The 107,642-nt window shown below is 39.6% G+C and overlaps 7 protein-coding genes across 10 annotated transcripts; 5 read left to right on the forward strand and 2 right to left on the reverse strand.

Moving 5' to 3' along the window:
- Positions 1–19,585: 19,585 nt before the first annotated feature.
- On the forward strand, positions 19,586–28,930 carry chn1 (chimerin 1). The gene is made up of 7 exons (XM_041057338.1): positions 19,586–20,225; positions 21,660–21,744; positions 24,804–24,977; positions 26,291–26,368; positions 27,050–27,187; positions 27,829–27,934; positions 28,134–28,930. The coding sequence occupies exons 1-7, from the start codon at positions 19,974–19,976 to the stop codon at positions 28,303–28,305; spliced, it is 1,005 nt and encodes a 334-aa protein (XP_040913272.1). The 5' UTR covers positions 19,586–19,973; the 3' UTR covers positions 28,306–28,930.
- Positions 28,931–32,873: 3,943 nt separating this feature from the next.
- On the forward strand, positions 32,874–39,669 carry LOC121194306 (acetylcholine receptor subunit alpha-like). Its single transcript, XM_041057101.1, has 9 exons — positions 32,874–33,049; positions 34,237–34,379; positions 34,467–34,511; positions 34,939–35,048; positions 35,510–35,705; positions 36,134–36,371; positions 38,293–38,516; positions 38,766–39,002; positions 39,095–39,669. The coding sequence occupies exons 1-9, from the start codon at positions 32,998–33,000 to the stop codon at positions 39,221–39,223; spliced, it is 1,374 nt and encodes a 457-aa protein (XP_040913035.1). The 5' UTR covers positions 32,874–32,997; the 3' UTR covers positions 39,224–39,669.
- An 807-nt stretch (positions 39,670–40,476) lies between these two features.
- Positions 40,477–48,569, forward strand: gpr155a (G protein-coupled receptor 155a). Of its 2 annotated transcripts, none has more exons than XM_041056940.1 (16): positions 40,477–40,598; positions 41,054–41,562; positions 42,123–42,522; positions 42,832–43,000; positions 43,111–43,266; positions 43,927–44,010; positions 44,134–44,254; positions 44,383–44,467; positions 44,834–44,924; positions 45,036–45,243; positions 46,244–46,333; positions 46,481–46,611; positions 47,047–47,142; positions 47,228–47,292; positions 47,459–47,596; positions 47,809–48,569. In XM_041056940.1, exons 2-16 carry the CDS (start codon positions 41,130–41,132, stop codon positions 48,002–48,004), a joined length of 2,463 nt encoding a protein of 820 aa, XP_040912874.1. In that variant the 5' UTR covers positions 40,477–40,598; positions 41,054–41,129; the 3' UTR covers positions 48,005–48,569. The 2 variants fall into 2 exon arrangements, with proteins under 2 accessions (XP_040912874.1, XP_040912872.1); XM_041056938.1 differs by lacking the exon at positions 40,477–40,598 and adding an exon at positions 40,609–40,817.
- An 867-nt stretch (positions 48,570–49,436) lies between these two features.
- Positions 49,437–53,152, reverse strand: scrn3 (secernin 3). 3 transcript variants are annotated; one of them, XM_041056942.1, is made up of 8 exons: positions 53,030–53,152; positions 52,613–52,785; positions 52,315–52,496; positions 51,906–52,105; positions 50,950–51,162; positions 50,690–50,852; positions 50,412–50,592; positions 49,437–50,285 (listed from the first exon to the last, which is right to left on the reverse strand). In XM_041056942.1, exons 2-8 carry the CDS (start codon positions 52,766–52,768, stop codon positions 50,124–50,126), a joined length of 1,257 nt encoding a protein of 418 aa, XP_040912876.1. In that variant the 5' UTR covers positions 52,769–52,785; positions 53,030–53,152; the 3' UTR covers positions 49,437–50,123. The 3 variants fall into 3 exon arrangements, with proteins under 3 accessions (XP_040912876.1, XP_040912875.1, XP_040912877.1); XM_041056941.1 differs by having other exon boundaries at positions 53,008–53,128; XM_041056943.1 differs by having other exon boundaries at positions 53,049–53,104.
- A 279-nt stretch (positions 53,153–53,431) lies between these two features.
- Positions 53,432–58,866, forward strand: cir1 (corepressor interacting with RBPJ, CIR1). Its single transcript, XM_041058071.1, has 10 exons — positions 53,432–53,723; positions 54,440–54,534; positions 54,728–54,801; positions 54,941–54,954; positions 55,143–55,195; positions 55,296–55,344; positions 55,887–56,007; positions 56,808–56,914; positions 57,164–57,249; positions 57,668–58,866. Exons 1-10 carry the CDS (start codon positions 53,652–53,654, stop codon positions 58,389–58,391), a joined length of 1,395 nt encoding a protein of 464 aa, XP_040914005.1. The 5' UTR covers positions 53,432–53,651; the 3' UTR covers positions 58,392–58,866.
- A 2,230-nt stretch (positions 58,867–61,096) lies between these two features.
- sp9 (sp9 transcription factor) lies at positions 61,097–63,013 on the reverse strand. The gene is made up of 2 exons (XM_041057223.1): positions 62,993–63,013; positions 61,097–62,395 (listed from the first exon to the last, which is right to left on the reverse strand). Exons 1-2 carry the CDS (start codon positions 63,011–63,013, stop codon positions 61,097–61,099), a joined length of 1,320 nt encoding a protein of 439 aa, XP_040913157.1.
- Positions 63,014–66,494: 3,481 nt separating this feature from the next.
- LOC121194368 (obg-like ATPase 1) lies at positions 66,495–106,549 on the forward strand. The gene is made up of 11 exons (XM_041057224.1): positions 66,495–66,631; positions 66,740–66,831; positions 71,876–72,019; positions 73,108–73,235; positions 84,253–84,428; positions 88,128–88,208; positions 88,576–88,673; positions 99,353–99,493; positions 100,041–100,137; positions 103,794–103,916; positions 106,092–106,549. The coding sequence occupies exons 1-11, from the start codon at positions 66,617–66,619 to the stop codon at positions 106,191–106,193; spliced, it is 1,197 nt and encodes a 398-aa protein (XP_040913158.1). The 5' UTR covers positions 66,495–66,616; the 3' UTR covers positions 106,194–106,549.
- Positions 106,550–107,642: the final 1,093 nt, after the last annotated feature.

Genomic DNA, 107,642 nt, shown 5'->3' on the forward strand with positions numbered 1-107,642 from the left:
GTCTTCATAAACTCAGTTCTTTTAAATCAAAGCTTAAAACTTTTTTCCCCTTCATTCATTAAATTAGTAATTATTCATGTCTTGCACTGCTTTCTAATGGCAATGTATTTCTTTTTTATTCTTCAGTTTATTTTTATTTTATTCAATATTAGCTCATCTTTATCTTCTGCTTTTTTAAAACCATATTTTTCAGTTGAGTTTTTTGATATTGCATTTGTATCTTTTATATCTTGTCATTATTCCTTTTTATGTCTTATGTAAAGCAGCTTGAATTCATTTCTTGAAAGCTATTGTACGAAGGGGCCTGGTAGATAAAATGATTGTTGTCATGACCCCAAAATATGATATGTGATGATGATGATGATGATGATGTCTCAGATTCACCACTGTCTTTTATTTATTTGTCAGTTAACTGCTGTCACTGCCACCAACAGCTGTCTTTCACAGCCACTGATTGAAATTAACTGACCTGCAATGACTTTACTTGTTGACTCTGCACATGCCTCAGGTTACAGTCCTGTGTGGATTCATTCAAACTGACTGATTTGAATAGAAAAGCTGGAGCCAAGCTTCCAAACCCCCCACTGCATTCAAACTTTGACTGCAACCTTTAGTTTTTCCATTTTAGTTTTCCAGCAGTTTTTGTAATTCTGGCTCTATTGTACGTCATGTTATACAATGTCATCGGAACTGAGTTAAGATGGATTATTATCACATCAGCTATACAGGAATAAGATGGCATAAAAATCTACTGTAATAATAATAATACAAATTTTAATGAGAAGGATATGCTGCCCCAATACTACAGTCAGTAACAAAATAAATGCAATCTATTTCAAACAGGTTGAGGATCCACCATCACATCAACCTGGCATTTGTACCCAGCATATACTACAACATATAATGTGAGTACTGTATGATAGCATTGACTGTGAAAACTCAGATTGCTCTGACAGTATATGAACAGATAGAAAACCTGAACAAAATGTGTAACTCGCTTCACTCACAGCTGAACGTTTCTCAGATTAATCCACCAGCACCAGCTTTGAATTTCCAGCAGGTGGCGTCACATTCAAACCTAAGCCCCAGGTGGAAGTCACCGACTCAGTGAATCTGTTTTTTTATTGTAACACAGTTCAAATTGCTGAAGAATTTAAAGGAATCACATAGAATTAGCACTTTAGGTTTATTCAAGAAAACACTTTTTTTACAGATTTACACCACAGAATGGACATTTCTTCACTAATTCAACTTGTATAATTTCAATTTGAGACAAAATGTCTGCATAACATGTCATCACTATGTAGAGTCAAAGACAATGTGGGACTAATATGCTTTCTGTGATTCAGTTATGTGTTTTTCATCTTACAGAGACAAATTTCTCCCTGACAACACACCGACGCTCCCTAACAGTGCCAAACTAGGGCAGCCTTGATTAGCTGATGATCACAGAGGGGAGAATGGTAAATGTTACTATGTAGGTCACAGTGTTCATGAATAACAACACTTTTGGCTTGATGCAACTTGTTTACAAAGCTGGAACCGAATGATGCTACAGTACGGCTCCGCGTCTTTGAAGTTAATTCAAAAGAGGGAGGGAAAAAAAAGAGTGGATCAGCATCACAGTGATATTTTTCATTCTTTCTCACCTCCGCATGCAGGTTATTCATTTTGATTGTTTGATTAATTGAATTCCCCTTGGCAAACAGCTCTGTGTAATTCATTATTCATTCCATAATGATTTTAATGTTAATTTCATGAGGTTTTCATTAATGAATGCATAGCATTTAAACTCATCTCCATTTTCTGGCAAATGCAGGCAGCAGGAAAGAGAAGCTTTCAAGCAGACAGCCGAGTCTCGGTGTTGAACACGATCCACCCGCTCTGTTTTCTGAAATGAAAAAGCATTATCCATGAATTTGCTCTTTTCCCAGCAGCAGACTCCATATTTCTCAAAATTATGAGCCACTCACATGGAGCCATCGCACATGGCAGAGCCTAATTGGGAAAGAATGGCAACAGAGGTAAAGATGGCCAACATCCTACAGTATTTAGGAGCCCTGTTTTAGCCTCTCGATAAATGAGCAGGATAATAATGTGGAGCTGATCTGCTGACAGGCAGACTGTTCCAGCTGTTCCCATAATTCGACAGGTATTACGCTTTGGCCCTTAGCAGTCTGCCTCAGCAGACTGGCACTTAATTAGGCAAGGATTAAGGCCAAACAGCCTCATTTACGTGAATTGTGTCATAAATATAAACTGGCTACCCTCTTTCCTTCAGGGGGCATCAGGGCTAAATCTGAAAAACGCAGAGGTTTGCTGAAAAGAAGATGCTCCAGGCCTTTCTCTCCAGATTTCCCAACAATGAAGACCCTCTTCCCCTGCTGAGGGGGGCTGTTTTTGAGCACACGCTTTAACCCCTCAAATCCAGGGAGACAGAGATGAAACAGCTTGATTTACATTTAATTCAGATTATGTAAATACACTGGTTGTGTCCCAAACCAAACACGGGACATGTGCCTGCAGCAACCAGCAAAGATGGCCTCTATTGTTATTCAAATTTAAGGAATAAGATATTTCTTTTATACACAGTCTGGGTATTTAATTGAACTCTTGATGAGTTTTAATATGTTCTTTCTTCAAATACTGATAACTGCTCATTATTTTCAGTTGGCAACCTCCATGTACTATCATACTGACTCTGTTTGCTTTAGCTCTTGATTGGAGGGTGATTGTGCACGGCATCTGGCTCTGCCACCATGGATGTGCATCTATTTAATACCATTATAGGGGTGTATTAGCTCAGCTATCACCAAGCGCACGAGTGGAGGCAAATCCCCAGAGGGCATGTGCACGCGCGTCGAGCGAGCACGACTCTGCCAGTCCCTCCCCTGGGCCCAATGGGCACCCGGCATCTTGGGTGAGTCTGGAGGCTCCAAGACGTCTCCTGCATTAGTCTCTGCTGACATTAGTATGTATGAAGCTCTGTGCTTTGCCTATTACTGTTTGTGTGGGTCTTAGTCTATTTCTCAATCCTGATTCCCATGAGAATTTGCTTATTTTGTTATCAATATTTTATGATGGTCCTTCCACTCACACTGTGCTGATGATACAAGGCTGCATATTCTGGTAAAACCACTGGGGTGTGCTGGCAGTAGTCCTTACTAGCTATTTACTGTTTACCGCTAAAAAAGTGTTCAGATCCTTTATTAAGTAAAGGCAGCAAAACAACAGTGTAGCTATATTCATTTACCCTTCCTTTAGTTCTGCATTCAAAATTTCACTCAGATACCACAGGATTATGAAGTAAAATGTAGTGGTGAGCTCATTTTGGAGACAGAATGTCTCCTTTCATAGTGTTTACATGTGATTGATATGGATATCAATCATTGCATCTAATGGCTGATGTGGGTTATTCCTCTGTGCTGTAGACCCCAGAAACAACACATTAAAAACACATCAGTGAACCACAAAGTTTCACAGGGTGACATGTTCCTTCATTACCATGATCATGGGCGCTGTAGTTCATTTTGAGTCAGTGCTACATTCACTATCCCGCTGCTGCAAATACCCATTTATAACCCCTGATATGAAGCAAAGGCTTCTTACAGCCTCTTGTCACAGGGTGCATGTTAATGAGCTGTGAGCAGTTGAATCAAGGAGTTTAAGTTGAAGCTAAAGTTGGTTAAACTATACAGCATTATACAAGAAAGGGGCTGAAATTTTAAGGGAAAAAAGTCTGGAAGTAATAGTTTTAAAAACAAATTAAATAGAAATGAGGGTGCTGACACCCGCTCCATGAGAGCACCAAATGGGAATTAATCCACGGCTGAAAATAGCCACCAACAAATGCACCATTTCCTACTGTTTGAGGAATGTTTGCTTGAAAAAAAATTACAGTGCCCAGCTCTTTTAAGTCATTAAAAGCCTTGGTTTTCATCTTTTCGTGGGATTTGTTGATGCTGGCCTTACTTAAAATGAAACTATTCACATGCTCTCTGCTTTTGTTCCTGTTCTTTTGTTCAGGGGGAGAAACAAAAGCTGCTGTCTTCTGCACTGGCATCTCTCTTTCTTTCTTTGCTCATGACAGAATTCGAAGGCATAACTGTCTTGATGTTTGTTTCTGATTCATAATTTATAAATATTGATTCACAGATGACAACAGCAGTGGAACTGTCTTCTGATCTCAGCGGGAGGACAATTTACTTTTAAATGATTTCAAAATGTGCTGTCAAGGTGCCTCCTAAGGTGTCTCTTCTCTGAAGTCTTGACTGACCTTTTGCTTCAACATGCTTACACGAGGGAATCTTCTTCACTGACTGCTGATCAGTGCAAGGCCTTATTGATTGTCAGACACTTCAGCGGGAATCTGTGGATTGATTTTATCCACAGAGGCGTCAACAGGAATTCTTATTAATTGCAGGAATCACCATATTCACGTGTTCATCTTGAAGTTATTTATTGAACTGTTTCATCATTGTGCTCGAGAAAAAGTAAGAAAAAAACGAAAATGAAGCTGTGCTCTTTCAAAAGCCATAAAATATCATCAGTGTGCTCTTGACATTGACTTGAATTACAGTGTTGACCCCCATGTCTGCTACCCCTCCCCCCCGCTTCAGTCCCCCACCCCGCCACCCCTCCCCCCGGCTCCCTGTGCACTGACCAGTGTTACTGATTGGTCCCGTATCATTGTAGGCACAGTTGTGTTGATTTATTGGCTCTGCAGCGATCTTGATCCCCCTCATTAGCTCCTTCATTACGCCGTCGATCATTTCACGGTGGGCCATATTGTGCAGATTGTACTGAGTTTTATTGAGCGGGCTCTGAGCACATTCTTGTGGTCGGTGGTTATTGTGATAGATTCCTTATTTTCTCCCATTTGATCTTTAGTTTCTATCCTCTTTTGTTGTCAGAAGTGAGTAAAAACTGCACCAGAAGATTTTCCTTTATTTATATGTGAGGAGTTTTAGTTCTCTTAGTTGGGCTAAAGATCAGATTTTCAGACAAATCAGACCAAAACAACAACTGGACGATAAATCAGTCACACTTTTTAAATGTTATGTTTTACACTACGAGATGTGCCATTCACACACTTTGTTTTTGCTGCTGTGCATTTTTTCACTTGTGATTTCATCTTCCTTCTTTCCTCAAGTCATTTGAGTGCACTTTATAGTTAGGTTACTATTGATGTTTTGGTGTATATAAAATTGAATATTTCCATGCTTATTTTTTTTTTTTCATTTTTTGCATTATATAGGCATATTTTAAAGTTAATCATGTGCGCTGTGCATTTGTTTTTAAACATGCTAGGGTGTCGTTGGTTGCTTGGTCAGTCCAACACTTTGGTCCAGGCTGAAATATGTAGCATGACAACTATGAGCTGCGTTTTCATGAAACTTTGTAGGGATATTCATGGTCTCTGGAGGATGAATCCCATTAACTTCACTTTTTTTTTATAAACAAATACCTGCAAATCTAAAAACATTGCTATCAGCCTCAGCTGTTTAGTGCTAATTACCAAATACTATAGTGCTAACATGCTAAAGTAAGAACATGCACATGGTGAACATTATACCTGCTAAATATCAACATGCTAACATCATCATTGTGAGCATTTATCAAATCTTAAATTCAGAATCTGAGGCCTTCTTTCAGTCACGGTTTTGTTCTTTGTGATGAATCTACTAGCCCACTTAACAGAGCCATCCAACTACCTCAGGAAGTGTTCAGTAAATCCTGTATTCTGCTAATGGTTTGGGCATCACGTGGAGTGGTGGAAGGTTTTAATTTGTAATTTGATGTGACGAACAAAGCAAGCAGCTTTAAAAACATTTGTGCCTGCTGCTGATGCTCTATTCATTTCATCATTCGTCATCATAGCAACAGCACATTTCACGACAAATTCAAGGTTACATGCAAGATCACACATTCTTGTAAAATGGACCGACTGTTTTCCCCCTCTGCTTTGCAGGCTTCAATAAAAAAAAACTGATTTATTGCAGTTATCTAAAAGAAACTCATTGACTTCTAAATGATGCTTGGTTCCGTTGCCTCTAAATGTATGAAGCAGTCGTCTCAGGTTTGACTCACCGTCATGCTTGAAGGGTGAAGCTTCACTGAAATGACCTTGAGGGATCTAGGTGAGAATCTCACATGTGAATCAGAGGAATACAGTGCACTAAGTGCCCATTTTCTACTGTCGCTGTGAATCATATCAATCAAGATACTCTCTGCTGTTTTATTTTCCACTCAATTTTTTTTATGAAGTTAATAAATCTTTTTCTTTTCATCAGTAACAATAATGGGTCTAATGAACAGGCATCTATCTACACATCCTCCCTTCACAGTACTGCTGCATTTTTACATGAGCCATGAAAGATGAGCTAAGTCCATTTTTGTCACAACAGCTGTATCTTCCAATTTCTACAGCACTAACTCAAGTCAGTCACCCTTTAATGGGATTTCCATAAATCTACTAAATGGGTTTAAAAACAGCCTCGTTCTTATGAGGGTTTCAGAAATCCTTGTGTGGATTTTAAAAATGTGTTCAAGATGCACACAATTTGACAGAATTAGCTCTGTCTCAGAGAGGTCCTGCGTGGTCTCACACACATTTTCTCCAACAGTTAAACTTGATGAAGTTAATGGGATTACAGAAGAGGACCCAGGATTTAACTATCAAATGTGCAAGAGCAGTGCCGAGCTAATGAGGGCACTTCTCATCATCACACATGAAGTGGGAGCGTGATTACTGCGGTTTATCAGATGACACCAGGGACTGTGAGGTCACCGCTTTTATTGGTGGCATTAAAGTCTGTCTTATTTCTCTCTTGCTCATAAAGTGTATCATTGAGGTGAAACAAGGATCGGATCTGTCTGACAGGCCTACCGAGACTAAATAAACTCCTCAGCTTGGCCGTGCCAGCTGTTGACAAAGCTGTAAAGCAAAAACACTGAGCTGAGAGATGAGCATGGAGATGTATGGTCTTTTGTCATATGACAAAAGACAATGCATGTGACATCCACTTTTTACATAATTTAAAAGGAAAAGTCAGATGAATTTTCAATTTCTACATTTTTACTTTTTTCAGCACATCCCATGAAAAGAATAAAACCAAAAATAAATTAATCTTACTTACTGATGATGATGATGACGATGTTTTGTACATTGTCCACTGAGTCAGTCCCACATATACCGTCCTGCTGCCGTAAATACTCAGGAACAAACTGAATGTGTATTAATCTACAGCTGAAAACGGTCCCCGAGTACATTGTTTACCACTGAGACCAAATATTTGTCACCAGTTTTTAAAGATTTACATCTTTAGCAAGAAGAAATGGTGCTGAGAAGCACAGAGATCTGAACTAATACAGATGGTTTCAGTCTTTTCATGGGATTTCTGATACTGCCAGCCATTTCTTGCAAGAAAATTATTTAAAATATTTTGTTAATTAGCACTTAGGCTACCAGAATTCTGTCGACATACAGTTCTTGTCATCACATAGATCATGGTCACTATTGTTAGTGCTTGATATTGGTAAAGTAACCTCATAGTATCAAGTGACAACACTGGCTGAAGAAGCAGGAGAGTGGTGACTGCAACATTATTGGTGTTGTTAGTTACATCTGTGATTGTTAAAGTATCTGCTGTGACAGGAAAGGTCTGTTGTATGTATATGTGGAGACTTGGTTTATGAACAGCAGCTTTATGATGTGATTTTTGAATGATTTGTTTATTCGGTTTTATTTATTTAGATAAATATTCATGCTTCTGGGTGTCAGATTAATCTTATATGGATTTTAAATTTGGACATACGGAGATTTCCTTCACTGAGCCACTGTCACAATACTGTCATGCTGAAGAGAGTTTATTGTTTCAGCTTTATTAATTAGATCATTCAGTATAAAGAGGAAAAAGACCCTAATGGTTTATACTGAATGATAGTGGTCATGCACAATTTACAGATGTTTACAAATAACATTTGCATGCAAACTAATATTCAAGAAGGCACTGTCTATGTCACAGAATCACAGAAACTCAACAGTTATGAGCATCAGATTGTCCCCAAATCTGTGAAATGAGTAGGTCCTTTAACCCGTTACAGAGAACTCTGTCATGTAAACCTTTTACGTGTCTCCAGTGATTTCAAGAAGTACACAGTCAGATTTGGTCCTAAAACATCAGTTTATTAGATACGTGTGTTCCTAAGTTCTACTCCTTTCACATCTTCCATTTTCATTCCTGTCTTTCACGTACAGTTTAGTGTTAAATTGGATGTTAATTTGACCCATTATCCATCTGTGTGGAAGATGTGATGTATAAAAAGCACAGTACAGTTCCTGGCACGAAGCCTGCATGTGGAAAAATATGGTATTGATGCTATTACCTGTAATTAACCCTTTAAAAAAGTGTCAGAATTTTGGATGTGTTCTTGTCCCAAAGTCATGATCGATCGTTTTGTACACTATAGTATCTTTTCCTCACAGCAGACAGTCATGAAGATTGCCGCGTTGTGATGATTGTCGCCACTGATTAACAGACTTGCAGCTGCTTGCTTTCACACCAGTGAATGAATTAATCAAGACAACAAAGACAAGCTAATCACTGTTTTAACATTCCCCCATTAAATGAAGTGATGGCTAATTACTGTTTGTGCTTTAAGACAGGCTTTCAGGAATTTTTAAATTGCTTTGAAGTCAACCATCATCTCTGATTGATTTGTAAAAGATATCTTATTCTAACCTTACACTGATCAGTATTTTTCTGTTTATGTGCACAGATACAACATTTTCAGACTTTATTTCATCTATGTTTGTCATATTTACATTGATAAAACAAAATTCTCCCGTAAATACCTACACTGTGTCAGAGCCTTTGAGATGTTAAAGGGTTAGTTCACCCAAATCAAAAAAAATAAAATAAAATAAAATTAAAATTTTTTTTTAATTCCACATTTAGCTCCAGTGGTATCAACAGCTTCACTTTTTGAGACCTTGTCTGAGTTTTATGCTTCCAGTGCAACATAACTGAGATTATTACATTTAGTAATTCAACTTCCAGAAACAGTGATCCCTTTACTCTGTACAATCCACAGAACATATTGTGAACAGCTTTTATAAAAGCACTTTCTTCACCCGCAAACAGGACCACTGAAATCTGTCCACGGTGAGGTCTACGAATTGTTCCATATGATATTGAAGAGGAAACTTTCAGTCTCAACTTTTGAGCCAATACACACAAGATACGTTCAAGAAATCTTAATGTCTACAATTCTACTTCTAAGATTGCATGATGTGAGTGTAAGCTCCAGACTCTTGTACTGACTCTTATGGGCTGCTGTTTCCAAGGTTGGGAATGAACCTTCTTTCTTTTCTTGTCTTTTCACAGTTTTCACCATTGTGTTTGTTTGGAGGAAGAAGTCTCACTGACAGATGTCTCCAAACCAGGGCAGAGCAAACCAGTGCTATCCACACTGGAATATACCACGAGAGATAATGGAGGCAATTGGGTGGTTTTTTTTTTTAAATGCTGTCATTAAAGTGACCTTTTAAACAACTGGTAAACAATTAAACTTTAATTACTTACCCTCTATCTGATGGTCATCATATGATAGCAGAAGTTTAACTTTATAGATGAAACATATTTAAGGATAACTGTTAAGTTTTATTTTTTTCTGAAGAAGGAATTATTCACTACACAATATCTGTATTATTTGTAAATTATTTGTACTTTAAAGGTCAGCAAATATAACAAAAACTGCCATATTATGATTTTTTGACAAAAATGTTATAGCATTTATGGTATTCCAATTTCCTGTGAGCGACTGCTCCTGTTATCCTGACACACTCTGGGCTGTCTTTGTGTAAACATGCAGCTCTGGTACATGTAATCCATGACAGAAACTGATCGGTCCAGACGTGGTGATATTTTCACCCTTTCATTACATTTATGTCTCAGTGCAAACAAACCTAATGCCTTTCTACAGTGTGTCAAACCTAAAATTGCAGTTCTCCACTATTCCCTGGTCAGGAAAGCAATAATGGGGAATTAGGACGACTTTAACCACAATCATTCTGTCCACCTCATAAGCCTTGCCTTGTAAAGACTGACAGCCTGCTCAGTGAACTGTTCATTGTTTGCCACAGCTCTCTCTGCTCTTGCATGGTGGAATATGGTCTAAACAGAGCACACAGCAGCATGGAAATGCTCAAGGTAAAGAAAAATAAAGCGTCTTCATTTTACATTCAAAACAAATTGCTTTTTTTAATTTCTTTTGTATCCTTGAAATATTCATTTGATCCATTTATAATCAGTTCAGATCCTGAGCTTTCTGACTGGCTGGTTGGTAAATAATCAGATAGCGATCAGTGGCAGTCCGTTCTGCTCATCACGAGGAGAAGCTTGACTGAATAATCAGACGAAGGAGGCCCCGATAATCAAAATAAAAAATGGTTACCACATGAGTGCTTTCAAGTCCATATCCATATATCCATTTATGTGTCAGTTCACATGACAGAAAAGAAAGAAACACATGCTTTTATATGTGGTTTGCTGTGTTTACTTGCTCGTAGCATCTTTTGCTTATGCAAAGAATTAGTTATGGTTAAGATTCAAAGGTCAGTCTTGACCTTGGAAACAGCTGAATCTAAACACAAGAGCCATTTAGTGCCTGTGCTGCTTTTGGTCATATCATAGGATTGTCATCATCAGATGCTGTGTCCAAGGCCAAGAATAGTTTGAACCTCAGTATTAGCAACCATAAGTTAATGTTCATACTAGAATACTTGCAGCAGGGCATCATGAATCCACCTGAAAGAGGCATTGTAAGGAAATCTGATGCTACAAATAGTTGGGGGTCAAACTCGTTAATTTATTTGTGGACAAGAAAGACCTTTGCTTATTTATATTGAACTTAAACGCTGAGCCATCATGAGTTTGAGCGCAAGTTGTTCACTCATCTGATGGATACAAAGGTAAATGAACTCTGACTCTGAGAGAGACAGGCCTCTGGAGCAAAACGCAGTCCTCTGAAAACAGTCAACCAGCCAGAGGCAAGCGAGGCAGCGCATCGACAATGAGCGAGATTGTCTTTGCCTAACAGTGCAGGAAGAGATGACGTAGGAAGTGACAATTTCACATCGCTTTGGAATAAATGCACAGACTGAAGAATAGTTCAGGGCGATCTTTGCAGCTGAATTACCTCTGCAGCAAACTTTTCCTTTTTTTCTGCAGTGTGTGCTATGTATTCTCACAGTTCAGGGAACTCATAAACAAGGTTGAATAATAGTGGTATTGGCTGGGGGGGAGGAAGTTCAACCTCAGCAGTTAAAAACAAAGAGCAGCTCTGTGAGCAGATTACACTCATTAGCCACTGCTTGTGTAATGTCTTATTCTGGATATTATGTAAATTGAAGGTGTTTTTTCTATGGACTAAAATGTCCAGACAAAATTATATTTTTTTCAGTTCAAACTGTTTCTGTTTTTCAGTCTCTCCTGTACAAGCTGTTCTCTTTTCTCTTTCTGTCTGAGAAATGCATTTATGTCTTTGATGTGCTAACAAGCAGACAGCATGGGGAGAGTATCATGCACAGACACCGGTTGACCAGATGTCCACCAGTGCTCTGCGTAATTTTGAATGATTTGATATTCATGGCCTGCTGATTTGAAAACTGCCTCAAGCCAAATTCCTTGTTTTGAACAAATATAAATCCATACACATTTCTATCTCCTGACTTGTTTTTTATGCAGCAATCAGTGTCAATCATTTTGCCTTTGCCAGTTGCCACAATACTAAAGTACAAGAAATACAGCGAGTTTGACTTTGGTAGCACTGTTAACTGCTGATGATTCCAGGTAATAACAAATTGGGTCTTATTTTGATATGTTTGAAAACATTGTGCTCTCAAAGTTAATTGCTGAGATCTGGAAACACAGCAACAGTTTTAAAATGTCCAGCAATAAATCAGCAGCGATAAAAAACCCAACAGGGAAAGAAAATGAGGCAGTCAGGCAGTGAGACAGGTTTTAAATGGGCCAACAGTTTAGCCAGATTATCTAAACCACTTTGGATGTAAAACCAAAATCAAAGCCATCCATAGTGTCAGTAATGATTTTTCAAAGCATAGAAAACTGTGTGCACAAAGCTGAGACAAGTACAGTGAGACACAGTACAACCAGCAAAGCGTCTGCAAAATCTGATGGAGTTTTAACACAAACAAATTGGGTAATAATTTTATATTTTACTTTGGCAAATCTGCAGATTTGCATACAGGTTTGACTACTGTTTAGTGATATCACAGTTTTCTCTGATCTCAGCACATAACAAAATGTTTTTATTAGCAATAGAAACAATGGCAAAAAAAACCCCCCAAAAAACTAAAAAACAAAACAAAAAACAATTAACTGGAATTATACCGTATCCTTTAAAGAGGATACTCGGGGACCGTTTTCAGAGTTCACATTTATGACATCCAGTGAGTCAAAGTCATAGTCTGTACATGAGCTGTACATCTCAACTGTAAGTCTCTGTATGTGAGAAGCCACATGCTGGTTTGATAGAGATTTGCCATAAAAAAAATCCTTTAATTAAATGATTTTCACAACTTTTCCAGTCTGCACTTATTTGGGGGGGGGGGTGAAAAACAGAAACTGGATAATGAGAATCACACATACAGGCTTCAATTTACAGCTGATTAAAGGGAAGAAACTATTGAAGGTGACTGTAATGAGCTCAATCTAATGTGTGAATATAACACATTGTAGTTGTCTGCTTGTCAGGAGGAGCTATGAAACTATCCTGAGCTCAGCTGAAGACTCAGTTGTACAGGACTGTTTCAAAAATTTGCGGTTCCTAAATGATTTATCCTAATGACAATATTGATGACCTGACTCGAGTGAAAATTTTAATTTGTTCAAAACTCTGGTTTATGACCAAACACTTGTAAAACTAATGACATTCCCGTCAATCTCGGCTGTATTTGTGTGGTCAATGCTGATTAGCATATGCTGGCATGGTAACACGCTAAGTTAAGGGGGTGAACATTACCAGCAAAAAAAAAAAAAAACAGCATGTTAGCATGCTGACGTTAGCATTTTGCCCAAAGCACCACTGTGCCTACTCACAGAGCAGCTAGCATGACGGTAGATTCTTGGTCTTGATACTGTCCTAATGTAGATACCAGGAACTGAAAAAACTCACAAATTCAGAGCTAAAAGCAGTTTTTAGTCTCAACCACTTAGATCACTGCCTAATAGCAATTTCAATGTACTGAGGAGTGGCAATGGAGCAACGCAGAGTTAGTGTACTTGGTCCTATTCATGCAAAATGATTATTGTGTTTTCAGTGATTATTGTGTAACAGTCTGAGAATAGAGAAGAACAGGCTTTGCTGCAGGAGTGGTTTGAAAGGTTTTCAGGCTGCTTACATTCACTGCTCCATATGTGAGACAAAACTACCGAATTTTAACACCTCTCAGACAGAGAACAGAGACAATATCTCCTTCCTCAACCTACGATGTCATTCACAGAAGTGTTCACACTGTTGTTTATAAAACCGCCAGGCATTTTAATGAGCTGAGCCTAGAATATTTTCAGGGATGATTAGAGCTACAGGCTACTTTGCCACAGTTTTCAAGAGCTCTGTGCTGCAGCATTATATAACTCATTTTCTTTCATTTTGTTCTTTCAGTGATGGTTTTTATTCTCTCCTTACTTACAAGTTACAAATAAATGTGAGCTGTATTTTAACATATATTTCTTTTAGCACAAAGCACACAGAAAGGAAAATGTTTTCAGAGTATAGCAAGTGTACTAATCAAATTATTCATACATCAGCACCTCTAAAACATCTATTAACATCACCTCCTCCTGGGACTAGTCAGCTAATTTGAGCTGGTAAGATAACCAGCGGTGTATAAAGTAAGTCTACCGGCTCAGAAACATTGTTCTCGTGGGAACAGGGCGCTTTCAACAGATGTTGTTCTTCCACAGCGAGTGAAACATAATAAGATACAATATGGTCAACACTCCACAGGTATGTGTCCTCTTCAGCCAGAGGAGACGCTGAGCAGATTACTGATCAGAAAATCAAGCCCTGCTGCTGAGACATGACTCTGGGCCACCTGTCCACAAACACTGAGAAATGGAGCTACAGGACCATCACATTTTTATACTGGAACATATATTTCTCAACTTTCTGTTTACTGTAATGAGCACATACACATGCACCTGCACTTTCTTTTTGTATTTATACAATGTCTTATATCTTTAACAGAAAGTAATGGTAACATTCTAACGATGTCTTCATAGTTTCCTGGAAAGACCTGTGTAATTTGATACTGGAGGGAAGAAGAGAGTATGAAGGCTGTTATTTTAGTTAACTTGAGTTTAAAAACAGCTGGTGATTTCTTGAAAGAACTGCTCCATTTAAAGACAAGCCAATAATTATTAATCTTTGATTTATTATTGGAAGCTTAATCCTTCACATATGTTGAATTTTTGGCTGGCCTTGGAGTCTGAGTCCAATCCCTGCTGCTCACCCAGCTGCTAACCTAGATGGGTTTTTTTTTTTTTTTAGAAAGTGTAAATGTTCCTTTGTGCATCTTTTTTTGTTTGTTTGTTTTTTTCAGTCTTATGATTCCGATGTGATGAGAACAGGAAGGACCTCTGACCTGGTGCCTGTCATTGTGTAACAGTGTATCATGAAACCTCTCCGTCCTTCAGGAAGCTGCAGGGACTGGCCTTTGTCTCTCCAGGGATGCAGAGAAGTAAGACACTGTTACATAAGAGTGCCATCTATGATTATGAACAATGTGTGATGTTCTGAACTCAGATATTCCCACCATGGACACTCATGCAGGGAGCTATTCATGTATATGTAAAGCATTAGTACTCCTTCACAGGTGTGCTTGCACATGTCACGATTTAATTCTAATGTGAAGTAGCAAATTATATGTTAATGTCTAATGAGTTTTTCAAATTGATAATTGTTTTTTTTTTTCAATATATCTGAAAAAAATATGCCACCAGGTAAATTTAGGGAAAGTCAGGGGTGGTGACATTTAACAAGTTGTATCTGAACCCAGGAAGTTTCAGGGGAATAGTAGGAGACTTGAAAGGAATAGTTAATCACTCTTTGATATAAATATCATGTCTGTACAGAGCTGGAACCACCATGTGGTTAGCTTAGTTTAGCACAAAGACTGAAAGCTGGGGGAAACAGCTAGCCTGGCTCACTATAGGCAAAAATACAAACAACATATTATTCACTGCATTTATGTCTTACTGGTTTTACTATGATTACAGGTTAGCGACATTAAAATCATAATTACTGGAAAACTCTGAACGTTTGGATAGATATTCAATCTGACACTTAATAATAGAGAAGTGCCTGATAACCAAACACTGAGGCTCAGCGTTGGTTGTTAGGTAATTATGCCTAGATTTAAAGGATGTAGTGTTATATTGTTGGTGCACAGTATTTTTAACCCTCAAACCACTTAACTGTAAACTCTGTAATTATACAGCTATCTTGAAATGTGTTGTAAACACGGGAATCTTTCCCATCTCCACAATCATTCCCATAGTATGTGAACACATAAGATTGATATGGATTCACTCATTTCAGCCTTGGAAATAAAAAAACAAATTACCCCAAATTTTGGATTAATCCTTTAAGAATATGTGAAAAATTCTTTGTTGCTGCAAATTAAATAAACTCAAGCTCTTTATTCTCTACAGATCTGGTTTTCCAGATGCTGTTCTGTTAAAACATCTCAGGACTCACGAAATATTCCAGGCATTAACCAAATCATCCTATCCTGTTATCATCACCCTGTTGCCAAAATAGCTGATGCACAATGAGTCATTCATCAAGCTCTAAACACTGGTATTCAAAGTGTTGTTAGGGGAAACTGCTCTCTGCAGAATCACATAGAGATAAAGGACCACTCAAGCCTTTTAATTATTCTTCACAATCATTTGTCATTCCACATAATACCTACTCCTTCTTTATAAAAGTAGGTGATTCCCGAGTAGATGGCTTTGTGGTAACCAAACTGTTTCTCAAGATTGGATTAATGGTAGTATTTGTGCTTGGCTGTCTCTAAATGTGAGCTCAGGTTTGGTTGTTGGTCCACAGCTAATTCATGATAAGGATATGTAAAAAGATACTTATATTGAAGATTATTATCTCCAGTACTGCAGGTGCCAGTGGGGGATTCATTTAAATGTACTTTATTTCTTTCCACCAGTAGTGCATTTCCAAAAAAAAGTGTACACATTGAATACTCATTTTTTGAAAAGGCTTTCAGTCAAAGTTGTGCTGTGAAGAGTGACAGCAGTAATGTCATCACTGATTCACTTCCACGTCATTGACGCACTGAGTCACTGTTATGTTCAGCAGTGTGGATCTAATTTTTTTTTTTCTGACTTTAGCTGTTTAGCTGTAGCTGTTACTGCTACAGTGCTACAGTTTTACCATGTATCTACCAGGACTGGTCCAGTGACCACAAATTTTTCTACTTAAACGGATTTTTAAAAACAGACAGGTGGGAGTGCATCGTGTTTCTGCAGGGTTTTTTTTTATTCCTCAAGAGTAAAATCACAGACCAGGATAAATCCACAGTTTAAAATGCAGCTGTGACTATAACCTCACACCATGCATCGTAAAGAGTGTGTCCTACGCATGCTCTGACCTTTCTGTGTGAATAGAAAACCCTGATAGCAGCCCACCATACATCACTGTCAAAGCACAGACTGTTCCAGCCATATCCAGGTAATCTACTGGTCCCAGTAACCATGGTGTAATTTCTTACAGGTTTCTTGCAAGCCCAGCAAAACAGCAGCAATCTGTACTGCATCTCATGCATGTCTGGTATTTCCTGGCAGTGGTGGTTCAAACTATGTGTCTCCTCTCTGTGTCTTTGGTTCACATTGTGCTCTTCCCTCCCAGTCACCCATCAAATGACTGCATAATGAATGTGTTTATATGCTGCTTTTCAAATGGCTAGAGAATGTAAAAGAAGCACCACAACCGTCATAGCACCTATATGCATGACAAGATTCAAATTTGCTGAAGTCATTTCACACATTCAGTGGTATCTCTACTGAATGCTTTCACCGTGTAGGCATACCCGTCGCTGACATCAATCCTTTATATTCTTGGACTTCATCATGACCTCCTGGCTTTCGCTCTCGTCATCATGCTGTAGTTTCCGCTTATGTAACATTATGTAACTTCATGATTTGCAGCTTTGCTGAAGGATGAGGTAGGTGGATCAGAAGCGTTTGACATTAATTCAAAGCCTTTTAACCTGCGTTGCAGTAGTGGTGTTTGCTTCTGATGTGAATTGTGAATTATAGTTCTGAATTATGATGTTATACATGATACTTAAACAAAGTATGTTATGTGAGAGACTGAGGCTGAAATCATGGCCCTGAGAGTTTGCAATCAGATCACAGGAGCAACTTCTGATGCCCTGTTAATGGATCTTTATGTCTGTGCTGGGTCAGCCGTGCATTAGTAGAACATTTCCTTATGTAACGAGCTTCCTACCCCGCAGAAATAGTCAGCACAATCTCCAGCAGCTTAATGGCTTAAAAGAGAGTGGGTGGGAGTGAGGAAATAAAGTTTAAACAAAGAATGTGAAAGTTTTAGATCATGTTGGTTTCTGGGTCAAATCAGAATCAAACTGTGTAATAGCAAGATTGAGTTATAGCATTAATCATACATGTGCTGGCAGGATCCAAATACTCAGATGAGCTCAGATGTCCAGGCTGGAAACAGATGGACATTAGAGAGATGTAAAAGATACCGCACCGTGTACATCCGTCCTCAAGAGTCCCGTCTCTGGACATGTTTGGGAAACAAGCAAATCAATCAGTGTCAATTAGAGCTGCGTTCCAAGTAAACCACATCCTGGGAGTCAGACGCTCATTCTGCACTTAACAGCAGGCAACACAATTACGCTGCAAAACCCTCTAAAGTGCTCAGGGTCTGAGAGGATGAACTGGTGCATGTAAAAGGCTCTTACTGTCTTTTATCTATACCACTCTCAGGTACCCTCCTGAGCAGAGACTTTCACCGAGCATGAGAGAGGAGAGCTGCACTGGAAGCCCTCTGTTTCAGGTCTTTCATGTTCCTGTCAGATGCCACAGTTTGGGATGCCATTCTACATAAGTACACTGATCTTCAAAGCCCCTTTTTCGGCTCCCCGCCACTGTTCCTACTCTCTTTGTGATACCTCTCTGCTGAGGTTGGGGCAGCAAGAACGACGACAGTCCTCATTGATTTCTGTAGGAGTGTCTGTACAGTCACTTCCTCTCCAGCTGTCATCCATAAAGGTGAGAACGTTGCACTTCAGGAGCTGAGTCTGAATTAGGCTCTGAGATGTGGGAGCATAATCACATTTGACTTGCAGTGTGAATTACAGAAGCAGGTTGCGGATCCTTTCTCCCACATCGCTGCTGCGATGCTATATTTGATACTTCATTTGCATACACACAACACAGCGCTTGCATCAGTGCAAAGCTCAAGGAAATGAACATTCAGACAAAGGCTGCAAAGACAGAAAGAGCTCCCAGCTTCCAGATCACATGCCTGGTACAGACATATGTTGTTAAATTCTTTATTGTATATTTTATCATAATGGAAATGGATGGAATACATTCCTAATGACGGTGAATATTGATTTCGAAGACATTTTATTAAAGTGAGTCTTGTTACATTAAATATAAAATGCTTTTTATGATTCCTTTAGGACGATGTTTACATTATTTATTCGTAAGCCAAGGTGAATTTATTTACAAAGCATTACACAAAGGTAATTCATAGTGTTTCACATAATCGAGAAAAAAGCATTGATGAAAAATCTAGCATTAAAAAGCAAAAAATACATAAATTACTTCTTGTCAAGCAGAGCACTGGGGTGTGATTTTTATCTGTATTTGGTGCATAAATGTGTCAAAGTTGAAATTTCAAAGTGTTTCAAAGAGTTCCTTTGTTTCTGTTTATTCTTTCATCATTTTCATGTTTTTTTTTTTTTTTTTTTTTTTGGCTTTTAGTCCAAATGCTGCTGAATGTGAAATTTCTTTTATCTGTATGAGAGCTGGAGCGTCACCCTGTGTGAAAGTGTGCATTCATATCAGTGATCTCATATATTGGTCGCACGCTTGGTGCTTTTGTGTTCTTGCTCTTTGTGGTCCCAGTCATGACCAGTTTCTGTGGCAACATGATTTTGAAAATAGCTCCCCTCTCTAACGGCCCACTGCTGTCACAAGTTCTGCGGGCTGCAGCCCACTCCTGATGCATGACTCATTCATTGCTCATTATCATCCCACTCTCATTTCATCCTACCCAGGCTCCCCTGCTTGGATATCTGATGGAGATGGTCGTGTGGGGGCGGGGAAGCGGCTACTATAAAGCCGGTGTATCCATGCTGTGATTGGCTGGTGGGATCCATTTAATCTGCTGTGACTGTTACAGGGTCCGCCCCTGTACCCCCACCCCACCCCCACCATCGCTCTGACCGCCCTGACAGCATCCATACACAACACTGTGCTGTCTCTGTTCCAGGGAGAATATCAGCTCTGCACAGGGAGGAGAGGATTAGCGCAACCACTCAGCTCATCTGCATACACTTTCCCAGAGAACCACATGAGCACCCAGGGCTGCACCTCTTTTGTATAAAACCTGGCACTCCTATCACAGAGACTCCACTTGATCTACTGTCACTGCTGTGAGAGGATTTAATAAGGACCACTGTTTTTTTTCTTGTGGGCTCTTTTAAATGATTTCCAGACTCTTTTTAACAATTTAAATTTGTTGTCTGTGAGGTGTCTGTTTAACTGGGACAATGCAAGTAATATTGTTTAATACAGACTTGCTCTGAGCATCAGGGAGTTTTGCCATCATTTTTCTACTTTTCTACTGGGTTTGTTCCTCCATCTGGTTTGGGAAACAGCAGCACCATAATGCCATCTAGAGAGTCCTACGAGGTTCACAAGGAAGAGAAGTCCCTGGTGCAAAAGGCCAAGCGAGAGGCCAATCAGGAGGATATTCTGGCGGCTGCTCTGGGGATGAGGATGGGGCCACAGAAACCTCCAGCCACTTTCTGGCAGCCACTTAAACTATTCGCCTATTCACAGCTCACCTCACTGGTACGCAGAGCCACGCTGAAGGAGAGCGACCGCACACCCAAATCTGAGAAACTCCACAACTTCAAGGTGAGACTTAATCAACTTCTTGTCAGCAGCTGTAGCTCCAAAATGTTTCTTTTAATTTCATCATGTGTGGCCAGAGGGCTGTTTCTCATGCTCCCCTTGTGGAAGATGGAAGCAAAGGGGGGTTGGGGGTGGGAGTGTTACTGAGTGGGAGAGGGGATGAAAAACAGAGCTGTTTTGCTCTGTCCAGTGAGCTTTTATCAAAAGAAAATCTGTTGGGTGGTCTGTGGACAACTGCTGTTAGTTTGAGCACCAGATGGACAGATTAGGCCGATGGAGAGGAGAAACAGTGGAGGAGTGTTTCCCTGTTTGGCTTAGGCTCACTCTCCTAGTTTGGCTGGTTAATGGGATGAAGAGCAGGCGGTGAAATATTACCTTCAAGGCTTTCAAACTGCTGATGCTCACTGGTCTCTCTCTACTGCTTTGTTCCCTTTCATTGCTGAACATTACATTTTAACAATTTGAGGGTGTTGTTATTGTGTTTAAAGCTTCCACAGCCAAGGAGGAGTGTAACAAGGAGTAGAGTAACATTTGTATTATATGTTTGGTGTATATTAATGTACCAAACATATAATGCAGTACAGTAACATCTTGGTAATGCTTGAGAGAAAAAAATATGCTCCAAATGGTTTTGTCTTTCTTGTTTTAATAATTAAATATGATTAGTTGAGGACTGTTGGTGCTGTATACTAGTTAAAACGTTTCAGTTTGACGTCTACATTTTCACACCCCAGCTTTTTGAATTAATTACTCCAAGTAAATGCACTGACCAGCTACATTTAGACATTTTTCTTACCTATAAACAGGCATCTGTGGCAACAATAAAACAATTACGTGATCATATGAATGTCATTCCAGAAGAACTTTTCAGGTGATCATCATTTAAGTTTTTGTAACATGGTGATCACATACACCAGAAACTAGCAATTCTATACTACTTGCCTACCTATATCTGCCTCAATGCAAACAAATAGGGAGAGCTATGGCTTGCTTTTGCTCCCAGAGGCCTCCCTGATTGGCTCAGCTGTTGTTACCTGGTGGAGACGGAGGGGGACTCTCTCTTGTACACGAGAATGGCGGCCTTCTTCTGTTTTCATGGCAAATTTCCCTGACAACTTGAACCTTCACTCTGGTGAAGTGTCAAATCCCCCTGTGCCATGATGGCAAAGCCTCCCCTGCTTGCAATCACCTCTGCACCTATCACAATATTGTCAGTTTGAGGGTCTGTTTGAACAACAGTCCTCCTCCACACTCAGATAATCTTCCTCCTCTGCTTCATTTAAGGTGGCAGCACCTACGGGTCTTCTGGCTTGTTAGGGAAGAGGATGGGGTGTCTATGGAGCCAAAAGCATGCAGCTACCTGCTGTTCTACCTCTATTGTGTCTTTGCTCTCCGACACTAATATCGGTCACTGTCCGCCTCTCCTCTCTATTGTAGGTCCATACCTTTCGAGGGCCTCACTGGTGTGAACACTGTGCCAGCTTCATGTGGGGACTGATGGCGCAAGGGGTCAAATGTGCAGGTACATTTTGTTTGCAGGCTCTAGACACAGTCTTACATAAACTGCTTGATCGGGTCACAGCACTCTCTCATTACATTCATGGTGTACAAATGAGCATTACCGTATATGGGTTACTTGGTTTTTAGTGCATCTGGAGGTGGATTATTCCGTTTTAATCTAAAATCCCAACAGTAGTTTGTGGATTATGGGTTGTATAACTGTGACATGATGGTTCTATAGCTATGATGTAACAGGTATGTTCCACGATATTGAAGTCTTTTTTTTTTTTTGACCTACTTTTTTCTGCGCCTGGCTTGTGAATGGGGTAATCAGTTCAAACACGCAGAAGAATGGTTTTTGAGCTCTGTCTGTGCTGACAGATTATTTCAAAAATCCAAAAATATCTCTTTGTTCTTTTCACAAATAATGACAAGATTCTTTCATGGCTCATGGCAGGGCAGTTCCTCACATCCTGTTATCATTATTACAGTAACCAGGGCTGTGTACTTCAGTGATTTTAATGGATAAACATCAGCTGCATCATAAACTAGAAAACACACAAACAACAGAAGGCTAACAGCATTCTCGTGCCTCTAAAAAAGACAGTGTATGTTTTTAAGCTCCGTTCTCTGTACTTTGATGAATGCATTATGTCAATATGAGCTCCACAATGTGAGCACATTTTCATTTTACAAATGTTCACCTAGAATCTGTAAGAGTTTTCAGTCTTAATAAATATTTTCTTACTATGTGTGATAGATTTGACATGCACACACTCAGTCCTGTTACTGTAAGGGAAATGGTTCTGTTATATTTTCCCCTTCGCTTGTCACATACTCTGATGAGATTTCTGTTTCACTGTAGCCGTTGTTAGAATTCCTTTCCCATCCCAGAATAGTGCTATAATACAGTCTGATGTGTATCTTTGATGTTTTATTGATGAAACAAAGTGTGTCACACAAATCTGTGGAAGCTCCGATATTAATTATTAATGTCTTGATTTTGAAAGCTTACAACCATCGAAGTAAAAGCACATATGTTTGGAGTCTTTATCGACTCGTATATCACCATTCCTTCAGACCCGACCACAGCAACCAGAATCTAGGGCAGCGAAGTCTCACATGATGCTCAAATTTGCATACCAAAAAATGTTCTTCCACCCCCTTTTCCTTTTTGTATGTGTGAACTGTTTTTGGCCGAGTGCCAGAAAGCCAGCCTCTGCTTGTGCTTGTTGTGCCACATTTCCTCATCAGAGTACGCCCCCCAGCCTCATCCCATCATGCCCATGAAGGAAAACAAAGCTGGCATGTCTCTTTAATGAGGAGCAGAGCTCGGAGCGTGGGGAAGGAGCTCTGTTTCCACACACATTAAAATTCAGCGGCTTCAACTAAAGAGCTAGGTCACACAGCTCAACCCCTATTTAACTTAAATGCTTGGTAGAAAAACCAAAACATCGAACAAATACGAGTGGTGCTTTTTGTTTTCAGATCCAGTCAGAGAGAGACCGGTTTCAACTAGTAACTCTGTCGGCTGATAATGTGATAATGTGCTGATTAGAAATTAGCAGCCATCCGCTATCAAACCTCTTCTCAGAGCCCTTTAGCCAAAACTGAGCTGCAGCCTCCTCTCCATAGCAACACAGACGGAGCTGACGGTGCAGTAAAGCAGCATCCACTGTCTCCTGGCTCCTGGTGTCCCTTGGGCCCCTATCTCACCCTCAGCCGCCCCACCTGGGACCCAGGGCCATCAGTGTGCTCACATGGACACCAGGAGCTCAGCAGACTTGTGTCTGATGACAGGATCTCCTCTATTATACTGCCTGTCTCATGTCCTTAAGAGAATCATCTCTTAAGGTAATTACATTTCTGCATCAATGCATATAAATGCAGGCTGCGTGAATTTCTCCAGGGACCCATATTAATCAAAATATTGACTGTGGTCCTGTTGGGGGGATTTCTTCTTGGCTTTCAGAAAGAGATTTTTGCTTAAAATTAAAAAGTAGCAATTCTTCTGAGGGATCAAGATGCTATTTTTTATGTTTTTGAATTCAAAAAGCACATAGCATTTGTCAAAAAAAAAAAAAAACATAAAAAATTTGGAGACAGCTCAAAAGATCTAAAAGCTTGAAGAGCTGCCCCATTTTAGTCTGGGAAACTAGGTCTTGTGTAGCCTGCAGCGCCTCAGTTGCTTCTTCCACAGCCATTGTGTGTGAGCTTGGATCTGGAAAAGAATAGAGTGCACAGCGGCGCTGACTGTCCCTCCTCCAGGCCACAGCGTTTTCAGTGTTCCTTTAATTCCCTCCATGCATCTCTGCTACAAAGCAGAGCTGCAGTCATTCTGTGCATCTGCTCTCCACGGGCTCCTCTGTTCCCGACAAGGTGAATCCTGCCCTGAAACAGCTGTGCCTCAGGCCCCCTCCACTGTGACTGAAGACAAAACACAGTGTGGGATACTTACACTGACATCATGACTAATACGCTGTTTAAAAACCCAAAGAGATTAATTTTATGTCTGAAAATGATTTATCGTGGAGAAACAAATGTCAAAAATGGAATTTCCTCACATGGTTACCTAGTAATTATTAAATTCTTTTGTTATTTAAATTAGAAATGTTAAAAAAAAAAAAAGAAAAACTAAACAAGATCATCATATTATCTTTTTTGTTTTGTTTTACTATGGTTGGCATTTGTGATAAATAAATGGCCCTCTATAGGTGACCTTGGATCCAACCAGTGCTCAAGGTGACTCCAATGCCATGTGTGGTAGAGAGAAAGGAGTTCTCCAGTGGTCTCGAGGCGTTTAGGCAGCAAATATTGATCAAGGGAATTAACACTCTCCTGCAGGCCGAAACGCACACAAAGCCACTCAACCGAGTCAAAATTAACCTGATGTTCAATGTGAATTTACATAATAGACATCAGTTCAGAAATAAAATGACTGAACCGTGAGAAATCATTCAGCTGACTTTGCTCTCTGGTTGACAAATGTTAGAGTGTGAATAAGGACTCTACTGTTTACCACCCGTCCTTTTTTTCAATCTGCAGAAATTCTTTAATTAAACCTAATGTATCTCTTCGTAGACTGTGGTTTGAACGTCCACAAACAATGCTCGTCTCTGGTACCCAACAACTGCAAGCCAGACCTGAGACACATCCGTAAAGTCTACAGCTGTGACCTCACGACCCTGGTGAAAGCTTATAATACAGCGCGACCCATGGTGGTGGACATGTGCATACGCGAGATTGAGTCCAGAGGTTAGTTCAGGATGTGTGTGCATCTATTTGTGTGTGTGTCTGTTTCAAATATATAGCTCCAATGGTGAATTGTATTCCCTGAGATGTAAATTTGATTAACGCGGTTTAGTTCAAATAATAACTGCATTAATTTTAAGCCCTATCAGCTTTGAAACTAGACTCTGATTTGCTGACAGTAATTGGCTGAGTGGAGGTTTTCCACTGAGGGATGAAACGCTTCAAACTGAAGAGGAAGAATTATGGAAGCAAAGAATAGCTATAACAAATTAAATCTTATAAGCAACTGAATCCTTACAGTAATTCTGAAATGTAATCACTTCTATATGTTGAAATTTAAATGGCTCTGAATTTATAGTACTGAAATGTTTTACTGCTTTCTATCTCAAACTGCCAAACATTTTAAGACTTGAAATTTCCACTAACATTAACAGAACTCAAACTGATGACCTGACAGAGGTCTGATCAGCGAGTTAAGGCTCAATGTCTTACCCATTGTAGTCTGAATGTAAAGCTTAAATTTACTAGTACTGCTTTCTTTGCTTCCACTTTCTTTGCTTCCATAAGACATCTAGTAATTATTCAATAACCTATTGAGCTCATATTTGCTCAGGTCAGATAACTCTTATGTTACCCTGAAACTATATATTTGCAGAAAATCAATTTAATTACTTGAGCACCATTCATATTTAATATTTTGATCTGACATTACAGAGAAAGAAAAACCCTTAAAATACCATTTGAAATCAAGTTTATGGCCCTTGTTTACTGTATTTATGATGCTCGTTGTAAAACAACTTTCCTTTAATTTTATAGTAAGAGATCTACAATGTATGTTGAGGTGTTAAAAGTCAGATTGCATTACTAACTGAGTTAATGTTTTTTTGGGTGGGTGGGTGGGGAGGGGTTTGACTGGGAGGACTGATGAGTCTGCTGGTAATTGTAAACCTGTAATGAGGAATACATTACTCTGTTTCCTGCTGCCTTTGTTGATTGCGTTTCAGTTAAATCATTCAGCTATGTAGGAAACTCATTGCTCGCTTATTGTCTCCTCTCTAATATACATCTGTAGCTAAGTTTGATTTATGTCTTTATTATTTTGCCCAGTGATGCAGAAAACTATTAGCATCTGCCCATGTTGTTCCACTGTGTGACATTGTGGACATTTCATCCTTAATTTCTTATGCATATTTAAGAGTGTTTAATGGCATTTCTGAAATTACCCAAGGTGATAGATGCAGGTGAATTTTTCTACATTACTCATGACAGCCCTGACAATGTCTGAAAGGTTGTTTATTTCATGTTTGTTCCTCAAGGACTGAAGTCTGAAGGCCTCTACAGAATATCTGGATTTAGTGATTCAGTGGAGGAAGTCAAGATGGCATTTGACAAAGGTATGTCTGTGTTTTATAAATTTCTTCCATTGACATTGGGCACTTACACATGTTTGCATAAGACACACAGAACATTTCAGATTAATGAGAAAGTGACACATTAGTGAAGGATTAGTGTCCATCTGGGAGAGCAGATCCTATCCTGACATGTCACTCTCACGCAGGGGAGAGTGAGGGGATACAAACCATGGATGTACTCTCGCTGCCTTAAACATAGCTTTAAAAAAAAAAAAAACAACTCTTCTGCTGCGTTGGGATTCAGTGGTAGACTTAGTGAGAATGAGCCTGTCTTGGCCCGGTGCAGTGTGAATTTTAACTCTAAGAAAAACCCTGCAGCAGTGGGCTAAACTCTTAGCCAGATCCGCATGTGGGAGATCATCCATGACAGTGTCATTCCAGCTCACAGCACTGTGATGTTCAGTCTGCCAGCACAAGTAGGCCATGGCCTGCTCTGGAAAGCATGCATAACCGAGGGAAAGTCAGAATAAAGCAGACCAGGCGGTTGATAGCAGCTACTTTGCAAAAATATGGAACAAGAGTAGATTTTTTTTCCACTCTCTGTAACACAATCTCTTTATTCCTCAATTCACACTGTGATGTGAAAATGCTGATGTGAGCAATTCTTACAGTGTCACAATTTTCTTCTTCTCGTCTTCCTTATTCCATCCCACATTCTCACAGATGGCGAGAAGACAGACATCTCAGTAAACGCCTATGAAGACATCAATATCATCACGGGTGCACTGAAACTGTACCTCAGGGATTTGCCTGTTCCCATCATCTCGTACGATGCTTACCCCAGGTTCATCGAGGCTGCAAGTAAGTCACAACCTGACAAATTAGTCAGAAACACACCTCTTTTTCTGTTCAATGTGTAGGACTTTGCTGCAGACAATGCCTTGATGGGTTCAAAATAACAGAGACATCTGTACATTATAATAGATTAGAACTCAATAACCTGCCAGCAAATACTAATGTTTTATATCTGAGGACATCATGTCATTAAGAAATTTATAGTGCTGTTGTATTGGGCTGCATTACATTGCTGGGTCTTGCTGTTTTTGTATCTACCTCCTTAGAGCTACCCATCACAGCCACAGCACTCTGCTGTTATTAAAAGCTTCAGTCATGCAGATTTCATGGTTGTTATCAAGTGAAAAGAAAAGTGTTTATTTCTATTCAGTAACAGGTATAACCTTATATGGCAGACATCTCACAATCAGTCAGTGACTTTCAAAACTCAGCACTGCACAATTCTGCTTGTGCATCTAATTTGAAAAAAAAAAACAAAAAAAACATTCAAGAGGGTTAATTTGCACTTGCTCTACCAAGCAACATGCCCTCCAACATGCCTTCCTCTGAGAAACTAATGGGTTTTATTACCTACATTGATTTCTGATTGTGTCCTCTGAGGTCAGAGAGAGTATTCTGGCCAATATAACAGCACTTCTGTTTCCCAGAGCTCACAGACCCTGAAAAGAAGCTGGAAGCTTTCCGTGAGGCTCTCGCTCTGCTGCCGCCCTCACACAGTGAAACTCTCAAGTACCTAATGGCACATTTAAAAAGGTGAGCAACACAGCTGAATTCTGCAAGAGCTAAGGGACTGTGTGAAACCCCTGACTCTGTTGTTAGGATTTAATTAAATAAATAAATAAATAATACAGGGTCCAGCCCCTCTCCCTATGCCAATAATTTTCACACAGTCCCTAATGCTGTTTAATTTCCAAAATCAGTGTATGTTTCTAACTCTAATGCGTACTTGTAGGGTAACACAGAATGAAAAATACAACCTGATGAACGCAGAAAACCTCGCCATCGTTTTCGGGCCCACCCTCATGCGTGCACCAAACCTGGACGCCGTAACAGCACTTAATGACATCCGCTACCAGAGACAGGTGGTGGAGGTGCTCATTAAAAATGAGGATGTGCTCTTCTAAACACAGATCAGGACTTTTATACAACAGTTCTCTAATCATTCTTTTGTGTAAAGACTTGAATGACTGTTTGTATTACCTTTATTGATACATTTTTTTAAGGCCCTCTGTATGGACTAGTGCTGACCTAACATCTGTCCTCCCCTGTAGTGGGTGTGGACGATGAACCTTACACTTGTACGTACTCTGCGTCTCCCCATTTTTGTCGGGGGATTTTCAGAAGCTGACAGACCAGCATGCATGGTGCGAGGTCTTCGTTGCTTTGTAGTCGTAACCCAGCATGTATTAAAGATCGTGTAGCGCTGTGATTTTGCCTTTGTCTGTTCTGTAGAAGTTAGACTCCACATTCCCGGCTGCCTGCTGCGCAGTTATTTCTGTGAAACATTGTATAGCTGGATGTAAAAATAAGCTACTGATTTTTCTGGGGTAATTTTTATGATGCTGTATTTTTTTATCTCAACTGTTTTTATGTAACCTGCAGTTCTTAGTTGAATGAGCCTTTCCTGGTTATGTGTACACACTGGTGCATTTGCCTGACCTTAACATTTTGTTGTGTTATAAGCAGCATTATTTGTGATTTTTTTTTTTTTTACTGTAATGTTTTTGTACACAACTTGTGCATGATCACTTTAATTTATTAAACCTTATTCTGAGAAAATGCTTTATGAGTCATCTGAATTGCCATAATAAAAATCTACATCAAATTGTTTGTTAAACCTGCATTAACTATTTTTTTACAGCCACTTGGGAGCAGCAGAAACAAGCTGTAAGTTCACTACTCCCGTTTTGGTCTCCACCAACCCGTGATGGAAATGTCTGGTTCTTTAGTGCCACCATGTTCACCACTTAGTAGCTAATTTTTTCTGTCTGCTGGTGTTATAAGCAAAGTGCAAAGCAATTCTTGGCGCTCCGACTGCGTAGTCCCACCCACTGAACTGGCGTGCAGCTGAACAGTGTATATTCATGATCCCCCAGCCTCCAGAACTGGGAGAGGTGTCACTTTGACAAACTTGCCAAACTGTTTTTAATTCTTGACATTTCAAAAGTTTCCTCACTGAACGTTGTAGATAAACACTGGTTTTTCTTTTTTTTTTTTAAACTGATCTACATTTAGGCTAAACTCTTGAACTTGCTGGACCTGAGTCCAGCAATTTGATCCATTGATGCTCTCATTACAGCTGCAGCAGCAGTGGTGAGTCTCAACACTGTCCTGTCATACAGGCTAACCTAACATTTTAAGTTTGTGTTTGCAGTCTGTTAAAACAATGGCAAACTTGAAGGTGTGTGTTTGTTTTCCTGTGGCTTTATAAGTGTGAGCATGTGAGGAATTAGGCCATTGATTATCTAATGGACCCGTGTGAGTGTCTTCCTGTGAACAAATCATGTTCTCAAGTCATTTGTTCAATGTCATAATTTTGTACTGCAAACATTTCACAGTGGTAAACAGTCATATAAACATTGGCTCTGTTCAGAGATAGTGATCACCTCAATATCTTTATTTTTCTTTGCCCCAGAAGACAAGTCTAGCAATATTTTGTATTTGTCCTACTGTCAACAAATCACATGGAAAAACCAAAACATATAAGAAATTTATCTCACTAACAAATATTGACTGTGTAGCCAGAGCCACAGTTTATTACTCTGTGCTGTCGAGCTCCATCATTTTTTAAAGCTCTTCAGTGCACCGGGTGACGTGTCCCATCATTATCAAGAACATGGGCACTGCAGTTTATTTTGAGTCAGTCCCACATACACCGTCCAGCTGCCATAAACACCAAATATACATTAATCCACCACTAAAAATAGTCCCCAACAAATGCACAATTTACTCCTGTCTGAATAACATTTGCTGCAAACTACAGTGCCCAGCAGTTTCAAGACATTAGTGTCTCCCTTTAAATAATAAAACCTCACATTTGTGACTCATTTTTAAAGATTTTTATCTTTGGCATAGGAACAATGGGCTAGTGGTTTAGCAATACAGACAAGGTAGGGAAGTTGTAAATCATAAAGACACATTGTTGGTTTTGATCTTCATATGGGATTTGTTTGCAATAAGAAAATAAAAAATAACACAAGACTTATCCTTTAAATAAAAAGTAAAAATTTCCAAGATCATTAATGCTGCTTTAGAAAGTTGACAAGAGCAACATAGGCAAAATGACCCTGACCAACAAGACTGATAGTCCTTCATTCTGCATATTCAGAATGACAGGTTGTGCCTAAAAGCCACACATCATGTGACTGTACATAAACCCCTCTAACAACACATCAGTCACACTGATTCAGTGTGAGATTAAAACCGAACCCACAACACCTAAGGCAACAGCACTCTTGCACTGGGGAGACTGTTAATTACTGGATATATGTGCAAACAATGTCACGAGAAATTTATGCAATTTAGGTTTAATTACCCAAAGGTTATGTCTTTCCAAGCAATTTCCAAGAACCAGCCATGCACAGCCATCATGGCTTATTGTGATTACATGATCTCTGTTCCACACTGTTTAAGCTCAGTTTGTTTTTTGTATAGTATGTTTATTATATACCACATTTTATGATAAATCCCAATTTTTCTTCAGTGAATGTGAAGTGTACATAAGAATTTAGATTGGATTACTATGGACAGACATCCATGTTTTTTTTAATGTCCTGTTGTCTATAGCTTCACGCTTAGCCACTTCCTGTGTTTAGGTTTTTGTGCCTCAATTTTCCCCACAGAGCATCTGAGAAGCAATTGCTTTTTGACATTTAATCACTTGGGTTTTGTGACCACACCGCACTGAGTTAATGTAAGCTGAATTCAGACTTGTCTCTGGTGATTGTGTGGTAAAATTGGATTTTCATCCAACCGATTAGCGTCTCCCGCCATTATCAGTGATTTTTAAATATATCATACCTTCATCTACATTATGTATTCACTGTGAAAGGATGTAAACCATACCAATAAAGCTTTCGAGCTTTCTATTGCTCAGTCAGATGCTGTGATAACGCCATGCTAGAGTAAGGTCTGCAAAATGTATTGTGTGGTAAATGTGCCTTATTCACAGTAATGAGACTAAATTTGAAAGGCTGTGATCCATGAGATAACTGACCTTTTGTCTGTTGACTGGATGGTAATGCTTTCCTCCCTGCAAACAGCTGACCCGAATACATTTTCAAATGTTGAAATATTGTGAAGTATTAAAAATTGAAAGGTTTATTGTGTTTAATTGCCAGCTAAGGTTTGGTATAGTAATAATTTATTTGTATTCACATGAAACAAACATTTGAAACAAATATTTCCAAAATACTAATTTAGCAACACTGAAACCACATATATAGTTATAATTTAAAACAATGAAAACATAAGATTTTCTCACCCAAGGAATAATGCCCAGTGCTCAGTATTTCGATATTTATGTTGGAACATCATATAAAATGTAGAATTCAACACGCATCATAATCTCCTCTATGAAATCTCTAATCCTCTTAATCTTCATTGAGGCATAAACATCCAGTATGTTGTCCAGTTTTCATCCACCCCCTGAAGATATTACATAGACGCTTTCATTCAGATTCAATGAACATTTAATCACTTACAGAGCAGATACAAACAAACAGCTTAAAGTCCTCCAGAGGCTGGAATCACAGTGTGAGACTTCAAAGTGTTGTAATGAACACTGGACAGAGCACCAAAAGTGTCCGCCTGGGTTGAGCTTGACTGGGCAGATACAATGATGGTTTGTCACATGTGACACAACAGACTCTGAGAAAGGCAAAGCGGTGCTTACATGGTGTAAATTCAGGTGGCCAGAGTGACTGGTGAGTGAGAGGGGGGAGGGTTGAGACGAATCTCTCTTAATTCAGACATTGCCAAAATGGTCATTTGTCCCTAAGTGAGATGAATGAGGCTTGTGGTTGAGTGACTGGCTGATTGAACGGATTGGGGATGTGAGGAAATTGAGTTGCCTGACCCATCACAGGCCTGATAGGGTGGGGTACAGCAGAGCAAAGATGGGAGACATGGGTGTAACACCTGGCCCCCAGGAAACACAAGGCTGTTTGACAATCTGAGTTACCTAAGATCATTTTATTATTTAGTTTTTCGGTGGGCAATTGGATTTGAAGAGCACTGTGAGAATAATTTCAAATTAAATAAGATAAACATTTATCATTCACATTTAAAGGCTGTAACTGCATTGGATTTTACAGTATAAATAATAACAAATGACAGCGTAGTAAAACACAGTTATAGTAGTCTAAAATGTTGTCGTAGGAAAAGCTAGAATTGCTGACAAATACTGTCCATTAAAATGGACGTGTACATGCAGGTTTCAAGGCTGCATTAATAGTTTATCACTGATATAAAAAAAAAACTGAGGGCAGCAAGCATGTGTTGTGTCTTTGAACCCTGAGGTTGTGGGTGGCCAAGTTCACGATGGGATATTTCAGTGGTGGATTACTCTGGCATGTTGATCTTATAACACATGACAAAGAATGTGGCCCTCTCAAATGACAAGCATTGGCAGCCAGTCACTCACATCCGCTGTCAGACAATAACAACAAGGCTGCCAGTGGAGAGCCTGGAGGTTGTATAGTAAGTGAGTTGCCAGTGCTGAAAGAATGTTTTAGGTGGGTCAAACCTTTTTAATTCTCAAGTGGTCAACGGGCAGCGTGTTGAAGTTGGATCTTGGTTTTGGATGCCTGGGTTTAATGACAAGAATGAATACTATATTTTTCACTTTTCATCTAGTCATTCTAGCAGGTAAGAACTTATTTCAAAAGAGAATTTACTTTAAAACTTCAGAGAGAGTGTGGTGGTTGCTTGTGGAAATATGTGCCTTTTTTCTTGACTGAACTTTTCAAAGTTTCAACCAAACCAAAGTTAGAAAAAGCTGAAAAGAAAGTTCTAAACCAAGTCTGCATTAATTACGTTTAATGAAATTGCTCCCAGGTCAGTGCAAGCTGATCCAATTCAAACAACAAAACTAATGAGCAAATTTAAATTTGTGCAACCAGCTCTTTGATTGACAGGGGCACTTGTGCTGTTTTCATTTTGCTTTCCAAACTTTTGTCTGTTTGTCACCACATGAAGTCACCTACATAATTATGTTCAGGCAATTGCTTAGTTTAGAGTTGAATGTCTTGAGAATCATTCAACCATTCAAGTAACACATTGCTGTAAAATGACCTTCATTTCAAGGTCAGCTGAAAAATGAAAGGGGATCCTGCTCTGGCTCGCGACAGATATGCTGCAGAAATAGAATAAGAATATTTCTATTAAGGGCCCCCATCCCCCCGCCCACCCCATGCCATCACATGTTTAAATGGAGTATTGCCAAATATATACGATATGTTTTCATCACAGGCCTACAGGACTGTGCCCATGAGCTTGAATGCAGTTTTATCATCTCTGCTATATAGCCTAGGAACTTATATAATAGCATTCATGTAGCCCAGAATTCTCAGAGGTTAACCACACAGAGACACAGACACAGACACAGACACAGACACACACACACACACACACACACACACACACACACACACACACACACACATACTATACACACACACCATGCAAAAGTTTGTCAGTTTCAGTCTGCTTAAAAAAACAACATAGGCCATAGTACACACATATATTCACAAACATCTTACACCTATAGTATGACAGTTGTCACATCTATTTTTAGCTCATATTGAATGAACTCACCTCAAGTGTCAGATGTTCTTAAAGGAACATCCAACTTTGGCACAACATAAATATTTTCCAACAGACTGAAGAGGCACCTTGAAGAGTCAAGAGTCACACGTAAGCCCCCCCCCCCCCCCCCCCCCCCCCCAAAAAAAACTAACCTCCCGAAATCATATTACTGTCTGAATGCTTCCAATGTAAGTGAATTACTAGTAAACAACTACAATCCTGTATCCATAATGGCTTGTTTGTTTTAGGTGCAGCCTGGGCCTCCTCTGATGAGACAAAACTAGTTAAAACTCTCTTCACCGGTTACAATAAGGTTGTCCGTCCTGTCAATCACTTCAAGGACCCGGTGGTTGTTACCGTAGGCCTTCAGCTCATCCAGCTCATCAGTGTGGTGAGATCTCATGTCACACGCTATCACCCCACCTTCATTAAGATTCACTGTCATCAACTGTCTAAATGCATTTATCTGGATCCACAGGATGAGGTCAACCAGATCGTCAGCAGCAACGTGAGACTAAAACAGGTTTGATTAGATTTACGTATTATATACATAAACATATACATATACATATATATTTTTTTGTGATATAATAGAACACACCCCATCATGTTAGAAAGCATCAATAATGTAATAATTGAAATGAGTTTGAAAGGGAAGAATAAAAATACGTAATTATGCTTTTAGCTATAAATTATATATGAAATATAAACAAATAGGTGAACATAAAGGCAAACGTCTGGACTGACCACAATAATGAGCTTAGGTGGGATGGAATGAAACTGTTTTTATATATTTATCTCTACAAATTGTGTCACCACCTTGAAAATGTTGTATCACAGTCTGCATGATGTTTTCTGCTCACATTTACATGTTTGCGTAAATAAAACATAAACAATGGTTGTCATTATTGACATACTTCGTTTGTGTTGTCCTGATCTGTTTTTTTCAGCAATGGAAAGATGTGAACTTGCAGTGGAACCCTGAGGATTATGGTGGCATCAAAAAGATCAGAGTTCCCTCCACTGACATTTGGCGGCCTGATCTGGTTCTCTACAACAAGTATGTTTTCAGGCTATATTTGATCCATGTCATGTCCCTTTCTTTAAAAAAGAATCCTTTTATCTTTAATTTTTCATTATGAAAAGATTTACGTGACCTAAAGCATCCAGACCTCTAGAAACAATCGCCACACCTGTCAGTGATGTTTTGAATCACACTTTCCTATGCTCCAGTAAGGAGCGTGTGAAAGCTCAGATTTCATCAGGCTAAATCTGGCCTCTGTATTGCAGCCCCTGCCCCCCCCCTTCCTTTCCCCACACCATATGCTGCATCTTACACACTGCTGTTTTTCCCTAACAACCAGCTCCACTGCCTCAACAACTTGTGCCAGCCTGATCGCTGGTTGGCTGGGCTGTGCGACAGCAGCAGTAACCTGTCCTCAGGCACTGATGTCCCCCTACGTTAACATTTAACTTATTATCTCCCATGTTGATGCTGCCTGTGTTTGTCTGTGCCCGCAGTGCTGATGGTGACTTTGCCATCGTTCATGAGACCAAAGTGCTGTTAGAGTACACTGGAATGATCACATGGAACCCTCCTGCCATCTTCAAGAGCTACTGTGAAATCATTGTGCTGCATTTCCCCTTTGACCTTCAGAACTGCAGTATGAAGCTGGGTACCTGGACCTATGATGGAAACTTGGTCGTCGTCAATCCTGTAATTCCATTATTTGAATGTAACAGGTCTACATTTTGGGGAATACACATATTCTCATTCTTGCTTAGAGTTAGATGAAAAGACTGATACCACTCTCATGTCAGTTAAGCATGAAGCTAAATACAGCAGCCCATTAGTTTAGCTTAGCATAAAGTGTGGAAAGAGCTAGCCTGGCTCTGTTCCACCAACTCAAAAGCTCAACACTTGACATGTTACATATTCTTAGTGTTTAGCATTTTACATACAGATCAGTGTGATTCAAAGTACAAGTTAATAATAAAACAGTACAGATATAAACAGTGAAACAATATGAAGCAAATGCACATGGAAAACAGAAATGATAAAAGTGAAAAATGTAACAGAAATATGTAAGAATTTAAATTAAAAATAAGTCTTCACTCACCCTGTTTACTGCTTCTCTTCACCAGGACAGTGACCGCCCTGATCTGAGTCACTTTATGGAAAGTGGAGAGTGGGTGATGAAGGATTTCCGTGGCTGGAAGCACTGGGTGTACTATGCCTGCTGCCCAGACACCCCTTACCTGGACATCACCTATCACTTTCTCATGCTGCGGCTCCCACTGTACTTCATCGTCAACGTCATCATCCCCTGCATGCTCTTCTCCTTCCTGACTGGCCTTGTCTTCTATCTTCCTACAGACTCTGGTATGGAGATAGACTTAATGATTCAACATTATGTCCTTTCAGTCCTTTCACTTATCAGTCAGTAGTGACAGTCAGTATGTCAGTATGACATAAAAGATGCAGAGTTCACAATCACTGAATAATTTTGCAGTATGCACAAGTCTGTATAAGCTGCAGCCATTGCTAGTTAATCTCATACTCTCTCAGCCAGTTACCCATACTGCAACATTCTTCTCTGTTTTCCAGTTCATTAAGATCGTCGTCCATTTTACCTCAGCCAGCAGGCAGTTAGCTTAGACTAAAAACAGGGAAACTGCTTAACTGGTCAGGGTAACAAAATCCACTACAAGCACGTGTAAATCTCACTACCTGGTTCACTTGCGTCAGTGTTGGTTGCCTGGAAACTTTACCATGATGACAAGACTCCAAGAGGTCACTGCACCTGGTTAAAAATTAGTCCAGCACATAACCCACCATAAAACTGCAAATAGTCATTTTTACACTTGTGTACAACTTCACTCACTGTATATGTGTATTAGAAAGTAGTGAAGAACTTGTCAAGCAAATTGTCAAAAAGAGTACATATCTAAGCCAGTTCATATTATGGCTAAGTTATCCTTGTTATCTATGTTTTCATGATATTAACAAACATCATGTTGGACAAATCCTTGTGTTTAATGCGGCTTGTCAGTCTGAGGTGCCCCTACATTGGCTGCTACAGGAACTGCACCGCTTGTGTGCACATCTGGCCGTGTTCCCAGTGTGTAGGTCTGCCTCATTACCCAGGGTCCCTCTGTGCTGTCATGTCTGAGAGCAGGCCTTTGCTTTAATGTATAATACATCACTTGATCCCTGTTTCTGATATGGCTGCTGACAGGATAGTGTGAAGCTGAAGGAGAGACTGGTGCCAAAAGATACTCTCTCAGGGATAACCGCTCTTACTGAGCAACAAAAACAACATGTCTTGCCTTTTACTTGTGTGAAATGGTGTCAGAATCTGTTCTATTGTTGGTCTTAGACAAAAAAAAAAAGCTGCCTCTCACTCTTTGAATATGATTTGCCTGTGTGGGTGAACAGTGCAGTTATTGTGTTGCTGTGTAAACACCAGAGGTGGACTCCTTATTGGATGACTGGGAAAGGGCTCATGAATTGGACTCTTAGAAACCAGGCTCATAGAGACAGCTCTCCCTTGTGGCAATGTGATAAGACTGCATGTTGAAGGTGTTGCAAGTCAACACACTGTTTAATGTGGCTGTTCTGCATTTTCGACTCCACTTTCACGATTACATCGGCAGGTTCTTTAAAGGGCTGGTGTCTTTAAGAAACACAGAGTATGTTATTGTATGTGGACATGTTAACTGAAATTTTACTGATAAGAAATGTCTTATCAGCTATTCGGTATGTGGGTCAGAAGTTGTAGTCTAAATTTACAAATTTCCAACTCTTTTGCCCTGTGACATGTCAAAATTAAGTTGTGACCAGTTCAACTGAAAAACTGTTTTTGTTTTAAACGTATTGTGATTGTTATGCTCAATGGGTAATATCATCCATTTTTTTAAACTAAAGAAATAGATCAAGGGAAGTTCTGAAAAAGTAAACATCGTTGTTTGTCAAAAATGTTTTTTCTGAGTTTAAAAGTTAGTTTGTGACCTTGAAAACACCTGTGTAAAAGAAGCTCATGTCAAGGCCTTCTCAGTAGGTCTTTTGAAACTTTCATGTGAGCACAGTTCATCTACTGATGAAGATCGTGTGAGGTGACATTGTTTTTTCAAGTGTTTTTCTCTGCAGATGTCTCATTGGGTCCAGATCTCCAGGCTAGGAACCACCGGTGTAAATGCTGATCGATCACAAACATTTGTTATGCAGCTGTATATTGCACGAGATTTTTAGATAAGTTAAAAAGTCAGTAGGAGCAGTGAAGATGGTTTGTTGTGTCTTCCAGGTGAGAAGATGACTCTCAGCATCTCCGTCTTGCTGTCTCTGACTGTGTTCCTGCTGGTCATTGTGGAACTGATCCCTTCTACCTCCAGCGCTGTACCACTCATTGGGAAGTATATGCTCTTCACCATGGTCTTCGTCATTGCCTCCATCATCATCACTGTCATTGTCATCAACACCCACCACCGCTCCCCAAGCACTCACACAATGCCAGACTGGGTCCGCAAGGTGAGGACCAGAGCAGAGAGGAAGAGAACGATGACTATCATTTTGATAGTTGATCTGAGCAACGAGAAATGAATCCATCACATTTCCAAGCTTGGCAAGCTTTGGAAAACTATTCTTAATCTTTTTTTCCCTGCATTACATTGCCATCTAGTGGTGCAGAGACAGAATATCTTTGTTTTGATTTAATGTAACTGCTCTGACGTTGTATACTCTTTGACACAGTGCTTATCCTTTCTCTTTTTATGGCAGGTTTTCATTGAAACCATTCCCAACATCATGTTCTTTTCAACAATGAAGCGCCCTGGCAAAGAGAAACAGAATAAAAGCATCTATGGCACAGATTTTGACATATCAGACATCTCTGGCAACCAGACTTCTGCTGTGCCCTACCAGTCGCCCATCACCAAGAATCCTGATGTCCGAAGTGCCATTGAAGGAGTCAAGTACATCGCAGAAACCATGAAATCAGATGAGGAATCCAACAATGTAATCTGTCTCACACAGAAAGTGTCTCTATTATGGTTCTTTAATGAGTTGTGCTTTTTGTGTGTGTGACATATTATCCCTGTTCTTTCCAGGCTGCTGAAGAGTGGAAGTTTGTGGCCATGGTGTTGGATCATATTCTGCTGTGTGTCTTCATGGCTGTGTGTCTCATCGGCACATTAGGCGTGTTCGCAGGCCGTCTCATTGAGCTGAGCATGCTCTGAAGGCTCATGCCTCATGATTTAACATTTTAACTTCTCAGATGACCAGTTTGTTGCTAAATGTGAAACATGTTTTTTTTTAAGCTACAGTATGCTGTCCTGCAGCCTTCACAGTCTACACCAGTGCTTCTCAATTATTTTCTGTTACGCGCCCAACCCAGGAAGAAGAAGACATTATTTGAGAAGGACTGGTCTACACTAAGGCTTGAGGAAGTCTGTTTGCTTTTTGGTGTTTGAAGAATGGTTCCTTTTTTTTTTTGTATGTGTACAAGAACATTTTGTGCACAGTATACTCCAGCATATTTTATGACATATTTGATGTTGTTTTTCTTTTTTAAGGAATATATGTGTGCAATTTAGTCTATCTAGAAGTCTAACTTTTTGGAATATTGTGTCGTTTTCTTTGTCATGCTTATAGGGAACAACTTAATAAAAAGGCCTTGTCCATTTTCAAGGTTACTGATTTGACTGAAATACAGTCCTGATTAGTTTATATGATGCCGAATCCCTTTTGACCTCTTTCTTGACATACAGTATGTGACAATGGCAGACTGACCAGTTTTGTATCATATTTTTAGATATCACAAACATCTACTAGTAGATGCTGAAATTTATTTAGCTATGATATAAACATACATAAAGCCTAATAGTGGAATTACTGTGTAATAGGCTGATATTCTGGCTAAGATAATTTTACACCACCAGCTTTCTGAAGCACTGAAGCCTCTCCAACTATACCCTTCTTTATGTGTTCACCACTCTTTCCCAATGGACTGTTTCATAATTTTCTTAACCAAACCTCTCTGACATTCAAATGCACATACACATTTCTACCTTTGCACTTTTACCTCTGACATGTATTTCAGTCAGTATTTCTCTTCTCAGTGTGGAGATTGATTTGAAGCACCCCTCCATGTTGGCAAAATAATTTGCAGAAAATATAAATCCACATTTAAATCTGCAAAAAAATCTGGACACTGTATATGTTAAGTTAAAAGTTTTTAGAACATTATAAGACATTATTTTTCATCATGTTTTGTTTTCATAACACTGATGAAGAATATTGTCTGGGAGGACATGTTCCAAGTACAGAATTAACGCGTCTAGGAGAGGACAAACAAACACAGGGAGAGAGACTAGGCGGAGGCGAGGCGACGCTGCGACTTCCGGAGGACGCCTGTTCAAACGGTACTAACGCATATCTGATTCTGGCTCATAACAAAACTTAGATTTTCTCACTGACTGAACGCTGAAACAGGCAGATGTAGGTAGATGTAGGCAGCTCCGCCTCCCTCCCTCGTGTGGAAGACGTGATTGGTGAAGTTGTGTTGAGAAATCAGGGATTATGGAAGTTGCTGGGTGGGACTTAACGTAACAGGTTTGTAACACGACATGTGAACACTTAGGGCAGAGTCTTGTGAACAGCTTTGTAACAGTGGACTGAACGTATCGTTATTAGTTGGGTTTAATGTCTGTCGACGACATGGTGGCCCTCGTTTCAACAGCTTAACGTTAGCTAGCTGGCTAACTCTTAGCTGCTCGTGCCGGTGGACGGTTGACACACGGCACATTAGAGGGCACAGCAGCTGTCAGAGAGGTGAGAGTGACTTATATATAAATGTACTGAAATGCTATGCTTGTTGGCTAAACGGTCGAAACTTTACAGCCTCTCCAAAAGGAGTCATTTCAACCATGTGATGATGTTTCGGTTAACTGACGCGTGTGGCGCTGCGTTTGAAGAAACCTGTTATCTGGTTACCTTTGAACACCAAACACTTGAAGCGGGTGTAACTATTTTAACGACTCCTTCAACGGTATTTTCTTGTCTTTTAGAGCCTGGAAGTGTCTCGCAGTGACGGCCGTGACATTAACATGACCACACAAACCAGGCAGCACAGCTGTCGGCACGATGCAGACACCGGGCAGAACCACCAACTTCAACTTTTCATATGAGGAGGAGACCCTGGGCTCCTCTGCTCTCTCCTCCACCATGACCATTGACAAGCTCTTCCCGGCTCTCTTGGAGTGCTTTGGCATAATTCTGTGTGGGTACATCGCTGGGAGGGCGAACATCATCACCCCCACCCAGGCCAAAGGAATGGGGAATTTTGTGTCCAAATTTGCCCTCCCAGCGCTCCTGTTTAAGAATATGGTACTGCTGGACTTTGGTAATGTCATCTGGCCATTCCTCTGGAGCATCCTCATTGCCAAAGTGTCTGTGTTTTTCATGGTCTGCGTCCTCACACTGATTGTTGCCAGTCCAGAGAGTCGCTATAGTAAAGCCGGGATATTCTCAATATTTGCCACACAAAGTAATGACTTTGCTTTGGGATATCCTATAGGTAAGTGTAATGCCTTTAAGCCTGCCACCCACTGTGCCTTTCATTCACTGCTGCCTTAATGCTTGCCCATCCATCGGGCCAAAAGTATAATTATCCCCTTGTTATACTGTAAACTTGCTTAGTACACTGAATTGGATAGCACTGTGTTGGGGCCCTTTTTGTCAACATTGCATTGAACTGCTGTTCCTAATGAGTGTGATCATTTCACCATAGTGGGTTTTGTTATTTTGTTCTCACGCTCAGGGTTCTGCATGAACATAAGAATACTTATGTGTACACTGTGGTTTAAATGGAGACGTGTGCACGAAACACCCACCAAAACTGGACTAACTGGCCCAGTTGTCAACTTCTGAAGAAAAAATGTTTGTGTTTATAGTCCATTTACATGCTTTTACAGATGCTTAGGATTCTACTACTCTTCTCAAGCTCTTATCAAAATATAAAATCTTCTGAGTCAGCTCCTCAGACTGCAGGTCTTAATTTCTGTTCTTGACTTTCTTGACTGCAGTTGCACTACTCCTCAACATACTGAACCATTTGTTTTTATCCTTTATCCACAGTTGAAGCACTTTACCAGAGCACATATCCAGAGTACCTCCAGTACATCTACCTGGTTGCACCTGTGTCCCTGATGCTCCTAAATCCCATCGGCTTTGCCTTCTGTGAGATCCAGAAGTGGAAGGATCAGGAAAACCATCAGCAGAGCAAATTTCTGATCATGGGACTTGTGGTTTTACAGGTCTTAAAGAACCCTATGGTATTTATGGTTGTCATTGGCATCATCGCCCACTTTGTCCTGCACCAGACAATTCCTGCCTTCATGGCTGAATTTGTGGATGGCTTGGCCAATTCTTTCGGGGGAGCAGCTCTGTTCTACTTGGGTCTGTCGATGGTGGGCCAGTTGAGGAAATTGACCAGATCCACAGTTGTTACACTGATACTACTCATTACCGCAAAACTGTGAGTGGAAAACACTAATGTCTTCACTGCACCTGGTGGACTTTGTGTCATCAGATGACCTTGCAATTTTATAATGAGACATGGTGTAGGAGTGTGGAGAGAGTCAGCAGGTTAGGGCTTATTTTGTGCTGACAGGTTAGGTGACTCAGACCTTTCTCAAACCACAAGCCTTTTACCAAATGGATGACATGTTAACAGGTCTCAAGAAGCGTGCAGCATAATAATGGCTATTGTATGTATTGTATTTTAGTGTTAACTAATCTGTCAAATAATGGTACATGACACCAGTCTTTTTGATTTGACTTTCAGGTTGCTAATGCCCCTGATTTGTAAGGACATGGTGGATCTGTTGGACAGTAGCAACACCAGCTCTTCGAACCACTCAAGCCTCTCCAATTATGCCTTTCTTTACGGCGTGTTTCCTACTGCACCAAGCGTGGCTATCTATGCTGTCTATTATAATGCGGAGCTAGAAGTTGTGAGTTGTTTAGATCTCTGCACCAAAGTTCTGTCTGCCATTCAAATATTGTACCTTTGTGTTTTCTTTCTAACTCACTGTACATATTTTTTTATTCTCCTTCCAAACAGGTGACCTCTGGCATGGTGATCAGCACTTTTCTCTCAGCTCCAATAATGTATGTTTCTGCCTGGTTACTTACAATCCCTGGGATGGATCCTCAGCTTTTGATGAATTCACTGCAGAATGTCAGCTTTAACATAAGCATAGTGAGCTTAGTTGCTCTGGTGAGTCACATCTAGCCACCTCCTAGTGATAGCCTTGTTGTGGGAAAATCATATATAACTGACTTTATATCATCTGATTCTTTTGTTTATTTTGTTTTATCTCGGTATGTGGAAACCGGGGTAAAGTGTGATGTCAAAATAGCTTCATGAATCATTCGTTAGACAGTGTTTCAACTCATAAAAGAAAGCAGTTTGGCCTGCCGAACTATACTTTCCCCAGTCAGTTAACATACTTTCCCTGACAATGCACAATTCAATATTGACAGTTTCTGTTGTTGCTTCATGAGACAAGTACCTAGAAAATACAAAAATATGGTTTCTTTTTGGATGTTTGTATGACTGTGGATGGTGAAAATGAAAAAGCTCCATCATATACAGGATGTGTGAGCAAATGGTTGGCTGACTTACAGACTCACTTCCTCATTTACTTTTCAGTACATTGTTTAAGGAACCCGTCTATAAGCAATGAAAGTTTCAGTAGTAACTGAACATGTGTTTCTGCTTCTTACATGTCATTGTCTTGAATAATTCAACCAATAATTTGCTTTTATTTTGAACAACCAGCCAACAAAGTTACATATTAGTTGTATTTAGCATCTGTGCAAAAGTGCTGTGTTGGTAAACATGAAAAATTTGAAAATTCTGTGTTTTCTCGGACAGGTGTGGACAACTGCTGTCATGTTTTTAAGTAAGAAATTCAAGAAGCTGCCTCACATGTTTACTGTCAACCTTTTCTTGGCCCAGGTAAGTACACACGCACATACTCTCTAAATTGATTTTATGAGCCATTAATAAAACTGACAAAAGAAATCTAACTGTAAGTGTAACTTCACATCAGCAAATGCCAATATTTGTTATGGTCTCTAGTTTCTAACTTGCATTGGGATGATCCTGTGGAACTTTGTGGTGAAGGGAGAAAACTTCATCGGGCAGGTCCTGACTTTCACATTATTATGTACCTCACTCTACAGTTCATATGTGTGGCCAGGTATGTTTTGTATGTAAGCATCCATCCACTCACATTAACCTCACCGTAAACTGAATTACATTACCCAGGTGGGTACTAATATAGGAAGTTTGATTGCTAATGTTGTACTGCATATTTTGTCGTTCTAGGTTTAATAGCACTCTCACTTGTGCTCATGAAGAGGTTTGAGGATCTGAAAGTTTCACCAGGCATGTTGGTCATTGCAGGCTGGGGGTGAGTCACTTCAAAAAAGAAGGAAAACAGAAATGAAACTAAACTTGTTTGTCTGATCCACTTAAAGGTAGAGTCACAAACACAATACCTGCCCTAAATTAGAATTCACACGCTAGACAGACGCACAAGCTTAGATTTATGTACCTAAACAGATACTGCCTAATATTTCAGGAGAAATGGGGTTGATTTTACACTGGGTTACTGACACTTAAGTTGAATGTAAATGATCAAACAAACATTCCTGCACATTTCAGCTGCACATCAGTGTCACTGACCTGGTTTAGTGCAGTGCCACTGAGCTGGTTTATGTTTTACATTTTGATACTGTCAGTGATTTTGTTGTAAATGTTGTCTTTATACTAACAGGTTTCCAGCTTTAGTAACTGCTGTGTTGCTTCTTATTGGGGAAAAAATGCCTGACACGATTGACTCGTCGTTCTTTTATGGCAAACCACAGGTAACAATATGAACTGAAATTATTTTCATGTTCTCCGCTGTTGAGGATCTGTCTGGAAACCAGCTGAGAAGTACTTCAAAGTCTGAATACTGTATTTGTGTATATTGACAGATAATCCTGACCACAGTCGTAGTCTCCCTCAGCATACTGCTGGGAGGGGGCTCGCTTGTTTGTCTCAGCAGAGGAAGCTGGGCCCAGAATGACCAAACTCAAGAGGGAAACTCTTCATTTGACAATGCAGAGAATCTTGTGACTGAAATTGAACCAGAAAACCAGACTCTGGTTGAGCCAGTCACCCCATCAGGAGATCTCAACAGAGGTACGCTTGTGGTAAATAGATAACTCAGACTTGAAAACCGAAATGAAAGGTTTCACTGTGATGACACAGAGTAAAGTGCAAGTTGCCAGGTACAAATTTGGGTGATTCAAATCTCAGCATATGATAATCACTGAAGCATATAAAAGCTGTTCCAGAATCTAATATGGCTTGTTTGTTGTCAAAACCTGAGTTAGAGAGGAAAGGAAGAGAACAATCAATAATCCAAAGTGAAGACTGACCCTTATCTACAAGTCAGAAATAGAAACTGCCATATAGGCAATGCTACCTATGTCTGATGTCCATTATAAAAAGCCTCTGTAATTACAAAATCACAAAGTAAACACTGAAATGTCAAAAGTAGGAACAAAACTTGTTGTATGTCATTATCCGGAGGAAGCATTATAAGTTAAAGTCCTGATAAGTTTAGTACCTTATTAGTACTGCATCTGGCAGCTGAATTATGGGTGAGGCAGTTTGTAACTTGAGACAGTTGGCAAAAAATCATGGTCATAGTCATTTTAAAAGTATGAGCACCTACTACTAATAGAGTCAAACGAGTAGTGCAAGTACTGAGGAGAAATATTTAAACTCTCACCATATGAATGTGTTTTGTAAGATACTTAGTTAAAACAGTATAAACTGATTTCCGTATCATAGAGCTGCACAAGTGTTCTAAATATATTAATAAAGCTAAGTGAATGACAAATAGAACATAATAGGTTCTGTCCAATAACTTATAAAAACACAAAGAGGAAGTTGGTCACAAGTTAAGTTACATGAAAACATTCATTTTTAACACATTTGCATTTTGAGTCAAATGGGTAGAAAACATGAAATATGAAACTTATGTGTTGAATTGCACTCCACTATTGTAGTACCTAGTTTATTGAAATAGTGTACTTGCATATTGCATCTACTCTCTGCTTCTAGGTGTGAACAGGGCCAGTATTGTGGTAATATAGTCAGAGAACTAGTTTCACTTTTGTCACTTTGTTATCAGCGTGCCTCATGTGTGACTGTGGCCAACCCCAGCCCATGCCTGACATGATCATCAGCACAAATATGAACAACACACCAACCACATCCACAGGTGTTGTACTGATAAACAAGTGACAATTATTTTCATTCATATCAGCACGCACACAGCAAATATAAAATAATGTAACCTTTGTATGAAGAAAATACAGATTTCCTCTAAAATTCATATCTTAAATGTGTGTTCTGCTGCCCCCCTCAGGTCAGTGCGAGAATAGGTGTGAATCAACAGACTGCCTGCTTGTCGAAGTGGAAGAGCACCAACAGGTTACAGATAGACAAGTGGCCCGTCATGTGCTCTTATGTCTGCTTCTGACTGTCAGCTTGCTTGCTGTGAGTCAACTACCACCTTTCACTTGTACACATGCAGTCGACCGTTCTGCCTGCATTATTATTTTTAGTGTATCACAAACCAAATCAGACACAAATGGCTGAGCTGTGCAATGTCCACCTCCTGTCAGTATCGAAGGAAGACTTCTCCATAGAAACCCATTCAGACAGTCCATTAAATAAGAGATAAAAACCTTAAAGTAAGACTAAATAGAAACTTGAAAAAAATATTAAAACTTGTGGTATGTAGTTTTATGTTTCTGTCAATCTAAAAAATGTTGAAAAAACTAATTAGATGCAACTTTTGTTCTTTTTGTTCTGTCACAGATGCTAATGCAGTAAATGTGACTCAACTTGTTCTAGAGGCTGGACCTGTCAACAGGTTTTACTAGTTTTATATGTCAACCCTTAAATTCCTGCTATTTCTTGTTATGACAGAACTTGTCCAGCTGCTTGTGGTTACTCTTTAACCGTAATCCTGGTAGACTCTACCTGGAGCTGCAGTTCTTCTGTGCCGTGGCCAACTATGGACAAGTGAGGTTCCAAATCATTAAGTACCAACATTATGAGCATATGTTGTCACATCGTACTTGTGTCATGAGATGTTTTCTGTTGCCAGGGTTTTATCTCCTTCGCTCTGTTTGGGCTGGACAAGCATTTGATTATATTACCATTTAAAAAGAGGTAAATAATATTTATGTTCTGACACTCTTACACTCTAAAGCCCATTTGAAGGTTTATACATACACAATATACTGTATGTACTGTGTGTATAAACACTATGTATATAATACACTATATAGTATACTGTCTAGATGCATTTAAATTTGTTTTTGTGGATGGTCTTTAGGTTGTACAGTCTGTGGCATGGAAAGAAGCAAGAAGAGCAGCTGCAGAGTGATTTGCCTGAGGATGTCAGGATGACCTGCATCCAGTTCACCAAATATCACAAGGACCAGTGTTTTCAGGACATTGTTAAAAAGAGAAGGTGAGAACACATAGTTGTACTCACTGCTACTCTGCTCTGATGTTGATGAGAACTTAAATAAACATATTTCCTGGTATGTGTCATTCATAAACCACAATACTTCAAAAACCATGCTTTATCTGTGGGCTCTTTCTGCTTCTCTTCTACTTCTTATGGCTAACCATCAAGAAAAGCTGATAGACCTTTGGGTGAATTCTTCTTTTGACTTTCAGGTGTGGAAAGAGGACTGTGGTGGACTGTTTTCTTGGCTGTGAACTTGTGGAGTGGCTTCAGCAGGTGGGCTTGGCTCAGGACTGTGGTGAGGCAGTACTCTATGGTATACGGTTACAGCAGGGTGGTGTGCTCCAGCATATCAAGCAGGAATACAGCTTCGAAGACAGTCTCCTTTATTACCGCTTCATGGTATAAGACAGAAAGGTGAACGTTGACAGTTAAATCCCAAAGGTAAATGACATTTCAGTCCATAAAAAAGTGCCTGCCAAATGTATCCTGAGGTTGATTAACAGGATGAACAACACTGATCTTTAAAGAGCACAGGCACCCAGACTGAAGATTCTGTTTGCTGCGCCATGCTCTTGTTCACACCCTGTGCAGCACAGCCCTTCCAAATACATTCTTGTGCAGCAGAACATCATAGTTGGGTGCTGGAACAGACCACACCTGACCGCGATGTTAGGTGTGTTAAGAAGTGCAACAGAATTGAAACTTTCAAACTTAAATGCCAGAGCACTGTGCATTGTGGGGAGTTGGTCTTAAAAGGGAATTAACAATGTACACATACAGCATGTATGTGTAACAAAAGGAATTTGTAAAAGGAATCTTTAAAATCATCTCAGTCTTATTTTTGCAGTATTACATTTAACATTTCACTTACTAGGTTAATTCCTGAGATATGTTACAGCAGTTCATCAGGGCAGGAACATCAGCTGTCAGATGATCATACATGTACAATAAACTCCCAGTTTAGCCATAATATCAAATCAGTTTGAGGTGAAACTGAAAGTGGGAGTAACAAAAGTGGCAGTTGTAATCTCCGGTGCAGAAAAACTGCATTAGCGCATTAAAGTTTAATCAGTTAGTAATCATAACAAATGTCTAGCACAGCCAGATAATTAGCAATTTTAAAATCTGCCAGTGTGTCTTACAAGTAAATATGGAACAATGGTAGTTTATTTAAATGTCTGTGTTCCTGATTGACTGTTGTAGTGATGTTGTTGCATCCATTCATCTCCAGTGACGCTGCTTGATGAAATAACTGATAAGTGATGGGACGGAAACTACAAAAATAAGACTTAAGATGTTTTCGTTAAACACGCATTTTCAAGAATAACAAAAATAACTGGCATTTCTAATTCTTAGGGGTGATACGAGACTTGAATGATTTCTTATGCAGTAAATGTATGCACTTGAACTTTCTGTAGTTTTATTTTATGCCATTATGTGAGCAATAATCCATAAAGAGGCATCCTTGTGTTACAAATTAGAGGTGCAGGCAAAAGCTGAATGTTTTGTTTCACTGAGACACTTCAGATTGTGTTTTCATTCTTCAACCAAAGCCGCTTGCTAAAGGAAAGAAGGGAAGATGTGGTTAAATCTTCATCCATTTTTTAATAGTTTCTTTGTAGTTAGTTTAACTTATGGTCAAGTTAGTTTCACCATTTAGTTAACTGGTAATGTAGCATGAAGCACAAGCATCGTTGCTTTGGTTACCTTCGGCTTATCGTGACTTGACACTGATGTAGAACAGTGATGACACTGTTGACAGGGCTATGTGAGCAGTAGACACCATTTCAACAAACAACCGGCCAGTTAAAAAGAAAAGTATTCTCCACATTTCTACAGCCTTGTTATTAATGTTTTATTATTATTTAACAAAAACAAAAGCAAACTGCCTTTTGAACATTTTAAAATACCATCATCATTGCAGAATGTGGTGGCAAGACCCTTCAATTAAATACCTGTCAGAACTAAGACTGCTGATGCATATGCTTGACACTTGAAGGTGGTCATAGTATCCTCCTTTACTTGTAAATTTTGCTCAGGTATATAATAATTTTATTGGAAAGCTAACTTTTTTCCTTGTTAAGTGCAACGATTTGTATTTACTAATATTAACTCAACAACACTGGAAAAAAATGGTGTAAAAACAATTGTTGGTCTTTTTTCATAAAAATACTTTAATACAACGTGTGGCACAATTTCTGCCAAGCTGCATATTTATGATCTCAGTTTATTTTAAAAGCACATATCACATAATGAATGTGTTCTGTCCCATATTTCTGGTAAAGAATTCTATTAACAAATCAAATATTTTCCTGTAGTCCATCCTCTGCAACATTTTACTGTCTCAGTATCTTGTGCCGCTTCATTTTTTGTACGATGATGGTAATTAATGTCATGTTGTGTTTTGATTTACTGATTTGTCATGCAAACATGTTTGTACTTGTAGCAGACTCAAAGGTAAACAAATTGCAGAGACACAAGCTGCTATTTTCACCCTGGAGACCTGTTAGTACCTGCAGGCCTCTCAGCTTTTGCTGTACACAGCCATCTCCTCCTCAACAGAGCTTGAGAACAGATTTGCCAATAAATCAGGCTCCTCAACGCCAAAGGAAAGAAAATTCTCCATCCGTGTCATCTTCTCCTTTTCCAGCTGCCTCATACTCTCTGTGATCTTCTTTTCTCTGTCCTATAGACGAAGAAAACAAACCAAAAATCGAAAGTTATTTTATAGTTTAATAGTACATTTTCTGCCGACAGTAACCACACTATAATAAATAACAGATTTAGGTATGCTTGAATTAAAATTTTAAACCTTGTAAGAGTCAATGATGGCCGCCACCAGTTCATGCTTGACAAACAACTCATGTTTGCGGTTAGGCTTGCTCTGGAAGCGGGGCTTCTTCTTTACAGGGTCATCTGGACCATAACTGGGAGAAGTTGTCATCTTCAACGGATTAGTGTGCTTCACAAAGATGAATGGCTTGTATACAGACCTGTTACACAAAAGAATCACTTTGTAAAGCATCATAAACTTAAGTGAAAATTAATTTAAAGGATGATGTATCAGCTGAGTGAGATCAAGTTCTTTACCTTTCAGGGTCTGGTGTTGCTGTAAAATAGTGAACTCCTGGCAGAGCAGGATCCGTGGGAATCACAGACACCATACTTCCTGTAGTCATGAACATGCCTTCCATGTTGATGCCACTATCTTTATCCCTCAGTATGTCCATCATTGTCTCAGCAGTGATGTGGCCTTCAGCAAACAAAAACAACATGTACATTAACAGGAGCCATGTAATGTTTTCCGTTAGTCGACCCACATTTCCACAGTGAAGTATGAATTAACTAACCGCTGCTCTTTTCCAGCAACTTCTTCCCCTCACAGTATCGGCTCCCAGACGCTTCTATTCTGGCTGTAGTCGTAAAGGAGTAGACTGTAGCAAAGTTGAACTGAGACTTTCCGTCCCACCAGCCCTTTCTCTGTGCATATTCCCTCATTTCTGCATGTTCCTTGTCTATCTTAGTCGTTATGCCATATTGGTTTGAAATGTTGCGATATCCACCTAGAGAAGGGTAAAATGTGATGATTAGCCATCAAAATGAAAACATACTGCTCCAATACATGAAATACCTTTACTCAACAGCAGTCTAAGCAGTGCAGTGTGTCATTAGAAAACTCTGCTGCCTCATATTCTTGCGAGGCTGTTTTAACTTTTTTGACTTTAGTCATGACTGCAGTAATACCAATACAAAAGGATGGTAGCCCTGAAATGCAAAAAAAGTGGGAAAATGTAAAAGCACAATGAAAATTTAAATTTAATAAAAATTTAAATTTGGGTATCAATGAATTTTGACCAGGATATAGTCAAAATTCATTAGGTGTAGGACATTTTACAGCTAAAAAAATACCAGCACCCTCTGGTGGACAAACTATGTAATGGAAACACTATGAACTACGTCAAACTTCCCCAGGTGTTTTTTTCTCAGGAAGCAACAAGCTTTATTTACTAAAATATAAACATCCCGCTGCTGCTTTATAGTTAAGTTAAAGCTCAAACTGAGCAGATTTAATTTCCTCACTTTCCTGCATTGCATGGCTCCTTCCTTTACTCTTTGTGTTACTACTGACCATGACCTATATATAAAGCTAACAACCTGTCAAGAAGCCATCTTTTTGTTTTTTGTTTTTCTGTGGTTTTCAAATACTGCAGGCTAAAAAAAAAGTGTCTTTTGAACTCATTCCTTTGCACAAGCAGAGGAAACGGGTGCCCCTCCTTAATATTCTTTTTCTGTAGGTCTTTCTTACTTTCCACTCTTTCTGCAGCCCAGTACTTCCCTGACGTTTCCAGCAGCCATGCCTCCTTCCTGTCAGAGATGAGGAAGCTGTTGTGGTAGGTGAAGCCACACTCATCCTCCATGCACGATCCTCCCTGACCATATTTCTCCAGCAGCTCAGTAATAACATCCACCGCTTTCTCAGCTGTATCAGCCCTCTCAAGTCCAAGCCTGTGAAATTGCAGCATCACAGATTTATGTTTTGTCTATGAGTGCTTCTCACAAATTTATTTTTAACTGACAAAAGCCTGAAAAAAACATGAAACAATTTCTGGCTGGCACTATGTCACTAAATTTCCACTTGCACCACAAGATGAGCATAGTTTGGCAAGTGACAGACACTTGAAAATGCACACAACTGTGTGTGCAGGGGGGTTTACCTGACAAGATCCATGCCGAGAAGAGCCTCGTCACCATCAGCACTCTCTCTGCCCCACACTGCCTCATTTCCAATACACACTTGATGCTCATTTGCGCCCATCTCTGCCCCCCACAGCCATGCTGGTTTGCTCAACACAACTGCGTAAGTGTGAGCAACCTGCTCAATCTCTATGTATGTACACTAACAAGACAAACAAGACAGAAGGGCAAAGGCTGTTAATGGTTATCTAATGGCTCGTTCACAAAGGAGCAGACACAATGAGGTAAACTGAAGGTTGGAGGACCATAACAAGCTACCTCAACCTTCTCCTCTGCACTGTAGTCCCTGGCAGGAAAATACACCACCTCCTGTACTTCATCACAAGGCCTGTCAGAGTTTTTCCCAAAGATGATGCGCTGTCCCTCAGTGGAGGGGGGCAGGGCCACAAAGGTGTCACAGGAGGATGGGTTCATTTTGAACCACAACTTTGCTGAGGGTCAACAGAGAGAACAAGTTACTGGTAAGGTTACAAATACACAAGCTTATATCTTATGATCATATTTAAAGAGCGTGGATACTTCAGCATAGGCAACCACTGCACTAACACCTTGAAAACACCTGTCTGAATTCAGATTTAGAGCTACAAGTTAAATGTTAGGTGTGATGTTTGCTGCCAGTTGGCAGTGTCATGTCATGCTGAGACTGTACTCACCAGTAAGACAAGGTAGCCTTACCTATGTTTGCCTGTCTTACCGAGCGCTGTAACTGTCCGTGTTAGTTTCTATTCTCATTTCTGTTTCCATGTGATTCATCCGTTCACCCTCTGACACGGAAGCACAGCAGTCACGTGACCCAGACGAAGTTCGTTTTATAAACGTAGTGAAGCGAGTTGCGGGCTCACGTGACACATTTACCTCACGTTTATATTATAACCGTTCGTAATTTGTAATTCTTATTTTAGATTATTAGAGTGGTTGCTGGTATTCCTGAAGCCTGTAGTATTTGCCGCCTAAAAAAATCGTTTTCTATTTTTTTTTTTAACATTTCTATGATCAGATAAGAAACACTTACAATAATCCACGAAACAGTACAAGAAAAAATGATTTACACATTTTAAGTACTGTGGCTCTGTAATTGCTTTAGCATACTGTGTTTGGCATACAGGTGAATTTAACGCAGTTTCTATCATAAATATAGTTTAAAGCTTAATTTACTTATGTGGCGCCCCTTCAACCAATGTAGAACTGTCTTCGTGCGGACGCGTTTGTTTACAGCCGGAGGAGGCTGCGCTAGCGACTCTGTTAGCTAAAGTCGACACTACGTTTTCAGTTTAAATAACATTATAGGGTGCCAGCCATGGGGAAGTCGTTTGCAAATTTCATGTGCAAGAAAGATTTTCACCCTGCGTCGAAGTCAAATATCAAAAAGGTGAGTGCTAGCTACAGTTATAGAGGCTGTTAGACATCAGATTAGCTTACTAGCTAACAAGCTATACTTACTGTGTATTGCTTTTGCTAGCCAAGGTTGCTACTTATCAAAAGCAAACATTATTCTCTTTTATAAATACACGATAGAAAGTACTTCACAGTAGAGGGTTTATTCTGTATGAATCACGGGTGTAGATAAACCTGTCGATTTACTCATTTAACGGTGTAATTGAATAAAGCTATAGTTACAGTTAATCGTTGTTAAGTTGCAGTTGCGAAGTTCACTTCAGCCGCATACAAATTCTTTAATGAGTTTGGGTGGTATAAATGAAGATACTAAAAATAAAATGTCTAGATTTAATATACAGTATGTGTACGTATTTTGCTTAGACATGGAAGTGCATGTTCTTGTGTGGCCAAGGAGCTCCAGATGGAAAAAAGGCTCTGAGCCTCCTCTGCTACATATCAAGTTGTCAAATTTTATATTGTTTATACACCTTGCAAGTTTTCAACTTTACAAATAAATGAAAAAAAAAAAAAGTTTGTTTGCTTTATTCATTAATTTTGCTTAAGAACGGCAAGTAAAAGTTATTTCTCCTAATTGATGGATGTATCTGTTACCCTTGAGTGATCATTTAGTCTATAAAATGTATAAAACGGTTTAAAATGCCCGCATTTCCTAGAGCCCTGGAAGAAGTCCTTTTTTCTTTCTTACAGGTATGGATAGCAGAGCAGAAACTGACTTTCGAGAAGAAAAAGCAAGAAGACCTTATGCAGGCATACCTGAAAGAGCAGGAAACTTACAACAACAGGTTAGATAAATGTATTGGATAAATATACACAATGATATGTGGTACCTCATGAAAATGTATATCAGTAGATATATCTGTAGAAATTCAGCGGACATTTTTTGAAGACATCCTCCAAATTCACATGTTGTAAATGTTGATAAAAATCATAAAAAAACTGTCACAAAGTTCATCATATTTTTTTACCAACCTCTAGGTTGTTGATGGGGGATGATCGTGTTAAAAATGGCCTCAATTTCATGTACGAGGCTCCACCTGGAGCATCCAAAGGTGAATGATCGAAGCCGAGCATCTGTGGTTCCTACTAAATAATATATCCAGTTCCAAGCATTTGATTCTTGATACAATAATGCATTGACATTTTAACATTCATTCTTTTTTTTCTGTTTTTTTTTCTTCTGTCCTGAAGAGGAAAAGAAAGAGGTAAAGTAGGAAAAAAAAACCCAACAAATCTACTCAATTTCTCTCAACTCAAAATTCCACAATATATGTATACTCTGAATTTGAACACAAATTTAGAATGTTGATTGTGGTTTCCATTGCTTTCCAGTCCTTTATATCAAGGAATGCTTACACACTGAAATTCATATTGAAATATGTTTATTTGTCAGGAGGGAGACGAAGACTACAAATTTGAGTGGCAGAAAGTAGCTCCACGAGAGAAGTAAGTGATCGATTTCATACACAGTTACATTTTCTAGGGCATGTTTTCTAGTGTCCGGACAGAACTTGCATTATTTTTTATCTTTAATTTTCTCATGTAGGTATGCAAAGGATGACATGAATATTAGAGATCAGCCATTTGGAATCCAGGTACGTGATGATTTGTACTTATTTGGAGAATATATACTGCACAAGTGATTCACAACCTGGGGGTTAAAGCTGAGGAAGTCACAAGTTGATTGAATAAATAAGAAACAAAATGAAACATAAAAAATCAGTTTAAAAAATTATTTTAGCTTTCTGAGATTTTTTTTTGTGAAATACTTTCATATCTTCCTGGTCCTATAAATGAAATAGCTTGAAAACAAAAAGTCACACTTTAGTTTCTGTTGTTTGCAGCACATGTTCACACTCAAGGCATAACCTGAGACACTGATCAGAAGCTTAAAAGAATGTGAACCAATGTATTACAAAATACATTGTGTATGAGTAATGGATTAAATGATTTCAAAAATAAAAAGAGTTTGTCATGCATTTAAAATTAAAAAGACATTAGTGGAATGTTTTTGCCTTTTAACTTAGTGTTACCATCATTTTTTAAAAATGAAATGTTGAGTAGGGTTTCAAATTATTATGCACACGTCTAGAATTGAGACAGCTGCAAATAATGTCTGTTGTTGTTAACTTTGCAGGTGCGCAACGTGAGATGCATCAAATGTCACAAATGGGGCCATGTGAATACAGACAGAGAGTGTCCTCTCTATGGGCTGTCGGGTATCAATGCCAGCTCTATGGCCCCGGAGGAGACAGCAGGTAGAGCACATACAATAATAGTCATGTAAAACAAGCATAGTTTTCTTCCCCTGCAGCTCCTTTGTTTATGGCAGTTTTATCAAAGTTATTAAATTTTAATATTCTTTGAAATGTATGTAAACAAACACAGAATTTATTTTCTGTTTTTTTTTAATAAAACATGAGAAATTAATAAAAAATAACAGCGTTAGATTAGCAAATTTTATTGATTTTATATACATTTTCGCAGCAGAAATTTGTTTTGCAAAAATATATTTAAATTGCTGTTAATTATGTTTGTTGTTAGCTATGCAATGTAAAAACTGTAGACTCATTTTATGTGCGTGCAAAAGAACAGGGATCCAGATTGTCTGTGCAGCTTGATATTGAGGCCCAGTAGGTTGGCTTTTGTCTGTCACAGACTTTGCAGCAGGTACACCTACTGTACCTTTCCTCTCAGGTTTCAGCTGGAGCTCCCAGTCTTGAGCTGATTCTGAGTTCTGCAATCAGCGAGTTGAGTAGTAAAGTAATAATGTTTACCCTGGGAGAGTCCAGTCAGTGCATGGTGTTGATGGTGGAGTGCTGTAATGGTCCCCCTCCTGTGCCGGGAGAAAAAAATGTAATTATTGTGTATTCTGATTCCCCTAACTGCTGCTTTGGCAGAGAATGATATTGTATGATTTGCTCAGCCGGAAGTGGAGTGAGTTGATTTGATGTCCCATTCTGTTAACAAAGCCGCCCCTGAAATTCCCACTGTGGAGATAGTGGTTGGCATGGGCTTGACATCAATGGGACTCTGAGGCTGTGATTTGTGCTAACAGGTCCGTCGATGCACCCCTCGGAGTTAATGGCGGAGATGCGAAACAGTGGGTTTGCCCTGAAAAAATGTGTCCTTGGTAGGAATGCTACTGTTTGTGATCCATCGCAGGTAATTGTCTGTGTCGCACTCCCATCTTTGCACACATAGGATGATATACGAACACACACATATACTCTACCCTTCGGCGAGAAAAAGAGTAACTATCTATACCAAGCATGTATAAATGCAACATAAGTAGAGTGAACAGATTTGATAATACAAATTATAATTATTTACTATTTATACTAAATTAGTATTTATTTGTACATTGTTGTTTTGATTTCAGTACAAATTTCAATATCCTGTCTACTTTTATAGGAATATGTTGCCAGCGATGAAGAGGACGATCCTGAGGTGGAATTTCTGAAGTCGTTAACAACCAAGGAAAAACAGAAGCTCCTCAGGTAAAAATGAAGCACAGTTTAAAATCTTTATGAAATAAAGCTTAAAGGAGTTGAAGCATTGCGATTATTTTTTAACATAATTTGAATGTTTTTAAGCTTCACCTTGATACAGTGTGATGAAATGAAATCCCTGATAAATGACCTGAAGAATTACAAGGTTACCGAGATGCTGTCCTAAATATTTGTCATAAAATTTGAAAATATATATCAAATGTTTTTTAAAAATAAATATATAATTTGATATCACAGTTGCTTTCCATTTTGGTGCCAGACTTTTTATTTAGCTGACTTGTCCTTCAGCATTCACCGTAAACCTCGATATAATTCATAGAACTTATTGCACTAGTATCGGACATCTGTCAGCTGCCTTGTTGGAAAATGTTAATTGACCAGACATTTTTTTGTTGCTCTTTTACAGAAAACTTGATCGCCAGGAAAAGAAGGCCAAGAAAAAGAAGAGCAAGAAACAGAAGAAGAAAAGCAAAACAAAACACAAGAAAAAGCATGAAAGTAGTAGTAGTAGTAGTAGCAGCAGCAGCAGCAGCAGCAGCGATAGTGGATCAGATTCAGACAACCAGGGCAAGTTCAAGAGCCAAAAGAGAAAGAACAAGAAAAAAGATTCCTGTTGGGATAACAGCTCTAAGAGCGAGCGGCGAGTCAAGAGTCAGAAAAAGGCCTCTTCTCACAGGAGCAGGTCACCGAGCCCTCACACTGGACAGAGGATGCCTGAAGAGGAGTCCCGAGATTACAGACAAACAAGGACAGAGAGGGGAAGGAGCAGGAGTCGAAATCGCAGCCCGGAGAACAAGATCAAGTCGGAGGGAGGTCAAGAGAGAAAGAGACACACCAGCAGGGACAGGCAGAGACCTAGTGGCTCCAAGTCTGGTTTGGACAGAAGTAGGAGCCGCGAGAGAGGCAGGGAGGACAGAGGTAAAGACAGGCGTCGCAGTAGAGATGGTGAGAGGAACAGAAGTAGCACAGATGGAAGGAAAGGCAGAACAGCAGATGGGAGGAGTGGAAGCAGGGAAAGAGGGAAAGATAGGGAGGGTAAAGGAAGAAGCAGGAGTAGGAGCGGGAGCAGGAGTAGGAGGAGTAGGGAGAGAAGAGAGAGAAGCCAAGACAGAGCTAAGAGAAAGCGCTGATTTTTCTTTTCCCTCTTACAGTAACAATGAACAAGACGTGAAAAGATTTAGAATTTTTGCTGTTTAGTATTTCTCTCTCGATCACACAGAGTCCCTCTATTTAAAAACCAGATTGCAGATGTTGTGTATATCGGTCTCCTTTTCTTCCAGTAGAGGGAAGCAGTCGACAGAAAATATCTAGATGCAGCTCATTGCATTCTTGTGTTGTCTTGTACTGTATGAAAGGGTCTAGATTAATTGATTACCATTGGAAGCAATTTGCAGCTATGATCTGTTGATGGGAAAATGTTAGGCTCATTTTCATGGTCAGTTGGCTGCTTCGAAGACTATTTCTGTGGCTGCAGTTTTTATCCTCCTTTCATTATTGTGTCTTTTTTTGGAAATATGGCTATTGTAAAGCTGTAATGCTGAGAGGGCTGTTGACCTCTGCAAAAATCGGGACTTTTATTTTCAAATTAAATGTTTAATCCTCTCAGTTTAAAGCGTTTATTTGCCATGGATGAAAGGAATGTCAGGGCTATAGATCTGATAGAAAATGAAGATGTGGATTTGTCTGTTGATTGATCAGGTCAGTGTATTCCCACTAATCCCCGCTAAATGGACTTTAAGCTCTGGACACATGACAGCTAATTATTACCGTTTTGCGCATAATATATTTTTTTATAATATTTTAGAAAAAAAATTCAAGCCGGTTTCCCTGAATGACCAGACATAATGAGCGTTATCCCTAAAGCGTTTTGCGGGTGTCAAACTCAAAACAAATACAAATTCTGCGTTTAAATACAGAAAATATACCTGAGGTAACGCTGCACTGTATTTTTTATTAATGAAGACCAGTTTGTTTTAATACGGGAAAACGGTATAGAATTCAATTATATATAATATATATATTTTATACTACATAAATTGATTTTTTCCCCGTTATTCGCATTTTTAGGCCTAAGATGATAAACGTTATTTGACTCATTCCGTTTCCAAAACTCGAAAAACATTTTTGATATAAAAAAGGAAGAAAATATTGACACTTAAATTTTATCTAAAAAAAAAAACAAAAAAAACAAAACATTTATGCCAATTGCTAAATGTATCTTCTAAAGCTTAAATTTCAACATTTTTTTCCTTAAGCGTTCCTGCAAGTGTGTCTTTTTTTATATTTTGGAGAAATTCAAATTGGCAATCTAATTTGATAGTTTTCACTATCTGGCCGTTTCCTTGAAGCCGCTGTTGCACAAAAGGAAATGAAAATAATTTCCCTCTATTGCTTTCTGGTCAATTTAACATCCTCTTCAACAAAAAAAAAAAAAAAAAAAAAAAAATGGGGGTGGGGGGGGGGGCAGAAGAGGGTGTCTGGATGAGATGCTTTTCCCTGACGTATTCCAAGTCCTGGACTCACGCTGTAATTATTCCCCGGCTTTTTCTTTGAGAGTCGGACGCTGCACTGGGTAAGCACAAAGAAGTCAGAGAGCATCCTTGAACCCTTTCAATACGGGGCCACTGATATTCAAATAACATGCAGGCACCATTTGACTGCGCCGAGCAAAGACCATTTCAAATTCAACATTTGCATGTGACTCTTTGCCCCCTTCTTTTTCTAAAGTTTAAAAAACTGTTCCCATAACATCTCTGTGGTTTCTGGCAAAGAGAAAGAAGCCATATCCTTATTCTCGGTCCATCGATTGGTATGCAAATGAAAGCAGTTAATTTGGACAATTAGAATAAATATTCAGGGACCTTTGTCATCAAACCCCCTTGGAAACCCCCCGATAAAGTGAAACCGAACAAAAGATGTCTCGGAGATTAATTAGATATTTGATAAGACACGAATCCCTAATCGCAAATACAAGACACATGGGGCTTCGATGTGCTCCAAGTCATAATTAATACCATTTAACAAGATTTTCTTTTAGGCATGAAATGTCTTTTCCGGGGCATTAAACATTGATTTATTCCATAGGGGAAATAGTGAAAGTCAAGGTAATATAGGTGATTTTAAGAAAAAATAGCCTACGAACAGCACTTAGGGTTTAAAATAATTTTCTAAATTAAATAAAATCAGTATTTTTTTTCTCCAAATGTATAACCTACAAAATAAACAAAAAATATAAAATCTACATCACACAACTACAGCCTTTTTTAAGATATTTTAATTACGATAAAATGAAAGTCTTATACGTGTGACTTTATACAGGTAAACATTTATATATAGATATTTTTTTAGCAAAGAAATAAAATGGTTAACCAAGGTTGAAAAAGCTGTGTACATACATATCCACAAAGTGCGTCGAAAGTAAACTCCCTGATTTCCAGGATACCAACACGAATAAAACAATCATAGCCTAACATTTACATGAAAGTAACACATAGTTTAGTCGTCAATATACAAGATGGAACTCACATTGTCCAACCAAAGTTCAACAGGTTTTGCGCACCCTTAGCAAACATCCATTTCATTTTCAAGTTGTCCCTAAAAATTTCCAAAGGCCTACAGTAAATCACTCTGTGGTTTCTTTAGATGGATTTACGAATGAAATACTCGTCACGCCCGTGGAGAATATATTTTTTATCTTTTTTTTTTTTTTTTTTTTTTTTTTTTTAGACTTTGCGATCGCTTCTTGAAATATTGTCTCCTTTTATTGTCTGTCAAATAAGACCCGTTTTCAACGCTGTGCAGTTTTGAATCTGGTTTGATTTTGGGTGTAGCCTCATTAGGGCTCGTCGTGAGGAGACGGATCCTTAACAGTGATTCTGGGATTTACTCCCTCCAAAATAAGTTCTGGAGACTCGGACCTCGGGGTCTCCAGGTTACTGGTGTCGGTGTCACTGTCGCTCCCCTTTTTGCCTCCTCCACCGGCCGTGTGCGTTTTGATGTGCTTGCTCAAATGGTCACTCCGCATAAAGCGCTTGTTACACACCGGGCAAGCAAACCGTTTCTCGCCGGTGTGGGTGCGAAGGTGTCTCTGGAGCTCATCGGACCGAGTAAACCTTTTGCCACAGAAAAGCCAGTTGCAGACAAAAGGCCGCTCGCCGGTGTGCCATCTCAAATGCGCTTTGAGGTGAGATGTCTTTCCATACACTTTACCGCAGCCGGGAATGTGGCAGCTGTGGAGTCCCTTTCTCCGCAGGCTGGCCCCGGCGGGTCCCAGTCGCTCGGCCTCCTGGCAGTTCGGACAGTCACATGTTGCTCTACCGGAGTACCGCCGGGACGACCTTGAGGAGCTACTTATTCCTGAACTGCCACCAGAAATCATGGCGTTGGCGGCAGAAGCGTCTGTGTAAGTGGGGATAACTGTTTTGAAACCGTCCTGTGTTAACAGGTGCTGACTGGTGGACAGTAGATGAGACGCAGAGGGGCTGATTCCAGTGGAGCTAAACGCCGAGTGGGTCAGCGAGGAGAAGTCCGGGTTGTAGCCACTCAGCTGGGAGTGGATGGCCTGGGGCGTCCCGGAGTGCAGCGAGGTCTGGAGGGTGCTTGCAGGATTTTGGACATCGAGCCACGACCCGGGGTTTGTGTGGACGTCCCACCACGAAGACGCTCCGTTGGTAACATCACCAGAGATGGTTGAGTGGAAACCGGACTTGTACCACGATTCGTACGGGTGTGCCATCCCCACCCGCGGGTACAGAGTCTCTGCTGATGTGTGGACTTTGGAGATAAAAGCCGACTGTCCAGACTCTTGGGATGTGACGCTCGCGGAGTTGGAAAACAGACCGCTGTACTCTGTGGAAAATGCAGACGAGGTCGGGGAGGTGGAGGCTAAGCAAAAGGCGCTGTTGCCTGTGCCACTGGTCGGTGTTAGTCCTGTCGACGCGCGGCTTGTTGCTACTGTGAAACCGGGCAGACTGGATCCCAAGTTACAGCTGGAGGAGGATCTTTTCCACGGGTGAAATCCACCTTTTGAGAAAGCGCTCGAGTCAGGTAAAGTTGTAAGAGGACTGGTGTTGCCAATTTTGTTGCAAGTTGCAGCCAGCATAGCTAGAGGTGTAGTTCCAAACCGTGGTTCTTCCTGAAAAAACAAAAAAAAACAACACACACAAAAGTTGGACTTAAAAACAGGCAATGAAATATGGCTGAAAGATTGTGGTTTAACCCGCATAACTGGGGAGCAGACGGCTGATTCACAACAAAACAGAACTTCAACAAAGGAATTTATAACAACTTCAATTCTTTAAAGTGTAATTTGACCTGAAATAGACGTGTTTGGAGAGAGAGGAGGCGAATTTTATGAAATTCTCTGTTTTCTCGCGGATATCATAAATAAAACACGGTGAATGTAATAACGATTAACATTCTTACAAACTTTCTTAAAATATTAACTATCAAACATAAGCTGTTACATAGAGAGTAGGAAATCCTAAAAAAAAAAACACTGCAAAGTTTGATCAGGTTCGCTTTTATTGGCATCTAACATTTTACTGTTTGATAATTAATAACTACGAAAATAAGTAACGTGATGATAAATGCCTCAGCAGTGAAACCAAACTCCAAAATTTAGCACATGTATGTTTATGAAAGCAGTAAACACCTTTTTTTTTTCTTGCAGACAAAAGTAGGCAGCAATAACTTTATGCACAACTTTTGCGCACATATGCGTCGGACTCACCCCAAGTATAGACGTAGCCATATCCAGGGTCTGTGCTGTGATGAGAGTGTTCGCGATTTCAATGCTGTACGGCTCCAATTTGATTCAGACTCACCGTGCTTAACTCGGGTCACACGGTTTCTCTCTTGGCTCGCAGCTCTCGACACTACCTAGTTGTAGAGAGCGTGTTCTTTGAAGTACAGCTGGCGAGGACGCGCAGCCAATCTAATAGCTGCATTCATGGCTGGGGACGAAGTCAGCCAATGAGAGACTCGACCGCAGACAGAAACACCAAAAACCCCGCCGTCAATCATCTGTTGTGCAGCTTCTGCTCAGACTGTCATACAAGACACGATTTGGTATTTTTTTTAATGCATACAGTTATTTTGTGTATTCTCACACGAAGGCTCAATGTCTCCTTTCATTGCAGAATTGAGTTCACACGCCAGTTCTCCAAGAGGTAAGCTTTTCACTGATTTCAAAGCGTTTGTGGCTTATGGTGACACTCTGTGCAGTTGCAGGTTTCCCTTCTTATTTTCAATATTCAGATCATGCGCAGCGCGTCATAGAGAAATTGTTGCTATTTAAGTCCAGAGTATCTGGAACAATGTGAGAGACGCTGTTGTTGCTGATGACTTTATCAAAACAGTCTGTAGCCAGTGCATGCTGCTGCGCCTCAGTCATGGCATCGTTAATGCCTGACGGGGACAAATGATGTTGTATGCTTCATTCTCAAATTTTGAAGTCTTTGTGTTCATATGGGGAAATCACAGGTGGATTAAGTTTAGTGAAGAAGTCCAGAAACAGGCCTGGCAGCGAAGACTTCGCTTCTCCTACCGCGGTTAGAGTATTTATGAGCTGTCTGAATAAAACAAATGGTCACTGAATACACGAAGAAGAAAAAAAAGAGTTTGTAATTGATAAGCTAACACAGAGTTTGTTTACTTCCAGCCAAAATTTACGCGCGGCTGTGCTCGTGCGTGTGTTGGAGTTCTGCGCGTTCGTGGCGTACTCGCCCTCCCACCACCCCCTTCTTACTTATTGGGGGAGTCCAGGTGAGGGGTTAATTAAAAATGACAGCTTGTTGTATCAGCGTGTATACTAGTAGATCTCTTTTAAAAGACAAGTATTTTATAGGCGGAAAAAGTTTCAGCTTCCAGGGGCAGCCTGCTGTAAGGCCGCCAGTCATCTCCATTAAACTGATTTAACAGGAGGCACGATGCCTGTCTTGTAGCTGAGAAATAAAATTTAACGCCAACCTAATCACGCATTCAATTAAACTGTGGACAATTAAGAGGATGCTGTGTATCACCACTTTTCCTAAACTTGCGACTCTTATTATGTTTTTTTTTTTTTTTTTTTTTTTGTCTTTTATCATAACGACTCAATAAGCCAGAATATTCCATAGCTTGTTAAAATGCTCAGGGATAATGGCATAATGTAAAATTGACCTGCTCTGATGTGAATCATCATCCCTTTAAAAGTTAAAGCAATTTTCCAGAGAAAGGCTTGACCGAAAGATGTGCATTACAGTATTCAAAACGGGCAAATAATGCTCCATTATAGAGTATGAATGCTGCCAGTCAACACAGGCGCAATTTGTTCCAATACTCTTTTTGCTTTAAAGCCCCACCTTTGGAAGGGTGAATAAAAATCAGTCTCATCAAATACTGAGTGCTGCCAAGAAAATGGAATCATTTTTGCAATCATGACAATTTGGCAGAGTGCTGTTAACAGTATTAAATGTCTGCTCTACATAAACAAAGTTGATTGTTGACAAAGAAGTTAAATTAATTCGAGCCTTAAATGAAAATTAACGCAGATGTAAGCATTTATTTTCAGTATATTTTCTTTATTAAAAAAAAACCCGGAAAATTATCCTTCAGTTAAGTTCATAGTATTAGTATTATTTTAGAACAAAAACATACTTTCTCTATTTTAGTTTGACAATATTGGATATATTACACTCATTTTTTCCATTTATTAAGATGTTAATTTTCTTATGTATATGATTATTTGTATAGTATTACATCGTAATGAGGAGCAGTGTGACCTGTTCAGCTTGGAATAATGATTTCTGTACGTCCTAACAAAGAAAACTGCATGGGAATCACAGAATCTTTATGCAGCCATTCACGTACTTGTCTTTCTTTATATACTCTGCCTTAAATTTATTTTGAAGGAAATTTATTTGTCACATTATCCTAGAATAATAAAATCCCGGTGCTTCTTTTTTTAGTGGATGTTTACCTGAGACAAAAGGGGATAACATGATCTTGCCTTATCATTCATGTGAGAATTTTGAGTTGAATCTGTAATTCTGGACTCCATTCGTGAGCACTTCTCTGTGGCAATTAGGAGCCTATTACAAGCCATTAGATTGATCAATGTACCTTAAACAATGGGAATGATTTATATGGTCGAACAAAACGCTCTGCACCTATTGTGATGAGTCTAAGTGGGGGTGCATCCATCAACAAAAGATAAATGATTAATTCAGACCTATTCATTTAAATTCTTTCTATAAAGCCAGCCTCACTTGCCTCAAATCCAGATTATTAGAGCCTCATTTTCTGCATGTTAAACTAGACAGGCTGCTGGATTGGGTGATGGTTTTTGGTTGTGCCCCTGCATGTTTTAATTTGTATTTCTGCTGGGGGAAGTTTTATTTGAGGACATTTAACTAATTGTTGTAATTTCATGTGTTCATGTGGCTACACCTGTTTCTCTCAAAGGATGTTGAGGGAAACTATGAATGCAGTGATGTTATACTTTATTTCTCTGCTGCTGAAGCTGTGTATTGTTGTCTGATGGCTGCACTTGTATGTAGTTGATCAGAGGACGCTTACTGAAAGATGGTTTTACTTATGATATCTTACTTTTCTTACAGATATTTTTGGGTTGTGATCATACCTTGCAAAATTCAAACAATTCTGAGAACAGTGTTTTTTTTCCTCTTTGTTTTGGTATTGGAGGCTGGAAATGACAATGTCTGTGTGTCATCTGCTGTTTTCCATGAGTTTGTTTTATCACTTGCACTAAAAAGCTGCCAGGTCATTATTTATTTTGGTGACAGGGATACAGAGGCCTCAGCAAGGAAATCAAATCGACATTACATTAAAGTGCAGTGTGAAATAAACTGCTCAGCGGCAAGGATTTATTTCTACAGGAAGTGAATAAGCTGTGAAGCAAGGAGACGTGGCAAAATTGCTCGGACTTGTCAGTGTAGAGATTCAACTCATGGATGTCTTCAGTTAGACGACTGTCAGACAGATGATTCAAATGTTAATAGAAAGCACGCGGCTGTTGTGAAACCTCTGATAAAGATTAACTACGCTCGCAAGACCACACTTTTCAAGTAAAAGTCCTCTGTAAGACTGATCTTATAGCAGCTCATCAACCTGCATTGATAGTATCGACAGCTAAATTTGGAAGTACAGGTCAGCTTGCCAGCTTACAGTGTCAACTTTCATTTCCAGAGGCTGCATGTTCTATTTTGAGCGCGGGGAGCGAGCCAGTTTGAAGTGCAGTCGACTGGTTACATTTGAGGACTTAGCTTAGCCCATTTTCTGTCAATGAGTGTGTTTTTTTTTGCTCTGAGCTGGTGAGCTGTTGTGGAAGTCAGCAGAAACTTAAGTGTGAGAAATGGCTCCGAAGAAGGTGCGTTTTGTTAAGGAATAGCTCCATTCAAAAATGAGAATGCACTGTAGATTATGTAATGGCAAGTGCTCTCTCTGACTGCAGACATCTCCACATTGTCTTTGTTAGGGAAAGGGAAATGATGCACCAAAGCCACCACCACTGATTGGAAGGTTTGGCACCTCATTGAAAATAGGAATTGTCGGCCTGCCCAACGTTGGGTAAGTAAAAGGTTTTTATTTGAATTGATTCTATGGCCTTCTTACTGTGCACTGCATGCACCAACATGTGCTCTGTCCACATCTGAGCTATACCTGCCTTATATGAAGCCATACATAAAAAATGCACATAAGGCAGGATGTAAACCAAGTACAGTAAAGTTCATGACCAATTAAATTTAAAGAAAAATGTAAATTTAGATACAACTTTATTTTAGACTTTGGCTAAATTTTTTGACTTGTTCAACACCTGCTGCACACCACACTTTATGTTGAAAGAAAGCAAAATGTCATCATGGAGCAGAATGCACATGATTTTAGATGAGCCAGAAAATTAAAAAAAATCCTGTTCCTTACGTGACTGTCCCTGGACAGTCAACGTTCCTTAACAACATGGCTGGGACCATGTGCGCTGCCTTGGATCAAATCCCACTAGAGCTTTCCTTCCATGTGCCTTAACTTTCTGTCTAAATGACAGTGTCTAAATAACTTTGGGTGTTAAAGAAAATAAATGTTATAGTTGAAGGTGAACCTAATAAAAACGCATGGTTTTAATATAATAGTTCTGATCATTTATATGTAGTATGTATCCTGTATCCTGTGTCCTTGAATTTATAAATGTGGGTTTCATTATTATGGCAGTGTGTTTTCAATTAGGGAAAACAAAGATTTGTTTTTCTGTGACATCTTACTGATGACAGTTTGACATGATCCATCTACATTTAAATAACACTGTATGACAGCAACCAACAATGAACCTATATTCTTCCTACCACTTTGCTGTGGTTGCAGAAAAGAACATTAAATGAATGAAAAGCATTAACAACCCCTGCTGTCTATTCATTTTAAATACCCTCTTATCACTCATCCAAGGATGTACTGGTCAAAGGTCAGGGTACATCCTAGACACCTCTCCAGTCAATCACAGGAAAAACAGACAGGTAGACTCACCAACACAGTCACCATTACATTCATGTCAGGGCAATTTAGAGTTTCCAGTTCACCTAACCTGTGGCTTTAGTCTTTGAACTGTGGAGGAAAATATGAGGAACCAGAGGCAACCCACATCACAAAGTGAACGTGTAAACACAGGACTTTCAGCGTTTACTGTACAACTGACCCACCATGTGCAGGCTAGTCCCTGCTGTAGATTTAACTAATGATATGTTTCTAACATTGACAGAGACAGCACATTTAATGCTACACATGTTGTCCATTTTTGAGGAAATGGTGTGACAGTCACAGGCGCATTCAAAGCCACATAACTCTCAGCTGTGAACTGTCAGACACTGTTATTCCTGCATGGAGTAGTGCTCTGTTTGGGAATTCAGTTGAACTGATTTTCATGTCCTTTTTAATTTTTTTTATTTTATTTTTACAATAACAGGGTTTCAATCATAAGAGGATGTGAAAGATGTGCTTTGGTGACTTGCAATTATGAAGTAACCTTATGTAGCTAAACCTAAAAATCTGCAGCTGAATGAACCAAAGGTATACAAGTTACAAGATATGAAACACAGTCCCAGATCTTGCCTCTCACTTCTGTGTTATGAGGTGTTATTATAGGAGGGCAGAAGGAGGATGTTTGTGTTATGTAAGTGGTGAGGGTGTGTTTAGGATTTATGTAAATGAAGTTTACAGTGAGCAACTAGTGGTGAAATTAAAAAGGTGCTGCTTAACCATAAAGAGGGGTGTGTACAAGTGCCTCTTTTAGGTGTTGTCAAATTCTTGTTGGTCAACAGGTTGATGTAATCAAATAAATGTGATGTAGTTTGGAGATGAAGGAGCGTTTATTGGCAAAAGGACACGTGGCGACTGTTTGAACAGTGTTTGTGTATCAATTTGAGCATTTCTCTGGGACACAAACCTGGAGAATCGGAGAGAGTGTTTCAGTCTCTAACCTGTTTCCCTGCAAGAGGTTTTTACTGGTAAGCTGGACAACTTGACAAGAATCCGTACTATAGTCATGTGTGGCAGGGCCATAGTGTGTGTTAAGACGCTGACATACTGTCTGCATGTCAGACCTGGCCAGACAAATCCACCTTGTCCATATCTACCAAGACCTTCAGAAACACTGACAGGGCATAATCACTGGGCAGAGCCTACATGACATGTACCCCCCCCCCCCCCCCCCCCCCCCCCCCCTCCACCGCCACCACCCCCAGAGCTACAGGAAAGGCTGTGGTGATAGGTCATCTTCTGTTCAGCTGACAGGTCCTCATCTTTTTTGCAGGTCCTTAAAAAAATTTTTTAAGTGATTTTTAAGAGAACTGTTGTTTCCAAGCAGCCCAGAAAGTTTTTTAAGACCTGAACACTCAAGGTTTTGAAAGGGCAGTTAAGGCCCATGGTGTTGAGACATTATCCAGTTACTTTACTGAATCAGTGAACTTGAAGCCACTGATAATGTTTCACTTAAACTGCAGACAGGCTGAGGGTATTTTTCACAAGTCTCATTTTATTATATATTTAGACACTGGAAATTGATAATGGAGAATAAACACTGCATAGATTTGGTTTTCTGAAGAAGTTTGCCTCAGCTGTTCTGCCAGATTTTGAAGCTTATTGCACAAAGATCTCTTGTGTTTTCATTTCTCACCGCAGCGAAACCATAATTTCTTCCTGGTGTAAAAAGTAGAACTCATTGAGGTTGTGGGCTGCCATACCACATTTGTGTCAAAGTACAACTTGTCAACCCTCTTATGGTTTCTCCATGACTGTACTTCACATGCCAGCCTGCTGTTAGTTGGGTGTAACTGACCATTCTTCACACATGGGAAACTTGAGAGTGTGATTCAGCCAACCTTGCAGCTATTTCTACGCTTAGACCCGTGCACGTTCTATTTACTGCCCTTCTCCTGCTCGTAGACACAAAAAAAAGTTAAGTCTCGTCCATTTAACCCCTTATTGGTGCATGCCTTACAGTATACACAGCAAAAACTACCTCAAATCAAGTCATTCTTAAAGGTCTCCTCCAATTCATCTACTTAGGCCAAAATTAATTTAATAGAGATTCATAGGGGTACCTGCCTTTCACTTTGTCCGTCATGTAGCTGATCTAAGAAACTAATGTGAACAATTAATCTAAATAATTACACCTTGCATCTTGGGAATCTCCACAAGTCCCAAATGCTCACTTAAAAATGTTTCACCTGTTCACAAACATCAACCATAACAATGGTCATGTAAATTATTAGAAACAGTTATATTTGAGACTCTGCAAACTAGCATGTTTGGTTAAAATATGAAATTGCTAACATGTTCTGTCATTGTCTTTCAGGTTGCCCTTTTGAAGAAGAAATGAATATATCTAGTAAAATGTGCATGTGTGACTAGGAAAAGTTTACAGATTTCAGTTGTATGTGCACTGACTATACAGTTGTCTCCTTCCTCACGCTCTCTGCTCTTCTGGCTTAACTTGGTGTTTAGTGCTTAATTTAGCAAAGGTTAACCTCCTACCTCCTGGTATAAGGCTGGGAAGATTTTGATTTTAGGCCACAGCTGTTTATTTGCTGACTATCAACAATAACTGCAGAGTTAATGAGTTGCTGTGCAGTTAAAAACCTTCATTAATTAAGAGTATCTAGTTCTTTCACTTAATATTACTCAGTCGACCCTGGAATTATAAATATTAGAAAGCTGTAGTAGTGTATTTTTTTTTGTTTTTGTTTTTTCTTTGTTTTTTGTTTTTTGGTCTAGGTGCACTGTAGCTTCTTCCAGGACAAATGGGCCAAACAGTCCATTGGAGGGGTTGACTTTGATTAAGTAGTAATAAAGTGATAAAAGTGAGTAATGTTAAAAATCCCTTTAGAGTCCAAGTCCATTTTAAAATAAACAGAATCGGGAGAGTCTGACGTTCAAAGTATGTTGACTCTGAGTCAAATATAATTTGTGATACTAAATCTTGCAATAATTAAAGCTGAAAATTAAATGAGGGTGTCTTTTAAACTTTTGGCTAGACTTTAATCACCAGGATTTTTTTTTACAGAATGATCTTAATCTTAAGATCCATTTACTAGCTCTTTTTGGAGATTTCACAAACTAAGGATATGGAGTATGGAACTTCAGTCATGCGATACTTGTATACGTGTGTAAGAAATATTTTTGGCTGTCACATTCGTAGTTGTCATAGTAAACCCAGACCAAGTTTTTAGGTTAATACTGGGCCCAGTCATCTTTTACTTAAAATATGTTTTTACAACTACTTGTCTTACTCTCTGTATAAGAAGGAGTTTTCTCCACCCACCAGTGGAAAAACACTGGTCTAATTTGTGGCTGCAAATTCTCAATACGCATCACTTTTCCTGTTACTGATCAGCATATTACTCTCTCATTCGCATTTAATAAGTAAGTAATTTGCTGTGTAATTAAGCCATTTTTTACACCTGACAATAGTTATAGTGTTACTGTGAATGGTTTTTCTTTTTTTTTTTTCCAAGGTGACCCAAGAACAGCCTTCAAGTATGTTAGAGAAACAATCTAGCTTTATATAAGAAATTAATGTACACACTTTAGCAATCTCAAGCAATTTCATGCCTATAGGACTTAGCAAACAATCATTTCAATGTGAAGCACCGGGTGAGGGGATAAAGATGGAAAGTCCTGGATTATAGTTAACTGCCGTGCCATTATTACTCTTAGACACTTGCCATTGTCTGTAGATTTTGAAGTACACTTGAGCTGCTTGTGCCGTAGAAAATAAATCTCTCTGTGATCACAACATGGGGCAGGTTTTGGCTGATCCAGTTCAACAGCTGAGATCTATCAGAAATGTAATTTGCCCCTCAATTCCATGTACAATTGATCTATTATGGGATTATCTGACCTTGTAATTGGGTATAGTATTTTACAGAGTGTTTTTGATTCAAGTACTCAAATATTCAGTCCATTAGAATAACTTTTTCCTTCTTGCACAGAAAATAAAAAAAGTCAATTTTGCATAATTTACTGTTTAAAGTTTAAAGTGTTTTAGGATCATTCTATCAAACCATCAGGCTCTACACACCAGCACTTCTAGATGGATTGACCTCACTGCTGTTTTTATTTTCAGGAAGTCAACCTTTTTCAACGTGCTGACAAAGAGTCAGGCTGCAGCTGAAAATTTCCCCTTCTGCACCATTGACCCAAATGAAAGCAGAGTGCCCATTCCAGATGAACGCTATGATTTCCTCTGCCAATTCCACAAACCTGCCAGGTATGGGGTCTCATCGTTCTCGTATTATTCACACTTCAGATCTGTAGTTTCTGACTGTCTTCTTGCTATAGGTATGAGAAAACATATAACAATGTTGTTGACATGTAGCTGCCAGTTCTGTATGATGTACGATTACTGCTCTATTCAAAGTTTTCCTATTAAAGAAAAAGCTGAAGCATCTGAACCTCCAACACCTGGTTGTCATGCACATTTATAGAAGCTGTTAAAGCGGGCTGAATTCAGATTTGCTGTGCTATAATGACATATTACTAGCAAAATGTCTCTTTTTGACTGACAAGAATTGGCATGCTGAATATCACAGAACATTTCAGTACATGAATTTTAGCTACCTGAACCAAGCTGCTGCTTTTCAAAGAGCATAATGAATCTCACTAATACACAACTCTGTCCTGTTTATGAGCTATACTGTAAATGCATGCGAAACAGATTCTGCTGCTGTTCATACATAAATAGGCTAATAACCATAGAAACTTTGGCGACTAAATGCCATGCTTTTACAGCTCTACCATACCTATCTAAACAATGCATCAGTGAGCCACACTGTTGCACTGGGTGACATGTAGGTTGCTCACAATGAACATGGGAGGTACAGTTTATTTTGAGTCCGTTCAACATGAAAAATACTCACTTGCACATCAAAGGTATATCAGTCCACCTTTGAAAATAGTTCCCAACAAATGCTCAGTTTACTCCTGTCTCAGTAACATTACTAAAAACTACAGTGCCCAGCAAAATTACTTTGTGTATTCTTAAAAAGCGAAACTAGACATTTATGAACCAATGGGCGCGTGGCTGAGTGCCACAGTCATGGTCAGGAAGTCTGTAAGAGTTGAGACAGACTATTGCATTATTGGTTTTGGTCTTTTCATGGAAGCTGTTGAAAAACCTGCAAAGAAAAATATTAATAATAAATTGGCACCTCTTTGACACAGGGTCAACAGGGTCGACTGATGTACTAAATTTCAGCACAAACGAATGCAAAGTGGTTTCTGTTTTATTAAAAAGGTACTGATATTGTTTGAAGTTTTAATGGCTCACCTTTTTTCCTTTTACTTCTTGTCTTGCAGCAAAATTCCAGCCTTTCTAAATGTTGTAGACATTGCTGGCCTGGTGAAAGGTGCTCATGCTGGCCAAGGCCTGGGAAATGCCTTCCTGTCCCATATCCACGCCTGTGATGCCATCTTCCACATGACACGTGAGTCGCAGATGGAGGGTAGCTTTCCCTCACAAGATTTCAGATGATCAGCAAATCCTGTTAAACATATATGTGCAGTTGTATCAGATATCTCATACTGTGGATCAAGCACTTCCATTGACAACATTTGGTCGCACTAAAAGCCTCCACCACGAGACCTTATTTGAGCCGTAGCTTTGCTAGTAGGGCATCTTGTGTGTTGGGTGCCAAGATCAACATAATCATCAGGATTAATGAAGTCAGACCAAACCTCACATTCCTACTGGGAGGCTCCCTGAATGAGAATCTCAGAAGTGGGAAGTGAAAGAATCTGCGTCTGGTTTAAGCTTCACACAATCAGTATCGTATCCTGAGGCTTGGAAACATTACAAATGGCTTGAGAAGGACCTCAACATGTTACTGTAATATGATTCCTGATGCCACTCTTGATTAAGATTGAATGAAGTGAAGGTAAGTAAGTTATTTATAAACATGTTAAGGTCTCTTTTTCTTTTCCCTTCATTTTTTTTTTTTTTTTTTTTTTTTACGCCATGTATTTTCTAACAATTCTAATAATAATAAATAAAGTAATATATTACTTATTGTAGTAGTAATTGTAGTAATAAAAGTAAAAATGATCTGGTATATTTGGAATGATTTGAAATACTGCCTTCTGTTACTGTGCAAACATATAGATGTGGTTCTGTCATCAACCTCTGTGCCCTCTCAGAATGGCAGCCTTCAAATCACAAGTTTCCCTCTACCTGTGCCCCTGACATGGTCTTTGTCTTATACAATTAAAGTGTTACACGCTAGAATAATTCAAATTACAGCAACTGAAATGAATGCAGAGGCCCTTTTAAAAATAGCTGAATTTGTTTACTGATTGTATGCTGTTATTGACTTTTTCTCTGAGTGAAAAGAGCTCTGATTAAAGAGTCGGAGGTGGAAGGCATAGAACGGCCAGATAGAAAGGGTTAAGATTAAGGCCATTTTCCTGTATTGTTCCTAAGTTGTCTCTGCGTATCAATGACAAGTGTATTACATTTGTTTCATTGCCGTTTTCAAATAGCCTTGCTGCATGATGACTGTAGATTGTGAGAAGTGGAAGTGGGAGACCACCCACTGTAAGTCTTAGTTAGTAATGATTTACAGAGTGGACAGTACGGTGGGATAAATGGCTCTGTTGTTAGCTCAGTTTTTCCTAAAATGGATAAGGCAGGTTTTATTCTAGATTTTTCTTATTGTCAATAGTTCTCATGAAAAGACTGAAATAATGAATTTGTTCATCTCTCAATACTTACATTTCCTGTCTTGTCTGTGGCACTCAGCCCCAAGTCAATTCATCCCCACCACAGATGGAAATTGCAATGAATAAACCTGCAATAAATCCTACCTACATGAAGGTTATTACCATATGCTCATTTTGCAGGATACAGTTTCTGGGGCTGTTGGACTGTAATACATTGTACATCATACAGAGATTTGTTTCTGTTATTTAGCCTACCCTCACTGATATAAATGGAGTGGACAAACAGAAACACCTGTCAGTATTACGCAATACAACTCAGCAGCACCACAAACTACATTCTCCAAAATGACTATGAAGTTGAACCTCTCTTTAACCTTCAGGAATGGTGTATTAGACTGCATTAGTTTTAGCTAGGTGTACCTAATAAACTGATAGTATAGAGTTTCATTTTTAAAATAGGCTCAATAATTTATATAATAATTCTACATTACATTACGATTATTTATGTGGTTTATGTGTATTTTTATATACATTATTATGTACATGGTTAAAAACGCCCACAGCTCCTTTGATATGGACCAAATGTATATACCAGATCCTCACCCTAAACCAGCTCTTTTGTTTCTGCTCACACAAAGAAGACAAACATCCACAACAATCGGAAATAGGATGATCGAAAGCTTCTTCTGTGTGTGTGTTTACATCTATCTGCTCTGGCATGCCATTGTTTCCGCTCTCGTGAAGTCCTTGGAAACAATGTGGTATGTTTCACAAGTTAACCATTAAACATAGCTGGTTTTGTTTTGTAATTATATCTATCTGGTGTCAGGCAGACTGCAATGCTGAAGCCACTACTTTTATATAGCTTGATTATATGGTTGTGGGGGATCACACTTTTCCATGTCTGGAGTGGTACGTTTTTTTGTCTGGAAATTAGTAGAATGGTCTATAAAGATACTACAAAGGGATGAGCAGCGTTAGTAACATGAAACAGCTCAGTTTGATTGTTAGTGCAAACTGAGGTCATGAGCAATTGACCTGAATCGGATGAAATTAAGTTTGAAGTCTTGTTAAACTTTACAGATCAGCCCTACGTTTCCGTTCTGTCTATAAAATTATTTTATCCTTTGTTACCCCTATACAGGTTTACAATTCTTTGTTGTGAAATTTGAGAAATAGTGGGCATTTGCAAAGTGTTGCGGAGGTTTTACACAGACATGAAGGTGTTATGGGTTACCATCTTTGAAAAGATTAAACTTTTTTCCAGGGAGTAGACCAGCTGGGTTTTCCTCATGCTGTCTGGTCACAAAATTCTCCCAGTAGCGTGCATGTTATGAATATTTTTCAACCCCTAATGACTTTGAATGGCCTGTGTAAACAGTGGATTTGCTTTCAACAATACCTTCCAAAAACTATTAGGGCACATGATGACATCCTGAAAGCTGATTCTGTTGATTGCCTGGTGTTCCCTGGTCTCATAACCAAATGGTTTGCAGGCTAAGTGTTCCCAGTGCTTCTGCAGTGACTGGAACGCGGCTGGATCCTCACTGTCTGAGACAAGACACAGACATGTTCTACTTCATCTACTCTTCTGTTTCCCGCTAGCAACTCTGCCAGCTCACCTGGCCTTATTCCCAGATGTTTGGTTTCCAGCAATTAGATGTTTGAATGCTCACACAGTGTCCCCCCATCACGGCAGGAAGCCTCTAGCTCACTTCTAACGAAGACTTATTTACGGTTGCACGACACTCAGTAAGAACCTAGCCTTAAGATACTGTGGTATAGCACATTTAATCTTAAGGGACTGGCTGTGGTTGTGGGCAGCCGACTGGAAAGTAGCTGTTATTTTTGGCGCAGACTCTTCTCTCACTGTGATATTCATGCTTTCAGCACCTGAACTCCTGGTTAAGTTGAGGCTCTTCCCCTCTCCTCCTCTACTGCCTGAAGCAGACACAAGAAAACCTTTTTACCTAACTGTATCCTTTGAAGAGCTTTAGTCTATTAATTGATTAGTCAATTGGCAGCAACTAATTTTAGAATTGATTAGTTGTTTAAGGCATTTTTTAAGCAAAAAGGACAGATATTTGAGGATTTGCTTGTCTTTTTTGTCTGTTTAGTCTGTTGGTTGGACAAATTAAAACAGTTGAGGACATCAGCTTGCACTTTGTGCAGCTGTGAGCATTTTTCACAGATGTTTTAATAACTGGTTTTTGCACAGATTAAGCACACAAGATGTAGTGTGGTATTTAGCAAGCTTTAGAGGTGTTGGTAGGTGGATTTTGTTAACTTGGGCTAGGACAGAGCCAGGCTAGCTGAAGGATGAAAGATGATACCTCTGCTTCCAGTCTTTAAACTAAGCTAAGCTAACCATCTGTCTGTGGTAGCTTCATACCACAGGCAGATGGTTATGGCAATGGAAATAAGCATGTTAACAAAATAGGTTTAGTTACTGTCTGGTGTTAGAGTATTAAAAGGCCTGTCAAACACTTTGGGAGTGTTACCAGGTCCTAACTATCTATTTCAGTTTTTGGTGGTGGGTCATATCAAAGTGTCTGTCAACAACAAATGGACAACAATTGTTCCTTTCAAGAAATCGGTCCTATCTACTCACCTTGAAAAATTTTTCACTATTTAAAGATCTCCAGTATCCTCAGTAACTTCCACATGTATCATGATTAACTGATGAATATCCGAATCTGATGATGAAGAGTATGTGATTGGATTAGTTGGCTATCATTTTGCCACGTCTAGTAGGATATTGTGTTTGGTAGGTGTATCATTCAGACATCAGCCCACACTGCACTAATCGCTTACAGAGAACAAATCAAAGATATTGTTAAGCTACAGGCTTTAAGAGCAAACTGGATTGACTGTTCAGACAGAGATGATTTATGGCCAACCTGCCTCCTCACTGACGCCAGTAATGGCTGCTGTCCAGGAATCCTGCCTTATCACTCACCAACTCACAAATTTTCAAACTTGACAAACATCCAAAACACCTCCGCCAGCCCAGTGACTGCCATGTGTGTGACTATATAAACAGATCAAGCAATGAGTGAATATGTCAGCACTTTAGTTGCACAATCAGTTGTTGCACTGACATATTAATTTAAACAACCAATAGTAGTCATTACAAATTATAGAAATTTTATTTTTGCTGAAAGCCTTTTGCAGATAGATTCTTTAAAATGGAGAAATCTCCCAAAGGTCCACAAAAGTATAATACAGGTAATTCAATAGTTTGGAGCAGATGAGCACACATTTGGTGCTCTAGGGAATCATGTTTTTGACACCAGGACAGTACCTGTGGCATCGACTCACAATAAACAACTGTGGCCATATGCATAGTAATGAAATAACGTCACTAAGTGCAACAGTGTGACTCACTGATGTGTTTTTAATCGTTTTAAGAGACATTAACGGAAGTCTGTTGAACAGAGGAGCAAGTTATGATATAAGACCCATAGGAGCATACTGGCAGAAGGCATATCGAAGGCGTATTAGTTGTTATAGTAACAATAATAAACACACAGTTGAGTTTGTGTAACGGTCATGTAGCATCACTTTAAAAGTAGTGAAGTAAACAGCACAGCGCACAGCGATGGTACAGTGTTCTCATTAGCTTCAGATGAACACTGTTTCCACAAGTTTAGGTGCATAATAACGCCTTCATTAGCCTATAGGTGTGACAAGTTTTTAATCCATATCCATGATTTTTCTTTGAATAGTAATTCTATTCATATCAGTATATACTGTGTAGTATAAAATTTTATATTCATACAAAGCAATGGGCTTGCAAAGCCTTTGAAGCCTATACGAAACATTGTTTTATGATGGGGTAACATCAAGCAAACAACTGTAATTTTTATCAAGCAAATACTTTTGTTTGTTCTGTTATCCAGGTGTTAAGAAGAAGTGTTAATGTGGTGGACCAAGTGCAGCTTATTGTTTGTTCACCCCTTTGCTTTTAACAAAAACAAAGTTTAAAATAAGTCTAAGTAACTTTTGTCACTGGTCACATTTCAGCATATTGTCTATTTGTTTTTATTTTTTCAATGTTGAGCCATGATCCACTCTATTGTTGCAAAGTTAACTGTTTATAAGACCCAGTTCCCTCACCGTACTTGGACAAAAAGACAGTTTGTTGTATGACTGTCTCAACAGGGTCCTAGCACCTTCCCTCCTCATGTGTCTTGATATGCCTGCGCAAAAATATTAATGTTGCATTATAAATTAGCCAGAAAAATAAGGTGCCCTGTGTTGTATGTGTTTCTTTACATGGCAATCCTAAATCTAGCTCATTTAGCTGTGGGGATCATCCTCCTTTTGTGTGTTTTCAGGCTCTGTTGAGGTGCTGTCACAGCATTTAAATGAGCATTTTGCTTCAGGGAGAATGAAGCATTTTTGTCAGCCTCCACTCATCGTGGATGATTAGAGCAAAATGTCTACCCATCTTGACTGGAGATCGCCACAGCTCCAGATAACATGCTCGGTGATTGAAGGTCGCAATATTTTGAATTCTAATGGGGCTGCAAGATGAATTGCCTGAAATAGACTGTAGAATCTTCCTGCTTCCTCCTCATGCCCCCCTTGCCTGTCCGCTGTGAAAAGAACCACTGGGAATGGCAAGGCCCGATGATCATAGAATTATTGGATGGTGATTCTAAACCCTTCAAAGAGGAGTTGCTATGGAGATCTCGTTCCAAACTGTGAAATGATTCACCTTTGAAAGGCTGGAGGGCCTGAAAGCTGAACACATCATTGTTCAGGTGGCGGTTGGTTAGGAAATTGCTGGTGCCTGTGCAATCAGCAGCACTATAGTAGTTAAGGATCTAAAAAGGTTTGTTCGCTGAATGATGTGGGACAACAGCGGTGTGCATATGACGGTTCCTTTCAATCAAGGCACTCTCATGCTCCGTGGTTTAACAAAATAAATGGAGTGACAGAGGTTAAGCTAATCATAAGGGAATTAACACTGTTGTTTTCTGTCAGAGTTCATGAAAACTGAAACCTCCCCTGTACATTCACTTTTCAACTACACACAGAAAAGGCTTGTCTGAACGGCTTTCCCCTGCATGTAGTTTTCCCTTTTTTTTTTCAGTCAGTGATATCAAACATGGTAGAAAGATGCACCTTTAATACTCAGTTTGGAATGAGACACTACAGCTGACAGTAGATTACATAGGAATTGGAGACACTTTGTGGAGTACTGATATTCATACTATCGAGCACTGTGATTTCACAGTGATCTATTATGAAAGATGGGATCATGTAGAAAACATGAGTGTATAGCTGAAGGGCTCAGACCGATCATTTTCTGGCGTGAAACTGCTTTTTAGCAGCCAATGTATTTGCCATAATTGACACGCAGAGAAACAAGGCTGAAACAAGGCAGCGCACTACAAATTGCTGTTTAATTTCATGTATCTTAAAATGAATGTCAAGAGGATATTTCCTGAATGAACATAAATGCCCTTGTGTGCACTGCCAGTGTTTTTATGCTGGGAAGACATCTATAATGTGCTTTTCCTGACAGACTCATAAAATAGCTTTTACTGCTCTGAATACCAGGAGAATTGCGGCACTGAGTTTGCATGAACATTTTAAAAGCAGTGCGAGGAATGCAAGGTCTTTAGATGTGCTCTTACCCATCTTGCATGTGAAAACATGCACAGGAAGTAAGAAGTCAATGAATACTGTAATTTAACTGAATTATGTTGACCACATATCCTCCCAGGTAGAAACATCAGAGAAAGCTGCTCAATCAGTATTGATCTTGACTTGACTCAGATGACTGCCTTGTCTGTGTATCTGACAGAAAAGTAATGATATGAGCTAGCTTGAGCCCACTTGGTGCATTTAGGTGTTAAAATTGTCCTACCTGAAAATAGAGAGATAATTTTAAAAAAAAAAACTTGTGACGAGGTGAAGTTTGCCTGATGGGGTTAGTTAATGTAGAAAACATGAACAAGGTAAATGATACATATTCTTTTTTCCTTTCAAACTGCTTCTCATTTTTAAATTTCACTTCATGGAGTTTTATCTTCTCAGGCTGCACCAGCCTGCAGTGCCGCTGTAAGTCCATAATTTTGCAGAGCTTAGCCTGATCCCTAATCAGGCCATTGAACACCACTCACCCTCTAGAGTCTAATCCCTTTGTTCTGTCAATAAAGGAGCACCTGTTAATAATGTCTTCAAAACATACACTTTTTGAAATGAAGCAGTAACGTTTAAATTGTGAAATTGACAGCCCCGACTCATAAGACAGGGCCTTTCCAACCTCTTACTTCTTCTTTTTTTTTGTGTGTTTTTACTGTCTTGTGTGCGGCTTTGTGTGGCGCTGCAGCCTCATAAGAGCTGCGTTCACGGAGCCCTACCCAGGCCCAGTTGTTAAAGGACTAATTGTGGAGATTGCCCCCTCAGATTTCTCTCCCCTCTTTCACTTTGTGCATTTGTTCTCCAGCTCTAAGCCTTGAATGGGACGGCAGTAAAGTAGATGTGAATGTTAAATTAGGCGAAATTAATTAAAGCAAATTACTTTGGAATATGTGGTAGTCAGAGGAGACTGTCAACTGATGACTAAATAGTGAGTGATCAGCTGCTCCTGCTCTTTCAAAGCCTCTTTGAATTTTTTGATTTATCAGCTTTTTTTTTTTTTTTTTTTAGGATGTATAACAATGGTCAGAAACTGTTGATTACTTATTTAAGAAGGTAAGAAATGTTTTTTAAAAAATGATTGTCCATATAGTCATTTCTAATGCTTTCATTAAGAGTGATTTATACAAATCACAAGTGGTTTATTAACCATGCAAACCTTTCTTAAACCTCTCCGCTCCTAATTAACATGTACTAAATTGAACAACAGACCGGTATGCATTTTCCATTGGAGACACAGTGTATCAAAACTGTACATCATAATTGTTTATAATGTATGTATATTATTGCAGCTAACAAAATGATTACATTGCATTATATTTTCTGAGTTCATGCAGACACAATAGCAAATTTTCATTCCAATCAGTGCTGAACAGGGAGCTGGTAAATTGGAGCAGCAAAACAATAATTCCACTGATTAGCCCCTTTCTGTGTGGCGTAAGTGAACTGTTTATACTGTGGAGTACCTCTGCAAGAGGAGAGGAACCAAAACAGCCTGATTAGGCAAAGAGTAATTGGATAAGTTCATTTCACCATGAGGACAACGCACAGGATGACAGCTTGCACAAAACTCTACAGCTTCTGTTGACTTGCATGAGTAATAAAGCCACTGGTGTAGGATTTTTTGTTGTCATGTTGTTGTTGAGCTGTGTTACGTTTAGATGCCACTGATGAGTGATGCTAGATTGTAAAACCCTTGGAGTTTAGTCCCATGGAAAATCAGGTACTTATCCCTCCTCAACCCAGTAGAGGAACAAAAGATGATATTCTGTGCATGTGGGAGATCACAGGGGAGTTCATATTGCATCAGTTTACAGTTTTGTCTCTTTTACAATTTAAAAGGGGCACTGGTTCTTATGAGTGAACAACGTTAAGAGTCTGCAAACATGCTGGCGACTCTATGAGACTCTACTTTGGCACAGCATTGTTTTTAGCTGAATGCAAATGCCAGCATGCTAACAAGCTCACAATGGCAATGTTTATATGCTGAGATTTAGTAGCTATAATGTTTACGATGTAGCACATTAGCATGTCAGTCACTATAATTAATCCCGTGGTGGACATGAATGTCCGTATCAACCACTCCAACAACTGTTGAGTTGTTGGAGTGGTTGCACTGAAAATAAATAAATAAATAAATTAAAATAAATTCATAGCAATTCATCCAGTACTTGCTGATATATTTCGAAACCAACCAGGACACTGATCTGATTAGTGGAGTGACAGGGGATAACTTTACTGCGGAACAAACTTCTCAGCAGTCTTTCTAGTGATCTGATAACTTCATACATTGAGGATACAGCTCTGCAAAGTTTTGCCTGAATGTCAGGTACGCTGTGGCCCGTCACGACCATTACAACACAACTATGTGAATCATCAATATTTTCTACATGTATCACTGTTGGAACGTGTTGAGAGAAGACGTGACAGCTCTGTGATGAGTAATGTGAATCACTCCAGTGACGTTATTATCTCACGGGGCCTCACCTGTCAGCAGTCCTTCACACACTCAGGTGTCAACACATGAATAGGGAGAGCTGATAACGTTTAGTGACGCCACCATGCACATTCCAAACATATTGTCCCTCAACACAGCAATAGTTAAAGTCAAGTGGCCATTTGCCTGACATCCACTTCCCTGTTGAATGATATGGTATTCCCATTATGCCACAGTGTGATACTTCAAGAGCCACTGCTGTTGACTGATTTACGAAAAAAAGTGTGCAGGAATATTTTAAATCCTACTATACAATATTTTCATGAATCTAATCTAATCTTAGGGTCAAGTTTTGGAATATAACATTAAATTTATACAAACACTGAACTTATGTACGATTTTGAGTTACTTGTGCTTTATTTGAGTTTTACTTCTCCACTACACTTTGAAGGGAAATGCTGTACTTTTTACTCCACTACATTTACTAAACAGATTTAGTCATGAGACACTTTATAGATAAACATATGATGCACTGATGTGCTGTCATAGCTTAACTAACTCCTTTTTGCAATATATAGAATAGTTAAGACTAGCTCCAATGGTCAGCAACAATATGCAAGCTGCTTTCTTGCATCAGTAATAATAATACAATAATATGAGATAGTAATACAATGTCTAACAATTACAGGGGTCACTTTCAGAATTATGAGTATTTTTGTTTCTAATACATTAAGCACATTTTGCTAATAATACTTTAACTTAAGTGACTTTTTTATTTTTATTTTTTATGCTCTGTAGTGGACTATTTTTATATTGCAGCATTGCTACTTTCACTTAAGCAGCAACATTATAAAACAAACAGTGCACAAATTGTATGGGTTGTAAATTAAGGAATGTATTGGAATAACATTTAGGAGAACAGCCCAGTGCAGTTGCCACTGGCAATGTGAAAGGCCGTCACTTGCATGTGACAGATGTACACCCCCTTCTCTCTCCCCCCCCCCCCCCCCCCCCCCACCCTCCTCCGAGCCCTGCTGGAGAATCAGAAGGAGTCCTGAGAGCCGCTGCTGGCTAAATGGTCTGCTTCAGAGCCTCATTACCTAATCACCAGCACAGCCACGGCTATGATGCAAATGATTAGGGGAAGACTGTCCTCTTCCATTTATTTCTGTTGACATTTTTCTGTTAAATCATTCTCACCTTTGTTTATTTCTCATATTTTTAAACTTAATAGCTCATTGTTTTAAGACAGTGGGGTAGAAAATGCATGACCAGACACACTCTGCTTCATGCAGGTTGACAGACAAGCCTGTTTTGTTGCACTTAAAGCCAATTTTAGTGAAACTTACTTTGACACTGTAAGCTTGTTGCTTACAGTTCTGACACTTGCACACTGAAAAGAAAGGTTAAATATATTCCTGAATATTTTGTTGTATTTGTTATGACTTCCCTGTGACTCCCACTGGGCTTTTTCATGTGGATGTTTATTTTTCCCACCTTTTCTGCAAAAGCTAATGATTTTCTGTGCTAAATCTAATCACTGTTTCACATTCGATCTCAGGAAGTCAATGACATTGATTTTGTTGCTTGTACTATACAGTGTGTGTTCATGTAAAGCAGTGTTGTTGTTCCTGGAAAAAAATAATAATTCTATACTGTTGCCCACTCTGTGTGTTTGTGTCCTATCGCTGCAGGTGCTTTTGAGGATGAGGATATCATCCATGTTGAGGGGACAGTGGACCCAGTGAGGGATATGGAGATCATCCATGAGGAGCTGAGGCTGAAGGATGAGGAGATGATCGGCCCTGTTATTGACAAGCTGGAGAAGACGGCCATTAGAGGCGGTGACAAGAAACTCAAACCAGAATATGTGAGTCAATGTCCCAGCAGGCCCTTTGCTCTCTCTCACAGCAAGGCACAAATAATAACCCTCCCACACACATGGCAAAGGAGAAAAAAAAAGTATGTTTTTTTTAATCTCCCTCCAATAGGTCTCACCCCTCCCCCTGCCCCATTTTTTCCCTTTCTGAGATTGAAAGTGATCAGGGGTCAGGGGTTTTCTGCTGTAGAAATCATTAATAGAGAGTTACTTATTCAGCTGCTGACCCTGGGTCACAGCACTGGGCTAATGAAAGTGTTTCCACATAGCTCTTTTCATCCAAAGTATTACTCAAATCATGGCACAGCTCTTGCTCATGCTTATACACCTACAGCAGCTCGGAAAATTGTGTAAGGCCATACAGTGGGTGACACATATGCCTATACCTCGCTATGAATACCGTAAATGTTTAGAATAGTCTTTGACAGAGGATTCTCGGTTATATGCAACGAGGTGCAGGGCAAAATGCAGGGCAAGATCAGAAAAAAAATCCATATCCTGGATGTCAGATCAAAATGTATGTGGAAGCACACACATTCAGGTGGTCATATTGTTAAGGTAATGAGGCTTAGCACCCAACTTTAGCAATGATTTGGCTGTAAATGTCTCATGATGCCCTTCCATCATTGGAGCAGGATAAGATAGGCCAGCACGCGAGGGGATCTGGCCTTTCACTTGGAGCGGCGTGCCCAATTTCAGGCCCCAACACACTGCGGCTCTGACCACTCATTACGCTAACGAGAGGGGCTATTTCACCTGCTGCAGAGGCCCCTTGCCTGGTTGGTTCCCCTCAGACTAAACCCCCCCGCCATACAGCCAACAGCACTTCCCCACACCCCTGTAGCCCCACAGACAGGAGCCATTCAAGCTAGGCAGGTGGCCGCTTACGCACATAATTGCTAACAATTTTAGGCAATGAATAAAAATGATCTACATTACTTGTCAAAGGTTGTGCACACGTCGGCAAGTGAGAATCTATAGTAGACCTCTTTAGAGGGCAAAGAATGGTGCTTATCAAAGGCTGCACCAAGCTTTTAGATGGGGGGAATTGTGTGATTGTCTCACAGGCTAAGCCTGTCATTTGACATGCTCAGCTGTGCATAGACACATATACACATGTTTATGTCAGCGTCTATATGCAGACCATGTGCATCAACCTTACGTCTAAAACTGAACAGTTTAAAAGAAACAATAGGGCTTGTACTTTCTTCTGCAGAGCCACAGGATGATATGAAATAAAAGGGAAATTCTGTGCAACTATTTAGATGGTGATTGATTCCTCAGATTTTCCTCTTTACTGAGTAATTTGAAATAAAATCTAATTTCCATTGTCATACTCATGAGCTCTACAGGTTTTTATGTGGAACTGAAATTTCATGATCAAAAACTGCTTTTATCCTCGTCGAAGCAGATCTTTAAAAATTACTTTAGTGGCGTTAAAATGAATGGGCAACATTTTTTGTTTTTTTTCACCAGATATCTGGCTATTATCACATTATTTAATCTGAAGTGATTCAATATGACACACCATTCACATTTATAGAGCTGGTTTAGTGGACACAGTAGTTTATATGAAACTATCCTAAAAATCCAAGATTAGATTTAAATACGCATGTTGTGTTATATTGTGACAGTGAAAATCAAATGAGACTAAAACTACATTTTAAAAAATGTATTTTAAAAATGTGAAAATTGAATTGAATTTAAAACCCGAGTTAATGTACTTTTGCATTTTTGCTTGCATTTGCACTCATCAAGTCTTGGAATGAAAATGCAAAGTAGTCTTGCAGAGAAATGCAAGCAGCGTAGGAAATGTACTGTACATTGTTATGCAAGATACAGAAACAATATACTAAACCATATTACTGAGAGAGAGAGCTGCTGTATATATTAGTATATAATTATGCAGTATAGTGTAACATTGAGCATGTACAAAAAGAATAATGTTGATCATTTGTGGTTTGTGACACAAAGGAAACATTAAGTGTTTTGAGGGAAACTTGCTTCTTTTTAAATGTACTTCCTGCTGAAGCAGGATGCTGGGGCAAGAAAAAAAAACACATAAGGGGATGGTAAACACTGTAAATTAAAAAGGATGTCTGAGGTTATCTGATAGGTAGGGGGCAAAGTTAATGAAAAAGAAAAAAACTTTTTATTATAAGGTTGTATTGGTTTGAGTTTTCCTGCTGGAGAATGAGCTCACAGCTGAAGATGTGGTGCTTACGAAAATGTAATTTTCTGATTTCGAAAAAACAACCAAATCAGAAATTTTGGATTTATTTTAAAAGAGTATATTGTGCTTAAATTCTGCTGTCAGGATGAAAGAGTCACTTACCATTTCATTATGACTTAGAGCTAAATTTATGTGCATGCATGAGCACAGGGCTCATATGTATGCATTGTTATAAAGATTTAAATCCATTTTGCTGGTGCTGTGTTTACAAGAACAATGTTTCATCGCTTTTGTCCATATGAATCCTCAAAATCCCTATCCTTACAAAACAATAATAAGAAGCCAGCCCACCAGCGGCGCTTCATGGTGGCAGGCGTATGTGTTTGACCCCTGTGGGACCTATATGCCTTTTATTAACACCTGCCTGTTAGAGGAACGCTGCACGGCGGCTGCGAGCTGATGAGGGAAACCTGGAGCGGGTTCAGCCTGTGTCACCGGCCGTTTGCTGTTTCCATTTCACAGATGATTAATCTCTCTGTGAAGACTTGGGCCGGCGCGGGCGGAGTGTATGCAGCTCTTCCTGCGCTCTCTCCCGCTGGCTGCACTCTGGCTGCCTGACTAAAAGGCCTTTAGAATTCCTGTGGAGAGAGATGTGCAGAGAGTGAATGCAGCTGGCTGGGGGTCAGTGTGTGGAGCTTTTTCTGCCATTGTGTAATTGAGGCTCTGGCAGGATTTTTTTCCTCAGTTCTTTCAAAAGGGAGTATGATTGTGAAGTGCTGCAAGGGTTTGGGGAGGGAAAAGGAGGTAGGGGGAGTGTTGCAGGGGGTGGGGGAGTTTTTATATGAAGGGGGAGGTCAAGTTGACAGGAACAAAAAGAATGTGTTCCGCTAATTTCTTTGGGGCTGGATCAACAATAATAGGCTCAATTTCTTTATTACAAATTTTATAACTACCTCCCTCCCATTTTCCCACCCTTTTCCGCTTCCAGATCCTGTCAAGACCTAGTCTTGCCTGTGGTCTCAACCCACAAGTACCTCAGTAATGAACGTGGCATACATAGCTGGAAATGCTCAATATTTTCTCCAGAGGAAACAGTGAATAATTTGTTCTGCACCTCACTAGTACTTATTCAGTACGACTACATTCTGCAAAGTGCCTGAGGAAGGACCAATAATTTACACCTAACTAACCAACTTCCAATTAGTTCCCTGCTCTTTCCAATTTTGTCTCCTCTCTCTATCCTTTTCATTAAACAGTCCCGATGGAATATTGATGTATAAAACTGTGAGACACCCCAGAAGGCATTTTGTCGTGATTTAAAGGAGGGAAGGGGGTCTTGTGCATGCCATCCCCGTCAAAGCCAGGCCACTCCTGTTTGAATGCGAGCACAGCCATTGTTCATTTTGGCATCAGGATGCCATGCATTTAGGAAATAATTACCCCATACCCTGCTGGGTTTATATTCTTTTTCATCTCCTTTAATGGCTTCTTGTTCATTCTCTTTTAACCCCAAACAGGACGTTATGTGCAAAATCAAGAGCTGGGTAGTGGATGAAAAGAAACATGTTCGCTACTATCCTGATTGGAACGACAAGGAGGTAAGCCTTTGATGTTATAGTCAAATTTATTAATGTGATTTATCTTGCTAATCTTTTTATCTGACCTAAAAGTAAAACTGCTGTTTCCTCCTCTTTCTTTTTTTTTTTTTTTTTGGAGCAACATGTCGTTTGTGCAAATCACAAATTAATGTTATGCACAGTCTTTTGTTGGTTGTATTTTGACGTTACTTTTGTTCAAGATAATAACATCTGGCTGTGCTAATCTTGATTTAAAGGCTTTATACTCGCTTCCCAACCAGACTCTAATTTTATTTTTGGCTTGACTTATCTCTGTCTATGCTGTCCTCATAGGCTACTTTGGAAAGTTTGAATTCTCAGTACTTGCCTTTATCTGTCTTTATCACAGATCGATGTGTTGAACAAATACTTGTTTTTGACATCCAAACCAATGATTTACCTTGTTAACCTCTCGGAGAAAGACTACATCAGGAAAAAGAACAAATGGTAAGTGCTTCGAAGGCGAGTTGGAGTCAAGTCATTAATCATCGCCAAAGAGCTTTTCTCCTACTTATGTACAGGATTACATTGATTTCTACTAACTTTGATTGAATCTGCATTTCAGCTATAAAAAAGTGTGTGTGCACGTGCCCGTGTGTGCATGTGCAGGTGTGTGAGAAATGTGTATGTGTGTGTGTGATTTGGCCTCGTTGATCCACTGACTGTGGTCTCCTGCTGACAGAAACGGTCATATCTTTGTGAGAGGATCTGCCTGGAGGTGGCACTAAGTAAGCTCTAACACAACATCCAGCTCTGCAAACCCCAACCAGCCTCCAGACTCTGCACTTCATTAAGCACATACTAGCATATGGTCTCGATTTTCCATCAAAATTTCTCATTTCCATATGATATCAAAGAGAGCGAGGGCTTTAAATGACAACAAAAAACAAACATATGTACATTCAAAGCCAAACAAATAATTAAGTTCATCTGGAGACAGTGAGTAACTTATAACGATAACACTCCTTAAATATTTTCTGACATTGTCATTGTCTGCAAATATTTGTTTTCACATGTTGTTGTTCAAGTAGCATTACAAGCTTCACTTTACAGCCATGAAATTCCCACGGATCACAATGACGGCAGAGGCTTTCTGTGTATTAGTTGAGAAGAAGAAAAATAGCACATGCGTATGTGTTTTGCTTTTTAATGTTAATATACAGGGATTTGTACTTTTTACTTTGCAGGTGCAACACTATATATAATGTGAACTGACTGAGGATGACCTTTAATGCACTAATATAAACTTCTTTGCTGTGTTTCCAGATCTATGATCCTCTGCTCTGTTACAAACACTTTTTATAGTAATGTTGTCATCTGGCCACAGTGAGAGATGATCTTGAAGGCTGGTGTTAGACATCCATTATATCTGAAAGGGCTACTTTTCTACACTACAGCCGTTTTGTCAATAACACCAACTTGTGGATTGTTATCACACTTTTTCAATTGCCCTCTAGGCTTGTGGTGTCAGTTCGTACAAAATTTGTTTTTAGTGCTTTACTTGGCAGCATTGTATTACATGGGAAGTTGTTTACCTGACACGAAAGTATGACTGTCAGACAGTGGGAGGAGGAAGAGGACTCATAAATCAAATGATTCATGGTATGTGGAACATCCGTCATCAGTAGGAAGAGAGCCTTTTTCATGTTGAGTGTGTGTGTGAGTGTTTTCTTTTTTAACTGTATGAAATGCAATAAATCTTTGTGCGTTTTAAACAGGCAAACAGTAGTGCTCAGGTGTCCTGAGGGCTCTGCGATGAACAATGCCGACATCAAAGTGTTGATGTTTGACAAGTGATGAGTCACTTCCCTTGTCCAGAGAGGGGCTCACACCTGTATGGAGATGATTACAGGTAGATCTAGTTGGCCCTAATTGTACAATAAATGCTGCTCTCAGCCCTAATGGCAGCTAGTCTGCAGCAGAGACGCCAGACTGCCATTTGGCTGTCGCCATGCTCCCGTGTTTTTCCACCAGCACAGTTGAGATGATGATACGGTTAAGGACTATTCAAAGCAAACAGCAAGACAAATTGCAATCTCAGCTTTAATGTGTGGAGGAAAAGAAGGCGAATCCTGGAATGAGGCAAATAAGCCAATTTTATCAGTGTCTCTCAGGACGACCATTCAGGCCATTTCACAGGTTCAATACCTGAGTTTTTTGAAGTACTGTTTTATATTTGCTGTGTTTTGCTGAGCGGATGCTGTCAGTCAGGCTGTAGGTTTGTGTTATTCATTTTAGCAACATGCTCCACCAAACATTATTTTTGGTTTTAATGTATGCAAGTGAATTGTTTCTTTTTTTTTTTTAATTATTATTCCAGGCACTCAATAGCAGGTTGTAGAGGCAGGTTTTTTTTAAACGCACATTACAGTAGTTTTCTTCGACTTTTTGAGTCTCCAGAAACAGTTCATTGTTAACCGAGCTCATCCTGTTTGGAGTATCAGAACCACATACCAAGCTGCCCTTGTTTAGACAAGAATACACAGTATTAGCTTTAGCAAGCCATCATTAATGGAAGGATCAGACGAGGAGCAAGGCCTCCTTTCATCCCCAGGTTCTCTGCTGGAGACAGTACATCATTTACTGTTGAGAGGAGCACATGGCTCCAATCCTATACAGTGTATGTGTATGTGTATGAGAATGCGTACATGTGCATGTTTGAAGTCTGTTTCAGAGGCGACTCCATGCTCATTTGGATGCTGGCGTAATTGCGGTGTGGAGATCAAAGGCGTGCTGGCCGAGTGATGTTCCAGAGGAGACTTTACCACACAGCCCTCTCCTCTGTGCAGAGGGGGCCGCCTGCTGCTCACCGCTCCCCTCTCCCCTCTAGCCATGCACTGCCCCCTGCACATCCCCGCTCGTAAAAAATGATTAAGGCCGCATTTGTCATGTGTTTATGACTGAGAGGCATTGCGTGATAGGGAATGGCATCTACAAGAGTCTATCAAGAGGCTTTCTCCTCTTTCCTCGGCGTCAGTGAGCTGCCTGGAAGACCTTGTCTCTGCATCACATACCGTAGTTTGTGTGTTAGAGAGGGTCATTAGAGCACTGTTGATGATGTGGTGGCTGCAGCCTGCCCAGTGTTAGCGTGTTTTCACTTGTCAGTTAAGATATTGTTTATCAAGCTTGCAGCCTCATCATCTTTATCAGTTCTTATTTCTTGTAATAGGTTTGATAGCAGATATTTATTTAATCCTCCTCAGAGAATTAAGAGCAGTCACATTTTCTAAGACACAGCTGAGAATACTCCAGTTACACAGTGATGTTTTTCTTTCTTGTCATTTCTTTTGCTGTTTTTTTTTCTTTTGGACAATGTGCATTAAAGTAAATTGGTGCCTCTTAAGTAGATGAGTTGACCTTTAAGGAAACTAGCAAGTATGACCTGTCTGTGAGTGCCTCTGCAGTGTGGGTTCTCCTGGTGAGTGTAAGAACTGCAGGGTACCAACACTTGAAGCTTTTGCTTCAAGCGTTGGTACCCTGCTTGAAGCTTTTATTAACTATATATATGTGTGTCTGTGTATGAGTCTATATGTATCTGGATTTGTTTGTCTGCCTGTATGCAAGTGTGTATGTGTGTGTGTATTTACATTTATACAGATATGGGTATGTGTGCTTCTCTCTTTAGTCTGTATAGACTTTCCTTGAGTCCTTGGGTTGTTATTGCCTTCATTTTTTCAACCTGTGTCACATTAGGTACCTCTGTCTGGGTATATGCCAGGAAACCACAACTGAAATGGTTTCATACTACAGCTGTTCTTCAAGTAAACCTTTTTAATCTTTTTGTTTTCCTGCCACAAAGTGCATAAATTGATCTCCACTTTAATTCTCTCATATTTGTCTGGCATGGTGTAATTCCAAAAATCTCATGCCATTCTTATAATCTCATCAGCCATTTCATATAACTATAAAGTTAAAAAAAAAAAAACAGCTTGTTTATGGACAACAAGTGGCTTGTCTCAGTACTTCAGGAGACTTTCCTTTGTTTGACAATTCCCAGTCTGATCTCAGCAAACAGCTTTGTTGAAATGTCGTTGAGCAAGATGCTGAAGACACTAAGGATAAGGCTGGAAATATTCAGTATTTTTCCTATTGTCAACAAATCCATAAAAAGACCAAAACCAACAATGAATTGATCCTACAATATTGTTTGTGTACCCAGAGCCTGATATAGTTTATTCCTCTGTGCCTCAGAGCTCCATTGTTGTCAAAAAAAAAAAAAAAAAAAAAAAACTATTAAAAACACATCAGTCAGCCACACAGATGCACTGAGTGGCTTGTTCCTTTATTGCAATAAACATGGACACTGTGGTTTATTTTGAGTCAATCCCACATACACTGTCTTGCTGCCACAAATACTCACTTGCAGACAAAATGTGTATCAATGCATGGCTGAAAATAGTCCCCAACAAATGCAGTTTGCTCCTGCTGAAGGAATGTTTGCTAAAAACTACAGTGACCAGCTGTTTTAGCAAATTATAATTATAATACTTTTAAAAATATATATATTTTAAGTAGGAACAGGTGGGCAGGAGATATGGCGAGACTAATGCATTGTTGGGGTTGGTCTTGGTCACAGGACTTTTTTTGAAAAAAGAAAAACATGAATGAAAATCAGACTCATCCTTCAACTCTCACCTTAGAGTCTAATGCAGTGAAAACATGAGGTGAAAATCTTTGGTGCTGAGTTAAAAGAAATCCAACTTCAGTTAAAGGAGGAGGAGAAAAGCAGGAAAATGTCTTTGCTGGGTCTGATACTTTAGTTGGCCTGTAGGAGGAGCTTTGACAATTAAAGTAAAAGAAGCTCTGACAGGAGTATCAGCATGTCACGTGTGCATCTTCTGTCTCGAGAGCTCATACCTTTTTTCCCCTAAAGCAGAACATATGGAGGAAAGAAAGATCCTTCATCCGCAGTTTTAGTGTTGACTTGTATTTTGTTAAATCTGATCCATTTTTTTTAAGAATGCCAGTAATAAGTTAAGCATGTTTTTTTTTTTGTTTTTTTTTTTGTTTTTGTTTTTTTTTTTGTCTGATCATTTTGACAAACAGCCAGCCATTTCTGAGTGCCCATCAAGATTTACAGACAGGAAAAAACTGAGATGGGGAGGGGGGGCTATTATGATTCACTGAAAGCCACTCCATGAAAGCAGTCACTGCAGCCCACTTCAGCTACTCCAAACCATAATTCCTATAAACACAACTGAAACTTTATTGAGTGCAAAACCACTGGCTCCATCCAAGTTTTTAGGAACTACTATCTAGGGAGTTAGAGTTCCCTTTTCAAAGCGGTGTGGGAGATATACGATCACTTGCTCCTTTTTATTTTGTGCTCAGTCGTCCACTCTCTCCTTGTGCAGTGTGGGATCCTGAGAAACACTTTCCCATGGTAAGATATGTACCCTACTGCCCACAGTTGGCCCTAATGGATGCCTTTAGCTAGCTTTCAATGAGAGAAAACAACAGGAGAGGTTGTATAGTAAAACTGAAACAGATGGTGCTAATAAAGTCCTGTCGGTCCAGTTAGCCTGGTTATTGACTGTCCTGAGTCAAGGTAATGAAAGGACGCTGTTGACATGTCACATGTCACCCTGTTGTCTTTGTTTGTGTGCCGGTGGTGAAGATGTAGCACCGTTGTTGTAACTAATGAGACAGGCCCTAAACTTGAGACTAACAGAGACTTTTTCTACTCCTGTTTGTTCTTTAATGACCATGCACGAAATCTGTTTGCTTTTCAAAATCCAATACAGATTGTCTCTTCTCCCTCATTTATCAGACATAAGCCCAAGGACACTAATGCTGAGTGAGTCACCTGCAGTTCATAATGTATGTAGACACCTCTGCAGCAGCACATCATGCTTGCTTTCTTCTGAGGGCGCCCTGGGAATCGTTCCCCTGTAAAGCCTGTAGTTTGGCATTGCAGACATTAAAAAGTAATGCGAGTTTCAAGTCTGTCTAATGATACATTTTGATAGCTTTGGCTTTGTTGAGCTGTGCTTTTTATTATCTTTGTGATAAGGTTAAGACCAAACACACATGCCACAGTGAGTAGCCTGCAGCCTTGGCAGCTCTAATGAGACAAATAAATGAATTTAGTGTTGCCACATACAGCTCCTGAATGCTTATTATCAGGATTATTGTTGAACTGTTGTGAATGGGGAGAGGGGAAAAAAAAGATGCTGGATTGGAAGGGGGCATGATTGGCTGATGTTACATATGTCCTTGATTACCTTCCTTCTGCTTTTATTCTAATAAGTGGCATTCTTTGTACTCCCTAGGACAGCTAGACAGTCTGACACACGATGAGAATAAATATTGCATGTGGTAGACATTAAGCTGTCATCCTGGAAAAAAAGAAGAGATGGAGAAATCCGTGTGGCGTTCTTCGGCGCTACACTTTGCCTGCTCTTGTCACAATTGTCACATCTTGATGACTCCCCCCACTCTACCCCAGCCCCCTTATTTTCTCTCGCCCAGTCAACTGCTGTGAATGACAGCATGGATACCCCATATAGAGAATTATTTTGGGTGATGTAGAATGTACTCCTCTGGGTTACTGTTTGAATTTCTGATGCTTGCCCCCCCCCCCCCCTTCTTACAGATAGACTTAAACAAGGCCATAGCTTTGATAATGTGTTCTCAACAACCATCGTAAAGACAAAGCCGGGAATGACGGTCTGTTAGGGTTTTTATCTATCATGTGCAAACATTTAAAGTCACAAGATTTGTCTTTAAAAATTTAATGGGTGTAGTTATCAAAGAAAAGAAAGTTGTTCAAAAAAGCTTGTTACCAGCACACCCTCGAGGTTTGTTTGAGGTATGATGTGAGATGATGCTCTTAATTAAAGCTGCTCCCATTGTGCCTGCACCATGTTCTGTTTCCTTCAGCTCATGATTACTTTGAAGGCTGAAAGAAGTTGACAGTATTGGAGACTGTCTGTGTGTGTGTGTGTGTGTGTCAGATCTCCTTCCTTCTCAGAGACTGATGTGTAATGCCTTTCCATCCGGCCACGGCCGCAGGGAGCAGAGAGCGTCTGCTCTCTTGTCGCTCAGGAGCTCACCACTGGGAGGATGAAAAGCTTCCCACAGAGCCCCCGACTTCCCAGCCTCAAAAGCCACCATGAGCTCATACCTCGCATTTCTGTCTCCCTTCACAGAGGAAGGAAAGAGGAGGGGGTTAGTGCATGCTGTGTGCCACAGCATCCTAACCCCTAGGATGCTCGTCCCTGCAACCTGGGACCAACAAAACAGAGGGGACCCTGGGTTTATTACCTGATGAGACAGTGCCTGACATGCAAGCTAGCAGCTGCCAAGATACATGAAATGGCTGAGTAACACACATGGCTGTTATACCCGGGTTCAGGTGCTGGCTCCTCTACCTGTGGGTGTGTCAGAGGATGAATGTAGTATGTAGTGGATTACTCTTCAGGTCCATCAGCTTTCAATTGCATCTGAAAGGAGCACTCAAACTGGAGGTGGTGGCCCACCCTTTACAGGCTTAACTGGCTAAGCACTCCTAATAAAGCCAACCTGTATGAATGTATGTCAGACACCAGACCCAGGTCATTGTCTCAGGTAGCTGCCCCTGTACTTTAGAAACTCCCATTGTTTTCCCCTCCTGAGCCATTTAAGCAGATCAAAGCTCTGACAAAGCCCAGGGAAGCCCCAGGCATGTGGAAACACAGGAATTATGCCCCCATCACCATCACCCGCACCACCCCCCTTAGGATTCCCACACAAAAAGACAAATAGACTAGCTCCAGAGGGTGGCCCCCTGTGGGACATCTCCATTCAAAGCCAGTCTGTTGTGGAAGCTCCAGTTGTTTTTTTTTATTTTGTCATTTCACAACATATTGTGCTTTAAATTAGCTGTATTGTAAATACAACAAGCTTCAAATCTAAAGATTACAACAAATAACATGACAGCTGTTTTCGTAGATGTAAGGTAAACAGATATATAAAGATTTGCAGGGTGTCGCTTTTGTCTTGACTGATTTTTCTTAGTTAACATTATGCATACATGTTTTATATTTGTGAAAGTTTGATGAAAGAACGTGTAAGAAAACTATTTTCTTTCTTTGAATTGAGAGCAGCAGGGAAAGCACAAACATGGCTTGTTCTTTAGCCTTGTTTGAGCCTTCAAGCTGGTGAATGATTAGCAGAAATAATGTCCCTGTCACCCTTAATCACATTAAAACGTGGTTAACATTTAATTTTTCCCACTTGATATGCAAAAATTTCCACTTGATTTGCAGCAAAGGCCATTGGAATTCCATTATAAAAAGAATAAAAATTTCAGGCATCATTTGTTCAGAGAGGGATATCAAGACCAGAAAGTGCTGAATCTTTCTATTAACCGAGCAGTGAGAGATGGCACTCAGTTCTGGGACATAATGGGAGACTGACAAGACATAGACACACACACACCCATATTTTTTACTGAATTTTTTGTGTAGCTTAGACTTGTAAACCATATTTAAAAACATGTTTTAATTTGATGTTTGGTCTACAGAGTTTCTTAAATGCATTTAGGGTAATTTCACTTTCCTCTTAAAAGATGTGGTTAATAAGCATAAAAGAAACACAGGCACTACACCCTCCATTAAAAAAATAAGTCAAGCCAGTTTCAGTCACAGAGAGGAAACACTGTACATGACACTGAACAGATTTAATTGTAAAGTGGTCTTGATGTATAGAAAACAACACTTTCATTTTCTCTGCAATTCAGATTTACATGAGTACCCTTCATAATTTAGAATTTCATGAATGACAGAAAGATAAGGACGGGACAAAAAATATCTGCTACGTGTTTTACATAAACATCTTCCCCAATTTACACAAAATTTTCACACAAATAATTGGAAAGGACATATATACAAATTGCAAAGTGGCAGCGGTGAAGTTGACAGGATTGGTTTTGGGAGTCATGTTGATGGAGCATCAAAGCTCTTAATTGACAGAGCTTTGTTTCTCGAGCTGAGAGAAGGGGGAGTTTCATGTTCCTGTGGCAAGGTGTTTGTCTGGTCCTGTGTCACTCAGTGCAAGGACCCAGAGACCCCCGTGCTCATTTGCAGCTCACGTTTTCCGTCTCGGCTTCACATTATTAAAATCATCCCTCAGCCTTCTACCAAGAGCCTCTTTGTTACTTGGCTGGCTTGGCTCAGCTCTGTCAAGTCTTCACCAATTACAGTCTCAGGTACAATGGTCTATTCAAAGGATCACAGCCCTTGACTGGTGTGGAGAGAGTGATTTGTGAATCATTATTCAGCCGCCTGTAGAGAACGCAATACCTGAGGAATGCAAATAACGTGCCACCAAATAGACAGCTGTGCTGCTAAAAGTGACAAACTACAGCTGTTATTATCTCAGATTGGATTTTTTCCCCTCTTGGAGCGCCTGCCATCTCCTGTGTTTTCAGGTTTTTGGCTTTGACTAAATGTGTTTTATTTCTCTGTCCTTTGTTGGTGAGACATCGGCTACCACCTTATTGCAGTGGCAGTCAAACATCAACTCGGCATATATATAGTGTGAACAGAAAGGGAAATATTAGGTTACGGCTCTTAATAGATGTGCATCTGAACAGACAGGCAAACTGGCATATGAGGCATTTCAAATTTACCCTGTAGTGTTATTGTGGCTTGTTGGGAAAAACATCCAATTAAAGCAAAACTGTGCTCTTTCTGCACCCGTCGCTCCGTCATATGTTGTATATTGATAATCATCAGGTAGGAGTAGTGATATGGTGCTGTAGGTGATAAAGCGGTGACATTGTTATTGGAATAGATGTGGTGTTGAGGTGGTCGGTTCCCTCCCAGTCTTTGATTGTTATGGGCTTTAAACAGGAAACTAGGATTACAGATAATGACAGGGACCCCTTAGAATCAATCCAGCCTAGGAGCTCTGTCAGGGCCGCCGTGTGAAAATGGATTTGTGTGATGCTGTTCTTTGAGACCTGTCCAATCCCAGCCTGAGAGCTTGTGGGGCTAATCTCATAATTGCCCTAACCCCCTTATATTGTTCTGACTGAGAGTTACCATTAAGTGTAAGGATATCTTTGTCCTGCAATGTCAGGTGTCCTGCTGGACTGGAAGACAAAAAGAAAAAAAAAATCAGGAGGTTAAGAGAATGACATTTATAAGTGAGGTAAGACGTAGTGGCTAGCTCTTCAACTCCCTCCTGACTTTACAGTAAATGTTTATCTGGACACTCAGCAGGTGAATGACTTTCTTTGTCTTTTACAGCACAAATTAATTTAAACAATGTTGTGTCTTGTGGGAAGCAACTAAGTACATTTACTTAGTACAGTTCTGTTGCACTTGTACTTAAATTTTGCCAATTGATGCTTCTTTATATTTCTGCTTCAGTAGATTTCAGAGTGAAATTTTGTACCTTTTACCACACTACATTTAACAGCTACAGTTCGTAGTGACTTATCAGGTTATTTTTCATACAATTATGATCAGCTGTTTATAATCCACAGGTGCACTAAGAATAGCCTTTTTCTTTTCTTTTTCTTTAACTTTTGTCCTGTATTTTCTAAAGTCATAATTAATTTTCCATAATTATTCTGTCTGTCTGTATTGTTTCTTGTTTAAAGACACAGGGACTTCTTCTTATAACATTTGTTTATACAAGGTGATTTAAACTAAAAAACTAAAAATCATAATAATATATTTTTTTCTTCTATGCCAGATTTTTTTTAAAGAATATAAGGTTTTTGAGACTGAAATAGTTTTAAAAATCATCATTTGCAGATTAAACTGTGCTAAAGTACATAAAGTGTTTGAAACAACCAGCTAATATTCTACTTACATATATATATTAATGCATCAGTAATAATGACCCCATAATATACATGTACAATTCCTGTTTTTCATGATGAGTGCTTTTACTTGTGATACTTGCTAGTAGATTCTGTTTGTAATGCTTATGTACTTTTATTTTACTATTGAGTAAACCTTATTGCAAAGAACATGTCGAATCAAACCTTTAGTGGAAAATGTTTATGGAAAAAACACTCATATGTTCAGCTGCTCTCATGAATATGCATGCACCCGCAGATAACAAATACTTTCACGTTAATCAAGTCTTCCAACTACATTTGTGGCCTCTTTTTTTTTTTTTTTTACCAGGTTGGTGAAAATCAAGGAGTGGGTGGACAGTCATGACCCCGGAGCCTTGGTCATCCCCTTCAGCGGCGGCCTGGAGAGCCAGCTACAGGACAAAAGTGAAGAGGAGAGAAAGAAGTACTGCACAGAGCAGAAGACGCAGAGGTTAATTAGCATTCAGTCTCCCCACACTTTATTATCAGCTGTGTCCTCCATGCACTCCTTTAATTGCATGTGCTGATAGAATAATAAATGGCAGAGTAATTACTATTATAAAGCAAAGGATCCCTCTTCTTACTGAACAACTCAGTCAAAGGGTTTTCCTCTAAATTAAGTTTTTAACTGTCATCTGTCATCTGTAGGTATAATTATAACTTGGGCATTTTAGGTTTATTGTTCTCATGTGAAAACCTCTATGGAGAGAAAAATTGTGACAGCAGATTTTTTTTTTCTCTCAGCACAGAACGAGGCATCGGGTTGAATTCTTAAAAATGCTAAATGAGTCTACAAGCTTCGTAATTAATCAAAGAAACCATTGGAGAGTTGAATGTCTTATGTGAAACGAAGTGACCCATCTTATTCACTTAATGAGTTTATATTGGAATGAATGGGGCCTTGCCACTGAAGTGAACTTTGTCTAGGCATCAGTGGCAATAAAGAATACTTAAACAGTTCAGACCCCTTGATTCAAGCTGAAATTTCTCTCCACCAGTGCCCTGGGCAAGATCATCAAGGCAGGCTACGCAGCCCTGCAGCTGGAGTACTTCTTCACTTGCGGACCAGATGAGGTCCGTGCATGGACCATTCGGGTAAGAGCCAGCTGCCTGCTATGCACATACATGAGAGTGTGAGGGTGTGTACCACATGTACACACACACGTACACACACACAAAGGAATACACACAGTGTCCCACGTTCCACCCTGCTGGCACCCTCACTGATATCACACACTTTCAACTTTGTCATGGTTGTGCTTTAGCTAGTCATTACAGGCCAAGGATAACTTCAATTACTGGTGAGCTGCTGAACAGTGAAAGTGGGGGCTACATTGATTGAGGAGGGCAACAATTGATTTTGCCCATTACGTCCATGAGAATGTTTCCATCCTGTGCAGATCTGCCTGCCCTCCTCCTGCCGCTGGAGATAAGGAGCCTGTGCATTGTGCCTGCCTAATCTGTGTGACGGAGGTTGTCTGTGCCAAAATTGATGTCGCTTTTCATTCGACTGTTTGTGGGCCTTGCTGGGGGCTCCTCCTCCCTGTGTGTCTCAGTTTACTGAGCCCGGCCCGCCAAGAGCTTTGTGCAATGGGATCGCAGGACTTACATCAATACAGATGTTGGTTTTGCATGCTGTTATTGTGTTGTTGTTTTGTTTTTTCTCTTGAGTAAATAGAAGAATTGACCACAGGTATAATAGGGTATTTGACTGGTCAGGACTTACATTTTATAAGTCCATGTAGGTGGTTTATTACAGCAAAGTAACTTTTTGAGAAACTTTTTAAAAGCTAAACATTTAGGTAGTTGTGTACTTGATCATATCCATCCCATCAGATTTTTTAAGGGATGCAGTTTTAAATAAAACCTTTACAATGCAGAGTGCCTTCAATCCCATAAACATAGCTCAGAGGACCATTTTCAAAAAGCAATTTTCAAACAACCTTTCGCTAAGCGAATCAGTATGGTTTTTTCCTTGAATGTGAGCCTCTTTAGAGTTCTCAGTTTAATGACAAATGTTCAAAAATGTCCATAATATCTTATTAGGTGTGTTCAGTGTGTTTGTTGAATAGGCTGCTATAAATCATGTTTACTTGGAAGTAATAATGACAGAAAAATCTCACGGTGTGTGTTACAATTCAGACCTTTATTAGGTTCACCATTTCAATTATCACACAGTTTAATCAACACCTCAGCAAAAACTGAACATTATATCATTCATAAAGAAAGAAAGGATTTATTGGCAGCACTGTTGTATTAGACTGTGCTAGTTTTAGCTAAATGAGCCTGATAACACATGACACAACTGTTTTATTTTTTTGTTTCTTTTTTACAAACTTAAAAAAATTAGTAAAATATATACATATTTATCTCAAAGCATTAAGCACATCTACAAACACATCATGGTGATCTTTACATGGCATTTCCAAATTTTAGTGTAGTTGTGGTGAGTTAGTACCAGCTGAAATAAAGAACATTAACAATGAATGAATGTGCAGACCGTGGTCTTGCGTGCAGCCAAAAACTGTTAACAATTCACCACCAAAACAAACATTCTGCTCGATAATTTTGTCTCATTTTCCTGAAGCATAGTACAAATTGTTGTTGAAAGGAACCCCACTGCTGTGGCTAACAGCAGCAGCAGCTGGAATATGAACACCATCTATAGATCCATGGATTTCTCACAAAAACAAAGCACTAGTAAAAATGTTTTTCCACCCTATAAATTCCCATTGAGACGTGGTGGCTGCATTTACAGCTTAACCAATTACCTCGTAGGAGGACGTACAGACGATGTGGAAATTCACCACACCATCTGATGCTTCTGGGTTATTTTGCAGCACATACAAACTCATACCGGTTTCTCTTTCTGAAGATTATTTCAGGGGGTTTTGCTTTTATGAGATGTTTGACAAAAAAAACAGCAAGTTAAGGAAGCGAGAGAAAGGGGAGTCACATGCAACAAACCCCCTGGTCAGATATGAACACACGACATTGCAGTTATACAGTATGAGCCTCAGACCGCCTGCCAACAGGATGCCTCATGCTGATACTGACAAACAAACAGACTTTAGACAGACTCATTTTTTGCCACTGACTAGAAAGAAAAGAAAGTTACACTGCTGCATGTAAAAAGAATACCAAGTTTTTATTCTTCTTCTTCTTATTATTAATTTATCTTAATATTTACTGTATTGTTGTAGATTATTTGAAACACATGCAAACAAGTTTAAACACAGACTTAGGTAAATATTTTTATTATGGCTGTCAGACTGCGTGCAAGCCAGAGAGGAAGGTGAGCTCACTCTGTTTTTTTATTTATTTATTTATTTATTTTTAACACAGGACACATTACATTTAAGTCAGATGACATCACCAGGTTTAGGCACACACTCGTCTCAGCATGACTGATGTCCTCACTGTTTACAAAAAACTCTCGAAACACTTCAAAGGCATCCTCAAAAACATGCTTGTCCTCCTCGACATAACTGATTACAGCCAGCCTTGATTGTGTGTGAGGGGCATTTAGTCAGGTAAGCATCAGTGGGTAACTATATTAAGCCAATACATCTTGCATTGTAAAAACTACACTCAGTAATGTCGTGTTCCTAAGTCCTTTAACATGCTTTATTAGGCAGCCTCGAGGTGACCATTATCTATCAGCCTGCTCTGCATAGCTCTTAACTAGGACAATGTGGATCTCTTGTAATGCGCCATATGAAAAAAATCCCTCCCTTAATCTATTTTTCTCCAGATAGACAAACCTTGATGCTGATTAATGGTAGTTAAACTCACAAGCACTCCGTCAATGAGATTGCAAAGAGATGGTAATGTATTAGAGTCATTAAATACGCATCATTCTTTTGGCATGAAATATGTTGACCCCAACCTGATTATATACATAATTAAAACTGCTCAACAGTTCCTGAGCACAGAGCTGCAGAGCAGAGAGAGAGCGAGCAGGTCGACAGGCAGGAGTCATAATGATACACAGCAGCCACGTCACTTATTTGGGTCATTTGTCATTTCCGCCCGGCATTATTTCAGTGCATATAAATTGCACATTTTATTAGTCACCAGTTGTGTCTTGGAGCACTAAAGAGGATTCAGGGTACAAAGGATTTATAAAACTATTAAACTGTTATTTTGCACGTTTTAAATTGGATTGAAATAACTGCATATTTTAATTTTAATTTTAATTTTAAATTTAATGGTTTGTGGATGAAATCATTACTGTCTATTTCAAGTCAATTTAAAGACATCCAAAACAGTTTCACAGACTGTAGCACCACAGCCCTCCATCTGCACCACTGAAATGTTATTAAATGTTTGGATTTGAATTACCAAACTCTGGAGTATCACAGTAGTAAGGCCTGATGCAGTGAGGTCTGTACCACCCTGGCCTCTCACTGCAACACCAGGTCTTCTTGCTGTCATGACCAGAGAGCCGAGCAGCGACCCACAATGAGGCAAGATTGCTTGGACAGAAATCAATAACACCACGGAATGGGAATCAGAAGGCATTGATAGCAGTGCTGGGTCCTTATCGGTGTCCAGGCCGCCCTAGCAGGGCACAGCTGAGTGGAAAGCTATCCAGAAATCAGGACTGAGGCAAGAATACCCCCGACTGAAAACACCCCAGAGTGATGCTCACAACGCTATCACCCTATCAAACACCATGTCGCTCGCATGCTGTAATCCATCTTCTCCAAAACAATTCATTTGTCCTCTCTTTTCCTTCCTTGTGACAGAAAGGAACTAAGGCTCCACAGGCTGCGGGGAAGATCCACACAGACTTTGAGAAGGGCTTCATTATGGCGGAAGTAATGAAATTCCAGGATTTTAAAGAGGAAGGCAGTGAGAGCGCTGTCAAGGTGAGCAGTCAGGGTGCCAGAGGAGATGAGGGGAAGTCTCCTGTGATCAGTGGAGCTGACAGTCACCACACAGCTCCTTCTGCAAACTGCTCTTCACCTTTACTCAGGGGAAGAAATTACTGCACACACTCCAGCACCACTCCTGACAAGCCAGCTGATTCTGGCTCTAAACACTGCCATTCTGCTCCAGCTGTGCATATCTTTATCACAATGTGTCTTAACTGGCTGATGGTAGTTCTTGCTCGTGGCTTAGCACAGTCGCTCAGAGGTAGCACTTCTTCACCTCACCAGGCATTTATCAGATCTATAGAGTGCGCTGTTAGCTCAGAGCTCTCTGTTGCCAAATCCCCAAGCCACTGTAGGCATGTGACAGTGATATAAAGCGGCAAGTTAAATAAAGTGTGAAATTCCTCAAATAAGGACTGTTTCATGGATGGGTAGCGCATAAATGTGACTTGCATATCTTATTTTTATGATGGCCGGTGTTTGTTTTGACCTTTTAACTGGGCTGTGGGTTGTTCATGTGCACACTCCTGTCAAATGTAATAACTGATTTCATGGTGAATTTATGAAGACAATAACTCGGCGCCAACTACAGCAGGTACTTTGCAAAATGCTTCAAAATGCTTTTCTTTCCTACCCCAAATGTTGATTTAGGTTTGGCATCAATTTACTGTCATGTCACTAAGCTGTAATTTGGTAATTGAAGGTACAGAGTTTATAATCAGTTAATCAACACTGTGGAATAAAGGGTTTTTTTTAAAATAATTACAATGGATAATAATAATAATGTATAATAATGTATTTTCTGTATAGACACTTTTTTTTTTATTTAATTCTCAATGAACTGAATTAAAGCAGAAGTTAAGCATGCAGCTGTAAGCCATGCAGTTACAATCCTACTGTCACCACCATCAACTCGTTGTGCCCACTTACAGACTCAACTAAGGTCATCGTGGTGACACACAGGGACCTGCAGGGACCAGTGTGGAAAGGAAGCACTATGAAAACATTCAAATCTCTTTACGATTCAAATCTTTTTTAATAAGCGTTTCATATTTAATGCAGCAGCAGTGTATTGTCCACACCCCTCATAAGCTGCAAACAGAGGATGAAATGTGTCGGTCTCTGGGGGGTTTTCACTATTGTTATCCGACGTTGAGATCTGAGTGTCAGGTCCTTACTGCATGCTCTCTTACTAATCCCTTTTTGAGCTTCATAAGAACATGGAGCGTTTCTGACTGTGGCATTAAGGTCCATGCTATTTAATGCCAGTTGTGGGAATAGGCTGTCTGAATAGGGCCAGTATACAAGGATATCACATTATTAGTAATCATATCTGCTTAAGCCAAGCTTGCTGCTCCAGATGGCTGCTTTCAAGTGCAAATGAACCAGTTAGACGTGTCTGGTTTAATACATACTCAGGAATCACAAATAGCCATTGATTTTTTTTTCTCCCCTGTCTCCCTCTCCATCCAGTGTTTCTGGTGGTATTGAGCCTGGATTAAATGGTCTCCTGAGCCTTTAAAGGGACATTGATTCTTCTAATTAATTGTGCGCTGTGCAGAACCAGAATGCATAAACCTGTCCGTATTAGCACTTCAAGTCAATTATTTTGAGTTTGCCGGGAAGGAGAACAAACACTTACTGTATACAAAAGAAATGTTAGAACTTATTTTGTTTCCTTGAGAAATTTGATAGTGCTGTAATCAAAGACTTATTAACATTTTGTGCTTGTGTACATGAAACTGAAATGGGCAGAAGAGAGGATTACTCACTCAGTGGGAAATCAGGCACCCCTTGGACAAAACATGGAACTGTGTGTGTGTGTGTGTGTGTGTGTGTGTGTGTGTGTGTGTGTGTGTGTGTGTGTGTGTGTGTGTGTGTGTGTGTGTGTGTGTGTGTGTGTGTGTGTGTGTGTGTTGTGGAGAAAGAATGACATTTGGAATTGGAGTAAAGTTATTGAAGGCAATAAAATAGATTAGATATTCATCCTGCACTATTATTTTCTATTTCAGTTTACAATATACACAGTTATTATGGGCTCTGTATTGACCATGATGCCGATTAATGAATAGCTACAGTACGTAACCGTGCAACCTGTGCATCATACAGTGTTTTGATTTTTGATTGTTAGCTTTTATTTTAATTCAGTTTTTTTGTGTTATCTTATAGGCAGCTGGGAAATACAGACAACAGGGAAGAAACTACGTTGTCGAGGATGGAGACATCATCTTTTTCAAATTTAACGCACCAAATGCACCAAAGAAAAAGTGACACAAAAGCAATCTGTTTGTTTACATAACTGACCCCCCACCCTTTTTTTTTTGGCTGATCCACACTGCCACTTTCTCACTTTTTGTTTTCCATCCCGTAGGATCGAAGCCCCCCTCATGTGCCAAGCACAGGTTCAGTAAACTCTGACAGCTTTGCTATTTAAGATCAGGATCGGCCCCCACTCCAAATTGTAGCAGCATTTGAAGGAGCATATTACTCTCCAGATACTTCATTAATCTCCATCACGGGTGCCAGCACTGACACAGCTGACAGCGGGGACAATGCCACCTGCTCCTCTCCCCCTTCTGCAGATAATGCATGTTTTACAGTAGCCCAGATGTCTACACTCAATAAAACATTTGACAAAACCAGTCTGTGTGTGTTTTGGGATGTCTGTATTGAGTGGGAAGCTGCATGGGGATGGTGATAGCGGTCCTGCCGACCACTGATTAGAGAATTAAAAGACACAGCTGACATTGACTGTAGCAGAGAGGGAACAATTATAATTAAATCTGTTAAGTGATGCTGATTTTAGAAGGGCACATGCAGGATGCAGGTGTTTTGGCCAAAAGAGTCGGTCAGTTTAAATGATTATTTGTAAAATGACTGAGTTAACCTTTCATTTACAATTTTTTATTTCAGTTATGATTGATGAATATGTGTGTCCTCTCCTTCACTGTCCCTACAGTTCTTGGCTGTAATCTTCAAATATTGACAAAAATAGCATCTTTGTTATGTTTACAGTTTTCCTACTCCTATCCCTCAACAATAAGGGCAAATACACACCTACCAAAAAAAGTAAATAAAAGAAATATTCATTCAAACCCTATTTTCACAAAAAAAACTTCACATTTTATGATATCCTGTATAGTATGAAAATAGAAGTTGACACAATCCACAAGCACAACCAGAAAACGATTCCTGTTGTCTGAAGTAGTGTTTTTCTCACCCCTATACTTTGTGTGTAAGTGTTTGTGAAGCGTTTATGCTGATGGAATTGTATGGCTGCAGCCGCAGTGCTCCAAAAGTAAGATTGTACTCTCCATGGGAGACCCAACAAAGAGTTGGAGATCAGCAGTGCTTTGCTGAATATCTTGTAACCATTAAGACTGCAGAGAACAAAATGGCTTTTTGATGGGAACAAAAAAGATTGAATAAAAATGGTCATTTTACAGAGATAGCATTGCATATCCAAGTTCTGGATAGGATGTTTTATGGAGCCGAGTCTGGGCTAGCACTACAAAGCACAGTGTTTGTTATGGAAATAAGGTGGATTATAGTCTTTAAGGTTTGAGATCAGTGGCAAAATATAGGATAGTGTTTATTGTGGTTAGATGGAAAGGAAAATGGACAACATGTGTATCAAATAACATTAAGCTTACTTTGCTTTAGCATTAACCACTGATTTTAATCACTCTAACAAATTTCATGCTGTAGATCAAGAAGGCT

The sequence above is a fragment of the Toxotes jaculatrix genome, chromosome 15, assembly GCF_017976425.1.
Source record: "Toxotes jaculatrix isolate fToxJac2 chromosome 15, fToxJac2.pri, whole genome shotgun sequence".
Lineage (NCBI taxonomy): Eukaryota > Metazoa > Chordata > Actinopteri > Toxotidae > Toxotes > Toxotes jaculatrix.

Excerpts from the sequence above, each read along its gene's own strand:
- cir1 (XM_041058071.1), top strand. The coding sequence starts at position 53,652 with ATGGGGAAGTCGTTTGCAAATTTCATGTGCAAGAAAGATTTTCACCCT. Across the intron at positions 56,008-56,807 it reads GGCCCCGGAGGAGACAGCAG|GTCCGTCGATGCACCCCTCG; the intron begins GTAGAGCACATA and ends TTGTGCTAACAG. Across the intron at positions 57,250-57,667 it reads GAAAAACAGAAGCTCCTCAG|AAAACTTGATCGCCAGGAAA; the intron begins GTAAAAATGAAG and ends GCTCTTTTACAG.
- chn1 (XM_041057338.1), top strand. The coding sequence starts at position 19,974 with ATGCCATCTAGAGAGTCCTACGAGGTTCACAAGGAAGAGAAGTCCCTG. Across the intron at positions 20,226-21,659 it reads AGAAACTCCACAACTTCAAG|GTCCATACCTTTCGAGGGCC; the intron begins GTGAGACTTAAT and ends TCTCTATTGTAG. Across the intron at positions 27,188-27,828 it reads CAGGTTCATCGAGGCTGCAA|AGCTCACAGACCCTGAAAAG; the intron begins GTAAGTCACAAC and ends TCTGTTTCCCAG.
- sp9 (XM_041057223.1), bottom strand. The coding sequence starts at position 63,013 with ATGGCTACGTCTATACTTGGG. Across the intron at positions 62,396-62,992 it reads TGGCTACGTCTATACTTGGG|GAAGAACCACGGTTTGGAAC; the intron begins GTGAGTCCGACG and ends TTGTTTTTTCAG.
- scrn3 (XM_041056942.1), bottom strand. The coding sequence starts at position 52,768 with ATGAACCCATCCTCCTGTGACACCTTTGTGGCCCTGCCCCCCTCCACT. Across the intron at positions 52,497-52,612 it reads GTGCAGAGGAGAAGGTTGAG|TGTACATACATAGAGATTGA; the intron begins GTAGCTTGTTAT and ends TTGTCTTGTTAG. Across the intron at positions 50,853-50,949 it reads GTTGCTGGAAAAGAGCAGCG|GCCACATCACTGCTGAGACA; the intron begins GTTAGTTAATTC and ends TGTTTGCTGAAG.
- LOC121194368 (XM_041057224.1), top strand. Across the intron at positions 72,020-73,107 it reads CAATTCCACAAACCTGCCAG|CAAAATTCCAGCCTTTCTAA; the intron begins GTATGGGGTCTC and ends CTTGTCTTGCAG. Across the intron at positions 73,236-84,252 it reads TGCCATCTTCCACATGACAC|GTGCTTTTGAGGATGAGGAT; the intron begins GTGAGTCGCAGA and ends CTATCGCTGCAG.
- gpr155a (XM_041056940.1), top strand. The coding sequence starts at position 41,130 with ATGCAGACACCGGGCAGAACCACCAACTTCAACTTTTCATATGAGGAG. Across the intron at positions 43,001-43,110 it reads ATAATGCGGAGCTAGAAGTT|GTGACCTCTGGCATGGTGAT; the intron begins GTGAGTTGTTTA and ends CCTTCCAAACAG. Across the intron at positions 45,244-46,243 it reads ATCAGGAGATCTCAACAGAG|CGTGCCTCATGTGTGACTGT; the intron begins GTACGCTTGTGG and ends CTTTGTTATCAG.
- LOC121194306 (XM_041057101.1), top strand. The coding sequence starts at position 32,998 with ATGACAAGAATGAATACTATATTTTTCACTTTTCATCTAGTCATTCTA. Across the intron at positions 33,050-34,236 it reads TCATCTAGTCATTCTAGCAG|GTGCAGCCTGGGCCTCCTCT; the intron begins GTAAGAACTTAT and ends TGTTTGTTTTAG. Across the intron at positions 35,706-36,133 it reads ACTTGGTCGTCGTCAATCCT|GACAGTGACCGCCCTGATCT; the intron begins GTAATTCCATTA and ends TCTCTTCACCAG.